At 41.3% G+C, this 144179-nt stretch overlaps 1 protein-coding gene across 1 annotated transcript; it reads right to left on the bottom strand.

Annotated features, from left to right (window-relative positions):
- Positions 1 to 33166: 33166 nt before the first annotated feature.
- Positions 33167 to 125752, bottom strand: LOC126198745 (myrosinase 1-like). Its single transcript, XM_049935295.1, has 11 exons — positions 125478 to 125752; positions 118046 to 118179; positions 114745 to 114879; positions 114385 to 114507; positions 99875 to 100058; positions 93326 to 93420; positions 73511 to 73655; positions 65016 to 65164; positions 41296 to 41430; positions 35835 to 35941; positions 33167 to 33383 (listed from the first exon to the last, which is right to left on the bottom strand). The coding sequence occupies exons 1-11, from the start codon at positions 125638 to 125640 to the stop codon at positions 33257 to 33259; spliced, it is 1497 nt and encodes a 498-aa protein (XP_049791252.1). The 5' UTR covers positions 125641 to 125752; the 3' UTR covers positions 33167 to 33256.
- Positions 125753 to 144179: the final 18427 nt, after the last annotated feature.

Raw genomic sequence — 144179 nt, 5'->3', positions numbered from 1 at the left:
TTTAGTAATAATTATATATCAGTGTATCTTGATATGTGCATTCAATAATTATGGAAAATTGTAAGCTGATGTCTTAAAAACTTTCCAAGATAATGGGTCACAAAATTCGATCGATAATTTAGCATTGGCGGCATAGGACATACAATGTCCCCTTAAGTTAAAATGATGAGAGGTTCCCAGCGGTGGGATCTACTTTTTGAATCAGTCTCCACAGTGAAGATTAAGGTCCAAGGCATCACGCCCTGCTGCCTTACACCGTAATGAGCCTTCATTTGGGAGTAGTCAACGAGAAAAGTTTCGAAATTTGGCGTGATACTCTACAGCATCAAAAATGGAAACAATAAACACATAGTAGCGCGTAGCGTTACAGTTGAGGTATTTTCCAGTTAAGAAGTAATTTAATTCAAATAAATGAAAAAACCAAAGAAGCAATTTACTTTAAATACATGACACAGAAAGAAGAAGTTGGCGCAACCGAAACAGTTCCGTTAGTTTCCTCCATTTTCGTGAAGAATTGTTATGTTTTAATGAACGAAAGAAAAGGCACAGAAGGCAGTTGAAAAGAAAAAAAAGTAGATATGGTTTAGAATCTCGGCAGGTGTTTTTGAATATTTTATTTTTGCATCTTTATCGAAACAACATTCAATTAACTGGTTTGAATTTCATTTTTTAGATTTCTTTTCCTTTATTACGACATTGTAATCAGCATATTAACTCTATCAGTTGCCGTGTACAGGTCTTGAGGATCATAACTGAAGTCGCACATACTTCACAGAGTATTGTCCTCCATTGCTTGAGAATGAGAGCACTTCGTGAATTCCAACAAACATTACACATAATTTCAAAGCTTTCCATAACTTTCCCTCGATGACATCCCCCACAAAATAAAAAAAAGACGTAACGAACATCGTTTACTACATTTTCACTGTTCATGGAGTACAACTTCTCGAGCACGAATGATGTCTTAATTTATTAGTCTATACTGCTAATCCTTTTAACAATATATGCTTTGCTGACAAAGTACGATCATATCACCTAATGTACCTGCAAAATTATGTCATTTTAGAAGTTGTAACATCGTAGGCACTGACATTTGGTCTCCTGACTTTTCAGTAGTCTTCGGGACATAATCTGAAACTAACAAAGCCAACATAATTTCAGGCTTAACGTCAAATATTTCAAATATTTAACACAGTAATTCATTTGTAACCTGCTGTTTGAAGTTTCTTTATACGTGGGAGTTCGATACTTCAAAGAATTGGAAATTCGCACCCCTAATATGGCGGTGTGAATTTTCCGACAAGAAGTAGACGACTCTGAAGACATAAAAAGCTCTCTGGCGTAGTCAATTCTGGAAGAACCTTTACTGTATATCACAGACGTTCAGTGCACGTTCTCAGACTACAAATTGTAATGTAATATTACAGTTATGCCAACCTCTCCAGGATGAGAACATAACATACATAATGAATGTGCCAACCTCTCCAGGATGAGAACATAACATACATAATGAATGTACGAGTGGAGGTTGTAGACAAATGGTTGATAACATATGGAAGTCTGGGTCTGGCCGTCAGTGGTGCTCAGACAGCCTAAAGGTAAGGCAACCGCTCGCGATGAGCTGGAATCGGGGTTCGAGTTCATTGTCGTCATTTCCTTGTACAGCTGACGGTTGTCCATAATCGCAACTGCGAATACATTTCATGTATATACATAACAGATATGGTCGGCGCAGTGCCAGTTGCTTCGGAGGTGCATGTGTGTCCGAAGGAACATTGCCTCATACTTCTGAACAACACAGGCATTGCAATATCTTATCAACGTCTCAGATTTCTCGCCACGATGTATTACGCACTTATCGGTAATGTGTATCCTGTAAATGTAACCACTCCGAGGGCAGGCATGCATGTTAGAGGGACCTTGTAATGTTTTTAGTTTCCTTCCAACAATTTCCTAATTTTTTTCCGCTGTTAGAATATGAAATACTGTTTCAACACCTGGAGAAGCAGCTTTTCTATTAAGCCGGAGGAATTCTGCCTCCAGCTGTATCAATGAATAATAGGTGTTGGTGGAAGGGCAATACTTAAAACACCAACTCTGCACTTACGTCTGATTGATACTCATGCTGATCGTTTATTTTAAGTATGGTTTGTTTCAGTTACTACATTTTTAAATTACTTTAGACCGTCGTTGCGCAAATTAGAAGTAACATTGTAGCGCTACGCTTTTGAGAATTTCGTTTTATTCTCTGCATACAATCGTTTTTTTTCTTTTATTTTTATTTTTCGGTTTTATTACAACACACTTGTTGCTAGGTCAGATTTAACTCATAAATCCTTCGTTGCAATCTGATGGACTCTAAAAGTTATGATCCATATCGAACACCTCATGTCTACAACAAAACTTAGTTACCGAGGTTCCTGATATGAAAGCAATCACACACCTTTCATCCAAGAGCTTCTCAGGACAATAGAAGTACGCAGTATTCACTTGTAAAACCTGAGAAAGAGCTGTAGTGGGAAGGTCCATGTTGAGCCCATTCTGCTTTTTTGTAACATCTCTGACGATGTCATCAATGACATCACAACTCAATATTGCAAGAGTCCTACAGGCCAATTACCCTATGTATAAAATGGTGAGAAATTCAAAATAGCTCAATTGTCCACAGTATAAAATCCTAGATAGCAGGTATAAAATCAAAGATGACTATCCAAGATGGTGGACCTGGCGATAAAAGCACAGCCCTATGCCATCAGAATCCTGATGGTTGACTTAGGTGTATATGCTTGTCAGGTCACTTTGGGTAGGAAATGATACCAAAATGGTGGCTTGGTTTCCCTCCGACATCACATACCACTTGCCCTATGTTTAAACTCGTGGTAGCCCAGTTGTCCCAAGTTCAAACAATTTTATCCACTTCTCTGATGTCAAAGTTCATTGACACAGCTTGTGTGTTTAAACATTTTTTCACACCCAGTTTTCAGTTCATTGTGCTATTCCAACAACAGCCATATTTAGTTTACAACACAAGACACTTTCTAAATTTAGATTTCGTCGGCTATTCTACGAAATCTATGTGTCCTAATTCCAAAATGATTGAATATTCATAACATTAAAATGTGCGAAGTTTGAAATGGAGGGAAGCCCACTGTTGCAACCTGTATAGTTGACAAACAACAGCCACTGCCATGTGTGTGTAGTAGAATAGGAAATGAGTGTGGGGAGGTATGCAGTAGCATTTTATTTGTTCAAAGATTTGCCACTCACAATGGTCCAGTCGCAGAACTCGCAAGGACCTCGCCCAATCCTTGCAGCAGTAAACATCCACTCCGCGTCATGCTGGACTGGGCTGGCAGAGACTGGCACGCCACTTGTGTCGAGCTAGGGGTCACCAACGACTGACTGTATGATCCACGGTCGTCCAGAGTAATATGACAGAGTACGGTCAATGGGGTATTGCCTTGCTGACTATACCGTACTACAACCCCAGGCTTCTCAATCCAGTATACACAGCCACTTTCACCAATGCGATGCTTGTCAGTCCTCACAGGACAATTGTGTCATTATGCTGCGTCATGCAGAATGGAATGTGGCTAGATGCCTGTCACTCCTTGCTTCCTATTAATAGTTTCGGCCTAAGAGCTTTCACGAGCCCTCAAGTCTAACGAACTATGGGAAGCCGGCCCACTTTCACCTTGCTGACTACTTCTGCCACAACACATCGCGCAGCTATACAGTCGCAGCCAATAGACATTTGATTCAACTTACCGTATGATTACATGATGGTGCGGTAATACATGGCATACCGTTAAGTTCATCGCACATTCATTTCATTAACATTGTTTTCAAGTTATTTCTCATCTCCCATTATAAAAAACTCACGAAAATTATCGAACATAAAAGATTCTTTTAGATTTCTGGTGGAGGTAGCCACAGCTTTAAGAGAATATCAATTTTTTGTCTTTTATTCCACACGCGGATTTATTGCTAAGACATTAAACATCTCTGTAGCTGTATGATGCAATATTCTAGCGCCACTTGCGACCTTTGTTGGAATTTTTGTTAAGAAATTGAAAAGGTAAAGTGACAGCCACATTCCAGTTCAATTAAAATTTACTCGTACATCACCTATGATATTTCCTAGTACTATACTTTAATTGTCACTTTCCGTTTTTTTCGTAAACGTTTCCTGTCATATACCAAAATAAACATTGTGCGGGCTTGTGTCACGCCGAATTACCACTGTATAGCATGTAAATGGCACACAGACATTATATCAAGCAGATTTTCGCTAGCGCTCTTGGTCCTCCAATCTTATTCTTCCCTCTTCACACTTGAAAATATTGTATATCACCGACTTTTTCCTATAACTTACGCCTATTTTCTGCAGAATTTCGAAAATGTTGCATCACTTGACACTGTCGAACGCTTTATCCAGGTAGACGAATCCTAAGAACGTGTCTTGAATTTTCTTTAGTCTTGCTTCCATTACCAACAGCAATGTCGGAACTGCGTCTCTGGTGAATTTACCTTTTCTAAAGTCGAACTAATCGTCGTCTAAGACATCCTCAATATTCTTTTCCATTGTCCGGCGTAATATTCTAGTCAGCAAATTGGATGCGTGAGCTTTTAAATTCATTGTGCAATAATTCTGGCATTTGTCTGCTCTTGCAATCCTCGGAACTGTGTGGATGATTTTTTTTTTGTAAAGTCAGATGATATTTGCCAGAACCATACATTGTACAAACAAAGCGAGTAGTCTGTTCAAAAAGATTTAGAGCTTGCAGCCGGTCGTCGTAAACTTCATTGCACGATATTTCGGCTGGACAACTGCCAGCCATCTTCAGGTGAGCCGAACGAGGACTGACGAAGACGCTCTCCGCTCCAGCTTATATAGTGCGCTGATAGTACTGTTGTCGCCTGTATTCTTGCCAAAGAAGACTGTTATTGCCAACTTTTGAGAGTGATTTTTGAACTATCTGAGAACTTTTTTTGTATGGATGTGTGTGAGTGTGTTTTTGTGTGAAACAATATTTATTTTGGTGTGCTTTCTTTGTGGCTGCTTATGTGAGAGGGACGATTTCTATCTTGTCATTTCTGTTATTAAGTGTAGTAGGGAGTCTGTACTGATGTGTATTTGCTCATTTATCACACGATTGTTTCAGAACGGCTTTCTGAATGTGGAAGTTTTCTTGCATTTGTATAAGGTCTTTGTCCTGGTTGTTTAATCTAATTATTTTCATTTCTTGTTCCCTGTTTGTAGGTTGGCGATTATGGTGTTTTAAATGTTCTGCACATGTGGAATGGTTTGTTTCGTACTTCCAACACCTGATATGCTTCCAGAAGGAGAAATTCACTCTGCAGCGGAGTGTGCGCTGATATTAAACTTTCTGGCAGATTAAAACGGTGTGCTGGCCCGAGACTCGAACTCGGGATCTTTGCCTTTAGTGGAGAAGTGCTCTACCAATTGGTCTGCCCAAGCACGACTGTCGACCTGTCCTCTCAGCTTCAGTTCTGCCAGTGTCTTGTCTCATACCTTCCAAACTTCACAGAAGCTCTTCTGCGAACTTTTGCCTCTGTGAAGTTTGGAAGGTAGGAGACGAAGTACTGGCAGAATTGAAGCTTTGAGGAGAGGTCGTGAATCGTGCTTGGGTAACTTAGTTGGTGGAGCACTTGTCCGTGAAAGGCAAAGGGGCTGAGCTCGAGTCTCTGTCCGGCACATAGTTTAATCTGTCAGGAAGTTTCACTGGATATGTTCTTTGCACTGTGTTTTAAACTTCCTGTATGTCATATCTATGTATACGGCATCACAACTTTGACATTCAAGTCTGTATAGTCCTGATCCCTGGAATTTATCCCTCTTGGTATTGGTTGCCTTAAGTGTGACTGGATGTTTTGCCCAGTCTTGTATCAAATGTGGAAGCCCTGTCTCTTTAGTATGTTGGCAACTCTGTGTGTTAATTTATTTGTATTAGTCATAGTGTACCATCTGGTTCTTTTCTGTGTGATGTTGTCATTGTATGTGTTCGTTGAGCGTGTCTGTGAGTTTGCAGCTTGTGAGTTGTCTTGTATTTTGGATGTGTTGTGTTGGTTTTGTATTTGTGTTTTCGGTTTTTGATTGCTCCTGTTTACTACATGTGTCATACCCATTGTTCCTAGCTATTTGTATGATCTTACTCATTCATTTTTCATAGTTTCTTTTGTTGAGTGGGATCCTGTTTAAGCTATGTAATACACGTTTTAAAAAAAGCACACCAAAATAAACATTATTTTTCACAAAAACACACTCACACACATACCCACAATTCCATACACAAACAGTTAACACATACATTGAAAATTCCCCTCGAAAGTTGGCAATAACATTCGATCTTCGGCAAGAACACCCTGCAGTCAGCAACACAAACCAAAACAATACATAAAAATAAATATTCAGTTCCTGGTGCTGTGAAATGTTGAAAAAACTCCAAGAGTCAGTTATAAGAAGAGAAACGGCACCAAAACTGGAACAGAAACATAATATGTAGAAAATCGTCCACGCATCCTGTTAGTATGACTTAAAATATTACTACCAGCCACCAGAACTGTTTTTAACCTATAGGTACATGACCCCAAAATGTAAAAAAGTAAAAATGTGGACGTATTCCAGTCTGCTGACGATGCGCTGTGGAGAAGAAAGGCGAAACGCGTGTGGCACGAAAACTGTTTCATTCAGTTGTAGTCAGACGGTTCAAAAAGTAAAAATTGTCAGTATACCGTAAAATTACTGAAAGCTGTTTTGACTTTTCTGTCTGCTGAATCAGTCCTTCCCACACTCATTTTTTTCCGATTCCCTCAAGTTTTTCATGCAGCCATTACCCCTTAGCTTCCGTGCAATTCCTATTTATTTCATTCCTAAGTGACTTGTATCTCCGAATCCCAGAATATCCCTGAACATTGTACTTTTTCCTTTAATCGATCAGCTGAAGTATTTTTTTCTGTTACAGACGGTTTCTTCGCAACTATAATCTTTGTGTCTATGTTTGGTCTTTTTACGGATGTCCATTCCTCTTCAACTGAACTGCCTGCTAATACATTCCTTGCAACAGTATCTATACCCTCAGGGAGCTCCCAGCGCATCTCTTCATTCCCTTGTACTTCTGTATCTCGCTTCTTTGCAAATTAATTTTTCCTGGTTAGTCTCTTCAGCACAGTGTTAATCCTACTACATTGTGATCTGAGTCTTTATATGCTTCTGGATACACCTTACAATCCAGTATCTCATTTGGGAATCTCTGCCTGACCGTGATGTAATCTAACTGAAATCTTCTCGTACTTCCCGACCTTTTCGAATTATACCTCCTCTTCTTGTGATTCTTGAACATGGTATTCGCTTTACTAACTAAAATTTAGCGCATAACTCAATTAACCTTTCTCCTCTTTCAATCCTAGTACCAAGCCAATACCCTCCCATAATCCTCTCTTCTACTTCTTCCCCTACAGCCGTATTCCAAACCCTCACGACTATTAGAATGTCGTCTCAACGTACTGAACTACACGTTCCGTATCCTGATATATTTTCACTATCTCTATCTTCGGCTTGCAGTGTCGGTATGTATACTTAAACTATCGTTGGTGGTTTTGGTTTGCGATTGATTCTGATGAGAACAAACCCATCACTGAAACTGAGCCTTATCATTTCCCTTTTCAGATTATCTAGCTTCCCTACCACGCTCAAGCTTCTGATATTCCAGCCCTGACTCGTAGAACGTTATTCTTGTTTATTCAGTCTTTTTCTCAGGGTCACCTTTTCCAAAATAATCCTACGTATGACAGCAAAATTAGTGTCGGCTGAGGAATAATACCGACATATGTCATTGTTGATGTATCTTTTAACCAAATTTGAATATAGCTCTAGCTTTAACTGTAAAATTTCTGATCCAGACCCAACAAAGATAGCAATATCCACTGAAATACGCCATAATGCAGCCAAGAGGATACTGGAAGCATAAGTAATATTATTACACAGGGTATAAAAGATAAAAATTAAAATCCTCCATATGTTCTTACAACGTCCACCAGCAATCTAAAATGAATCCCTTATGTTCAAACATTTTGGTGGCTTTTTTGGAACAGGACACCGAAAAGTTGTCAAAACTATCATAAAGAAATAAATGTTAGATCCGTTAAACAACTATGTCATGTAGTATCGAGTCATCAAATAACTATACTTTATTGGAATCGTTTCAGATATATTATCTGAAAAATTTAATAGCAGCCTGCAGATAACTAAGTAGGCTGTGAGGCTATGTAATGTCGTATCTCTTACACTTGAGCTGTCCAGCACAGTAGGACGCTCTCCCGTTCTAAAGTTAGAGCACAGTTGTGTGTATAGCTTTAAAAATGCGATTGCTTTCCTTCATGATACATTGTGATAGTAGCCACTAGCAGAATGGCAGCGAGCAAGCTCTTCTGAGTTATATGCACTTGCGACTTTAATGAAAGTTCTTAAGCAAGTGTGTGGCCACATGGCAAACCGCATGACGTGGAGTGGGAATGCAAACATCCTGCGAGCTCCGACACAGATTTCTGTGGTGATTGTGGCCGCGTACAGTAAGCCATGCAGCTGTGGCGTCTTGTAAGATGTCGTCGGCAGGAATGCACTCCACTACCCATACTGAATTAAGAATACGACGCGCCAACGGTAGAGCATCAGAGTATGGCCTATAATCTGTCTCTGGCTGACAGCAATGCCAACTACCATGCGTGCAGATAGCTAGTCGGGAGTGTCTCGAGGCTACTAATCTGTTGCGCCATGTAAGCCTGGTCAAGAGACTGTTGACTGCTGCGGTGTGGTGTTGGCACAGTCCTTGCTAGTTCTGTGAGCAGACCGCTGCGAGTCTAAATAAATCAAATTTAAGAACATACCTCCCAACATTTCTATTCTATCCACTACATACACACACACAGGCCCAAGAGGCAGCTGTTGCCACAGTGGGATTTTAAACTTATGGTAAGAGGATGTTTGAATGCCTCACAATTTTAAACACAGAGAATGTGAATTTTACAATTTATCGTAATTTTTACTAAGGACAGGTGAATTTTTTTCAGATCCTTCCATTTTTAAACTTAAGGGAAATGGGCTCTTGGTTTGTAATCGTAAGATGGCAATTATTTAAACAGTGCAAGTAAGCTGGCTGCCTGGTGGAGGAAATTGAGCAAACATGCAAACTGTGTCACTGAAGTTGGACATCAGATGGTAGGGGATACTGTTTGATCGTAGGACAACTGGGCTACCATCAGTTTAAACTTAGGACAACTGACTTTTGACGTCACAGGATGGCCTAGCAACTATCTAGATTGCAGGAGTATCCACAAGTCAGCCATTTTGGCTTCTGAAATCATAGGGAACTGTTTCGCTCAGCCGTCTTCGATTTTATACTTAGAATAAACTAATAAACTGGTTATTTTGAATTTCCGGTAATTTTTTGAAGTTACTCCCATTTTAAACATACGGAACTGAGCCTATGACGTCAGAATGAAAGTGTGAGAAATTTGCCAATGTTTCATTTAGATGTCATTGATGACATCATCAGAAAATTGTCATCAAAGTAGAGTGAGCTACAACCAGCCCAGTCCCACTACTAACAGCTCAACAGCGATCTACTGTATCATCACTTATCAAGTTAAATGACGAATAATTTTTTACTTAGCCCTCTTTATTTAGTCTTCTTCGTTCCACAACTATTCTTGCTTTTATTCCCAATGTCAGACATATGATAACGTTTCATGCATATAAACATGGCAAAATGTTCACATCATGTGCTTTAAAAATTGTTGTGATTTATAAATTTAAATGTTCTTGATGCTTTGACAGTTAAATCAGTAACCCAAGACCTACGGAAGGATATACTTTGAAAACGCCGCCATTATTATACATATAGCACCTTAATGAAACTGAACACAGGACAATAACTTACAAAAGCCAAGAAGAGTTGTGCAACGAAGAAGAAGTTAAAATAAGTGCTGCCCAAGTGAAAGACCCCCGACTCATTTAATATCTGATGGCTTTGGTATTCACAGTGAAGAAGATGTATTTACCATGTTACTGTTCAGCTGTTGTGTCTCTAAGTGGATGCTTACTTATCATACTAAGTTCAGCTGCATGTAGGGTTTACGTGTAATTTAGTGGACCTCTTGTGTTGCTAACAGGCTCGTTCTGGTGAATGTCGAAATCCATATTCCTTTCAAGCTTTATCAGTCGACGTGATGAACAGAAGTATTTATATTTTTATCGAATCAGTACTCGACTGCATCCTGTGTCCTTATCAGAGCTTGTACCGGAGAAAACACTTCAAATTACTGCAATCACCTGTACTGTAACCATTCAGGAAGTCAAAAGGTTAGATTTAAGATATGATCGTTTTGAAGCATGGGCACTTACCACGTTCAGTAACAGTGCAGTCTGGAAGAAAAGCCTCACAACTTTATTGACTTGCATTTTAAACAAAATCCGGAATTAGTCTTTCAGCAACAAAGATACTCTTGATTCCGTCACACGTGCAACTATATCTTTCACCCCAACTCTATTCTACATCTGTTCTAACTCATGTAACACCTGATGTAATGAACTTGCCGACGAAGCAAATTTTCTCTTACGTCCTTGAGTTTTCGTGTGGAAAAGTTGACCGTTGGAACACATTCACAGAGATTGTTGCTTTAGAGCAAATGGATATTCTTTAATATTGGAAATAAAGGAACATCTTGTAATGATAAAAATTAAATTTTCCACTAACGTATGTTTCAAAAACTTGGTACAATGAATTTAATCACAAAGATTTTCGCAAAGGACAATTTACAGTTGGTACCATTCTTAACTTAATGCACTGAGAGGCCATAAATGATAAGTTAATGGAAGCACAAGGTAAATAATTTGGGCAAAGGAAGTCACAATTTTAAGTTTAATTTCATTTTAATGTAAAAATTATGCTCCGTCCCACGTGCAACTATATCTTTCACCCCAACTCTATTCTACATCTGTTCTAACTCATGTAACACCTGATGTAATCAACTTGCCGACGAAGCAAATTTTCTCTTACGTCCTTGAGCTTTCGTGTGGAAAAGTTGACCGTTGGAACACATTCACAGAGATATAAACGTATTTTTTGTTGGAGAAGGGGTGCATTCTCAAAATCATTTATGTTGTGTGCTAGCCTGCAAACCGACGTCACAAATTCTTATTGGGGTTACATTTGGCTGGAAGTAAGTGTTTGAAATTCTGCGTTGTTATAACTGTGCAAGAAATTATTTGTGATTTTTATCTGTTTTCCTTCGTTCCTTTAATTGCTCTAATTGCGTCTATGCAACTAAATGAAGGCAGTTTGTTTGTTGCCATACACGTTCCGCTTAATTTATTTGGGAAGCATTATCAGTGGCCTGAAATACATGTTTCTTTTTATACATACAATAAACGTATTATGTGATAAATATAATATGCTGATATATATTACATTTTGTCGTGTTTTCCTCTTGCTTTTTAGGTTACAAGCAACAACTTTTGTAGCAGAAGTTCCGTATTGTGCATGTATCGTTTAGTGTTACCTACGATTACCATCGCTGTTAACACATGTATGTGTTCCTGGAGATGTATTTGTTGGTCTTCATATTCCAGCTGGCCGATTTCTGGCGTTGTTTAGACACATTCGTCACATCGCATGTTTTACTTTCACTTCCATTTGGTGATCAACATATGTGTGTTTTCGGTGTGTAGTGCGCGCGCGCGTTTTTATGTATTCTGCTATATGTTTGTGTGTGTGTCTGTGTGCATATGTATTATTATTATTATCTTTAATAGATAGTTTATGTGTGTGTGTGTGTGTGTGTGTGTGATTGTGTGCGTGTGTGTGTTTGGGTGGGTGGGTGGGTGGACGGGTGGGTCGGTGGGTGTACATTGCTGTTTGGAAATGGTTTTTTTGGAATGTGATATGACAGTTATCAGAGTCAATAATCACAACAGCAAGTTCCTGATATTGCAAGAAATATTCACATACAGAGAGCCATTGCAATGGAAAAGAAGGTACTCAAAATCCATATAAGCAATAAGTCTGCGATTATCATAGTCACCAAAGCAATAACAAACCTTAATGGAACCAGGATAAATAATTAATGAAGCTCCTTTCCCTCTTCTCTCTCTCTCTCTCTTTTCGCCCTCCCATACCTCCCCCCCCCCCCCACACACACACACACACACATACAGACATATGAACTCATATTTATTAATCAAAAAACATTTGGACACAGCAAAATACACTCACACACAAACATAAACGCATATTTCTTGGCATATATATATATATATATATATATATATATATATATATATATATATATATATATATATATATATATTCTGGAAGAACAGACACGATTTTGATGCAGCAGAAATTATGAATTAAGACACAAAGGAATTGCACATATTGGCTGCGAACGGGCATTGATTGAAATCAATGCGCAAAATTATAAATATGTGGCAGACTGGGATTGAAAGACGGTTCTTGTATTAACTGGGCACATCCTCTGACCACTAAGCTACTCGGACACAGTGGCCTTTCGAACTGCGCAGACTGTCCTACCACTCGTGCGCATCCGCACTGAAGCGAACACTGGCCGTGGTGGGAAGGCGAATGATTTCTTCAGCGCGGATGCTCAACAGGCTCGAACTCTTATAGGAATCGGTGAAACGACGCGAGTAATGAGGATAATGGGCAAGGGGCACTACATTAGTAGTGTGCGGAAAAGTTGAAAATAAGTGTCTGACAGGAGGCGTGCTACGATAGTCTGTGCAATTCCACTGACAACTGGTTCTGGATGGCTTAGTAGTCAGAATAGCTTCCCAGTAAGCAGGACACTCGGGTTCGAATCCCAGTATGGCACAAATTTTCAGCTTTCCACATTGATTTTAATCAATGTGAGCTCTCAAATGGCTCTGAGCACTATGGGACTTAACATCTATGGTCATCAGTCCCCTAGAACTTGGAATTACTTAAACCTAACTAACCTAAGTACAGCACACAACACCCAGTCACCACGAGGCAGAGAAAATCCATGACCCCGCCGGGAATCGAACCCGGAAACCCGGGCACGGGAAGCGAGAACGCTACCGCACGACCACGATGTGAGCTCTCAGCCAATGGTTGTATGATTTCTCTTAATATCCCACGATTTACGCTTGCAGGTTATATTCGGAATGAAATTACTTTTCCTATTAAAGAAAACGAAATTTGACAGTAAGTTAGGAAAGTATCAGAACTTTAATTGGGATTTTATCTCTGCTGGAATTATAGGAGCCAGACTAAGTAAAACGCGACGTTCATATTTGCGTTACTAAATTTCCACATGACATTTGATAAAGTGGAATGGAATAAAATGTTTTCCATTTTAGCCCACTTGGTATCAACGTCAAGGATAGAAAGAAAATTCATTTTTTTATGGAAAGGAGGGCCAAAATTAGGAAAGATTGTCCAGTCTGACCACTGATATTTATATATGTGAAAGATGCAACGAGGGAAGTTATTCACAAAGTATCCTATATAAGAGGGCTATCCACAAAGTACATTACGTTTTGGAATTAAAAATAAATAAAGTATTGGAATTTTTTTATTATATACAGATGAACCCCACACTTAAGTACTACTTTTCTACATAGTTGCCATTTAAATTAAGGCACTTATCGTAGCGATGGATGAGCTTGGAAATTCCTTCGTCGTAAAATTCGGCCGCCTGCGCCTTCAACCACGTGGTTACCTCTTCTTGAAGCTGTGCGTCGTCATCAAAACGCTGCATAGCCAACCACTTCTTCATTGCTGGGAATAAGTGGAAGTCGCTCGGTGCCAGGGCGGGACTGTACGGCGGATGAGGAAACAACTCCCACTTAAAAGATTCGAGAACTTGACGAGTGGCATATGCCGTGTGGGCCCGGTCGTTGTCGTGAATCAGCAAGATCTTTGAGCCCAACCTTCCCCTGCGCTTGTTTTGTATTGCTCTTCTGAGGTTGTGCAGAGTTTGGCAATACCTTTGAGAGCTTATTGTCGTGCCTCTTTCCAGGAAATCCACAAAAATCACACCTTTTCTGTCCGAAAAGACAGTCATTACGTGGTTGAAGGCGCAGGCGGCCGAATTTTACGAGGAAGGAATTTCCAAGCTCGTCCATCGATACGATAAGTGCCTTAATTTAAATGGCAACTATGTAGAAAAGTAGTATTTAAGTGTGGCTTTCATCTGTATATAATAAAAGAAATTTCAAATACTTTATTTATTTTTAGTTCCAAAACGTTATGTACTTTGTGGATAGCCCTCGTATGTGCCACACTCTATACCAACGACACTTTCAAAATGGTTGTCATAATGTGGGAGTGAAGTATTTTATGGAAGTGCACGAATAGACTACCAGAAACTATTTGAACTGGTCTATTTACGCCCTTGGGGTATAAATAGCATACTTGTAATTGATTAAACCTTTAATGCATATGGTGCATGTCCGCAGCTTGTGGTCTCCTGGCTAGCGTTGCTGCCTCTGGATCACGGGGTCATGGGTTCGATTCCCGACCGTGTTGGGGATTTTCTCTGCCCAGGGACTGGGTGTCTGTGTTGTCCTCATCATTTCGTCATCGTCATCATTTATGACAGTGACTACATTGGATTGGGAAAAATGGACAAAATTGGGACTTTGTACGGGCGATGATGACCGCGCAGTTGAGCGCCACACAAACAAAACAACATCATCACACGATGCATACGATGTGGTAACACTGACGTGTGGGTGGCGTTCATACTGGTTTACTGCGTTCGTCCGACAAAAATTCTTCCCTGATATTACTGTTGCCGTATCCTCACGTACAGCAGTTAAGCATAATCAACGGTGGCATAGTAACTATGCATGAACATGAAACTGCTGATTTCGAAATGTATCTGTTGCGCTACTGATTACGTATAAATAGTGATGTGAGACCCTATTAGATACGAAGCCAAATTGGGTTAAGGGCAATTGAAATTAGTGAGTGTTCAGCATTACAGTGATGTGAACTGTGTGTGAGTTGTTCCGAACCATAAACATCTTGCAGTAATATCTTTCAACGGGGAACAGTAATTTGGCGAGACGTATCTGTAAAATAATCCATCTGACGCTGAAAATTGAAGACACGTATTACAGCAAATGAGACGATATTGAACGAATGGTGGGTCAACCGTGAAATGATCCTGGTTAGCAAATACGTGGACATGCAAGTGGCATGGGCTAACTAGCCAGAAAATAAATATTTTGTTATATTCTAACTCATTTATTTCCCATTCTCGTTTTGTTTCTTCTTTTCCTTTGTTGGTTTTCAAAAAAGAAAATTTGGTACAATGGTAGCCCTTATGTGAAATCAACTCTCCATAACAACAATTAAATCACCAGCCCAATGTACTGAGCTCAGTTATTACCGACTTTATCTTCATTTGAATTAAAACGTTTTAGCTACAACACAAGACAGATTTAAGAAAATGTAGAGTATTTAAACGCAAAGGGACCTCGTTGAATCTTTCATATTCGATATGAGCTTACGAAAAGCTTAATTGATCGGATAAATCTTAGGATTCTGAAAGATTTCCTTCCAACCTATTTTCATGAAAAAAAATTACAGAAGCCTCTGATACACTTAACAGGACATAGATCTCTTTTCCAGTGAGTAAATTTATTAATAACCAAAGTGATGAAGGAACTGGCTTCCTTAAGAAGGAGCGAAATGGCACCGTGTTGCTTGCACCTTACTCGCTCGTCGAACCCTTAATGGGATTCAGCTTAATGCCGACAAAGCATCACACAACACTCCGCTTACTACAACGTACAAAAACATCAAGTTACTAGCACGGCAACCAAAGCTCACTGTAGATAGTGCAGAAACAAACTAGACAAAAATAATTTTGGCATTCTGTACAACTGACATTAAATGATAGCTGAATCAGAACACGAATTCATGAAGTGACTACGGAGGTATTGTCACTAAACAGCCAGATAAAAATAACAACTAATTACTTGTCAGCCTTCAAATTTATGTACTATTTCGCTACGGAAGCAGACTGGTATTGAGAAGTTAAATGTTACAGCACGGCTAGGGGAATCATAAAAACATGTAATCTGAAAACAGACACAAGGTTTACCCAAAGACATGCTCACCAGTTTCAATTACGGTGGCACAAATCCAAGGTATAAGAACCCAAAGCACCTCCTTGGAGGCGAATGTGGATGAGCAGTCACGTAACGTACAGCGCACTCAGAAGCGACTTACACCGAGAACTTCCGTTTAATCGTCCATGCACAGTAGTTTGTCCAAGATGAAGGAAGTGGCGCTGATAATTGCTCGCTGCTGTCCAGCCGTGATTCCATCCCCCAACTGACACATCGGTGTCCTAAATGGGAAGCGGCCGACTTTCTCACGGCGCAGGCGCGGCCGGCGCTAAGTTCTCGCTTATTGCCACGGCCGAGGTGTCCACCAGGTGACCAGCAAATCCATGGAGATAAAAAAAACAAGGTAGGTGACACTATATCACAAACTTGAAGCCGATGTCCGCCATCTCAGCATTAGGCTCATCGCATTCATCCCCCCCCCCCCCCCCCAAAGTACACCGCGTTGAGACTGCCGCGTGAAGTCAATCTGAGTGTGTCGTATTACTAGAGGGAATACGCATTCAAGAACAGAAAGACTTTCGACATTGCCTCCCTGACACTACGTTATTCAGGTAAGCTCTATAGTTGTTGCGCGGGCAATACAGAAATAATGAACAAGAGGCACTCGTAAACAGTAGCCTGCTAATGTTGTGAGCTGCTTAAAATGGCGGCAGGCCCCGCCCACTCTGGCTTCAAAACAATGTGCAGTGTAAGTCTGTAGCGTCACTTCCTTTCTTTTCTTACCTACAAGGGAAAAACTCACCTGCAGCAATGACGTCAAGTATCTCTGATCGGCGCCAGAATCAAAACGAGCCGCAACGCGGTACAAACCGTATATGAATACTTGACGACGTACACATATCAGTGAGAAGAGTATGTTACGTCTTGCATGAAAAATTAATCACCATAAAGTGTTCTGCAGTATGGATGCTGAGTTTCTTGAATGCAAATCTGAAACTGAATTTATCGAGCGTTGCTTGGATCAATTTCAAATTAATTCCATTGATTTTCCTGCCTCTTTGCTGCTGTGAATGATGTGTGGGTTCATAATTCGAGGAGCGGGCGATAACTACGGAATCGAATGAAACCTGTTATCAGAAAAACAAAAAAAATAACCTGACGACATATTTATAGCGATGATTTCCTCAGATTGAAAGTTACTTTATGCTATTACGAAACGAAACTAAAACTTTGCTTTTATAACTTTGCTGCGGTTGGAAAGCCGGCCGCTGTGATCGAGCGGTTCTAGGCGCTTTAGTCCGAAAGCACGTGGCTGCTACGGTCGCAGGTTCGAATCCTGTCTCGGGCATGGATGTGTATGACGTCCTTAAGTTTGTTAGGTTAAAGTGATTGTAAGTGTAGGAGACTGGTGGCCTCAGATGTTAACTCCCATAGTCCCTAGAGCCATTTGAATTTTTTTGCGGTTGGAAAATCTTGTACTACTTACATCTTTCGGATCAACGGTAAAAAAATACATAATCGGCAAACGAAAAAAGTCTTCGTTCTTCAGAAAAAACAGATACCCTCACCACTGTTCTTTTTTAATGAAAACACTGAGAGAAAATAACTGCGAACTCCTCGAATATCCAGCCATTTACCGGATGTCACACCCTTTACCATCCTCCTAGCCCCACACCAAAGAAGTGGGTTCTATAAGTCCTCTTGTTGGGAATCTTGCAGACTTTGCAGTGTCTCACTTTGTGACGCCTATACTTCCAATTAGGATTTAAAAATTAAATGTTTACTTATGCCGTCAATATTACTCCGGCAGTGACACGCGATACATGGATGAGTATTTAATGTATATGGCTTGCTTGTACCCAACCGGTTTCAGTGGAGCATCTCATTCTGTTCCTGAAAATTCTGTTCTTCGAAAACACCTATAAATAAACCTAAATAAGAATGATGTAGACCTGATTCCAGTTTAATGTAGTCGACAAACGTGACAATTAAATGTCAGTTACCCGTCTTGAGCCATATGTGCAGAGTGTAGTAAATCGTAGGACCTGTTGTGTTTAACTCACACACTACAGTTACATTCACCACGTCTCATTTTGCCCCGTCAACCTCTAGAGGACGGAGTCTACTATTGCTCTCAACACTCCTTTCAAAAGCTAAAATATCGTGAGTTGCTGTTCATGTGGCAAACATAAAATCCCTCTGAAGGTTCAAGTCCTAAACGTAGTGCTCCTCACGACCAATACTTCGCCAATGCGCCTGAACTGCCGTTGAAACCGACACTGGTGCTTCGGACTTATGTGTCTTGAACAGTCATCTCGTATTTACGTCCCGAAATTTATACGCCTTACCTCCGTTATGAGTCTCCACTGTTACTGTTCTGATTCACCATACATATACTTTGAACACTTTGAACACTTCTACCATGACGTACACGATTAATTTGTGAACAAATTGTCGCTAGAAAGTATGTTTCTAATTTAAATATCCCATGAGTTACTGAAACTGGTAGCATGTGCGTAAAGCGTGCATCTTTGGGCTATTAAAACGTATCTTAATTTTATGCTCACACCTGAAGTAGGGCACAGTCTCTGTGAGATAAATCCCCCCCTCTCTCGAATATTATGGACTCAGAATTGACTTAGCGCTTCTGGGCCTCACACAATTGACGGTGTTAATAATACACGTTTAGTGTAGTCTAATTTTGATGTTAATTTAGATAAAAGAATTAATATTTATTTTATTTCTGATCGCTAGGCCTTAATGCTAGTTCATACCACTTTATTTAACATTCTGCTAATTATGTAGCATCTCAAGTATTTAATTAATATGGTAATTACTAATGGCCTGATACAAACAAAAATAACACGCGAATGATCTCAGTGATTGTATCTGTATATAACTTTCACTGACGTTCCTCTACATCTGTCGACAACTTGCTGATAATCGTATCAGTTTTATTAACTGAGTCAATTAATTTCGAAGAGTGGAACTGAAACGTATTTTCTGATTATCTGTAGTTCTGTGACAACTGGGGATATTATGGTTCAAATGGCTCTGAACACTATGGGACTTAACTTCTGAAGTCGTCCCCTAGAACTTAGAACTATACCAGCTGGATTGCAACTCGTAAAAAAACTACCTGGTAGCCGCTAGCTGTCTTTCTACTTTCATACTGCTAGTGTATATCGATGCCTCGTCTCGAAAGGATTTCAGTACTTTCACGGATAGAACTTATTCCCCGGAAAAATTGTGGACGGAGTTCGAAAACCAATGAAATTTGAAATATACTGACATTTTTCACCAGGGGGACACTGTATTACCGCCAGCCTGGAAAAATTGTCCCTTGATCTAATATAAAAGGGAAAAAATCATTCGCTCCTCAAGTGAGAACGTTTTTGTAAAAAGCAACTACTTCGAATGTGACACTTAACTCTATAACATTAGAAGATATAAGCATGTAGTCGAACAACCGAGTGAAGTATTCTCTTTCATGCGGCTGGCACTCCGAGTAGCCAGTGGCTTACACTGAAGCATGTGTTGCTATAACGCAGACAGCGTAACTAAAAGAAGTAAACTGCTTTCCAATACTTAATTCCTATTGTGAAGTCAGACATTGCAGATTACCTGCGGAACACTGGAAGATCTTTTGCAGTGCAAATGAATAAGTGTACAATATCAGCCTTAAGTCACAAAATGAATTTTTTAAATTATACAGTATTTTATTCCGGAGTTTGTGGATCCGTCTTCAGCATCTTCAGGGTTCTTTCACATGGTGTTAACGGAAATTGTATTGCACGAGTTGTTACAAAACAAACAATGCTAAAAATGTTAGTTAAGATAGACAATTTTTCACAGAACGTGGTGTAAGACATAGGAAAAGATATTGTTTTCAGTGTTTGTGAAGTCATTTTAATTTTATACTTTCGTAAAATTTGTCTATACACATAAAGATAATCAGATCGTAAAATTTTTTGTATGCTACCTATTGCGCAAAATATCTTTTTCGTCAACACCTGATGGAATAAAGAACATAAAAAATACATCTAGAGAATTTATGACCCAAAGCAGATGATAATGTATCCACTGTTTCTGATAAGCCAAAATACTTAAATAAAGTTATCTTGTGTGATAAGACGCAATTTATATATAATTTCACGTGAGTAACCAGTCACACATTTTCAAACTAGTAAATAACATTAATTTTCCTCATACTTATTGTCATGTTATCGCGTGCCACTTCAGAAGAAAGAACTTTCAATATGAGTTTTACTTTTTGCAAGAAACTACACAATCGGTTAAGAAGTTTGATAGGGGTAGCGCTTACTTTGTGCATTTATATGGAGACATTTCGTCATACAGGAAGGTATTGCTCTAAGCAGAAGGGCCTGAAAAAGAGAAATAAGCCATAATCATCGGTATATGTGTGACAGCTTTCGCTACCCAGTACGTTACATAACGTATGGAAACGGGATTCATCCGGGGCTCATACCTCGATTTCTGTTGGTGGTAGAAAGGTACGGTCAAGTATTCCGTATAGCTATTGGCCTAGGGAAAATTTGTGTACCACACAGAAGAATCGTCTATGTTACAATACGTGATCAAAGTATGAATATTACACCCTTCCTCCTGCTTCGGCAAATGGTGGATATCGACTGGTTCTTTATGCATTTGATGCTGTCAGCGGTGGATCTTAAGGGGATTATAGAAGAACCATTAGTTTATGGGCGGTTCTCTAGAAAACCCCACAAAATTTGTTTACAATGCTTTTCGTACCAGAAACGGGTTTGCGGATTTAAAGACGGCTATTAACATTAAATGGATGAAATTTTTGCAATGTTTTCCTGAGATTCCGTTCTAGAACAAACCGCAAAATTTTCTTGATATCTGTGCTCGTTTCCCAGATGCAAAAGTTTATAGTTACCTACTTCTACATGTGGCATTCGATCTCGAAATCCGGTATGAGACGAAATCTTAAGTGCGTAATAAATGACTGCAGAAAACTGATCGAATTTTAACGGCATTATCCAGGCATTTATGTAGAAGTGCCATATTTTCGACTTCAAAAGTATTTATCCGTACTGAAGAAGAACCCCAAAATCATGGTTTTCGGGAACCAAAATTGTGAAGCCGATTCCAATAAGACTACGCAAAACAAATGGGCGTAGTTCTGGCGATACTTTTCAAAAATCCAGTCTAGAAAACCTTGAAAATTTTATGAATGTATTTATCCGTTCCGAGACACAGAGCTTCTAAATTACCGCTACTGTAAAAGTAAAATACGCAGGTAAAACCCGGTGTGAGGCGAAAACGTAATTTATAAAGGGATGTAGCACGGAGAAATATGGTGTTAAGTGTCTCCGTTATTATCAGAAGAGTTCTGGGAGACCCATGTTGTAGTTGTGAAGCACATGCAAAAATTTTGCGCTCATAAAATCCGGCCTTTGGCGTGTAATTAGTATTGCTTTGTTTCAGTTTCACGCAAGTGAACTATCTTACGTTTTTTCAGTTTGACATACGTAAACTATTGCAATTTTACTGGCCCATAAAGCTAATTTCTTAGGAGTGACAACTCTCGCTGTAGCAGGAAAAGAAGGGAACCAGAGCAAACCTGCTCCTATCAGAGCACAAAAAATTCGAACATGCTCCTATATAAAAGACTCTGATAGAAAAGTGGGGTATCAGCTGCTTCATTCTACCTTCCTCAGCAACCTTGAAATTTTCCTCAAAAATTTTTACATGCGTGCATATTCCCGCTTTCTTTACCTGAGAAATAAGGAGACAGTGGCAGTGGGAAAGAGACGGAAAAGTAATAAATACTGGAAGATAGTAGACAGTCGTGTAAAGAAGACACTGCCAGTGCGACAGGAATAAAGAGACGGAGAAAGTGGAGGTGGGTGAGAGCCAGGGATAATGAGACACAGTCTATGACAATGACAACGAGGAAGAGAGAGATTTCGACAGAGAGAAGAGACAGCAGCAGTGGGAAGGAATGTGTGAGACAGCAGCAGTAAAAGAGAGTAAGAGAAGACAGGGACAGTGAGAGGAATCAGGAACAAAGGAGACTGTGCTGTGAGAAAGTAGATAGTACCGGAAAGACACAAAGAGACAATGAGATGGGTTGAAATAGTGAGTGAGAATGGGAAAGTGGTGGGGGATGTATATGGGCGACGTACAGCGATAGATTAGTGGGTTTGAGTGGGCCATAGGGGCGGTTATGAGAGTGAGAGGTGAGCTGCATGTTGAAAAGTCCGCAGTATGTGACCATGCCAAAATTTGTGGGAAAATCCTGGGGAAGGTAGGATGAAGCAGACAGTACCTCGCTTTTCAGTCTTCTAAATAGGAGCCTATTCGCCTTTTTTGCGCCGGGATAACATTTTTCCGGTGGTAAATAACAACGCAACGGCAAGACTTCAAATACCTTATCTCACAATCCACGCTCTGACGACGAGACTACGATAAAGTATCGAAATGGTGCACCTGCATATATGTACACGCGAGCAGAGGGAACGATAGCGTTCACTCCAAATCGTTGTAATACTTTGTATTGTATTGTGTAGTTTTCTTTTCTGTGATAAGAGGGTCCCCAGCATGAAGTAAGCAGACGCTGTTAACAGGCGTTTCCTTTCAACATCTTCCCCAGAAGGTTATATTAATGCATTTTGTGTACAATTTCGTAAGTGTGATCTTTTTAAATGAACGAACTTTGTTTTATGCTAATCCAAGAGGGTGTCACAAAACATATCCTTGCAGATAAGAAACCTGTATGTGATTTCGAGGCGACATTTCCTACCATTATATCTACATAATTAGAACTGTTTCCGCTAATTACTTAACATTGTGAACTAAAGAGTATGCTGTTAAAAGTTGGCTCTGGCAGTTATTCTAAACGCGTGACAGTCTTCGTTGCCTAGGGTCATTCTGGAAGACGTGCTGGCTTTAAGGAAAGCAACATGGAAATACCATCTTGGATCTGCGTAATATAACTGCTGTCAGACTACCGGGTTGTCAGATGCGAGAGACATCTCGGTAATTTAATATTTTCTGGAGCCGTTAACCATTTGTGTCGCTTGCCACACATTCTGCTATTCAGAATATTCATACACGAGGTATCTCTCTCCTTGTAGCAGACTGGGACAGCAGCATTCTTACCACGTAGTGAGACGACATTCAGCGCTGGACTATCTGTCTTAGTATTTGTTAATATTGAAGTCAGCAGACGAATAGCTCATCGTTATTACTCATAAATCCCATCTTCTGTATACGTTACAAGAACGGATGTATGTATGTACCTCCAAAATTGCTCGCTCTATGCTACCAAACCTTTGCACACACATCACTCGGTATCCGGAAAAATACGCGGTGGAAATAAAAACGCCTGCCTCTCAGAGGAATGTGGCCGGGGTGAAAAAGAAGTGCAATGCAGCGCGCTAAAATACCCAGAAAATATTCATGAAATATTTGAGAGTGAGAGCACTTTGCAACTTGGAACAAACATTGCACAGTACGCATCAAACCCTTACGTAACATTTTCTTCTGACTTCCATCACAAAATGATGAAGGGAAAAGAGTTTATCGCTTACTACATTCCCCCTGTTCCTGTTGTACCTACAAAAACCACCCAATGGATCTCCAAAATTATATCATTGTACCACACTTAGTTTATGAGATACGCGTATAAACACTGAGATATCTGGAAAGCTATGTCCTTAAAAGTAGGGTAGCTCACACAGACTATACTCATTGTATTTTTGATAATGAGAGAGCACTTACCGACATCAAACCAATCTTATTCTTAATTTCAAACCGTTTCAAAACCTTCATGGTCAGCATTACTTATTTTACACATTAACTCATTTCAAATTCAATCATAACTTGGAAGCTGTTTTATACAGGGGAATCTGAGTCTTTAAACAGGAGGAGTTTTAGTGATTACTTACAACCTGGAATTAATCACTGGGACTTAAGAACCACACACCTGCTTTAAGGGCGGAAATGAAAAGGGGGTCACACTGGAGAATAACTCTGGAACACCTGGAGCTATTTGAACCAGTCGCGGTAGATACATAGTTATGTGTATGAAAATACTGGGGGAGTAAGATTTCCCATTATCACTAGGGGTGAAAATGTGAATGAAAAGGGGTGACGTAAAAAATTGAGAAAACGGTCTCTTGGAATTTATTTCTTGTATTTAGTTGTCACTGAACACCTTTAAAGGACTAAAATGCTATCTGCCTCTTTGTTTGCGTTGATCGGCGTGTCGCTGGTTGCGAGATTGAGCATTACGGCGATCCTATGATTTTCTTAATGTGTTTCAAGGCTAAGACCAGACCACACGGATGATTATCAGTGATAAATTTAAAATCCTCCCTGCAGTCGTAGGGCTTAAAACAGCATCAGACATACAAGTGAACGATTTACGTCACATACGCATATAATCATCAACACTACTTAAGCTTCTGAATAGACTTCAACCAAAATTGATAAATAATTACCATCAGGCAAAAAAATACTGTGGTGGTTAAATCCACCAAGCTCCCACTGGAATAGGTTTGGCGGTGATAATGGAATAGTGGACCGAGAAGGGACAGAGTAGTAGGTGGAAAGATATAGCAGGTTGAGAGAATGGACAGACAGAGAGGGTGAAGTAGGTGGACAGACAAAGCGGCAGAAGCAGATGGGCAGATGGTGAGTTGGAGATGGACAGAGAGAGGGTGTGAAGGAGATGGACCCCCAGAGAGTCGGGAGGAGGATGTGGACGATGAGGGGGAGGTGAGGAGACGAGCAGAGAGAGTTCAGGGGAAGAGGTAGATAGAGAGAGGGGAGGGGAGGAGATGGACACAGAGAGGAGCAGATCAGATCGACAGAGAGGAGGAGGAAGAGGACAGATAGATTGAGGGGGAATGTGGAGGAGGTGGTGTTCAAGGCACGTGGATGATGAAGAGCTGTTATGCCAGATGGTACAGGAGATAGGTGTGAGGAGACAGTTGGACGTACATCATTTGCAAGATACCTTTACTACTCCTAGAAATGGAGACGAGGAGGAAGAGACCCTTAAAAATGTTGTAAAACAACCTGTTGGTGTTTCATTCCTTTGTTTAGTTGACATGGAACGCTTTAAAAGTATCAAATGCAATTTATCACTCATATGTGCTACTCAGGTCGTCAACCACGTCCCGAGAGTGTGTCAATACACACTGCAGATAAAAAGAAACTGGTACATCTGCCTAATGTCGTGTAGCCGACCCCCCCCCCCCCACCCCTCCCTCAAACACGCAGAAGTGCCGCAGCAGGACATGGTATGGACTCGACTAATGTCTGAAGTAGACCTGGAGGGAATTGACAACATCAGTCATGCAGGACTGTCCATTAATCCCTAAGAGTACGAGAAGGTGGAAATCTCTCCTGAACAGCACGTTCAAGGCATCCCAGATAAGCTCACTAATGTTCGTGTCTGGCGAGTTTAGGTGGCCAGCGGAAGTGTTTAAGCTCATAAGAGTGTTCCTGGAGAACCTCTGTAGCAATTTTGGTCGTGTGGGGTGTCACATTGTCCTGCTAGAACTGCCCAAATCCGTTGGAACGCACAGGGGACATTATTGCAGGTGATCAGACAGGATGCTTACGTACGTGTCACCTGTCAGAGTCGTACCAAGATGTATCACGGGTCCCATATCACTCCAACTGCACATGCCCCACACCATTACATAGCCTCCACCAACTTGAACAGTCCTCTGCTGACATGCAGGGTCCATGGATTCATGAGGTTGGCTCCATACCTGTACACGTCCATCCACTCGATACTATTTGAAACGAGACTCGTCCGACCAGGCAACATGTTTCCAGTCATCAACAGTCCAATGTCGGTGATGAAAGTCCCAGGCGCGGCGTAAAGCTTTGTGTCGTGTTGTCATCAAGGGTACACGAGTGGGCCTTCGGCTTCGAAAGCCCATATCGATGACGTTTGTCCATATCGATGATGTTTCGTTGAATGGCTCGCACGCTGACACTTGTTGATGGCCCAGCATTGTAATGTGCAGCAATTTGCCGAAGGGCTGCACTTCTGTCACGTTGAACGATTCTCTTCAGTCGTCGTTGGTCCCGTTCTTGCAGGATCTTTTTATGGCCGCCGCAATGTCGGAGATCTGATGTTCCACCGGATTCCTTATGTTCACGGTACATTCGTGATACAGTGGTACGGGAAAATCACAACTTCATCGCTACCTCGGAGATTCTGTGTCCCATTGCTCACTCGCTGACTACAACACCACGTTCAGACTCACTTAAATCTTGATAACCTGCTATTTTAGAAGCAGTAACCTATCCAACAACTGCGCCAGACACTTGTTGCCTTATATAGGCGTTGCCGAACGGGGCGCCGTATTCTGCCTGCTTACATATCTCTATATTTGGATACGCATGCCTACACCAGTTTCTTTAGCGCTTCAGTATATTTATATCTCTGTTTAGGGACCGAAAATCATGTCAGTTTCTCTGAATAGTACAGAGAAATTTGAATCGTCTCGGATGTCGCGTGTTGTTAAACAGCAGTAAATAGACTTATATGTGCAATCTATGAGATTCTTATGTACGCTGGCGTAGACACGAGTAGAAACCTAGTATTTCATAAAAATGTTATCTACTCTTAAATCGCTCCTTCGCATACATGCAATACGAATCGAGTGAAACGTATAAGAAGTATGGATGTATAATGCGTCAGCTATAACTTGGTGACCTCGAATATGATAAGCTAAATGTGTGTAATGTTGTTTCCTGTGGCAGTTTCTTTACTAGTAATAATCGGCAAGATATTAAATTTTTACTGCACATCAACAAAGTTACTAAAACAGATCTTTATTTCTTCCCTAGATGAAACTCTCTGTCTGCTGCGAAATAAGTACTGTGACGAAACTTGAGGACGGATCCAAACCGTGTGCTAGTTCCAAACATGAAACTAGACTTTTGTCTTTCAGGCAGGCACACGATGACTGCAGCGCAACTGAATCCGTGAATCATACGGTGCAGCGTGTTTTCGTGCACGCATTTAATTTGCAGTCATTCTTCGAAAAACGCTTTGAAAAAAAGTTTCAACTGAAAAACACATAATATGCGACCAATTACACTGAAGTTGCGACAGCAGGTGAAATATGGGGGCAAATTTGCACTTCGAAACGTAGCATATTTACATCTGAACACGACAGAACACTCGTGTTACATAAAAAGAGTGTCATCTGACGTTTTCGACCCTGTACTAAGACTGATTGTGAAGCCAAATTTAAAAGTCGTGATTGTAGTATTAGCATCATTTTTAGCTTACCACCGGAATTTCACTAGTGAGGGACATTGTAAAAATTGGAGAATATAAGGGACTGTTAAAGAAGAAACGGTGTGCGACCCACGTCGTTCAGTGCGCAAATGGGCTCATAGCTGCTCAGTTTCAGTAGTTTCGATTTCGTCGTACCTGCACTCGATTCTGTAACAGACTTATTTAACAATTAATGAAGAAGGTTAATTCTAAGTAAACTTCCTAAGGAGCTTTACTGTATTGGAACTGAACCTATAACATAGAACTAGACTGACAGATACGGTAAGCGAAAGAGAGAGGAGGGGATCTCTAATTCGACAATGAAGTATTGTCAAAGCTGAAAGCTGACACCCATCGCCAGACACCTTATGGGGCTAGAGGACGGCTCCTTGTGCCCTCCCCCCCCCCCCCTCGAAACCCTAACCGAGCTACAGTCACAAAAATGGTCCTCGGCAAGAGCGACTGCTGCTAAGGCGCCGTAGGAGGTGAAAATTTTAATTTTACCTTTATAGTCTTTTCTTGAAATGTAGAAGGAGGAACCGACACATTAGTTAACTGTGGTAGGAATATACGCTTTCGGATGTTAACTACACCGTAATGAACAATGTTTTTCTTGTAGCGTCTGCCCTGGGAGTTGGCTGAGCATATCTGGGACGCTTTCGCGCACACTAATTGAATCTATGAGGGGCGTTGAATTAGTAATGCTACACATTTGTTTTTCTCGGAAAATTTCGGTTGAAAACCTGAGGAATCTGTGGAATATTCCCGCGTCAGCCCCTGTTGTTTCACGATGTTCAGATGGGTGGCGGTGCTATACGTTGCGTTAAAAGTGGCGTCTGTAAAGAGGTGGGCTCCAAGCAGACAGCTGTCATTCGGTTTCTTTTGGCAGAAAACCAGAGCATCACAGATATTCATAGACGCTTGTAGAATGTCTATGGAGACCTGGCAGTGAACAAAAGCACAGTGTGTCGTTGGGCGGGCATCAGCCATCACCGCAGCAAGGCCGCACAAGCCTGTCCGATCTCCCGCGCGCTGGCCGGCCGGTCACACACAGCTGTGAAACTTACAGAGTTCGAACTCGGAGGGTGCTATCATTCGACGCGATAGACGAATCAAAATCAAAAACCTCGCTGCACAATTGGTCGTCTCTGTTGGTAGTGCTGACACATTCGCCTACCAGTTGGGGTACTCGAAGTTGTGCGCAAGCTGTGTATCGCCGCCTAACAGTAGACCATAAAGTGTAACGAAGGACCATCTGTGCAGAATTGCCTGGGCGTTACGAGGTGGACGGTGTGCGGACCGTCTCCGCTCAAGAGTTAGATGTACTACTTGATCGTATCGCTTGAGGGTGTGGAGTCTCCTATTTGGAGCCTTTGTTTTTGATGCATTTCTGGATACTTGTATTGCATGACGTAGTATATACTAAGGGACGCATAGCTAGAATATTGATAATTTATTGTAACACACTATGCGATCAAAAGTATCCGGACACCTGGCTTAAAATGACTTACAAGTTCGTGGCGCCACCCATCGGTAATGCTAGCATTCAATATGCTGTTGGTCCAACCTTAGTCTTGATGACAGCTTCCACTCTCGCAGGAACACGTTCAGTCAGATGCTGGAAGGTTTCATGGGGAATGGAAGCCCATTATTCAGGGAGTGCTACACTGAGGAGAGGTATCGATGTCGGTCGGTGAGGTCTGGCACGAGGTCAGCGTTCCAAAACATCGCAAACCCGTTCTATAGGATTCAGGTCAGGACTCTGAGCAGGCCAGTCCATTACAGGGATGTAATTGTCGAGTAACCACTCCGCCACAGGCGGTGCATTATCAGTAGGTGCTTTATCATGTTGAAAGATGCAATAGCCATCTCCGAATTGTTCTTCGACAATGGAAAACAAGAACGTGCTTAAAACATCGATGTAGGCCTGTGCTGTGATAGTTACACACAAAACAAGAAGGGGTGCTTGCCCCCTCTATGAAAAACACGACCTCACCATAACACCACCGCCTCCGAATTTTACTGTTGGCACTACACACGGTGGTAGACGACATTCACCGGGCATTCGCCATACTCACACTCTGCCATCAGATCGCCACATTGTGTACCATGGTTCGTCACTCCACACAACGTTTTTCCACTGTTCAAACGTCCAATGTTGACACTCCTTACACCAAGTGAGGCATCGGTTGACATTTACCGGATTGATGTGTGCCTTATGAGCAGCCGCTCGACCGTGAAATCTAAGTTTTCTCACCTCCCGCCTAACAGTCATAGTACTTGCAGTGGATCCTGAAGCATTGTGGAATTCCTATGTGATGGTCTGGATAGACGTCTGCGCATTGCACATTACGATCCTCTTCAACTGTCGGCGGTCTCTGTCAGTCAATAGACGCCGTCGCCTGTACGCTTTTGTGCCCTTCACGTTTCCACTTCACTATCACATCGGGAACAGTGTACCTATGGATGTTCAGGGGTGTGAATATTTCGCGAACAGACGTATGACACAAGTGACACCCAATCACCTGACAACGTTCAAAGTCCACGGAGCGCCCTATTCTGCTCTCTCACGATGTCTAATGACTACTGAGGTCGCTGATAAGGAGTACGTGGCAGTGGGTAGCAGCAGAATGTACCTAATATGAAAAACCTATGTTTTTTGGGTGTCCGGATTCTTTTGTTCACATAGTGTATATTTTTAGTACATATGACGTCTTTTAATAAAAGCAAGAGCTTATGGCGTCATATTGTAGATGAGGACCCTAGCTATGCCTCCAGTGATCTTTCTAAATTCCGAGAGATGTATAGGCATGAGTAGGTATACCTTTGTTGTAGACTGTCATTGGAATAATGTGACCTTGGCTGTAATATCTTACTATGTCTCCAGCGCTCGCGCTGTTGCGTTGTGCCACGTCCACGTTGCTGACATGTGGAAGGTACGGGTGGGTCGGTGGTTGGATATTTTAATACACTCCTGGAAACTGAAATAAGAACACCGTGAATTCATTGTCCCAGGAAGGGGAAACTTTATTGACACATTCCTGGGGTCAGATACATCACATGATCACACTGACAGAACCACAGGCACATAGACACAGGCAACAGAGCATGCACAATGTCGGCACTAGTACAGTGTATATCCACCTTTCGCAGCAATGCAGGCTGCTATTCTCCCATGGAGACGATCGTAGAGATGCTGGATGTAGTCCTGTGGAACGGCTTGCCATGCCATTTCCACCTGGCGCCTCAGTTGGACCAGCGTTCGTGCTGGACGTGCAGACCGCGTGAGACGACGCTTCATCCAGTCCCAAACATGCTCAATGGGGGACAGATCCGGAGATCTTGCTGGCCAGGGTAGTTGACTTACACCTTCTAGAGCACCTTGGGTGGCACGGGATACATGCGGACGTGCATTGTCCTGTTGGAACAGCAAGTTCCCTTGCCGGTCTAGGAATGGTAGAACAATGGGTTCGATGACGGTTTGGATGTACCGTGCACTATTCAGTATCCCCTCGACGGTCACCAGTGGTGTACGGCCAGTGTAGGAGATCGCTCCCCACACCATGATGCCGGGTGTTGGCCCTGTGTGCCTCGGTCGTATGCAGTCCTGATTGTGGCGCTCACCTGCACGTCGCCAAACACGCATACGACCATCATTGGCACCAAGGCAGAAGCGACTCTCATCGCTGAAGACGACACGTCTCCATTCGTCCCTCCATTCACGCCTGTCGCGACACCACTGGAGGCGGGCTGCACGATGTTGGGGCGTGAGCGGAAGACGGCCTAACGGTGTGCGGGACCGTAGCCCAGCTTCATGGAGACGGTTGCGAATGGTCCTCGCCGATACCCCAGGAGCAACAGTGTCCCTAATTTGCTGGGAAGTGGCGGTGCGGTCCCTTACGGCACTGCGTAGGATCCTATGGTCTTGGCGTGCATCCGTGCGTCGCTGCGGTCCGGTCCCAGGTCGACGGGCACGTGCTCCTTCCGCCGACCACTGGCGACAACATCGATGTACTGTGGAGACCTCACGCCCCACGTGTTGAGCAATTCGGCGGTACGTCCACCCGGCCTCCCGCATGCCCACTATACGCCCTCGCTCAAAGTCCGTCAACTGCACATACGGTTCACGTCCACGCTGTCGCGGCATGCTACCAGTGTTAAAGACTGCGATGGAGCTCCGTATGCCACGGCAAACTGGCTGACACTGACGGCGGCGGTGCACAAATGCTGCGCAGCTAGCGCCATTCGACGGCCAACACCGCGGTTCCTGGCGTGTCCGCTGTGCCGTGCGTGTGATCATTGCTTGTACAGCCCTCTCGCAGTGTCCGGAGCAAGTATGGTGGGTCTGACACACCGGTGTCAATGTGTTCTTTTTTCCATTTCCAGGAGTGTATATTTTCTGTAAATATGACGTCATCTTAAGGTAAGTAAGAGTCTTTAACGTCAAAATCTGCATGAGGAGTCAGGCTATGTCTCCATTAGGTACAAATAATGTGACGCAAGACGTGTATCTGTTTCATGTTGAAATACCTCGTATGTCTTCGAGAAGCAACTTAAGACAGAAGTGATCCTGGGCGCATTAATATCAGCACACAACTCTAACGTGTATGAAATCGTTTTTCCAGTATGGTCGCAGAGGAAAATTATTTTGGTGAGAAACTTATGTTAAACATTATACTCTGGGATCTCACCAGAGACTGGCACTAAAGTTTTACCATTCCTGTGTGCCATGGTGGGCATTTAGTGTTTGTGTCCATCAGTGTCCTTTGTTCTGAGTATCAGTACCTACTGATATTCCCCTAAGTCTCATGATAACGGTTGAATACTGTATTTCCTTTCTTATAACTATTACCTCAGCTGTGGAATCCTTTTAACATAATTATTTCATGTTGTTCTTAAGCTATGCTGATTTTCCCCGTAGTGCCAAAGAAGAATATAGTTAACAGCACTCACCTAGAACTATGTTTCTCTGGGGTCTGCTGTACTTTTAAATGGCAAAGATTTAATTTAGTATGTTTGGGCATCTCCGTGCTTTTAATGGCCGGTTTGACTGTACTTGTTACCAAATCCATGGATATTTATGGTTCTTTATTTTTTTACGATGAAATGCGGAAATGAAGTTTTTATTTAGTAGAACAATAATTTAATAAAAACGTTCTGCTAACATCCCTCTTAAAATAATTAACACCTCACACTTCCAAAACTCTTCGCCCTCGACCTCTCACCAATCAACAAGAAGCGCCTTGGGTTGCAGTATCAGGTAAATTGGAGACCTGTACAATTGCTCACCGCGCCATCTGGACGCTATGTTCACAACTAAAGTTGCCCGACGCCATACTGACACGTACGTTTCGTGGCCGTTTAGCGCAATAAATGTTGTTCCTTCAACGTTGAAAGTAGTCACTTCGCAAGTGGCACCATCTACTTACCTGCCAAATGACCGCAATCGGCGTTGCCCTTCTGCGTGCAACTCTTTTTATGACGATCAGTGTATGATTTAGGATCAGTGTATGACTTACCACTAACAGCATTGTGCCATGATACTGAAACCCAGCAGAATGTGTTTCTAAATGTGAAACAGTAATTACCTTGTACTTGGTTTCCATTGTAGAACAAGGAGTAAGTGTAATTTTAAGAATAAAGGAAATAGGGAGATAATGAAGAATGGGAATGTATAGCGAAGTAATTCAAAATGAGGAATAAAATAATGGTCCTGCGAGATGTGTTCAAATATAGTTCTTTTCTAAACGCAGTTGCTGACTTACAAGTTAATGATATTGTTTGTTTATGAGTAAGAATAAGATTCGCTAATTCTACTGAAAGTACTCATCAGGCACTGTCTTATTTCTGAAGATGTCACCCATGAAGCTTGCAGATGCTTTCGGAATCCTTGCAAGATCAGTGCTGTTGAAGTCTACCCTGTAAATTCCGAAGCGTAACCTGAAAGAAAAAGAAAGGGAACAGTTTTACTTCACTGCTTACAGCAAGCTGTAGTCAAAGAAAAATTAAAAAAAAAAAAAAACGGGCTGTGTCAAACAGCAGACTAGGAAAATACTAGTCGCACATCAACTGTAAGTGTGAAATATATATCCCGACGGTTGTTGAAACATTCTGATTTATTGCAGCTGCTTGATTCGAAAAATTTCTTTTCACTCTCTTTCGTCTTGAAGTTCGCTGTAAGTACACTCAAAGAAAGAAGAAAGTCGCACCACGAAGAAATTATCAGAATGGGAATGAAATCAGTAGATGTGATGGACATGTACAGACAAATTATTACAATTTCAGAGCAATTGGTTGATGTTTCATCCAAGTGAAAGAGCTTGAGATCTGAGAAAGTCAATAACGGGTTGGTCCACCTCTGGCCATTATGCATGCAGTTATTCGTCATGATATTTATTGACAGAGTCACTGGATGTCCTTCTGAGGATAGTGCCAAAATCTGTCCAACTGGCGAGTTAGAACCTCAAAATCGAGGTCTCGTTTTAGGGCCCTGTCCATAAGGCACCAAACGTTCTGAATTGGAAAGAGATCCGGCGACCTTCCTGGCCAAGGTAGGGTTTAGTATGCCGTAGCCGTAGAAACTCTTCTTCGTTGATCCATTATGGATCGTGGGACGACGGCTGGCATGAAATTCTTGATGCAATAATTCACCAGCAGCCGTATGTATTGTAGAAATTTATTTTATTTTATGAACTTCTATGTGCTACCAGTTTCGGCATTACATTGATGCCATCTTCAGGCCCCACTCGTCAGTAAAACCGCTACACGCGGAAAGTGCCAAAGAACTGGTTTGTCACCTGGCCACAGGAGATTGATTCACGGATCCAGTTATTTGGCTCCTTCCGTGCATAGCGGTTTTACGACTATGACGAGTGGGGCCTTAAGATGGCATCAATGTAGTGCCGAAACTTGTAGCACATAGAAGTTCATAAAATAAAATAAATTTCTACAATACATACGGCTGTTGGTAAATTAGTGCATCAAGAAGCCGATGAAACTGTCGCCTTTGGCGGGCGGTTATTATCTTTTAAATTCCAATTTCAAGATGGCTTGCCGTGAAGGGCAACAAAACGGAGAGAGCAGAATATCGTTGGCGTAAGGGTGCCGTGTATCAAAACCAAAGAAATGGCACCGGAGAACATCACTCACGGCTGTCGAACCATTTGGCGGATGGCAGTAGGGTTCGCACCCCGCTGTCCGTAGCGTCTCGAGGCACGTCTTCGCTGGTTGTCGGGGCTCATTTCGATGCGGGGCTCATAACTGACCACAGTTCTGTTCCAGTCAATGAGATACCAGGCCGAAGACTTAAAACTGGAGTCGATATTCGGGATTCAGTGTTAGATTCAAAATATAACAGAGTTTTGGAGCACTTAAGATCAAATAAGGTAGAAGAGATAGACAACATTCCGTCGGAATTTATGAAATCATTGTGGGAAGTGATAACACTGTTATGTACTGGCAATATATCAACAGATTTTCGGAGAAGCGCCAGCCACACAATTCCGAAACTAGCAAAAGCCGACAAATGGGAGAAATATCACACAATCAGCTTCACAAGTCATGCATCGAAACTGCCGACACGAATTATTAATATAGAAAAAGAGAAAGATAAGTGAGGATCTATTGCATGAACTACAGTTTGGCTTGAGAATTGATAAAACCATCAGAGAGGCTGTTCTGGCTCGTCCTGGAAAAAGCGATCTACAATGTAAAATAGAGCAAGATTTAGTGAAGTTCTGAGGAAAATTCGGATAAACTGTAGGGAGAGACGGCTAATAGTCCGCAGCTCGTGGTCGTGCGGTAGCGTTCTCGCTTCCCACACCCGGGTTCCCGGGTTCGATTCCCGGCGGGGTCAGGGATTTTCTCTGCCTCGTGATGACTGGGTGTTGTGTGATGTCCTTAGGTTAGTTAGGTTTAAGTAGTTCTAAGTTCTAGGGGACTGATGACCATAGATGTTAAGTCCCATAGTGCTCAGAGCCATTTGAACCATTAGACGGCTAATATACAATATGGAAATATTATTATAAGGAATAATGAGACAGGAAGAGCAAGAATGATGTCCTGGCATTAAAATGGTGTAAGACGTGATGTAGCCTTTCACCCCTACTGTTCATACTTCGAGAAAGCAATGACGGCAATAAAAGAAAAGTTTAAGAGTGGGATTAAAATTCAAGGTGAAAGGATATCAGTGATGAATTTGACTGATAACATTCCTATCCTTAGTGAAAATGTAGAATAGCTGCAGTATCTGTTCAAGGGAATGCAGGGTCTAATTAAGTAAGTAATGTCGCTCCTTGTCGTGTCTCAGAAAAGAGTTCAGTTTAGAAGTAAAGAACGTAACGGTTATTAGAAAAAAAAAAGTATGAGAAAAACAACAAATATTCAACTTACTCGTATCCAGAAGCCCATTCCAGATTGTCCATAATGCTCCACGCCATGTAACCAAGTACGTTGACACCGTCTTCATTAATAGCTTTCAACAGTTCGGCCAAATAACTCTGTAACGGAGAAAGGGTAGTGTAGAGTTGCACGTAGATATCACAAATGAAGCATCTTCTTATCTCTAGCATGTTATCGGATGAGCATAACAATGCTCATTATTTTTGCCCTTGTAAGCAAACAGTATGTTTTTTGTAACAGTCTATCAGTTTATAATAAACCTTGAACTAATTTATTAATTTTAAGAAACTTTCGTTCTATTAATCCACAAAGAACTGTAACGCTACAGAGATAAAAGCATATTTTGCTAATAATCAGCAGCATGACCACAAAATTGAGACACACAAATGACATGTTTGTAAGGAAAACTTCAGTTCTTTAATTTAACGATGAATGCATCAAACAAAAAGAAAGAGCCATATTATTTAAATTGATATTGTTCGCGAGCCAATTACTTTTCGAAGATTCTCTCTAGAATTACCTTTAATTTAGCACTAATATTTAACATTCGATATTTTCATGTCCTAAGAAACTGAAGTACGACGTTCGTTGATATACAGAATGTAGCTGAAACTTCTAAAAGCACGGACTGAGTAAAACAGGACTTTATTAAATTAGCAGCGAGAGACCACCTCTTACTCGCCACATATAAATACATCGAAAAGTATAGTCACACAAACGATGACCACGGTATAGAACAAAAAACTGCAAACGCAAGACGGAAGTTGTGTTGCCACAGAGAACTATTTGATTTAAATGAAATTTTTTGTAATGTTGGTCCAGATTATCCAAATATAAAAATTAAGTAACATGTTCAGCTAATCTGTGGAGTACTTTTGTTTATACATTTTTCAGTAATACTGCAGTATGTTTGACGATAAAACATGTGAACTTCAGCACAAAATCGTAATTTGTTTGCTGCTAACCATCAACGGAGTGTCATCAAGAATTTGGTCCCACATCAATTTCAACAGGTGTAGCTCAATTCACAGGAGGCTGCACATCTCATGAACGTAATTCACAGGCCAAGGTTCTGTTACATCTCCATACAGTCGGTCAAACTGTCCTTTGTAGCACTAACTTCGAATCTGAAAATGATCTGTTCATCAGGAAGAAGACAGTATTTAAAAAAAGAGATAAAGTGAGTGATCCAGTTGGTGTTTTCTTTCATGTTTCCAACAATGGTCACATTGGTCCTAAAGTCTTTTACATTAATTTATGTTACAGAAATTATTAGAAATTACTTTGCATGTTATTGCAAATAGTGAGACGAACAGTTTGTAAAGCGGCGTTAAAGCTAGCGACAAGTAACAAAACGAATGAACGTTATTTGGAATACCAGAGAATAAATTTTGAAAGATTTAAAATAGATCGGTGGAAACGATGTGAATGTAGTGCAGATAAACGTGAGCTGCGTCAAAATTCTCTGTTCAGTACTAGATAATATGAGCCTTCCGTGCAAATTTTGCTTTTGTAAAATAACCATACTGTAAGTATTTAGATGTGTGTGATGAAGATATAAATGGAAGTGTTATGTTATTCTGACTGAGACAATGAAAGCGTATTTGGTGTGTAACGCAATGGAAATAGGAAGAGTTTATTACAAATCTGTTACAGTTGCAGCAAAAATATTTTGGCCACTAGTTCAACTGGTTCAGTCTCTCACCTGACATACTGATCCTCCACTGAAAGTGCTTGATTTAATGATAGCATCTAAATTAAACAATACAAGCGTCACACAAGAAAGTAGATAAAGGTCAATATATACGTATGCTCACTGTAGAAGTCAGACTCGAACAACAAAATGAACTGACTGGAACAGTGAAGACAGAGACGTCGTGTTACCTCAAAAGAAGATAAATTTAACGTATTATTTTAGTGTATTGCTAAGATCAACAGCACAGAGTTTGGTTAGAAGAGAAAGAGATGAAATTTGGGAAGATGTGACGAATTTAAAGTTGAATATATTTCCAATTCCCTTAGGAAAACGTCTAGCGGACTGCGCTATTCATTTCGTCAGAACACTGGTATTTATCAGTATTAAATTTCAATTAAGTAATAACGATAATTTGTTTCTATCTTTTGTGTTTGAGTGTCGTTATAAAATACTAAGAAACTTTAGATGTCCGCAGCTCGTAGTCGTGCGGTAGCGTTCTCGCTTCCCACGCTCGAGTTCCCGGGTTCGATTCCCGGCGGGGTCAGGGATTTTCTCTGCCTCGTTATGACTGGGTGTTGTGTGCTGTCCTTAGGTTAGTTAGGTTTAAGTAGTTCTAAGGTATAGGGGACTGATGACCATAGATGTTAAGTCCCATAGTGCTCAGAGCCATTTGAAACTTTAGATATTTGGAGTGGTAAATAGAGTAAACTAAGTGATCTAAACTTAAATCAGTCGTCACAATCTATCAGAAAACTGAATAATTTTACTGCGATCAATGTAAATGAACATCTGATAGAAACTGAAACCTATCAAGATTGCAGTTACTATGAAGCATATAGCACAAAGACACGAATAACAATCACAACGCTTGTTAATAAACTACCGAACCATAAGAGGTACTGATCTTACAGTAACTCCACATATAAATCTTTCAGTTCTGTTCCTAAGCATAAGTGACGTTTTAATTTATCAGCACTTATATTAAGGTAAATGTGCTATGGAACGTATATATAGAGTCCTCTGTTGATTCGTCTTTAAGCACTGAAGGTCGTCTGCTGTTAGACATCTTTCATGATATGTGTTCGTCTGCACATAAAAAACACCTTTTCCGTCTTTTGGTCACTTATCCACCAGCTATCTTTGGATAACAATGGCAAAGCATGTGATAAGCAAGCCGCCCAAGCTCCATGGTGAGTCGCCCACAAAGAAATTTTTGGCGGGAAGATTCGCTTAGTGACATCCCCATCATCACTGAACAAAGCGGGTAACTCTGTTCTCCCTCTGAGGACGTGCCAACCTGTTCAATATACGTGGCTTATCTTACATTACAGAAAAGTGCTCGTTGAAGCGACGTCCTTCTGATCTATGGTGATACGGCTACTTGCTTGCCCTGGATTTGCGTAGTTGCGCTTTTTGGAACATTTAACTTACACTGTCCAGTCACATTAATGTGACCACCTGTCAAAAGCTTGAATACAGGGTGGACCGCTGCGAGACATGCGGTGAAGTTCTGGGATGTACCGACAGATATGTGGAGCCATCTCGACTCCAGTGCTGTGGCCATCAGAGTTAGGATTCTCGCGCGAGGATCAATGACCGGAACAGCTCGATCGAGGTGGTCCCATAGATTGTCGATTGGGTTTACCTGATAAATGCTGGGAAAAAGGAAGGAAGGAAAATTGGGTTTAATGTCCCGTCGACTATGGTCTGTGAGTTTGGTGACCAAGTTAGTACGGCAAACTCCTCCTGCTGCTCTGCAAAATATGCACGTGTACTTCCGAGCTGTGTGGCACATTGCTTTGCCCTGCTGGTAGATGCCACCGTTCCAAGGAAAAGCAAACAGAATATAGGGGTGGACATGGTTCCCCAAGGGTAGATGCACACTCGTGTGATCCATTGTGCCACCCAGTATGACGAGATCACCAAGGGAATGCAACGAAAGTATTCCCCAGACCATAACGTTCCCTCCTGCAGCCTGGATCCTTCCGACGATTGTGGCAGGGTGTTCGCTTTCTTACGTTTCATGCCATACACGCCAACGGCCGCCCGACCGATGTAGTATGAAACGTGGCTCATAGGAAAAGGCATTGTCGCCACTTCCGTCATTGGACGCCCATTTGCGGTATTGGTGTTCAAATTCCATCCACGTTGCTGATGAACAGCAGGTGTATGAACCAGGGGCGTGCTTGGTATGCCCATGCGCGGCAACTTCCGCTGAACGGTAATTGCGGAGATACTGTTGGTAGCCCCGTAGTTCAGCTGGGCGGTCAGTTGCTGAAGATTTGTCTGTTCGCCCATACATATTACCGCAGACGTCGTTCACCCCTGTCTCTACGAGCCATGGCGCACACCAGTTGCCTCGGCGACGGACTAGAGTAGCGCCTTTTTTGCCATGCACGGTGTGCTTTAACCACGGCGACATGCGAGTGGCTTACACACTCGGCCGTTTCGTAAATTCTTCCGCCTCTGGCCCGAAAGCCAAGGATTATGTCTTTTTGGACGTCGGATAAGTCGCACCAGACTCGCTTTAAGTACTCTCCACTGCTACTACATCCATCTGACGTATGCAGTTGGCTATTGCACACTGACATCGACTATGATCACATTAACGTGACTGGACCGTGTATTTACCGCAGAAGCTCTACATTTACATTCAGTGTGGGCTGTATTAGATCATTTTCTAGTTCGCAGTTTCGTTGGCACAATGGGAATCAATATCCAGTTTGTACTTGGTCATCTTGGTAAGCTATCTGATTATCTCACTGCGTTTCCACTAATCAAATAATAACACGGGCGTTAATACGATTACAGGGTGATTCTTTTTTATCTTTTTAACACCTTTGATTATGTTGTCAAGTGATTCACTGAGAGATAAGTATGAGGTTCTGTATTCATTTTCTGAATAAAATTAATATTCAGTATTCATATTTTCTAGGGCTCTTGTGAACTTGTTTTTCGCTCCTCCGATCTTTATTCAGATCTTTACATATTTTCACTTAAGATCTACGTTGTCGAACGAGCTGCTGCTTCCTTCAGTAGTGATGGCACAATCTCATTTTGAAATAAAATTTTCAGCTAGCGAACTAAGCTCGTCTTGCAGTGAAACGTCAATGTACGTGTCTGCAGCAACGGAGATTTTGGTATTTTGCTATCACACCTCATATAGATTCAGTTAATCAGATTTTGTAGGATATAGAGTACAGACACATTTGCATTGCACGAATTACATCTATAATGTGTAATTCGTAGGCACAGATAGCGAGTAGCTACATGAAATCTGTTGTAAGGATTATGGTTTGGTCTTGGTTTAGTATATATCAACCCCCAACAGTAATTATATAGTTGCACTATAAGAAAATTCCTTGTCACTAGGAAATCTAAAACGAAGTTAATCAGATTGTGTATGTCTATTTATGGGTCACATATAATATAAAGAAGAAGGTTTCGGGGCATGAAAACTCGATGTCATTGTCCCTTATGAATTAACCGGATGAAGTATAAAACAGTGAGAGGTTTTAGTACCAGAGGGCATATGCAGTAATAGGCCACCGCAATCTTCACAAACGGATATACCTTCTGATCGAAGCCAGCGAACATGTTGCCAATGCTCTCACTGTCCCCGCTAGAAAATGGTATGGAGTAATAAAAGAAATTTTACATTTCCTCCAAGCAAAATAAATTTCCATTTTCTTCCTTCGTATGGTGTAAAACAGTTGCGCAGTGCAGTTGTCGACACAGAAGGAATAGTGTACTCACCCCATAATAGTCGATTCGGCGCTGATCATCCAGTTCTCCCCAGTCTCCATACCCGTTCTCAGTGACGACTATGGGGTAACCTGCGTACTCGTTTGACATCCAGTTCAGTAACTTGCGAAAACCCCATGGGACCACCTGTTGACATGAAAAAGCATTTACAACTATAGAACGTAATAGAACACAAGGTCTACGGAAGAAGAGACAAAAGGTGTACTGAAGAGCTATTCCTTCATGAAACACATTAAAAATCGCATATTTTCTTCATTGAAAATTTCATTGCAAGTTAACAACTTAGTTATTCGAAACAGAACATGCATATACAACACGGTCAAAAATGATTTCTTTCTGTGCTGAAGTTGTTTAAAGATGTAGCTCCTCTATTGACAAACAGTAATAGAAATTAGAAATAACTATTTAGGTTCAAGGTTTCTGTTAGATGCAGGTTATTTTCATATCTTTCCTTTGCGATGAAGCTGTTATTTGATGGAAACGGACTTCGATGTAGAAATTCAAAATCCGAAAACCTTCCATCGGCACTGGCCTAGTGCATAGACACTCAAACTTTAACGAGATTGAAAAATCCGACGGAACACATGAAGCAATGTCGTGTAGATGCGACCTGTTGTAGTTGTATCCTGTTTCTGTAGCCTTGGGACCACCACTCACTTCTCAAGAGTGAAACAGTGCACTGTCATCAAGCTGATACAGTCAATTCCCACAATTATACACGAATACGTTTTACATTTCGGCTGTTGCACCAAACGAGACAACCGATCTGACATTCAAGCTTTCAGTGTCGTCAATAGCGCCAGACTGCAAGCTGCTAAGCGTACGTGAATACTTCAATTGTAACTATAGAATCCCTGAAACTAGAGAATCAAAACCAGGAAGTACAGTTCGCTTTATCTTTAATCACCCGGTATTTTGAATGGAATACAGGAATTTTTATCTTCTGAGGTACACATGCTGTGCTGTGGAGCGATCGGTATGGTTTAAAATGAACACAGTTCGTACGCCGCGATCCCAGTGAAGGCATTTTTATGATTCCAAGATGACTGATTTCAGTAGTCTTATTTTGCCGTCATCTGATCTAAGTGGAAAACATAAAGACAATAAGAGGGTCTAAAGGAGACTACAATTCATATCACGGATTACAGATAATATACAAAACTCCACGTATCTTATGGAAGTTGTTATACAATTGCCTTGTTACATTATGTCAACTCGTAACATAAAAGGCACTCCCCATGTAAACATGTCTTGATGAAAACTCAGTTGATAAAATTCACATAGTTGATAAAATGCACACGGAAGATGAAATACACATGGAAGATAAAGTACACACAGGTGATAAAATCCTTGTATCGTCTTTGCATGCCGGAGGTGAACATGATTTTGACAAACTGGCCGCGCAGCATTGCGCTGCAGACGGAGTAGCAACATGGACGTGTCAGACCCGCTACCAAGTTACTTATCTCGCCGCTGGATGGCGTGTGTAGTACATGCTAAACGATTACATGCTGTGGTTACAAGTAATGAATAGCAGCGCACCAGAAGGAAGGGTGGATTTTTCAAAGTGATCGATATAACAATTACGAATACCACCTGGACACACATATCAAATGACCATGGCCTTATGATCCATATAAAATCTGTAGTAATTACATTTGTGAGCTTATTGAAAGTCAATAAACAACAGCAATAATCAACACATTTTAGAAACCTATATCTTTAATTAACAAACCAACGCGACATAAAGATACGCACTGGTGCAAGCGCGAAGAGTAAACCAATCAGACATGGAGGGGTCCCATGAAATATGACCCATGTAACAAATGTATGTGGGAGGGGAGGGGAGTCAGGTGCATAAAAACCACGCGACGCTGGCCTATCTTAAAAAGACATCTTATCCAGATACAAGCTTTATTGAGTGCAATGTGTCCACCACAGAATGAAAGGAAATGATATGCAGCGTATAAAATAATGTAGATGACTACAATAAAATTAAAGGTATGGATCGGCCGTAACAGTGCACATGAAAATAGGTCATACAGAGCTTAGAGGATGTCTGTAATCCAGGCTACGTGTCAAGAACTACTGTAGATCAGGGCCTTTAAACAAATAGCACTAACGAAAATCAAATAGCTGGGCAGAGTACGGAGTCCATAATTAATATTCAGGCTAAGGAAAGAGACAGAATCTGTTATACCTGCAACCTATAAGGGTATCTGATAACGAGGCTCCAAATTAACGCATGATTTGAATAAACAATACCGCTGAGACAGATAGAATTCTTTATTGGAGATAATGCCCTGTTTCGCAAATTATATTTGCATCTTCAGGTGCTTCAGTGTATACAAAGGAATAAAAGAACTCACCAGAAATTTAGCCATGCCAAGAAACGTACAAATAACAGCGATATGGTCTGTGTCTACTTGCATTAAAATGACTGAAGGCTCTATTTAAACGGATAAAGCCATTTCCAACATTTACATCCAGGCATTTAACACTTCCGACTCATGAATGTGCGAGCGTCTATGATAAAATCTATCAGGGGCAAGGGCATCCCCAGCCTAAAAATGAACCCAGTCAAAGTGAGAACGCAGTAGCTAATAAAATAATTTAAAATAAAAGACAGTTTAAATCCTTAGAAAAACCGCCGCGATTGTAACATTGAAAGGAAAACAGTTGCCTATAGTGTCACGCTTTGCTTCCTTTGTAAACGGCCTGGAGAGAAGCGTTGCTGCTGCTGGCACCAACTAACCGCTGTCTGTAGCGAGGCCACACGGAAAGCAACGCATGCGCAGTGTGGCAAACATTAAGTAACCAGATAGCTTGATTGAAATGCTGGGAGCTGGCTACACATTTTTAATTACCAAAATGCAATAATCAGAAACAAAACACTCTGTTTAAGAGTCGCATAAGTCAGAACTGCTGTTACAAGGAATTTCAAAAGGCTTCCTGATACTATCTATGTTCCTATATGCAGCACCATCAATTAATAAAATAGTTTTCACACGTTGAAAGTCTTTCACATAAATAAAAAAAAAACAGCGGTAGGGCTGGGAAACGTCACTCACTTAATCAAAATTGGCTAGGACGTTTCTTTGACGTAAATCTGTCTGGGAGCTGAGGGCATTTTCAGAGTCATTTTCAATGCTCGAAAAATCTCCAGTTCTTCTAAAATATTTGGAACATTACCCCTTTTCTCGCGTTGAAGTATTTGAAGAATGGTGACAACATCAGTGACTGTGTGTCCCGTCTACTGCGAGTGAGAGCTCAAAGCGCACTTTATTCTGGTCTTAGCGGTATGCCCTCTAAATCTTCCACGAAAACTTCTCCCCATTTGGCCTATGTATTTTATAGGGCAGCTGTCACAAGAAATACTATAAATAGCCTGAACTTTATGCATATCTCCCTTTTTGAATCCTATGTCAAAAGTTTTGGCAGCTTTTTGAGGATAAAATGGGCTGGTGTTACACCTTTTGCAGCCAGCTGCTTACCTATTTTCTTGGATTTGTTTTCATAACAAACACACATATAGTAATACATATCTTTAACAGCACTATCACTTAGAGGGATCAGGGTAGTATAACCGCCATGTAATCTCCTGTTTATTTCTTATGACACTACAACTAATTTTACTAACAACTTCTGCTTCATAGACATTGGAGTTAGCTATCTAATTAATTATGCGTAACTCACGCTCAAAAGCTACGCTGCACAGTGGGACACAACGTAGCCTACGCAGCTTGGAGCGAAATGCTGCCACCTTATATTGCCATGAGTGGTTCTTATAACTACGAATTACTATATCTGAAGTTGTGGGTCTCCTATAAATATCATAACTGAAATATCCCCTTTGTAACTATACTGACAAATATAGAAACGGCAATCTTCTGTTCACAATCTGTTCCATGGTGAACTGCATATTCACATTTTGGTTACTGAGATCCTGAAGAAAATCTTTTAAATTTTGGAGCGAGCCACACGACTGTTACACTGCGGTAGCTAAATTATAAAGTTTCTGGTTAAGGGAATGCTACCTACAGGGTGTTCAACTATAAGTACCTTCATGTCAATATAAACATACTTTATATATAAACCAACATACTTAGTAACCTGCAATCTATTCGTCCGGTTTACCTAGACTTATAATTCACAGTCAGATTTGATATAAAAATTATGTTCAGCGGACACTAATGGGTCGTTCAAAACGTGATCTGGCTTTCTCTTTTTATTTCATAAATGTTTTCCAGTATATTAAACTTTTAGCTTTTGGATCTTAATGAGAAAGTTTAGTACTATTTCATATGAGTACTACTCTACGCTTAGACGTGCGATGATTGTCCCCTAAGGCAGTTCTGTTATGTACACTTGCATGTTCTCTGAATCAGGTGAAACTAGATCTGCCTGGCCAACATCAAAGCCTTCACACTCTCCGCAGTGCAATTTGTGCATTCCAGGATTTCGATACCCACGTTGCTGGTTTTCTATAGTATACCTCATTTTAGAAGGTACATCATTAGTTGTAATAACGGCAAGGGCTGCATTAGAACCACGTAGCTGTTGTTCAGTTTTGTCCGAGAACGGACCTCTGTAGATGAGAGTAGTACAAGAAAACGGTGGTATTAAATATTTAGACTTTCCCATAACAATGGTAGCTGGCCATCACAAGTTTAGTGTTTTCAGGACCTGCCTCTACAGATCTGATTACTGATGCCAATCCATGTCACCCCAACAAATATGAAAAAAAAAAAAATACTTTCAAGCTGTGACACTTGGGCTGTTAAAAATTTCATTGGAAGGAGACAATGTCAAGCAAGAAACGACAACGTTGAAATATATCGCTTATATAAATGGTTATGATCCAGTTATGGTCTGTCCGTGTTGTACTTCGGCAGCCAATACAATGATAATAACATGTTGGTCCTGTTACAATGCATTTGATAATGACGTCGCCATGGTCCATGTTTTCGCATCCACCACACGCATGTCAGAAAGACATTAATGCTAGATTAATCGCTTTCTTATATGTCAATGTTTATGTATCGGCATCGGAGCCACGTTACTTTTTTTATACGCTGCAGAAAAATCCTCATATGGGAACTTCTTGATCTCCCTGTACAACTGCTAAATAATCCACGTGTGTGCTAGATGCTAGATGCTAGATTAATCGCTTTGTTATATGTCGGTGTTTATGTATCCGCATCGAAGCCACGTTACTTTTTGGATACGCTGCAGCAAAGTCCTCAAATGGAAACTTCTTGATCTCCCTGTACAACAACTAAATAACCCACGTGTGTGCTGCCGGTTGTTGCTGAACCTGAAACCTATCTGGTTCCTAGGCTAACACTATGTCGACGAAACCGCACTGAAGAGATGAGCTGAGCCGCATCCTTATGCACCTTAACTCCGTTCACCGAAGCATCTACATACCTACAGATTTTATTTAGCGTATGGCTAATACAGACATATCATGAAATTACATATACATATGTACATATTGACACACAAGCCACTTAAGTTTGTCTTTACAACTGAATATCCAGTCCTTCAATCCAGCGCACTGCATCTGGAGTTGCTAGCAGGAAGTCCTCTTTGGCGCCGTGATAGGCTCGAATCCTGCATTCACTGACAATGTGGTGAACAGTCTGGTATGGAGCCCCGCAGTCACAAGCTGCATCAGGCAGCTTCTTCCACTTAAAGAGAGCATCCCTGCATCGCCCATGGCTGGTACGGATTCTGTTGAGAGTAGACCACGTCTTGCGTGGTAAGTCGAATCCACTTGGAAGTTTAGCACCTGAGGAGATGTTATGCAGGTGCACATCTGTCACTGCTTCCCACCGACCTTTCCATTCTTCAAGAGGTTTGAAATTCTTAGCAACCATGTCAGCAGCATCGCACAGAGTTGGATGACGTGATTTCAGTCTCTTGCGATTTAAAAGTGGCAGGTCGCTATGCACGGGTAGGTTAGAATTTCTGGAGATCTTGTGGAATTCTCTCATAAGGGCAGTACATCTGCGTAGATCAGGAGGCATTATACCGGTTAACAGTGGAAGCCAATAAACTGGAGTAGATCTGATTGTGCCAGATATTATGCGCATTGTCGTATTCAGCTGGGTATCAACAAGCCTTGTATGATGACTATTCATCCAAACAGGTGCACAATACTCAGCACTTGAGTATACCAAGCCCAGAGCTGAAGTTCGCAGGGTGGTTGCTGAAGATCCCCAGGTAGTTCCGCATAGCTTATGGAGGATGTTGTTTCGAGTCCTCAGCTTTTGAGCTAAGTTAAGAAGGTGTTGTTTGAAGCATAGTGTACGATCCAGGATGACACCAAGATATTTTGGGTTCCAGTTGTGACGAAGAATTCTGCCTCTGAAACTTACCTCCAGTTTTACGTTCGCCAACTGGTTATTTAGATGGAAGCAACACACTTATGTTTTACTCACACTGAGTTGGAGTCTCCAGATTTTGAAGTAATTGTCTAATGCAGACAGGTCATTGGCTAAAATCTCTTCTGTTGTCTTCATTTCCTGGTGTTTGACGGCTAGAGCCAGGTCATCGGCATAGCAGTATTTTATGGACGAAGTGTCAGGTAGATGAGATAGATATAGGTTGAACAGTAAGGGTGAGAGAACTGATCCTTGAGGCAATCCGTTGTTCAGCTTCCTCTCCTTACTTATGTTGCTTCCAGTGATTACCTGAAACTTCCGATCACTTAGCATGCTGTTAATCAGTCGAGCCATTGTTCTGCAGGGTATGATGCGGAGAAATTTGTAGATAAGGCCTTCCCTCCACACAGTGTCGAAGGCGGCAGTTAGATCAACAAATGCCACAGATGTTTTCTGCTTCATTTGGTATCCTGACTCTATGAAGGATGTGAGAGACAATACTTGGCCGCAGCAGCTACGCCCTGGTCTGAAGCCTGCCTGATCAACTACAGAAATCGAAGTGGACTGTAAGCTAAACTGTGCGGCTGGTCCCGGCGGAGGTTCGGGTCCTCCCTCGGGCATGGGTGTGTGTATGTGTTTGTCCTTAGGATAATTTAGGTTAAGTAGTGTGTAAGCTTAGGGACTGATGACCTTAGCAGTTTAGTCCCATAAGATTTCACACACATTTCAACATTTTTTGTAAGCTAAATTTGATGGACATCCTGATGAATAGAAATTGAGTCTGAAAACTGTTCACAACGTATACCGCAAGAAGACTCTCATAGTACGAGTATTGCATGTACACGCTCAAAGTTGTATCATCCAGGGCAGAGAAGTGGTGTATTAAAGTATGCTGCCAGATTCGGAAAATCTCAAACGTAGACACCTGAAGGCGGAGTTGAACTGAGAGGCGAATCCAACGGTCACTATGAAGCAAAATCTCAGTGCTATACATCGAGACTATGGAGAAAAAGGAACTATGTGTTGTCACTACATTTGAACCATACATTGGAGCATTGTCGGTCAAAATAGGACAAATCCTGCGAAGCTGCAATATACAGGGTCCTCAAACAAATGTGTCGAATACTTTCAGAGGTGGTAGTACTCATAAAAACAGGAATAATAAGTCCAATATACATGAGTTCGGAAATGCATACTTTCTGCTATATACATGTGCTTACAGGAGGCGTTCAACGTGGCGTACATTCATGAAAATGCACCCTTCTCTCCTCCGGCGTAAGGAATAACGCAGTCTCTGAGGTATACCCGGTTGTTGCCGTACCTGCTGGCACGCATTGAAGACGCGACCCTGTAGTGTACGCACATCGTTGATTGGCGTGTTGTAGACACCAGAGTCTACAGGATTGAGGTCTGGGGCACGAGCAGGCCAAGGTGTTCGGCCTTCGACCAATCCGGTGATCCTGAAATGTCTGTATCAGGTGTGGGGAAAGTGCACTGGCGCGTCATCATGCATGAACCACATTTGTATTCGTTGCTGCAATGGCACAGACTCCGGCAAAGTAGGCCATACATCAAAGAGAAAGTCCAGGTTATGCGCCTCAGTTAACCTTTGTGGTAGCACGTATAGCCATATTAATCTACCACCAAGTGCGCCTGCTCGTACGTTGATTGAGAATTGGTGTTGATGCCCTCTTTCCTGAATTACTTGGGGATTTACTTCTATCGCTAAATAAAATATGGATGTGGAGAGTGGATCTGCGGTACACTTCTGCAACAACCATTGACAGAACCGCCGTCTGCCGTAATGATCATCTGTAGATGAAATACGTCCCCGCCTCCTCCTCCCCCCCCCCCCCCCCCCAGATAAGAGAGTGAGACCCACCTTCTGCTGCTGCTAATCGTCGCACATTGGACCTAGGGATTTGTTCCACCGAATGTAGCACCCGTTCCTCCACGTCAGTCGAGCGGACTGTGCAGGGGGTCCTTCCACTGTCGGTCTTCCGAGTTTCAAGGGTACCAGCGTCCCTCAGACGCTGGACAAATCTGCCGAACAGCTTCGCAGAGGGCACTCTGAGCTATGGATATTTTTTCAGCACGGTAGACATGGGCTCACAAGTTACGTCCATTTACTAAACTATAGCAAAATACAATCCGCCATTTCACTTGTCTAGTAGTAGGCTTCCACTGCTAACAAGTGGTGGAACAGAGAAAATGTAAATGTGCTACACCATTTGTACGTAAAAACAGCACAGTACCAGTAAACACGTAAGTGAATTCGCGTTTGGGAGATGGTAAAACACCACGATACGTACCTTATTCTACAGTACTGTAGAATAAGGCACACAAATACGAGGAAGACTAAAGTAGCATGCAATATGTCTTGAACCACACAACTGACTGTAGCCCACCTAGTGGCAGGTAGAGTACTGTGAGTAAGACTTCATAATACCCTTGCGACACGTTTCATGGGCGGCCAATGCAACAACTGTGCTAATATCTGTGACCAAGAGTCACCCAGCCCTTAATTTAAACATGTACTTATTTCGGAAGGTATATGTTTCCGAACCCATGTTTACTGAACTTATTATTCTTGTTTCGATGAATTATACCACCTCTCTTAGTCACTTATTTAAACACCCTGGATGCCCCACAAAGACGAGAGAATTGGTGGAAGTGGCAGAGAAGATCTTGTACCTGGATAGGACGAAATCTATCACATCCACCGTCAATGTGGCAAAACGTACATCGAAGACGCCATACTCCCTGTTGTAGACTGCTGCCGGGAATATCAGCGTCATGGTCGTCTAATGCACACACCACGAAGTCAGCGATGGGAGATCATTGCCTCTCACAAGGGAACCTCCCTATCGCACCCCCCTCAGATTTAGTTATAAGTTGGCACAGTGGATAGGCCTTGAAAAACTGAACACATATCAATCGAGAAAACAGGAAGAAGTTGTGTGGAACTATGAAAAAAATAAGCAAAATATACGCAAGATATACAACATCAAGGACAGTATAAGCTCAGGAGCGCCGTGGTCCCGTGGTTAGCGTGAACTGCTGTGGAACGAGAGGTGCTTGGTTCAAGTCTTCCCTCGAGTGAAAAGTTTAACTTTTTATTTTCGCAAAGTCATGATCTGTCCGTTCGTTCATTGACATCTCTGTTCACTGTAATATGTTTAGTGTCTGTGTTTTGCGACCACACCGCAAAACCGTGCGATTAGTAGATGAAAGGACGTGCCTCTCCAGCGGGAACCGAAAACATTTCATCCCAAGGTCATAGGTCAACCGATCCCTTCACAGGAAAACACGTCTCATATATTCTACACGGCATGTGCGTCACATAACAGGAATATGTTGTCCACCCATCTAACTTGTACACTTGGCGAATGGGTAAAGAGATTCTTCTACCTTGCCCGATTTAGGTTTTCTTGTGGATGTGATAATCACTCCCAGAAAACTGATGAGAACAGAAGAGTTTGTCACATAAACTGCAACAAATGAATTGTCTGAAAATAAAAAATTGAACTCTTCACTCGAGGGAAGACTTGAACCAAGGACCTCTCGTTCCACAACTGCTCACACTAAACACGGGACCACGGCGCTCCTAAGCTTATACTGTCCTTGATGTCATATATCTTTCGCATGGACTACTCAGTTTCTATATTTTGCTATTTTTGCTTAGTTCCACACAACTTCTTCCTGTTTTCTCGATTGATCTGTGTTCAGTCTTTCAAGGCCTATCCACTGTGCCAATTTATAACTAAATCTGAGGGGGGTGCGGTGGGGAGGTTCCCTTGTCAGAAGGGAATAGCTTTAAGTACGACCGTAGTAGTAGTGGCTCCTACATGACATGACTGGTACTGCATTTCAAAGGATTTAGCTGAGATATGAAACAAGAATCAGGTATTGAACCGCGATGCTCGGCACAACTCAGCATTTCGTCCAGTCGTAACAAAGAACGAGGCTTTCAGCGAACATAGGAAATTGATTACTAGGACTGATGGAGCAGCTGCTGCGACGATGCCGGCGTACGCCGAAGGGAGCAAACCGCGGACGGAATTCCGAACGCTGCAGCAACTGACACACTGGTAGTGCTCCACGTACATACTATAGATTCTGCATACCACAAAACAGGGCAGCTTCGTGACTTAACAATTACTTTATGCTGACGACACGCTCCTGCTTTTTGTTCGTTAATCCTGTCACTCTTTTTCCACGGTATTTCCGTTTGTAATAGAACCGGCCGCAGTGGCCGAGCGGTTCTAGGCGCTACAGTCTGCAACCGCGTGACCGCTACAGTCGCAGGTTCGAATCCTGCCTCGGGCATTGAAGCGTGTGATGTCCTTAGGTTAGTTAGGTTTAAGTAATTCTAAGTTCTAGGCGACTGATGACCTCAGTAGTTAAGTCCCATAGTGCTCAGAGCCATTTGAACCATTTTTTGTAATAGAAGCTGCAAGTACGTACATTACACTGGAGTTGGTCACAAAGCCAAGTCCAAAAGAACAGGCACCACACACATTTCAACGCACACTGAGGTGAAGAAAGTCATGGGACAGCGATATGACCTATAAAAATAGCCATATTGTAGCGTACACAATGTATGGCAGTTGCAACTAGGCGCATGGGACAGTCCCATTCGGAAATCGTTAGGGAATTCAATATTTCGAGACGCACAATTTCAAGATAGCAAGTGTCAGGCATTACCTATCACCACAGATAAAACAGTGGCCGACGGGCTTCACTTAACGATCGAGAGCAGCAGCGTTTGCCGAGTGCTGTCAGTGGTAACAGACAAGCAACGCTGCGTGAAATAAACGCAGAAATCAATGTGCGACGTACGGCGAACGTAACCTTTAGGACAGTGCGACCAAATATGGACGCCTTGGAAACAGAATACAATAGCAGTTTGTCAGCAGTAGTGAAAGAGGGAGTTTTATTTAACGAAGACATTCAGACATAAGTAAATGATCCTTTACCTTCTACAGATCTATGTGTTTCATGTGATAGCACATGGATGAAAAGGGTTATAAGTGGTGGCACAAGAAAAGTTTTAGATCTGCAGGTGATGTCCACATATTGCTCTATTTGAGCACAGAGGAAGACTTAGAAAATAATGAAGAAGAAAGAGTGTCAAATAAAACACACAATAATTTTCAGCAAGAATTATGATGGTTCTAGTGGTGGCACGGAGCCAGCAGGAATGAAATTAATAATTCATCGGAGCGAAATGAGGCGTGGAGTTAGACATGTGAAATATCTTGCTGATGGAGATTCTAGTGCTTTCAAATCTGTTGCAGAAAGCAAGCCATATGGAAATGGGTGCAACACTGAAAAGCTAGAATCTGTGTGGCATTTTCAGAAGAGGATGGACGGGAGACTTCTGTAAATGAAAGGAGAACAAAAAGGTGTAAAGCTCAAAATGGAAAGCCACTGGGTGGGCCACAACGCCTCACTGACAGAGAGATCCACAAGCTGCAAATATACTATGGCAAAACAATATGGCAAAATACTGGAGATTTGAAGGCAATGCAGAAGGCTGTGTGGGCAATATTTTTCACAAGTTGTCATCTAATGAGAAGGCAGTACATGAATTGTGTGATATATTCTGGTGCAAATATAAGTGGGCGAAAGCAGAAAACAAAACCTATTCATATAAACACAATATTTCTGACGCAGTCTTAAACACCAAAAGCCAACATTCCAGTTTCTAGCTCATCCTCATTCGTTAAAGAAATGTACCCGTGACGGAACAAAAAATCTGAAAGAGAGCTTCAGCTATCACATTTGGAAGAGATGCCCAAAGACAACATTAAGCTCATCTACTGTTGTTAAAATTGCCACATATGATGTATGTCTGATGTTTAATGATGGTAATATTGGAAGAATAAGGTCCTTTACTGGACTAGGATTTGTTGCAGGTTGCTTCACCGAGAAGCTATCGAAGAAGATAGATACTTCGGGTGTTGCACGTTCTGAACTGTCTGTGAAGGATATAGCCAAAAGGGCACGCCAGAAACATCAGATTAAAAGGAAATAAGTACAAGAGGAGCAAAAAGACCAAATGTATGGCTGTGGTCAACATTAACGTACTATTTTTTGCTATAAATCCTTATAAAATCTTTTGTGTGCATTTCACTGAACTTTCATTTTGCAGTGTATAAAGAACAGAAGAATGCTGAAGGTTAGATGGGTGGATCACATAACTAAGGAGGTGGTACTGAATAGAATTGGGGAGGAGTTTGTGGCAAAACTTGACTAGAAGAAGGGATCGGTTGGTAGGACATGTTCTAAGGCATCAAGGGATCACCAATTTAGTATTGGAGGGCAGCGTGGAGGGTAAAAATCGTAGAGGGAGACCAAGAGATGAATACACTACGCAGTTTCAGAAGGATGTAGGTTGCAGTAGGTACTGGGAGATGAAGAAGCTTGCACACGACAGAGTAACATGGAGAGCTGCATCAAACCAGTCTCAGGACAACAACGAGGAACATTTTCCCCTGAACCACTGGAGGTAGAAAAGTGATATTTTCTGAAGCTTTTTTCACAGTATAACACCACTTCCTGTGGTAAAAATTTTTTGTGGGTGTATTTCTGTCAAAATTCTTTACTTTTCTGTGAAATTGAAATTGCTTTGTTTCATATGGATCATTTTTTAAAACAAATTGTAAGAGCTCTGAGACCGATATTAAAAAACTGTTCCACACATTTTCTTATCTGATTACTAAGAGTTACCTACCACAATATGAAGTTTGTAAGTAAAGTAATTTTGTGAAAATGTTCCATGTGTGATAGCATGTGTTGCGAAAATTTCCAACAATGCCATGATCAAATCTTCGGAGAAAAAAATTGAAAAAATTCCAGATTGTAGCCCATAACATAATTACTTACGGGGTAAATTTGGTTCTATTGTCTTTTAAATACCAAAAACTGTGTTGCATTATGTAAACACGTCCATTTTCTCCTACGTTCCCCCTTAATGGAGTAGGCAGCAGACGACTAACGCGACTGCCTTTGCTAACAGCACGGCGTCGCCTGCAGTGCCTCTCTTGGGCTCGTGACCCTGCAGATGGCCATATGGTCAATAATCCCTTGCACGCGCGGAATTCCTGAACGTCTGGTGCTGTGCTTGCTGTTGTGTCAAAGTGGTTCGGTGGGTTTCTGTTGATCAGGCTGAGTATTTGTTTACAATACCGCCGGGCTATAAATGTGGAGCACCCAGACATGATCGAATGTCCGTGTAACAGCGTACACGTGCACACCACTGGCAGGAGTATAAATGATAGTGTTGCAGTTCTCTGTGACAGTAGAACGACCACCAGAACATTTCTGTGTTGTTAGTGTTTAGTAAGACTTTTATCCATTGTGGATGTGGAGCACTGCGACTGTGGTGTGAACAGGTTTTCAGAAATTACTGCAACCAGTCGCCTTTTATGTAGATGTATTTTATTTAACCATGACCGGTTTCGAGCTGCCTAGCAACTCATCATCAGATGGTGTATACATTTAGTGCTTTTTTTGTACCCATTGTGTGGGTGGTTGAGTATCTGTGGAAATAAATCTTTTTGCAGGTATATATATCTCTTTTAGGACGTATTTTTGAAATCCTGTATTCGTATCTGTGGCTAAGTGTGTTCAGCGATGTTTACGAAAAACGAGATATATGTTTCCAACAGTGCCTCATAAAAGTAATATACATCTAGTGAAAGTTTTAACTTGTGAAATTGTGAAAAACAAGACACAATGGTTTCAAAAATACGTCCTAAAAGAGATATATATACCTGCAAAAAGATTTATTTCCACAGATACTCAACCACCCTCACAATGGGTACAAAAAAGCACTAAATGTATACACCATCTGATGATGAGTTGCTAGGCAGCTCGAAACCGGTCATGGTTAAATAAAATACATCTACATAAAAGGCGACTGGTTGCAGTAATTTCTGAAAACCTGTTAGTGTTTAGTGTTGTTAACAGCCGTATGATATACAAGGGACGTTAACGGCATCGTGTGCAGAGACTGTTTTGAAGGTAATGGGGATACGGAATAGCAGTATGAGACGGCAGCAGAAAGAGTTTTATACCGGTCTCATTTTCAGAATCCATTTGGTGAAATCGTACAATAACTCAATTTTTGGGGCTGTCTGACGTGACAGTGGTCCAGTCATTTTCTGCAGGGAAACATGAGGGCAGGCTTACTTGTCAAGATTCCGGTCGACCACTTATGAACTTTAGAAAGGAGGATCGAAATCCTGTGTACCAAACACATCGTAACCCCTTCACATTTGCACCTTCGACCCAAGAACAAGTAATGGACTCTATGCAACATTCTGTGTCATCCCACGCCATTGGTCGCAGACTAGCAGCAGCCACATTAAGGCACTATCGCGCCGTGCATGGACTGCAGTTAACACCACAACACAAACGGCTGCGTTTGGGGTGATGCTGTGACTGGGAAACATGGTTCCTCGTGGATGGCATCACATTGTGTTCGGTGAAAAATCACGGTTCTGCACTACCCTGATCTTCGATTTCGGCGCATATGGCTGCAACGTGGTAAGAGGTTCCATTCATCGAATGTTTTGGAGATGCACAACGGTCTCCAGGCGTCTTGGTGTGGTGAACCATCGGGTATGGTTTCAGGTAATTGCTAATAATGCTTCATGGAACGTCATTCTGCAACGTTACGTCACGAACATTGTGCCTTCTCATTTGATACCTCTCACGTGACATTGCCTTGGTCTAATTTTTCGAAACGAGAATGCTCGTCAACACGTGTTATGTTTCTCAATGTATTGTCTGCTTCTGCTGACGTACTGCTGTGGCCAGTGAGATCCCCGATAGAACACGTTTGGCGTCAGCTCACACGTCAAATCCGTCCCGGTGCCAGTATTCGGAATAACAAGAATCAGTTACACCACCTGTGGACCAGCTTGGCTAAGGAGAGGACACAACAGCGTTACGACAACCTTCCCAAATGAATCAGTGAGCGTATCAATCAATGCCAGAGGATATGCAACGTCATACTGACAAGGGGATCATACTCCAAACATCTCAGTAAATTTGACTCGATATTGCAGTCATTAAAATAACTTCACATACCGTCTCAGTGCTTAGAGCCGTTTCGTTTCTTCGTCTTCTTCACTTTGCACTCTTCACTCTTTTGTCAGGTAGAACATTTGCCAAACCGCTGCGACGGTCCGACACATGGTCCTGTGCTCCAGAGGGCCTAGTTCACAGAACGTGTCACACACTTCACTCTGGATCAAGCGTATGCCAGCCAGTTTTTATTGGTCGGTAACGTTGTGTAAACAGCCTTGTACCCAGTGCTTCCGTCTTCGGTTCTACCAGTGGTGTTTCAGAAACTTCGACTCAGAAGTGTTCCTGAGTATGTCGCTCCTGAGAGCCCCGTATAGGTTCGTTTCAGATTTGCGTCTTGGATTGAGGGCGCTTTCTGTTTTGTAGCTCTTCTACACGTAGTCTCTACGCCTGTAACCGAATGTAGATGGAATATTTGTGCGGCTTACTGGATCTGTAGCGTAGTATCGTCTGTATCTGTCTACGAAAGCTGCTATTTATTTTTATTTTGAAAATTCTGTGTTTCAGCAGAGCAGCGCACTTTCACATAATGTCGATCATGCGGAGGCGTTATCCTTCTGGTTTTAGAGTACATGCGGTGTGTACAACATAAAATACGTATCTACGCCATAGTAGTCAGAAGATCGCTTGTGTTACAACTCGTCCCAATTCTTTTGGAAGATTTATAAATTGTTCAAATGGTTCTGAGCACTGTGGGACTTAACAACTATGGTCATCAGTCCCCCTAGAACTTAGAACTACTTAAACCTAACTAACCTAAGGACATCACAGAAGACCCAGTCATCACGAGGCAGAGAAAATCCCTGATCCCGCCGGGAATCGAACCCGGGAACCCGGGCGTGGGAAGCGAGAACGCTACCGCACGACCACGAGCTGCGGACTTAAAAATTGTCCAAGTAGCAAAATTTTGACAGCAAAAATACATTTATTAGTTTTACCATTTGTATCAATGTCGGATTTCTTGTTACGATTGCGTTAGTTGGTGCTCTGTTCCAATATAATTTTATCCATGAGTTCGATATAGGCTTGTACGTGAGTACGAAGATTTAATGCCTCTCTCTTTTTTTACGTATCTAAACATCGGGCGAGAGGGATGTGGAGTGAGAACATAAGCGACTCCAGGGTTTCGACATGTCATGTTAACCAGCGCACCTGATGATTGCTTCAGTATCCAACACCAAAATATTGCACCAAGTTGACACTAGCAACTTGCAGTACACGCCACAATTGTTGTTACTTCGACTGAAACACGGTACTGATTTGATAGTGCTACCTTATTTACGTACTCATACTTCATTCAAGATCTGTTTTCATTTTGTACGTAAAACATACAATACTAATTTTGTGAAAGGCAACATTATCCATAGTACACTGTACACTCACGTACATTATTCGTTGTGCGATTGGGCAACTTAAAACACTAAGACGTTTACAAGTACCTATGAAAAAATACACAAAGATGGACGAGTACTACATTAATTACATACACCGAGGAAAACCATTAAACATAACTACATTTATGTTTAAATTCTGCAGAAACAGTCTTTCTTACTTATACATAAGAATTATATAATGTTTATTACTTATTGGGAATACAATCTAAAATTCATTCCATTTGTGAACCCATACGTGAAATAATCTATCTATATCACAATCTAAGAGCGAAAACATCGGCCTAGAAGCAAACACCCACGTCTTTTTATGTATGAACCTTGCGAGACTTCTCTACAATCAGCTGTTCTAATTTAGATGACCGTCGACAATGTACGTCTTTACATATTACATGCTTTGTTGGTATGCCAGCAAGTCAAATTGACCTTATGTAGGAAAGCAGATTTTATGGAATATATGTTACAACCACAAAATAAATTAATTAAACATTTGTTACAACGTCAAAATGGTATACTTGAAGATATGCCTTATAGGTATCAGACTACGTTGAATGCTGTCACATTGTATGTCTAAAACGCAATATATCCAACCTCAGTTTAGGAGCAGATAAGCTCCTTAATATCACTACCCGCATTTCGTTTATAAATAAGTCTGTCATTTCTCAGTTACATGTCTCACACCCATCCCTATAAATAATGAATGTGCATTACCTTAGTTTCAATTACAGACTCTTTCTACAATCCTATTGCAGTGAGGAATAGCAGAAATGTGTAAGTGCTGAGCAGGCGTTACATACATTTTCTGCATTTCATTGAACCGATGAATTTCTGTACTAGGGATATAAGAATTGCATTGTAGAAAAACAGGGTGAAAGAATGCACCCCTTTCTGGTAGCTATTTTATTATAAATATTTCGTCCTTGCCACGCTATGTCGTTCTTATAACCATTTCGTACTGGCTGTCACTTAAATTACGTACTTGGATTTGTGTCTGCAATATGTTTAAATATTATTTTATAACCCATGTCTTTCACGTATACCATTGTGATTGTGTAACACACGCTTCATTAATCGATTTGATGTTACATATGCTTCCTGAGAACTGGTTTTGTACATAAGGTCAATTTTCTCTTATTGCCACGCCACAAATAATATAGTACACAAAGATGTACGTCATTGATTATCATCCAAATTAGAACAGCATCAGTCTGTGTGTGGGAGTCTTGTGGTTGACATATGACGTGGTTGTATTTTTGTAGTAAGATGTTTTCGTTCTTAGTCATTAACGTAGATTAATTGCTCCACATATGGATTCGCACATGGTATGACTTTTCGACTGTATTCCACAACAAATTTGACACATCACATAATATTTATATATAAGTGAGAATTACTGGTTCTATAAAATTTAAGCACAATTGTTGTCATGTTTAATTGTTTTCCATGATGTATATATTTAATGTAATACTCGCCAATGTTCATGAATTCTTTACTAGGTTCTTGAAAACGACTTACTGTCGACATTGGCCAATCGCACAATGAATAAAGTATATGATTGTGCAGTCTACTAGATATAGTGCTTTCTTATACAAAATTGCTGGAGGCCGTGGACCTTCTTACGAAAAAATATCATTAGAATATTTATGCCGTGAATAATTAATTTAGTGATTTTTTTTCTACTTGTTCATGCGAACAGATCTGGAGACGAATATGTAAATATGTTCGTACTTTTAATTTCTTCTTTTGTTATGTTTGTTAAAATTACAAGGTTAAGAAGTTAAGGACATGTATGTGGTGAATTACAGGGGGTCGGCTTCGTAGATTAATGCAGTCGCAGCTAGTGTGATGCAAAGAAGCGAGTATAGCCAATAGGGGTTAGACTTGTTACGTGTAGGTGCCAGACGTGGCTGCTGGTAAATCCCAGAAAGTTAGAGCACTAATAAATACGGTAAACGAACGACGTATGTCGCAGTTAACACGTAGGGAAACTTCTTTACGGCCCTGGAGTGACAATGCTAGGAGACAGTGCAAGATAGAATTTTTTTCTTTGTAGTGAGTGAGTAACATTTCGGCCACGTACGGATTGCACAGGAAGAGAAACAGTCATTATTAGGGGCCTCTAAAAATACTGAACTAAATTACACGCATGGCTGTCTGAAACTACGCCAATAACTGATGCTAGTTTACAAATAGGAATAGCCGACGGTTTTCGAAGGGAGAGAAGGCGTCAAATCTGATCCGTAGGCAGATTTATAAACAGCAGAGCTGAACAGAAATTGTGCAAGTACATAAAGAAAGTAGCCTCGGAACAGCGTCAAATGTTTTTTTTCTGAATGCTGACAAAACTGGAAGACTTAGTTCCGAATAAGGAATATGGAAGCTTCCCTCATACTGACTCGTGAGTACAGTCGACAATGTGGGGTACGTCTCAGTAATGGGCTAGTTTATTGTCAAGTATAATACAATGAAAGATTCACTGATGCGAAAACCACCGTGTTAATTCCGGCAGCCTTGTACCATTTACCTAATAAGCTGCAGCGGTATTCAGTTTTATCAGCGTGTTAAATTTTAAGTTTCACTTAACTGCGGGTTTCGCAGGCCCTTATTTGGACCGTACTTGATTGTCTACTGTGAAGTTTACCTTTTCATGGCGTTCCCATGGAAGCCGTGTATTATGAGTTTCCGTGGATTTTAATGCGAAATACAGTTTTCCTAAGTCGATATTTAAAAGACAGTACACAAAGTTAACTGGAGGATACAGGGCCCTGCCAGTATACAGAGAGCATAAAAAAAATCGATTTTGCAACGCCACATTTTCCACATGAATAAAGATAGATGCTTGGGTAAATTAAAGCTTACCATTGTGCTACGAAGGTTTTGTTTACAATAGATACAACAGACCTTGGGCTAATGCCCATATACCTAAAATCACAAGGAATGTAAATAATGGCCGTAGAAATCGGCGTGTTTTTTTTGTTTTTTTGTTTTTTTTTTTCAGCTCCGTTAGGATAAAATCCTCATTACATTTTCCCGAGTGTTTAATTTACCCTCCACCAGATACACAACAAACATTCACACGTTAGTGAAACTAGTCAGATATATTTCTGAGCGTGTCTAGATTTATTGTATTTACTGATTTTGCTAATCAGTGGTTTAGGACACCCAGAGTTGTAGTATGGGGAAGCAAATGGAAGGGAAACCTGCTGACTGAAATTTCGCGAAAAGATTTCGAAGCATCTAAAAACGCCTTTGATTTAATGATTGTCATCCCAGCCCCCTTATCATATCCGCGTCTTTCTGTTCCCTATTTCGCGGTGATACCACATGAGCTACCCTTGATGCCCTCCATTAATCCTATCTCTTAAGGATCCCATACAGCACAGTGCTACCTTAGCAGAGTATGAACAAGTGTAGTGGAGGCAGTATCTTTAGCATACCTGTTGCATCTTCTAAGCGTTGTACCAACAACGATGTTATCTATGTTATCGTTCCAGTTTAAGATTTTCCAAAGTGTTTAGTCGAATTGAGACCTTTTAAATTTGTGTGATTTATTGTGTAACCGCAATTTAACGGGTTTCGAACTCCTGTGGATGACCTTATACGTTTCCCTATCGAGAGACAATTTCCACTTTTCGCGCCATTCAGATATCGTGTCTAAGCCATTTTGAAAAAAAGTTTTGTTTATCTGATGTCTTTACTAGACGGTAAATGACAGCATCACATGAAACAATCTAAGAGAACTGCTGAGATTGTCTGCTAAATCGTTTATGTAGATGAGGGACAGTAGAGGACCTATACACTTGCTTGGGGAACATCGGATATCAATTCTGTTTAACTCAATGATTTTCCACCAATTACTACGCACTGTGACATTTCAGACAGGGACTCAAGAATCCACTCCCACAACTGTAGCTTACAACACAGGCACGCAATTCGGTTTAGGGTCTCTTGTTAGGAAAGGTGTCAAAGTATTGGATCAGCATACTGTGAAAGGAATCTTACTGGTATGCTATCGAGACTGGAAGACTTGCTTTAAGCTGTTACAGTACACTGTGGATAACTGTTTGTTAAGTTACTCATTCTGTCAGTTGTTGTCTATCCGAATTCTGAAATATTTCTTTTTTCTTCTCACCAGAAAAATGCCCAACTATCGGTTCACACAGGGGTTAGTACTCTGTAGGCACAAAACTCGTCTGAAAGCGCTCTGCCTCTAGACCGAGCAGTCGGGTTGATCTTTGGGTTTTCCCTTTGATACACAAAAAGTGCCTCGAAACTACTCGTTCCAACGCCAAATGGTTTAGAGTGTAGAAGCTGCAGTGCAGTGCACAGATAACGTCATGCAGTTGTAAATGAATTACACCTATTGAAACGCAGAAGCAAAACGCTTTTCCTTGCAGTGTTTTTAGCCCAGTCACATAAAGCAAATTAGGGGAAAAAATCTGTGTAGCCGTAAACTTTTGTACAGTGATTGATGGTGTGTAATGAATAACATACTAAAAGTCTTGGGGATGTCAGGCGGTAAAGGTCAGTTTCTTGTGTTCTTCTTGATCGTCTCGGAAACCATGGCTTTTCCCTGAAATGCTTCCTAGTACGAAATTAAACTACACTCAGTTTTCGACAAAAAATGTGTTATTTATTTTGTTTCAAGGACTTTTAGTTTCTGCGTTTCAGGGCCTATAAAAAGAGCAGATAATTAAAATGTGTTTTAATGGTATAAAATGAATGTATATTGTTAAATGACGTGATTTAAAAACGAATATCATATGTTCGTAACATGTCGAAGTTCCGTAGATCCATATTAAGGGACGCATAGTGTTACAAGCGTCTAACACGATGAAAAAACGGGGGGGGGGGGTTTGGAGGCTATGAGCGTCACAGAAAATAGGTTGACGGATAGACGTCACGCACTTCTCTCCTTCAAATGTCTGCAAAAAGATGAGTGAGTAGGAAATTTCCCATTCTCTCTGCCGCACTACGTCCCAAAAGACAACTATAGGATATTTATATTTCACAAAGCTATACCGAACCTTACGCAGCTCGCATTATAAATCAGTGGAATGCAATGGAAGACGCGCCTGTATAGTTCATTTTTCACAAAGTACTTTAACTCTACATGGAATATGCTCTTGTTTATATAGTGATTCTTATTTTATTAAGTATTTATTTTCAGTTATTAAATGAGTTATTATGTAAAAGAGCTGAACAGCCGGAGCTGTCTACCGTTTATTACACTGAACAACCTGCCCCAATGGGACATGCTGTCAATACGTATACGTCAATGCCGATTTCATTGTCTCCACTATCAGCGGCTGGAATGCTTTTCACAGCTTCAGGGTATCAAATGTATCGCCCCGGCCTCCGCTCTCTCAACATCTGAAGAGGCTCACAGCCTTACGTTGGTTCCATCTGTAACGGAAGTAGGTCACCTACTAGACACTATAGAACTTGAGATAATTCAAGACAAATCAAGTAATGTATTAAGCAGATTAGTGTTCTAGATTTAAACATGATCAGTTTCCATCATATATTTTGGCTTCGCCTTGCAAGGTGCCTTGTGCGTGAGTGGTAAGTGGCTGTATCCTGTGCAGCCCACTCTATAAGTGACAGCATTTCCTGAATGGAAGAGATTTACGGAGTCTACTAGTATCACAATAAATGATGAGAGAAGCGAAACAACTTTCTGGTCATTCATTAATTCACCACCAAATGACTACAACAAGGTTGCAAGGCTTCACAGTATGCTGTCAACGGCAGACAGCTGCAAGATACCACCTTTACTAATTCAATACCTTTCAACCGACACTAAATCACTGACGTCACACTTACGAACTAAGCCCTTCTCAGCCGTTGTTCACAGGAACATACGTTACATAAAAGTTCACTCAACTACACCAAATAAGTAATCAATAAACTGAAAATAGCTCCACTACATAAACATGTTCTCTGTGAAGTCATTTTATCTACTTACATGCGGGAACTGGACGGGAAATTCTGGGAAGATGTAGTTTGTCTGTAAACTGACAAGCGAGCCATGCTCGTGGTGGAGGCAGTCGCTTTTCTTGGAAGAGCCAAATAACTGTCGTACTGGACGACTAAGAATCAATTTCCAGTCTAGCAGTGCAGAACAATGTACAGAGATTTACGTAGACTATCTCCAGGCGCGTTTTTTCATTTACTGTCATAACTCAGGACACAGAGTGATGTGTGTGTCCATACACAACACATGTCTGTATTCTATGTTGTCTTAATGCAATTTGTGGAAAAGACTCTTCACGCAGTATTATCAAGTACGCTTGCATGTGAACTTTTGTGTGTGGTTCAAGTTCCTCACCAGCAGACGCTGCACCATACTCCAGGGTTCCATAAGTAATCTCTCTATAGTGTCTATACGTGGGTTGTCAGAAGATACTGTTAATAGTGTCAAGTCTGGTTGATGGTAACATTAAGCTCGGTTTCCCTATTCGGAAAGAATAAGGTGTGTACCGGCAGCGCGTTTCTCTCTCTGTGTCTCTCTCTCTCTCCCCGTCCGTCGCTCTCTCCCCGTCCTCCGTATCTCCCTGTCCCTTTTCATCTCTCTCTCTCTCTCAGTTATCGAGAACACAAACTCGACACAGCTGACCGTGCACTGTTATAAATCACACCTACACAAACAGTTAAAGGCAACCACCCACATCTCACACACTGTGAAGAGATTTCATATTTAGTGGTTTGTGCCATCAGTATACATGCCAGTCAACAATATCATGACGTCTGCAGTATCATCTGAGGATTGGTTCCTGACACTGTTCTCATTAGTACCAGCTAAGTTTACAAAACAACGCCCTCCACGTACCTTCAGCCACGACGCGGAGCTGCCCGGCCAAGATTCGTTCTGGTACCTGATGACGCCGGTGTCCAGCTCAAAGGACGGCACACCACCAGAGTCTCCAGGCTCGACGATGGTGGTTGTATAAGTGTTAATCCCGATGAAGTCAGCTGAACCTAAAATTTTAAAAAAGAAAGAAAAGCCTGCTTGGGCACGGATCGGATGAAATGAGAACACTTTACGGTAAGCATCAGCTGAAAGGTAAAGAGGGGTTTACAGAACCTGTGAGTTCAGTAGGCAGAATGCATAAGTGTTGTAACTTAATTTTATGTGCTTAGTAGCAAGCAAACTGTGGTACAAAAGGATACTGAAACTGGACTGAAATGTTAAGACATACAGATGTTCGGGATGAAAGGAATATGTGCAAAACACTTACTAGAAAAAAGTACTGGATGATAACGACATTATTGAAGACTTCAGAGAGTAACATTCGTGGCACTAGTCTACTCCGTGGAAAGAAAAAACTGTACAGAAAGACAAAGATTTGAATACGTAAAACAAATGAATGGAGACGATGGTTATCAGCATCACTCCAAGTTGAAGAAATTGAAGAGGAGAGAAATTTTGCAACGCCTATCGAGTATACAAAGAACGAAATGGAACAACAAAAAATCAAGATATGCTGGCTCTCTCTTCGTAGACATCAATGAATTCCTACCAAAATATGGTATCCGATGTACTGTATTTCATTTCCCTTTACGAAGATGAAATGCGTGGGTGGTCTACTTAAACATGTGATTGCAAGTTTAATCTGAACGGCCGCCTGCCATGTGCGCTTGATTTTCTAGTGGTGTGTGTTTATGCGATTCAGCAGTCTATTGCTATTACTGACAGAAATTAGGACGCAAAATGTAGCACTATGATGTTAAATTCTTTCTTTCTGTAATATTTATACAGAAATACTTACCGTCTTTAAAAACTGTACTTTATTAGGAGACAAAAAAATACATACGTTATTACATTAGTACAACTTCAAAGTGCTGCATCTTCCGAAACAATGATTCATATGTAAAGGTGCATAACATTTTATACAATTGTACCTAGAATCACTCCGTCTGTCATGTTTTGCGCGTACAATACATTTCCTCTTTGCGGTCTTCTTCTTCGAAGTTCCTGGGATTAGCGAGATAAATTGGCTCTCAGTTTGGGGTAAGGGATTAGCATGACCAGCCGATCTCCTTCCACGACATCCCTCTGTTTGCGGTCCGTGGTGAATCTCTAAAATCTCCTTGATAGTTTTCTACTGAAATTGAGATACTGAAATATCTCGTCTAGTTATATAACACATGCGCTTTCAGCAAGAGACAGCTCCACAAAATGAAGAAATATTTTATACTAATTTTCAGTTTCTCGTAAACAGGCTACTGAATTTAGCTTCATGCCGCTTCTGCCGACGGCTGTGATTTCGCTTTTATGATGATTTGTGTTGTGGTGGCAGAAGAGCCAACACCGTGTTGCTAGAGGAGGCCGAAATGCACGCGTTTAAGGTCACGCAAACTGGCGTGAGGTCTGGAACAGGACAATGTAATTAATATAGCGAATAAGGTACGTTGCTGCTGGAATACTTAACTTTAATCCATAATTGGTGTACATCTCTCTTGACGGTACATGTTTTACAATCTCAATATAAACTGGTAATGGCGCCTTGCTAGGTCGTAGCAAATGACGTAGCTGAAGGCTGTGCTAACTATCGTCTCGGCAAATGAGAGCGTATTTATCAGTGTAGCATCGCTAGCAAAGTCGTCTGTACAACTGGGGCGAGTGCTAGGACGTCTCTCTAGACCTGCCGTGTGGCGGCGCTCGGTCTGCAATCACTGACAGTGGCGACACGCGGGTCCGACGTATACTAACGGACCGCGGCCGATTTAAAGGCTACCACCTAGCAAGTGTGGTGTCTGGCGGTGACACTACAATTAGAAAGCAACCTGATTTACCGATTGTCCTGTCACTCGAGAGGAAGAAGTTTGTCTGACAACATAAACTCGATCTCAGATGTCATTTTCTTTTTTCTTTTGGATACAGCAGTCATGCATGTACCGTTTTCCATTACTGCTCCACAAGCATTAGTCACTGTGTCATGTAGATATGCAAGTAACACCAGGCTAGTGCACCAATTGTCAACTTACAGTGTCTGAGCTTTACCAAGGTATCGCTCTAACAAAGTTAGGACACTGCCTCTTCCAGGTACTCCAACGTTTACACCAAGATAATTTTATTCTTTTATGTACGTTGCTGCACCCACGCAAATAATAAAGTCAAGGATATTTCCAGTGTAACTACAAAGAATACATAACACTTTATGCTAATCTATAACCTTTGAATAGAAGGTAATGTTTGGAAACGACACGATCTTTGTACAGAACCAAACTTTCGTCAATGCACAAATTTATGAGGAGATGGAAAGAATCCGGAAATGATCCAGAATTCCCCTTATTTTACAAATTTTGCCACTATTATCAACGAAGTTTAACAGTCGTAGTACAGAAGGCACTAATCTCTTGGCATGATTTGTGCATAAATTGGAGTAGAGAGTCACGGATCGTTGGTCCGATAACAATTTACTTTATTTCTTCTCACTAGAGCCATCATAAAATTTACAACAAGGAAACAGTAACCTTCATCATTTTTTGTCTTTTTCCAAAGTATCAGTCCTGATTTTTCACTGACGACATTGCAGAGGTACTCGTAACATAAATTACATTGCTCAAGTATGCAGTTTACAGTTCCTTGGCTAAATAGAAACTTGGAAGCAGTCGTATACGGCTGATGAATTTTTACAACCGAAATAACTGTTATCGAAACTGTACACTCTGGGGTCCTAATCGGCATCTTTCCTTCTAAAATCATCAGTTTTGTGTCTTTTATCAGATTCTCCAGGCGTATTCTTAGTCTCTTATTCGGAATTGGAAGAAGAAGCTATGGTAACATCAATATCTTGATATGCATTTTGTAGTTCAGAGTTTGACGGTTCACCAACATTTTGAATACAAGCTCATCTCCGCCACTATCTATTCAACCACAATCAGCTGGTTTGGGCATGAAGAAATCGTCGTCGTTACTTTGATTTAGAAGACTCAGCAGATCGTTTTCCATAAACAGATGGTAACATTGCTTCATATTATTCGCTAAAACGGAACGTATAGCCCACAAACTAGGTAATATTACGGTGCCAAAGACCTCTAAAAAGAAGTCAGCATTCAATGAGCAGTCCGGGTAATTCTCAATATTCGAACTATTAGACAGCATACTTGTACGAATATCATCTTCGTTATCCACAATGGATGTACTGATATCATCTCAGACTCTCTGGCCTCTTAGTAGACGTTACACGTATCTGTACGATTGTAACAGAGAAACGCAGGAAATATTTTTATACACTGCCTAGGTTACTAAGAGGAACTGAGATACAACGGGAGCAGTACCACAGTATAAGCTCCACAAAATATATCAAAATTACTAGAAACACAAATGGACATCTAAGTTCTTCCAAGGCTTTTGGTTCACCACTCATTGTGTTGAATTTCGGCAGATATCTCATGTGTCGGAGCTATGGGGTTACCTTTGGTTGAAACTAAGATGTGACCCTAACCTTACTAAAGATTTTTCGGAGCCGTCTTCCTTGACAAATACCTAGTTTCTACAGCGTGTGTTACATAGCTTCTCCTTCACAGTTTTTAATCAACTCGCTCGCACATACCTCGTAAGAAAACATTGTTCTTACCTGTCGAAACCTTAATTTTTGTCATGCAGAAGGAAATTTCTTTACAGTGCTCAGAAAAAAATACAATCAATAATGTCGATTCCAGCTACAAATGTTCTTAATTGGAATTAGGGAACTGTACGGTTCTAGTGATTTCGTGCAAAATTCGCTAAATCGGCAAAGAGCTTAGTATAATTATGTAAATGGGTACGGCCAGCGGAAATAAGGGAGGTAGTGTCAAGAAATTTTATGATTACACCAGTCAAACACGGTCAGTTCCACCTTTGACAATTTATTGTATGCAGTTTATTGCTTCCAACACTTAATTAATGAGTCTTGGGGTGATAAATGGAACTTGATAGACTTTCATATTCTATGTCAATAAACGATTCTGATGAAATCTGTTGGCTGTGTAGAGGGAGCAGAATAATGTAATAAGTATTTTATTGTTTCTGCCCAATTTTACTTTTAAGGGGTAAAACACACCCCGAAAGGTAATTGGATTTGGAAAGAATACCAACGAAACGGTGGTAAGTGAAAAATGTTTCTCATATAAAGGTTGAAACGTAATTAAGGTTCTTGACATTTAGAGAGTTGATTATGTACAAGTGACTGCAGTTTGATTACATTGTTTCTCGAGTGGAGACTGACATCATACTAATTCAACAGAACTAAATCTGAAAAATTTTCTCACAAAGTTCCTCCAACATCCCAACGGACTTGACGGTGCAGGGACAGTCGTGAGATGTGTACAGCTTTCGATGTGGGAAGAACTTTGTGAGTAGATTTTCAGATATAGTTCCATCGAATGATTGTAATGTCGGTCTCCACTTGAGAAATAATATTATCAAGCTGCAGTCATTAACAGATAATCATTTGTCTGCGTCAAGGCTTACCAGTGTACTGAAAGATAACTAATACAAATCAGGATATTTAAAGATTCACGCGCAAAAACTTGAAATTCTCATGAACTTTGTTTTACGTGTATTTCGTTCTCTGTCATGTATGTTACGTGAAGAAATTTCCTTCATTTCACGCGCATAGTGTAAGCAAACGTTATGTTTTAAGCATTTCTTTATAGGTTAGCACCACTGTAATAATTCCGATAATAATGTGAGTTATTTATTATTTTCAATTAAAAAATACACATATGTTAAAAGGTAAACTAAAAAACAAAATAGGAAACAAAAATGAATAAAAACGTAAAATAACAATTTAAAACAAAAGAAATACAAGTAAAATAAATAACCAGACAAATAACGGATGTTTTATGTATATTTTAATCAGTTATGAATATTTTATATTATGGTGTTTTATATTATGAGTATTTTAATTAGATATGTTGAAAATACTCTGAAGGCACATTGTGTATTGCTTATTTTCCAAAAGTGGTGTCTCAGAACCCAGCTTTATTACACATGGACGTATGTAGCTTCAAAGCTCCTTTAATTTATGTTTTGACAAAAGTTTTCATTTTTAAAATTCATTAATACTGGTGGAGTATTTTAAAAAATTAGAGCATACATTTTTAAGAACGTTAATTAAGCATCAACTTTTGTGTGAGGCACATTTGTACATATCACCATTTCGAAAACATTCCCTCCAAACCTAATACCCCAAATTACCTATCGGGGTGTGTTTTATCCCTTAAAACTGAAAGTGGGCGGAAACAACAAAATACGTATTGCATTATTTGGCCTCTTGTAGACACCCGTCAAGTTTTATCGAGATCATTTATTGATACTAGGAAACGTTCCAGGTAAGTATTCAGTGAGTGCTGAAACCCATAAGGTATAGGGAAATCAACATAATCGACGAGTTATTTTATTCTATCACTCGCCAGTCGTCTTACTCGACGTAATTTAACGAAGTTAACACTAACAGCTGATTACCTCCGAGCATCGAAGCCTACCAGCACACCGCTGAGGTAATGACCAAAAAGGTTCTAATACCCCTGAGGTATCATCTGTCGCCCCCCCCCCCCCAACCGCCCTCCCCAATCCCCTTTCTTATTTTCTCGCCACATAATGTAATTTTTAATGAATACCGTGAGTTTACTGTTATTCAGTCCAACCGTTCATTGCACTGCATTTTTCCGTACCCTTTAAGACCATCATACAGGTGCGTTATTTCTGGAGTTTACTCTTCTGACTCGTATTCGTGTAGTACCCTTCCTGAAAAACATCTTTACATATCCCACTATGCAAGCCAAATGTGATAGTGTGGAAAATGTAGCCATGAATTCTGCCTGCTAGTAGAAAAAGAAATCAAGTAATTTGTTGTTCTCCAGTCCTGACAGAAAGTTTGTAAGCTGTTCTTAGTTTTCGTTAGACACGAATTCAGCATACGGGGCACTTTAGACGCTATCGCTGACGGACATAGGGTGCGCTTTTACGTACTCTTCTGAACACGTCTTTTTGTAAGCAACTTGGTCCTCCAACATCAGTCCACTTGTAGTGAAATCTTTATTGAGTTAAGCATTTTATGAATAAACCACCATCACAGCCGTGAAAGGGCTCAATGTGTGCCGCTCCATTGAGTTGTTGAGTTGACCTCGGTCTTTCCATACTTCTTAGTAAGTTTCTCTGTACACCTGTGCTTTTCATTCGAGGTGGGGATAGAGGAGGAGGGTATGGGGGAGGGGGGATGGACAGCAGCATGTTTCATTTGAGAGACACAGTGGCATTTCAGTACTCAGAGATTATTATCTCTCAACTTATAATTTACGCTGTACACATGTACATGTATTTTATGGGTATATATGTTCCCATAAACCCGTTTATCAAGTGTCCATTCTATCTTTACGTGTCTCATGCTATATTTCTGTGCTCCTTTTCATTCTCCTTATCTGATCTGCTAGAGAGAGAGTGTGTGTGGGTGTCTGTGTGTGACGCTTTATGTACTTTGGTTCACGAGCACGTGTTCTTTGAATGGTAGTGGCAGATTAGCCAAATTTTGTGTAGAGCTCAAGTAATGTTAGGGGCCACTGGTCAGCAGCTATCATGTAGCCGGGACGTATTTTCCTTGGCCATTTCCATTACTACCTGTGGACCTCAGTCCGGTAGTGTGGAACAATACTGTCTGTGGATGAACGTGACTGTTACGATCATCTCTAGTAATGCGACGAAGTTTGAAAGTGTAAGAACTTGGTTTAGTGGAGATGTTAACACTTTCTTTCAGATCTAGCCACGATTAACCATCTGTAAAATTATTTTCAGTTATGGAGAGCCCTAATGCTTATTGATATTTCATTTCTTTAGTTCGATTACTTGTCCTACAGCAACTTAGGAATGGGAAATGCCGTTACCAGTCTGTATCTCATTTCAGTTAGTGTGAATATGTCGTATATTTTCTCTAAGCTCGTACTAGAATTATTTTTCTGTAATTAGATTTGATTACGTTTCGCGAGTTTCGTGTTCTTTGTAGTGTGTGAAATGGTGTTTGTAACCACTAGCTTCTCATGTTGCGTTGATCCATCGGCTTCGATGATTTATTCTTCTCTTGTTGTTACTTCTTTTAACCACTTCCTGTAAGTGTGTAATTTTATTTTAATTGAATAGCTTTCGTGAAATTATGTGTGTGTTTTTTTTTTTTTTAAATCTGGATTATAACACGTGTAGTCCCGCCGTGTGGTGAGCCATCAGCTCAATATTATTATTTGTTCAGTTTCGTTGTTCAACCTGTATTTCAAACCGTGTACCAATTTCCATTATTTCGAAATATTGCCGTTTATTACTTTCTAAATATTTCCGTACTTTTCTTACTTTCTAAACGGAAAACATCTACGAGAGTTACTGACCACACAGCTGATAGGCAAAACTAAATGCTATCCGGTCCATCATGTATTGGTTTGGTGTACCATATTATTCTTATGACTCCTTGTTTCTCTGCACAGTTTATGGGGACGAATGTTCTCGAATCTTTCCTTTTCCACTTATCCTGTATTGTTCACATGTGTTGTGATACAGGTTATGAAGTAGGTACTATAATGAATATCAAGCATTAATTTGTGGTTTGGTTTTAGTTGGCGCAGCGTTTGTAATTTAAATCAGTGTCTTCTCAGTTATGATACTAACGTTATTTAGTGAAATCGATCCAACCTATCACCCTACCTGCTTCAAAATCATCTGATTATCAATGACGATTTGATTTTTAATATGTTATATTGATGTGTTAATTTGAGAGTATCTAATTTCAATGTAACCAGATCAGGGAGATAAATTTCCAGTGATTCAGTGTAATTTAGTTGATTTAATTGCTCATACACTCATAAACGTAACTGACTGAGACTTACTCCGTACAAAGGAGCACTACGCTCACTTTCAATTTGATCATCGATTAGGAAATGTAGTGGAAAACGGGTAGGAAACGTTAAGTCTTACAAATCACTTAATGCGGAGTATCTTATAACATGATTTAATGCAGTGTTAAGATTCAGATGACGGGACACGACACTATGTTTAACTCCTTTACTTGATTTTCTGACAATGGTGTATGCCCGAAACGAAAAATGAATAAAGTTTTTACAAAAAGTGGACCTATTATTGTTATCGGCCAATAAACGGTGTTTAAGACTTGATCATTTTTCCTATAATGGTCGCAGGACACTTGAGTTACTTTATTGTTAATCGTTATGGTAGATTTCGTGTGAAATAAAAGCAATATCATTTCTTCGCGGCTATGGATTACCTGAACGCAGCAGACCTTTCTGAAATGCTTTGCTACATTTCTCGTGCCTGCGGTAAACATGCGTGAGTGGTACCTTTGATGTACTGCTTCTCCTCTTCGGTGAAGCTGGGAAGGCGGGACCTCGGCCTCCCCTCTGTCACGCTGTTGTTGTCCACCCTCTGGCGGACCACGGCCGGGTAGTCGCCGTCCAGGAGTATCGGGTGCGCGTACAGCCCCAGCTGAAACCACGCCCACCTTACAAGAGTGCATTCCAGACGACGAGAACATGCTACTCTAAGGTGTAGTCTACGCTAAGCACCGGTGATACAAGCAATAACGCAGCGCTTGTGGGTATTACGAAATTCAGATTCATGGAACAAAACATATAACATTTTCAGGTCGCAGTAAGTGCTGCGGTCCATCGTGTCAAAATGATCCAAAAATCCGCGAAAAAATCTGATTTTTCAGGAGGACACATCTCGGTTGCTACTGATCACAGAGTTTAAAAAATGTTCAAATGTGTGTGAAATCTTAGGAGACTTAAATGCGAAGGTCATGAGTTCCTAAGCTTACACACTACTTAATCTAATTTATCCTAAGGACAAACACACACACCCACGCCCGAGGGAGGACTCGAACCTCCGCCGGGACCAGCGCCCCTGAGACCGCTCGGCTAATCCCGCGCGGCTCACAGAGATAAGGGGTCAAATGTTTTGCATACTCTTTGACCTAACGACGAGTTTAATTGCTCTTGGAAGAATGCGCATACTCTCGCTCTCCCACAGTTCAGGGTCAAAATTACACACATCTTCCAGCCCACGAAAATTGAGAAAACCGGTTGGTTCATTTGCATTACGTGTGGTCTAGCGTTGACCTTAGGCGGCCTATAAAAAGCACCCTTTGTTCATTGAGAGTTCCTGAGAAAATCCAGAAAAACCATGATTTCTAGGTGCAACGAGTACCTATAGCGGGGACGGTCCCTTCTATAATTTCTGTTCATGGCAGACTGTCGAAATTTTGGCATGTGTTCTTAAGATGATGTTCTCCAGGAACGCCGCCCCCCTTTTTTTTCGGCACCACTATCCGTTATTGAGATCCTTGGGTTTAAAGTTATGCTCCTTACGCATAAAACCGCGAAAGCTGTTTTTTAACCGCTTTTGCACCGTGGTCTGCTATTACCTAAATAAATAACCATAGAAATAGCTGAAATTTTAACTATACATTCCTTAGACATTCATCTAGAGCGTCATTTTCCCGTTTTCATAAATCTAAATTCGTTATCAAGAGTCACCCGGGAAACCAAGATTTTTTGCTAACCAAAAATGCTAAGTGTGGGATGCCCTCTTCTGTAATTTCTCTTCATGGCAAATCGTCGGAATTTTGCAGTATGTTCTGAAGACAGTATTATGGGTGTACCCGTTTGCCCGTAATATATTGGGTTTTAAAGAAAACTATCAAATATGTCAGGAGACGGTAGTATGCATCAAAACGAGATAAAAGTGTCTTATGACCGTGGGTCCTACAAAGCATTCTTTCCGACATACGAGTCATAGAGACCGGACTACATGCATTTGCATGTTGCACATGCATTTGCATATTAGGCTCCTTTTCACCCGTTATTGCATATTGTAACTAAAAACTAGTGACGATGCATGTTTTAAATATTTTGACGGATTGTATCTAGCTCGATCTAGTTTTGATGTCTCACAGATTGATCCTGACCTGGAACTGCGTGCAATCGCTTACCTAGAGGCCACTGCCTATCGAAGTCATCACAGAAGAGAAACAGGAACAGGCAGACAGAGTCAATGCTCATACGCCCGTGCCCCCGGTTAATCTCCTCCACTGTCATACCGTACGCGTCGGCAACAATGAAATTAATCTACCCAAGCTTTTACTCACACGCCCATTATTCAGTTTAGCTTTCTGTTTGCTTGTACACAGCTGAACGTGTTTACGACGTGTAGTGTGTAATGTCTTGTGTGCTATGTCGCCCGAAAGAAGAAACGTCGTTTTGTGAATAGCTGACCATCGTGGAACATTTATCTACACTCCTGGAAATTGAAATAAGAACACCGAGAATTCATTGACCCAGGAAGGGGAAACTTTATTGACACATTCCTGGGGTCATATACATCACATGATCACACCGACAGAACCACAGGCACATAGACACAGGCAACAGAGCATGCACAATGTCGGCACTAGTACAGTGTATATCCACCTTTCGCAGCAATGCAGGCTGCTATTCTCCCATGGAGACGATCGTAGAGATGCTGGATGGAGTCCTGTGGAATGGCTTGCCATGCCATTTCCACCTGGCGCCTCAGTTGGACCAGCGTTCGTACTGGACGTGCAGACCGCGTGAGACGACGCTTCATCCAGTCCCAAACATGCTCATTGGGGGACAGATCCGGAGATCTTGCTGGCCAGGGTAGTTGACTGGACCAGCGTTCGTGCTGGACGTGCAGACCGCGTGAGACGACGCTTCATCCAGTCCCAAACATGCTCAATGGGGGACAGATCCGGAGATCTTGCTGGCCAGGGTAGTTGACTTACACCTTCTAGAGCACGTTGGGTGGCACGGGATACATGCGGACGTGCATTGTCCTGTTGGAACAGCAAGTTCCCTTGCCGGTCTAGGAATGGTAGAACGATGGGTTCGATGACGGTTTGGATGTACCGTGCACTGTTCAGTGTCCCCTCGACGATCACCAGTGGTGTACGGCCAGTGTAGAAGATCGCTCCCCACACCATGATGCCGGGTGTTGGCCCTGTGTGCCTCGGTCGTATGCAGTCCTGATTGTGGCGCTCACCTGCACGGCGCCAAACACGCATACGACCATCATTGGCACCAAGGCAGAAGCGACTCTCATCGCTGAAGACGACACGTCTCCATTCGTCCCTCCATTCACGCCTGTCGCGACACCACTGGAGGCGGGCTGCACGATGTTGGGGTGTGAGCGGAAGACGGCCTAACGGTGTGCGGGACCGTAGCCCAGCTTCATGGAGACGGTTGCGAATGGTCCTCGCCGATACCCCAGGAACAACCGTGTCCCTAATTTGCTGGGAAGTGGCGGTGCGGTCCCCTACGGCACTGCGTAGGATCCTACTGTCTTGGCGTGCATCCGTGCGTCGCTGCGGTCCGGTCCCAGGTCGACGGGCACGTGCACCTTCCGCCGACCACTGGCGACAACATCGATGTACTGTGGAGACCTCACGCCCCACGTGTTGAGCAATTCGGCGGTACGTCCACCCGGCCTCCCGCATGCCCACTATACGCCCTCGCTCAAAGTCCGTCAACTGCACATACGGTTCACGTCCATGCTGTCGCGGCATGCTACCAGTGTTAAAGACTGCGATGGAGCTCCGTATGCCACGGCAAACTGGCTGACACTGACGGCGGCGGTGCACAAATGCTGCGCAGCTAGCGCCATTCGACGGCCAACACCGCGGTTCCTGGTGTGTCCGCTGTGCCGTGCGTGTGATCATTGCTTGTACAGCCCTCTCGCAGTGTCCGGAGCAAGTATGGTGGGTCTGACACACCGGTGTCAATGTGTTCTTTTTTCCATTTCCAGGAGTGTATGATGGAATTGTTTTATGTTCTCGAGTTTGCGAGAAAAAGATTCTTGCATAAAAGAAAAAAAAATCAGATAGACCAACATGTTAAGAAAAGTCTTCATATCTCGGAATGCAGAATAAAGGACAACAACTTCTGACAACAGCAAGTAGCAGTTCCAGGGATTTGTCACTATCCTACAAACCCTATCCTCAAAGGCTTTCTGCGCAAATATTGCTTAAATCGAAATATACCAGATGAATCAACATTGCGAAAAATTACATACCAACAACTTACGTAAATTTTCTGGAAGAAATACGCAGTGAATGAAGGACAGCATTATCTGGATTTCGGTTGACAAAACTACAGACACTGTGATCCTTACATTTCAGATTTAAATGTTGGTGCTTTAAAAGAAGATCCTTCTTCTTCCTATTTAGCAGCCTGTAATGAACTTGATAAAGAAAATCATTCTACAATCGCCAGATTTGTGAATGGGGGTATTAGAAAAATGTTTGCAGAATCTTAGGCAGATGAAAGCGTGTTTGTGTTTATTTGAGATGCTGCTCCCTATATGACCAAAGCAGGAAAAGGGCTCCGAGCATTTTATCCCAATTTGATTCATGTGACGTGCTTTGCTCATGGAGTACATCGCCTTCCTGAAGAAGTACGTTCCACGTTTGTGAATGTAAATAAACTGATTTTATCCACAAAGAAAATTTTTCTAAAGGTTCCTGCTCACACCAAGATCCACAAAAATTACGTGTACCAAATGTGCCTTTACCTTCCAAACCAGTGGTAATTATTTGGTGTACTTGGATCGAAGCTGTGTTGTTGTACAATGAACATTTCGAGGCCATTGTGGGATAGTAAACGACTTCTATAGTGCAGAGGCTTTAGCAGTTTGCAGGTGCAAGGAAGCTTTTAAAGATCCCGATGTTAAAAAAAGGCATTGCTGTGATTAGAACTCATTTTTCCCATATACCTGCAAGTATTAAGAAGCACGAAACCAAAGGTTTGGTGCTGAATGAATCAATTCAGTTAAAGAATGAAATTATTCTTGTGAACTCCACATTTCCGAGGTATTCCCAAGAAAAGTTTGAAAACATTTTAAACAATAACCCAGGCTTTGAACCCTTATGTCAAATTTATAATTTTTATCAATGGGAAGGGTGAACGTTTACCAGACGGTGCACCAGCACATTATCTCTCATGGTGCGTCGGCACCTGACGTTGACATTTAAAAACCGGAGGATTGCCCGTAGAGGTCCCATACCTTAGCCTCCTCGTTCCCCAGAACTAAATCCACTGGCCTTCTGGTTTTGGGGACACATGAAGCAACTGGTCTATACCACTGTAATAAATGACGTGTAGACACTACACAATCGGGTCTTCCGTGCAGCTCAGCACATTCGGAGCCAACCAGGGTGATTTCAAAGATTGCGTGAGTGCTTACAGTGAAGGGTAGAGGCATGCACTGAGTTTAACGATCATGTTGAGACCCCTCTGAACAAGTGGTCATATATGAGAATGTATGTTTTGTCACACCCATGAGTGACAGATATTTTTTCCTGTTTTGATGCGTACAGTCATCCCCTGAAATATAGGATAGTTTTTTAACACCCTGCATGCATGAATTACCTGCTATGTGTCATAAATGTACCAGGGTTACTTGGAAAGTAAGACCCAATCGGTCGCGAAATGGAAGGCACAGTAAAAATAATAAATTTTTTAATCGCAACAGTTACCTACATCTTACAGCTACTACTCTACATACCCGCTGCTCCGACTTTATTGTAGCATTGTACCAGCTTTCCAATATCCTCGTCATAGACGATACATTTCAGTGCTTTGCGCCAATTCTCTCCCTGGTGTGCAGCTCGTTGTCTGTGCCAAAACGTTGTTTTAATAGCCAGCGGTTCATATGAGCAGATATCAATACAAGAGGGAGTGAAGTACGGCCTCTGTTGTGGGTGATCAGGCACTTCCAATTGATCACGCTGAGAGAGCCTCAGTTCCTCTGCGATGTGCGGCCGAGGATTGTTATGAATAATGAAATGCATGACACGTACGTCACGTGAGGTTAAGTGAAATCCGGCTAAATCTCTCAGCAGGCACCCATACTTGGTGGGAGGCACTAATCTCTAGGGATGTTTACGCGCTCAGTGTGCTCTCAGAACAGAAATGAGAGGCGTGATGCTATCGACGGGCATACTAGAGACGGTGTCTACCACATCAGTTCAGAGATTCGTCATAATTTCACTGCGCTTCCCGTTTAGCGCCCGATGTTGACTGCGACATCCTAGTTGTCTACATCTACATGACTACTCTGCAATTCACATTGAAGTGCTTGGCAGGGGTTCATCGAACCATGATCATACTATCTCTCTACCATTCCACTCCCGAACAGCGCGCGGGAAAAACGAACACCTAAACCTTTCTGTTCGAGCTCTGATTTCTCTTATTTTATTTTGATGATCATTCCTACCTACGTAGGGTGGGCTCAACAAAATATTTTCGTATTCGGAAGAGAGAGATGGTGACTGAAATTTCGTAAATAGATCTCGCTGCGACGAAAAACGTCTTTGCTTTAATGACTTCCATCCCAACTCGCGTATCATATCTGCCAAACTCTCTCCCCTGTTACGTGATAATACAAAACGAGCTGCCCTATTTTGCACCCTTTCGATGTCCTCCGTCAATCCCACCTGGTAACTTCTTCTTCTTCTTGTTATTCTTCTGCTGACTAGGGTTGCCCCTGTTTGCGTCATTCCGTGGATAAACTGGAAAAACAGCTGTCACAATTCTTGGACGGTCGTCCGGTTAGTCGCTACCCTTGCAGTGGTCCATGTTTACAAATTTTAGTTAGTCTTGAAGGATCAACCGTTACCACATGGCCTTCCAATTTATTTATCTTGTCTTCACCCATTTATTTATATATTTTATTCCACACTGTACCCTTATGGACTCATTTGTTCTCTTGTCCCAAATGGTTAATCCTTCGATCTTTCTTAATAACTTCAGTTTCACTGCCGTTAGTGTTTGTTTTATCTTTTTCGTTTCTGCTCTAGTTTCTGCAGCTTATGTCAAAACGGAGCGTAACATTGTGTATATATTTTTATTTTCCCTCAGTTGTCATAAAGTGTTTCCCCCCTCAGTATTTCGCAGGCACATGGCTACCCTTACTTCATTTGACACTTGATTTTTCACTTCTACGCCTAAGCATTTTATAGCTGGTGGTAACAGTCCCTAGATAAAGTACGTAGCTTGTTCAGTTGACACTCCATCTACTTCTGATTTACATGATACAGATGCTTTTTATATTATTATACTCTTAGTATTTTTGGATACGATTTTGCCAAACTTAACAGCCTAAATTTCTCGTCGTGTAGTACAATGGTTTCACTCACGCCTGGCGTCTCAGCAGCAATGAGTTATGTCCGTCACCAGAAAGTCACAATGAAGACAGGTAGCATCAGACGTCGCCCAGGTTTCATTATTAGGTCCTATACTCTTTTCAGTGTAATTCAATAAAGTGTCGCCAATTTTGTCCTACTGCAAATACCATATATACACTGCTGAAATCCAGTCATATCTAAGTGCAAACCACTAAACCTAAATACAGATGTCTGGCATCTCAGTACCGACCGGTGTGCACTATCAAAATGGGCGCACGTTATAGGTTTTAAGCTCAACACATTTAAAACGCAAGTAGCACTGGTTGGTTATTTTAGGTTCATAAGCCCGAATTGTCCGCAGTCACTGCCATATTGAACCGTAAGTGGGACAAATATGAACTTCTCTCCTTCAGGAAAGACTCTAGGGGTAGCGATCGATGAAAATCTAAACTGGTGAGCACGTAACAGCAATGTGCAAGGAGGAATCTGCATCCCTCCATGCCCTACAAAAATATAAAAAGCTCTTCCCTCTTGACGTGAAAAAGAAACTTATACATACATTTATACTTACAATTATTGATTACACCGATGTTATCCCGCAATGCATTTCTCAGGAAACCTCATGGCGCCTGAGCTGGTTATGAGTACCTGAGTTCCTTATATCTGTGATGTTCGTCTCTTCGATCTACAGCTATCCTGGTTGTGTGCAGACAAGCGCAGAGATTTTCGTAACCTCTGTCTTCTCCACTGTCTTACCAACGTACACTGTCCGCCATATCTCAGCCTGACCTTAACGCTTTTGCTTGAACAACATTATAGAAACATCTGTCCCCATTAGAACAAAATCCGTTCTGTCGCGCTCCATTTTTCAGCGACTTTCTTGATGTCCATTTCAGCAGCAGGAACCCGGTTCAGGAGTAATCTCCAGCATCATATTGTGGAACTGAATAACATCTCAAGTGTTAGAAGCTTGTTTATGAAATTTCTGTTAGAGCAACAGTAGCGATTACCACTGTTCTTATATGCACTCGCTACCCTTGACATCCTGCTTTCCAACCAAATCTTCTTCATTTCCTAGTATTCTTAGCTGCTACAGCTCCTTACTGTAGTTCCTTTCACCAGAACTCGTTACATCAGACATGTTTTACACGGTACACCTAAAGTTTTTTTTATATACCAGTATCATTATTGTCATTATTATTGTTGCCGTTATTATTATTGTTGCTACAATTATTGTATCACTGTTAGTGGCAGCGGTAGTTGTACAAGTACTGCCAGTATTAACTTTATTATTTTGTACTCACGATTACTCACATTGTAAGTATAGACACTCAAATCACTTTAATACTATTTTTCATATTAAAATAGTTATTTCTTAGGTAACTACGATATTGAAGCACTGCATGTGTGAAGTCTTGGTCCGATAGAAGAGAGGGCCAGATGGCTCTAATCAAATTAGTTTAAATAAGCATATAAACAAGTGAAAAGGTGCTAATGAGCGTGAAAAGAAAATGACTGCAAAAAGCTGGAAATGTAAAACTGAAAAGACTGCAAAGTCAATGAAATACTTGTAATAACATTTGTACTTTTTTAAGATAGAAATGATACTTCGAGCGTTTTCCACGAATTTAAACCGATGAACAACGTATCCAGAATAAATGCACAGCAAACTATTCTGTGTTAACCTTATTTTATGGGCGCATATTTGTTGTTTATGCGTGTCGAAGTGTGTAAATGTGTCGAAGTATATAAGTAAATAAAATGTCAAAACTTTGCTGACCTACAGAATTCTTTCTGTACGATAAGCAACACGCCCTGCTGTAGCAGAGAAAAGAAGGGAACCAGTGGAAAAATTCTCCTGTTGAAGCGCAAAAGAGGCGAATACGTTCCTCTTTAAAATACCCTTGCAGAAATATAGGAAACCAGTGTCCCAGTCCTCAGTCTACCTTCCTCACCAAAATGTTTGACAAGCAAACATATTTTTTGTGCTGAAGGAGTGTAGCAGACAGACAATGAAGATGGAAGATAGATGAGACAGTGGAAATGGGAGAGTAAGACAGGTGACACAATGACAATGGGACAGAGAAAGTGGCCGTGAAGGAGAGAGCGAGATGGAGGAAGACAATGGCAGTGGCAGCCAAAGAGCGAGGTGATAAGGACGACCAGTGAGGCAATGGTAGTAAAAGAGGAAGAGAGATGGAAGAGTGTCTGTAAAAGAGAGGGGAGATGTTGTAAATGGTAAATACGGATGAGTGCACGCCATACGCATGCCTGGGCGGTCTGGATCATCCCAGACCGGCGATCTTTAGAGCGTAGGTATTAGAAAGGACACGTTTTGGTCCGAAATTTTAAACACGGGAAAACAACTTGGACCCCAAGAGTTTTTGAGCTGCCGAAAAATAGTGAAGACATTGACAGTGGGAAAGGAAGACATAAGCAGACATTGCAAGTGAGAGAGGAGGCAGTGGCAGTGGGACATACTGTAAATCAATGGGAGAGAAAGAAGAGAGTGGGAAAGAGACATACATAAATAGAGATGCTGAGTGTGAAGTAATAACTACGAACACAGAGTGGGTAAAAGTGTTTAGAATCATGTTTCTTAAAAGAGCGCGATGTTCGCATGCTAAAATGTTTGGTGAGGAAGGCAGAATAGGGACTGAGGCAGCTGGTTCCCGAGTTTTCTGTCAGTGCCTTTTAAACTAAACAAATTCGCCTTTTTTGTGCTCCAACAGGAACATTTTGTCGCTAGTTTAACAGTTGATTCAAAAATGGTTCAAATGGCTTAAAGTACTTTAGGAATTAACATCTGAGGTCATCAATCCGCTAGACTTGGAACTACTTAAACCGAACTAACCTAACGACATCACACCCGTCCATGCCCGAGGCAGGATTCGAACCTGCGACCGTAACAGTCGCGAGGTTTCGGACTGAAGCACCTAGAACCGCTCGGCCACAACGGCCGGCTCCCATTGAGAAGCGTCTGCTGTGTTCACAAAAGAGCAATAGCGAGTTCATGATCCCAGAAAAAGAATGGAACTTATCTGACGATCTGATAAACGTTTCATCGTTTAGTCGTACTTCTGCAAGCGCGCAGGGTAAATATAACGTTACCACTGCCGAAAGTTTTCGTTCGTGATGTTCTTTCGCCCTTACAAATCCGTGTTCGTCTTTTAAAAATATCACCACGGGCCAGATATCTGTCTCTGAAGCTAAATGAAAGAAGGAAAATGGTTTAGTAGCCAACAAATTCCTTCCAGAGCCCAGTACAATCGATTAGTCGATAGCGAAAAACTAATAACGTTGGAGATAACACAGCTGCTGGTAACCACTGCAACAGTTGCTACATATTTAAAAGTGTCACCACCTTTTGGTAGGTGTTTAATAAAGTGTTTTATAATGCCAGGTTTTATGTGCAGTGGAATAAGTAGAAGTTTTTGGGTCGACTTTTTTTATCGAACAGCACATTTCTCCCTCCAATTCTTTGCGTTCTAGTTGCTTAGAATTTTTGAGACCTGTGCTTGTATTTTTGGCTAATGTGCCTTTTTTTGTAGGAAGCGGAAGCCTTGCTGCCAAACTTGAGAATTCTCGTTGTGGGGTCCATAACTTTTCCTGATCCCCAACATTTACGCCAACTATAAGTTTCGCACAAATCAAGAGAATTAATACAACGTTTTGAAGTCATGAAATTCCCAAAAGTATGCACCAGTCGATTTATCACAGTTACTGTAGTTGGTGTGAAGGAACGTTATGTGAAACAAACACATAGCCGCTTACATTGTGGTGTATAGGTAGGATGTAAATGGTACTCAGAGACGCAGAGTTCGGCACAGGAGAGGAATCTATGAAGGGCCCATCAAACCAGTCACATGACTGACGACTAAAAGAAATGTAACTTTATTATAGACTATAAAATTAAACATATTTTTGTAGTACGTGACATTGTAAAAGCTCTCAAATCAATACTAGCACTTTTACAACGCCTAAGCAATTTCATTCTGTAAACTTCACTGAAATGTAGAACTTCAGAATTTCATAACTGCATATGACTAAAATTTCTCAGTGCTTTGCCTGAAATCAGGAACCAAAAATAAATTAAAAAAAACTTTATCTTCGTGAAAAGAAGTCTCAGTCAACCGGTGTTATTTGTTGGCTGTGTTCCAGTCTTGCTTCTCTACAGTTTTTACCCTATACAGGTCCGTCTAGTGGCAAGGAAGCTCTTCTCTGGTCTTAACAAGTCCTATCTTCGTGGCTGTCTTATCAGTGTTTCTGTATGTTCCTTCCTTTGTCGAAAGAGCGGATAACATCTTCATTCATAGCTTATCAGTTCACGTAACTGTCAACATCCTTCTATAGCAACATATGTCAAACGTTTCGATTCTCTTCTGGTTTTCCTACAGTCCATGGTTCCCTACTATACACTGCTGCGCTGCAGATATACATACTCGGAAATTTTTTCTTCAGATTTACGATAATGTTTGATGCCAGCAGATTTCTATGGTGAGTGTTCTCTTTGCCTGCGACAGCCTGCTTTTTAGGTCCTCTTTGATTCGTCAGACATACGTTATCTTGCTGCCAGAGTCGCTCAAATCTTTAAACTCACCTACTTCGTGGTTACCAATTTTGATTTTAAGTTACTCACAATTCTAATCTTTGAAACTCTGGACTACTTTCGTCAATTCACTCTCAATCCGTATTCTGTACTTTTTAAACTGTTAATTTCATTAAACAGTTCCTGTAATTCTTCTTCATATTCACTCAGGACGCCAATGTCTCAGAGGAACTTATCACTGTCATTTTTCGTCCTGAATTTTAATCCAACTATTTAAATTTTATTTTATTTCCATCACTGCTACTTCGATTCCTAGATTGAACAGTAGGGCGGAATACTGGATTTCTGTCTCATGTGCTTTGTAACCAAAGAACTTCGTTCTTCGGCTTCCATTCTAATCGTTACCCTTGGTTTTTATACGTTCTGTTCTTTTTTCCCTATACATTACTCCTCTTTTTTCAGAGTTTCGAGCACCTTCCACAATTTTTCTACATCGACAAAACCTATCAACTTGTCATGATTTTTCTTCGGTCTTGTTTCCATTATCAAGCGCAACATCTAAGCTGCTTCTCTGATGCCTTTACCTTTCTTAAAGTCAAACTGATCATCATCTATTATAACTGAAACTCAGTTTTCTTTCTTATTCCATTTATGTAAGTATTACTCTTGTCAGCAGGTAGGACGCATGAGCTGTTAAAGTGGTAGTGCGATATATTTCGAATTTTTACGCTCTTGCACTTTTCGGAATTGTGTTGATGACTATTTTCTGATTGTTTGTATGTCTCCAGTTTCATAGTTTCTACGTACGTCTTAAATAGTCATCTCGTTGTAGCTTTCCCCAATGATTTTAGAAATTCGGAAAAAATATTATCTGTCCCTTCCGTCTTGTTTGATTATAAGCCTTCCAAAGCTGTATCAACTCTTATACTGATTCCCCTATTTCTTCCACATCAACTCTCATTTCTTAGTCTACAATGTCATCACACAAGTCCCCCAGCTCTCAGAGTCTTCAATTTTGTTTCTATTCCTATCCACTCTCTTCTCCGCATTTATCTGTGGAATTCCCATTGCACATTTAATTGCGATGCCCTTCCTTTAAACGTGACAGAAGGTTATTTTCACTTTCCTGTATGGTGCCCAAAACATAAAAAGTCCTTAAAATATTTCATGCACATTAAGACAAGCAACTCTAATTACATCATCCGAATTGTGGGCAGATTACATACGCTGGGTTGCCAGTTAAGAAGTGTATGAAATGTTTTGTGGGCAAGCTTTACTCTTGCTGCTCTATGTAAGCTATCCGTTTTGCCTATGTTCATTTCATTTTACTCCTGATTTTTTTTCTGTATTTATGTAAGCGTTAGAGATGTAAATTTTGGTTGAATGTGTACATGATTAGAGGGATTAATATATGTGTAAAATAAGAGGAACGGGCAGCTGCATTAGGGTGAAAAGACAACTGAGCAGAAAGAGTACTGTTGCGAATTTTTCTGGAAGCCAAACGTATGAACAATGAGGAACTGAACAACTCGAGGTTTGACAGTTCTGAAAAAAGATTTATAATTCTGGAGTAAAGAACGTTCATTAGACGTGATTAGAGTAGTTGAGACTTCACAAGCGATTTATGAGCATAGAACAGGTCTTGTTGAGTTATAAATGATGGCAGAATGCAGACTTTTACCGTATTACTGTTGACTGTTATTGAATAACACTTTTTTGACTGCATAAGACATACAAGTGCTATGTTTGTATTTGCTGTATAATAAAGGTTCACGTCTCTGCAATTATGTGTCGGAAGTAGGGACCAAATATGACTGCGAACCGGCGATTGTGAATAAACAGGAAATATTAGTCCTAACTGAAAACTTTTGTACTTTTCAAGAAAGTGGCTCAAGCCATTTGAAGCCAGCCATCGAAATCAGAGACTGAATTATCGCGGGACAGAAAAGACGTATTTGCATATATCTCTAGGCACCGAAAAAAGTTGACAGGAAAAGTCAACAAAACAACAGAGTCGCATGTACATAGCACAAACCAAAATAGTGTTTCAAAATTTGGTTAAGGGCTACGCCTCTTGTGTAATAAATAAGCAAACCGACAAACGAAATTTTCTAGTCAGTTGATGTAACTATGTCGTTTTGCTGGAGCAGAGATGTACCAATCACAATTAATAATTGCCACGACACCTAGTAGCTAGCGATTCGTCGAAAGATGAAATATTTTGGAACCAATAATAAGCTAACGGTACGGAATATTACAGTTTCAGTTAGCAGGTTAGTTAAGTTTACAATGTTTCAAAGCTGTGTGTATGGCTGAATCGTGTAGTAGCCGTGCAAAAGCAATTTTGCTACTGAAATAAAGTTAGGTAGTTTGGGAAAGTAAGGAAAATAAAGTAAGAAGATGATCAGAAAGTGTTGTAGAGCAACATACTTTAGGTACATATAGACAGCACATCCATTCGTCATGATTTAACTTCCAATACCGTTGATGTCTCAAAGATTAAAACTGTAAACTGTCGTAGAACCAGAGGATGGAATCCACTCCAGTATTTTTCCGTGGAGCTCAGTACCACGTCCTTGCAAACCTTTGAATGTCGTTCTTGGAATGCTGGAAATAACGAGTGCCAAAAAACGTTAAACCATTCTAATTTCTGCGATTACAGAAAGATATTTTCTATAGTAATACTAAATCTGTGAAACTGTCGTTTCTGTCTTTTTGTCTTTGAATTTGATAGTCTGCAAGACTACTACACAGAATTTTATGGCGTTTTCACGAATAGCTTCAGCCAAGTAAGACTGTACTTCTCCAAATCGGTTCTCAAGAAAAAGGACATTCCTATGCATTATAAAAGTGTATGCATGTATGTACGTTCCACACCTCCTCCGAAACCACTGAACCGGTTTGAACCAAAGTTGGTACGCATACCACTTAACGGCTGGAAAGAATCGCTGTGTGGGTAAGAACCATCTACTTATTAAAGGGGTAGGGTGGCGGTGAAAAAAAGTGTAGATCACGACGAAAGAATACCCTCATTTTATTCACCCATTATTTAAGAACGAGAGCACTTGGTGACTTGCAACAAGCTTTACAGGTAAATTCAAACCTTTAATGAAATTTTTCTCTCAGATACACCCCACATAATGATACAAGGAAAAAGAACACACAGATTTCTGCAGTATACGGCGATAGCCGGCACAGTAGCTCACGTTGAGAGGCTTAGCTGCCCTCTGCAATAAACAAAACATTGTGAACGGGTCAACGATGATCTTGAAGGGGTGTCATGGGACTTCCGCACCAAACAAATGCAACAAATAATAACGAACAAAATGAGATTAACATAAAAAAGGAGTGGCGTCTTTGATTAATAATCAAAACCTATTCGTTCCGAGTTCGAATCCCCCCATTCTTTAAATTCTGATTAAAAATCAGCATTGGCGCCTGAAGACTTCTGGTGTAAGAAGTCACCCTCATTCTGCCAACAGTCTCGTCAAAGAGTGCGAAGGAGTGGGCAGAGGTTCAGGACACTCTTGTCCTTGGGGAAGGAAACTGTCCCTGAAGGCAGGAGAATCACAAAGGATAAACGGCCTGAGGACGCAAAAGACAATGGAAGACACTGGATTAAAGACACATATCGTGTATCCACAGGACATGAGGCTTGTAATTGAAAAAGTGTCATGATGATCTCGCCACTGGCAGAAGATTCTGGAATAGTCCTCATTCGGATCTCCGAGAGGAGACTGCCAAGGAGGAGGTGACCATGAGAAAAAGACTGAATAACCAATGAAAGGATAACGTTCTACCTGTCGCCGTGTGGAATGTCAGAAGCTTGAACGTGATAGGGAAGCTAGGAAACCTGAAAAAGAAAATGAAAAGGTTCGATCTAGATGTCGTGGGGGTCAATGAACTGAAATGGAAAGAAGACAAGGATTTACGTGAGAATCGACAGCAAACCGACACCGACAACAATAGTTCAGGTATACACGCCTACGCCGCACGCCGAAGATTAAGAGATAGAGAAAGTATGTGAAGATATTGAAACGGTAATTAGGTAGGTAAATGGAGATGAAAATCTCATAACTTTGGGGGTCTGGAATGCAGCTACAGGGCAACGAGTAGAAGAAAAGGTTAAAGGTGAGTATGGATTTGCGACAATAAATGAGAGAGGAGAAAGAATAATTGAGTTCTGTAATCAATTTCAGTTTGTAATAGCGAATACTCTATTCAGGGATTACAAGTGGATGGAGTATACTTGGAAAAGGCCGGGTGATCGGTAAGATTTCAGTTAGATTACATCATGGTCAGACAGAGATTCCGAAATCAAATACTGTATTGTAAGTCGTACCCAGGAGCAGATGTAGACTAAGAACACAATGCAATAGTGATGAAGACTAGACTGAAGTTCAAGAGATTTGTCAGGAAGAATCAGTACGCAAAGAAGTGGGATACGGAAGTACTAAGGAATGACGAGGTACGCTTGAATTTCTCTAAGACTATAGATACAGCAATAAGTAACAGCTCAGATGCTAGTACATCTGAACACGATTGGACATCTCTAAACAGGGCAGTCACAGAAGGTGAAACGAAAAACATAGGTACAAAAGGGTAACTTTGGAGAAACGGTGGGTAATAATGGAAATACTTCAATTGATCGATGGAAGAAGGAAGTACAAAAATGTTCCGGGGAATTCGGCAATACAGAAATACAAGCCGCCGAGAAATTAAACAGATAAGAAGTGCAAGGAAGTTAAGACGAAATGGCTGCTTAAAACATGTGAAGAAATCGAAAATAAGTGATTATTGAACAGACTGACTTAGCATATAAGGAAAGTCAAAACAACTTTCGATGATATTAAAATCAGAGTACTACGGGAATTCCAATGTTAAATACAGAGGAGAGAGGTAATAGGTGAAAATAGTACACTGATGGCCTCTTTGAGGAATGACATTTGTTTGGATTTGACACAAGAAGTAACAGGAGCCGATTTACAAGAGATAGAGGATCCAATATTAGAATGTATGAGTCTGGCGACATGGCATGTGACTTCCAGTAGGAGACTGCAAGAGCTGCTAACTACGAGAGTCATCGTACAATCAGCTTAAAAGCTCATGCATCCAAGTTGCTGACAGGAATAATATACAGAAGACTGGAAAAGAAAAAAGGAGGATGTGGCAGATGACGATGAGTTTGGCTTTAGGAAAGCTAAAGGCATCAGAGAGGAATTCTGAGGTTGCGGCTGATAATGGAAGTATGACTAAAGAAAAATCAGAACACATTCATAGGATCTGTCGACCTGGAAGATGAGTTCGACAATGTGGTGCAAGATGTTCGAAATGAGAAAAATAGTGGTAAGTTATAAGAGGAGACGAGTAAAATACAATATGTGCAAGACCCAAGAGGGAATAATAAAAGTGGATGGCCAAGAACGAAATCCTCGGATTAAAAATGGTGTAAGACAGGGATATTGTCTTTCCCCCTATTGTTCTATATGTACAGCGAAGCAACAATGATGGAAACAAAAGAAAGGTTCAGTAGTAGAATTGAAACGAAGGTGGAAGGACACAATTGACACGATTCGCTGATGGCATTGCTATCCAGAATAAAAGTGAAGAAGAATTACATGATCTGCTGTAGGGAATGAACAGTCTAATGAGTACAGAATATGTACATAGATTATATCTAAGAAAGACGAAGGTAATGAGAAGTAGCAGAAACGAGAACAGTAATGAGAACAGCAAGAAACTTAACATCAGGACTGATGGACACGAAATGGATGAAGTTTAGGAATTCTGCTACCTAGGCCGCAAAATAATCGTTGTATGGTCGTGAAACAATCAAACAATTTGAGATGTGATGCTAAACAGTAATGCTGAAAATTGCGTGGACTTATCAGATAAGGAATGAGGAAGTTTTGTGCGGAATCAGAGAGGAAAGGAATATGTGGAAAATACTGGCAAGGAGAAGGGACTTAACATATCTGTTAAGATATTAGGGAGTGACTTCCATCGGACTGGAGCGAGTTGTAAGGGCAAAAACTGTAGTGGAAGACAGATTCGAATACCTCCAGCAAATAATTGAGCACGTAGGTTTCATGTGCTACTCTGAGACGATGAAGTTGGCACAGGAGAGAAATTCGTGGCGGGCGGCATTATACCAGTCACAAGACTGATGACTACAAAAAAAAAAAAAAAAAAAAAAAAAAAAAAAAAAAAACCTTACCCGCATATGCCGCTGAACGTAGGTAACATCATTATTCGTTGCATAGAGGAGGGAGGAAGAGACGGGCAGAGAAAGATAACAGGAGGATGTGGACAAGGGGGGTGGGGAAGAGGAGATGTACAGACCGAGAGAGGGGAGGAGGACTTGGACAGAGATAGTGTAGAGTAGCAGATGTGCATAGGCAAAGGCAAAGGGAGATTGAAAGACAAGTGTGGAGGGGTGGAGGAGGAGGACAGAGAGAAGAGGGTGAAGGAGATGGTCAGAGATTGGAGAGGGGTCAGAGGAGATGGACAGTGATCTGGGGGAAGAAGGAGTTTGATTGGTAGAACTGATATAATTACATATCCAGACAACGCCAAGTACTTAGCTAGTATCCAAATAAATCGATGCCCATAGCTTTTGCGATCAACTTACTGCTTGGTTGGAAATATCTTTCCTGATTTGCCGACTGGACGTAAAGAATCGGTACACGTGCTGCTCCCAGAAATAATTTTTTAAATGTCAGAGGCATATCGTTTCACATATATGATTCAATGTTGTGACGTTTAAAGCTACGGTGTTTTGTGGTGCTCCTAAAACATGCTTCACATATACCTTAAGGGAACACTATTTTCTCATTCGTCGGATTACAACTATCTACACTCCTGGAAATGGAAAAAAGAACACATTGACACCGGTGTGTCAGACCCACCATACTTGCTCCGGACACTGCGAGAGGGCTGTACAAGCAATGATCACACGCACGGCACAGCGGACACACCAGGAACCGCGGTGTTGGCCGTCGAATGGCGCTAGCTGCGCAGCATTTGTGTACCGCCGCCGTCAGTGTCAGCCAGTTTGCCGTGGCATACGGAGCTCCATCGCAGTCTTTAACACTGGTAGCATGCCGCGACAGCGTGGACGTGAACCGTATGTGCAGTTGACGGACTTTGAGCGAGGGCGTATAGTGGGCATGCGGGAGGCCGGGTGGACGTACCGCCGAATTGCTCAACATGTGGGGCGTGAGGTCTACACAGTACATCGATGTTGTCGCCAGTGGTCGGCGGAAGGTGCACGTGCCCGTCGACCTGGGACCGGACCGCAGCGACGCACGGATGCACGCCAAGACCGTATGATCCTACGCAGTGCCGTAGGGGACCGCACCGCCACTTCCCACCAAATTAGGGACACTGTTGCTCCTGGGGTATCGGCGAGGACTATTCGCAACCGTCTCCATGAAGCTGGGCTACGGTCCCGCACACCGTTAGGCCGTCTTCCGCTCACGCCCCAACTTCGTGCAGCCCGCCTCCAGTGGTGTCGCGACAGGCGTGAATGGAGGGACGAATGGAGACGTGTCGTCTTCAGCGATGAGAGTCGCTTCTGCCTTGGTGCCAATGATGGTCGTATGCGTGTTTGGCGCCGTGCAGGTGAGCGCCACAATCAGGACTGCATACGACCGAGGCACACAGGGCCAACACCCGGCATCATGGTGTGGGGAGCGATCTCCTACACTGGCCGTACACCACTGGTGATCGTCGAGGGGACACTGAATAGTGCACGGTACATCCAAACCGTCATCGAACCCATCGTTCTACCATTCCTAGACCGGCAAGGGAACTTGCTGTTCCAACAGGACAATGCACGTCCGCATGTATCCCGTGCCACCCAACGTGCTCTAGAAGGTGTAAGTCAACTACCCTGGCCAGCAAGATCTCCGGATCTGTCCCCCATTGAGCATGTTTGGGACTGGATGAAGCGTCGTCTCACGCGGTCTGCACGTCCAGCACGAACGCTGGTCCAACTGAGGCGCCAGGTGGAAATGGCATGGCAAGCCGTTCCACAGGACTACATCCAGCATCTCTACGATCGTCTCCATGGGAGAATAGCAGCCTGCATTGCTGCGAAAGGTGGATATACACTGTACTAGTGCCGACATTGTGCATGCTCTGTTGCCTGTGTCTATGTGCCTGTGGTTCTGTCAGTGTGATCATGTGATGTATCTGACCCCAGGAATGTGTCAATAAAGTTTCCCCTTCCTGGGACAATGAATTCACGGTGTTCTTATTTCAATTTCCAGGAGTGTAGCATGTAGTGCTAATAATGATGATGACAATTGACAGAATATTTGATTGTTACTTAGTTGTATAATCACTATTCTGTGCTTCTCTGAACCTCTAATTGTAGTAACCAGATATGCCACTGCTTACCTGGAACTGAAACATGCGCTCCTGTGCTTCCAAGTAGGAATCGATGTCTTCTGCTGGCTCGTACCAGTCCGAGTTGAGTGCAATGCCCACTTTTCCTGTAATACGCATATAATTTATGTTACATCTCTACGAAATTGACTGTTTAAAATAGTGAGGGGATTTCATTTTGATTTATAGCTTTGGAGATAATGTTATAATGACGAGAAGCGAAAGCTAACTTAATTGTAAAAAAAAATAAAAAATATAAAAAAATTATTATAATGGTTTTGTGGTTTTGACGTGCAATGTTTTCGGACATGAAGACTTGTAGACAGTTAACTTGATGTACAAGCAAACCTAACAGTCCGAACCTTTGACCAGTACTGAACGACACATAAACTTCAGATGCTTTCGTCTTTTTGTAACAGCTAACTTCAGTCTGATTAGAACATAACTGAGGCAATGGTAAAAAGCTAAGGTTTAGAGACCATGCGACATCAGTATTATAGTCTGGTAACAACTCGGTGCTGCTATTAAAGCACAAATGTTGGAAACACGAATGCAAAATCACATTCAACTAAGTTTCTCTCCAGAATGCCTGGCTATCCTTTAGTACTTTGTAGCGTTGTAAAGAAATACGTATTTTAAAAACAGATGGACTATTCACACGTAATTACTATGGGCAACAGTCAGTAGAGGCAACACTGGAAAATACAGAACAATAATTACTTTAGAACCATCAGAAATATTTTAATGACGTCATATTTCCTTTCAGTTGTTGCTGTGTTTATTTTACTATTGCAATTTCGGCATTTCTGTTATTTCCAAGAACAAGAGTTTTGATACGGAGATCAGCGGGAAGAGAAACTGTGGACTCATCTAACAAGAAAAAAAAAATGAGCCATGTTAATCACCAATCTATATTCAAATCAAAATTTTCATATGTGTGTGATATCTTATGGGACTTAACTGCCAAGGCCGTCAATCCCTAAGCTTACACACTACTTAACCTAAATTATCCTAAGGACAAACACATACAACCATGCCCGAGGGAGGACTCGAACCTCCGCCGGAACCAGCCGCACAGTCTATAACTGCAGCGCCCGCGACCACTCGGCTAATCCCGCGCGGCCCAATCTGTATTCCGGCATAAGAAGCCAGCATCGTTTTGCTAACAGCCTCGTCAAAGAAAGCGGCGGATCGGATGGAGAATCAGATGGAGCTTTCGCACTTGGCGTGCGAAATGTCCCCTAAATCGTGGAAGAAGCAGGAACGATTACAGGCTTCGAATGCGAAGGCAATGGAAACCACTGTTTTAAAGACACATAAGGTGTATGCACGGAAAATGTAGCGGACGTTAGGGAGGTAACGACGAAGAAACTTTGGGGAACAGAGGAAATTCTGAAACTATCGACGAAAAAGAAAGCACAAGAATGTTTTGAGAAACTGAAGAATACAGCAAGTAAAAAAAGATATGATCATCGGAAGGACTGGCTCACTATCGAGAAAAGTCAGCCTTCAGTGAAATTAAAGGCAATGGCGGCAGCTTGAAAAGTGTAATGAAATTTCATTGTTAAATGCAGAGAAAGAGCGGATATGTGGAAAGAGTACTGAAGGCCTTCATGTGGGAGAAGTAATGGTCCGGTAGCATGACAGAAGGAGAAACTGATGTGAAAGTGATGAGGGATCCAGTAATAGAGTCCTAATTTAAAAGAGCACTGGAATATTTGAGATCAAATAAGAGATAGATGAAATAACACGGTATTTCGAAAATCATTGGGGGAAGTGGCAACAAAATGGCCATTCAAGTTGTTATATAGGATACATAAGACGGCCGGCATCCTGTCAGACTTTCGGGAAAACACACAGCTCTGAAGATAGCAAGAGTCGATGAGTGCAAGAACTACCGCACAGTCAACACAAAAGCTCATGCTTCCAGGTTGCTAATGAGAATAATACGCAGAAGGATGGAAAATGGAATCGAGACTCTTTAAATGACGATCATTTTGGCACTAAGAAAGGTACAGGCACCAGAGAGGCAGTGATGACATAGCGCTTGATAACAGAAGGAAGACTGAAGAAGTATTAAGATAAAATAGGATTTATGGATAAAAAAATGCGTTCGGCAATGAAATATGGTGCAAGATATACAAAATTCTGATAAAAATAGGAATAACCTATATGGAAAGACGTGTAACGTATAATATTGACCAGAATCAAGAAGATTGGAAGACCAAGAACGAAACTTTCGGATTAAGAACGGTTTAAAACAGTCTTGCGCCCCTACTGTTCAATCAATACGTCGAACAAGCAATGTCAGAAATAAACGAAAAGTTCAAGAGTGTAATTCCAAGTCAGGATGAACAGAAATCAATGATAACTTTCGCTGATGACATTTCTAGCTTCAGTGGAACTAATGAAGAGTTACAGAACCTGTAGAGTGGAATTAACAGTCTAATGATTGCAGAATGCTGAGTGAGAGTAAACCGAAGAAAGACCAAACTAATGAGAAATAGCAGAAATGGTAATGTCGCCCATCTTAACCGCAACATCGGTAGTTACAAAGCAGACAAAGGTATGGCATTCTCCTACCTTGGAAGCAACATAACCCATGACGGACGAGGCAAAATGGACATAGAAAGCTGACTATCACAGGAAAAAAGAGCATTCGTAGAGAAGAGGACTCTACTAGTGACAAACATAGACCTTAAATTGAGGCAGAAATTTCTGAATATGTACGTTTGGAGCACAGCATTGTTTGGTGGTATGGCACGGGCTGTGAGAAACTTGGAACCGAAGAGAATGGAAGCATTTGAGATGGAAGGATGTTGAAAATTAGGTGGACTGATAAGCCAAGGAATGAGTAGGTTCTCCTCTGAATTGGGGAGGAAAGTAACAGTTGGAAAAAACTGACTGGAAGAAGGTGCAGGATAACAGGACATGTGTTAAGGTGTCAGGGAATGCTCTCCATGGTACTAGAGGTAGGAAAGAAAGAATCCACAATCAAGCCACTAATTCTGGGCACACAATCACATCCGAGCTGCCTGTAGACTACCTATCAGTTTCCTGGGTCAACAAAAATTTTATTTTCAACATTCCACATAAATAATGACCGAATTTAAAAATTTAAAATGCTAGCATAATCTACTCATTTAAAGGTATATTCTAACGTGAAAAATTCAACGCAGTAAGACAAGTGTTTCGATTATCATCTGTCTAATTGCCTCGGTGCTGCTTAGCTCACCACGTCAAACAACAAGTCTCTATTAATTCAGTTTTTGACAATGAGAGCACTTTGTGACTTGCAACAAACTTTGCACACATTTTCCGTCCTCTATGCAACTGTTTGTCCCTGGACATGAGGCTTTAATTTATTACTTCTTCACACATAACTGTATTCGCAACGCATTTTCCATATAGCATCTAAAATACAATTGTATGTACCTGCAAAGTTTTACCGCTCTACGATACATGGTTCAGGCGATATCACGTTATAAACATTGAGATGCATTAAATACTACGTTTTACTTAAAACGCCCTCCAGGTGCACATAACCATGCTTCGTTTGTTCTCGAAACGCGGGATAACAGTTAGAGGCGTGAAATGCCTATTGGTCGTGATACGAGAATAGCGCGTTGTTCAAATAATAACAATTTACTTGAGGATTTTGGTATGCAACCTAAGTGCCGTTCAAGTAATAACAGAAGCAGGAGCATCACCTGCATGCGGCCCAGTAGGCTAAACCTTGTTCAGTTTTGTGAGTATTGTTAAGTGCTGAAACTGTTCCTTGTGTAATCTTATAAGTTTCTGTTGAGTTTTGAATACTTCTTATGAATACTATTTTTACGAAATGGTAGACTAATAGGGTTATTATTGTGGAATGGTTTGTGTGTAACTAGAATTGGGTTCACACATTCTTGGAGAATTTATATTTGTATTTCTGAAATGAAGATGACCTTAACAAGTGTACACGTCTCTAAACCTATCACGACAGCTCCCGAATGACCATTTACCCGGGACTGATGACCGTTGCAGTCTGGTCCCTTTAATCCCACAAACCAACCAACCATTTACCCATAAAATCATTAGTGTCCGCATCTACCAGTATGGGACTATTCCAGCACATCCATGATAATTCCAGTGTTAGTAGCAATTCGAGCCATGCGAATGACATCTTGAGCTGTACGTAGCGTTTTCAGAAACCGACTGCGCAAAAGCTACAAGATCTACAAAAAGTTGACACACATCGGTGGACAGAGCTTCTCTCCTAATTTTTAACCGCCGTCTTGCAAAAATGAAGTCTCCATTGCCTTGCTGTAATTGCTGTAATTAGCCGTCTTGAGAGGGAATATGGTGCACATACGTTAACTTAAGGAGAGTCACAAATGCGTCTCGTGTGTAAGGTCTTACTCTACAGAGGAATCATGCCTTCCTCACCGTAAACCAATTTCTGTGAAAAATTGTCTTTCTCCAGTGGTTGCGACAACCCTTTGAAAAAATCAAGCCGAAGTTCCTTGTCCCGAATAGTCAAAACATGTAACAACAGTGGCCTCCATGCTTTTGTTCGCAGGCTTTTGCCACAGGATTCGCCAGATTTTGACTACTTTATCTGTAGTCCTCTACTCGCACGGTTTATACATTTCTTTCGAGCTCCTGGCGGATGTTTCCTGCAGGCGCTACACCTTCTCTGCTGACGGTCAAGGCCGATCTGTTTACTTCCAACAGGTAAGTACCGGCCTCTCAGAATGTATTGTACCACCAATGGATTGTTCTGTCATTTGGAGCTTTTACGAGGTATATGGTACTAAGTAGTTGCTAACCCGACAAAATTCGAACACCTTTTGTGAATCCAAAGACGCAAAACGCACACATCGCTCCAATATACACTACTGGCCATTAAAATTGCTACACAAAGCAGAAATGCAGATGATAAACGGGTATTCATTGGACAAATATATTATACCAGAACTGACATGTGATTACATTTTCATGCAATTTTGGTGCATAGATCCTTAGAAATCAGTACCCAGAACAACCACCTCTGGCCGTAATAACGGCCTTGATACGCCTGGGCATTGAGTCAAACAGAGCTTGGATGGCGTGTACGGGTACAGCTGCCCATGCAGCTTCAACACGATACCACAGTTCATCAAGAGTAGTGACTGGCGTATTGTGACGAACCAGTTGGTCGGCCACCATTGACCAGACGTTTTCAATTGGTGAGAGATCTGGAGAATGTGCTGGCCAGGGCAGCAGTCGAACATTATCTGTATCCAGAAAGGCACGGACAGTACCTGCAACATGCGGTCGTGCTTTGTCCTGCTGAAATGTAGGGTTTCGCAGGGATTGAATGAAGGGTAGAGCCACGGGTCTTAACGCATCTGAAATGTAACGTCCACTGTTCAAAGTGCCGTCAACGGGAACAAGAGGTGACCGAGACGTGTAACCAATGGCACCCCATACCATCACCCCGGGTGATACGCCAGTATGCCGATGACGAATACACGCTTCCAATGTGCGTTCACCGCAGTATCACCAAACACGGATGCGACCATCATGATGCTGTAAACAGAACCTTGAGTCATCAGAAAAGATGACGTATTGCCATTCGTGCACCCAGGTTCATCGTTGAGTACACCATCGCAGGCGCTCCTGTCTGTGATGCAGCGTGCAGGGTAACCGAAGCCACGGTCTCCGAGCTAATAGTCCATGCTGCTGCAAACGTCGTCGAACTGTACGTGCAGACGGTTGTTGTCTTGGAAACGTCCCCATCTGTTGACTCTGGGATCGAGACGTGGCTGCACGATCCGTTACAGCCATGCGGATAAGATGCCTGTCATCTCGACTTCTAGTGATACTAGGCCGTTGGGATCGAGCACGGCGTTCCGTATTACCCTCCTGAACCCACCGATTCCATATTCTGCTAACAGTCATTGGATCTCGACGAACGCGAGCAGCAATGTCGCGATACGATAAACCGCAATCGCGATAAGCTACAATACGACCTTTATCAAAGTCGTTAACGTGATGGTACGCATTTCTCCTCCTTGCACGAGGCATCACAACAACGTTTCACCTGGCAACGCCGGTCAACTGCTGTTTGTGTATGAGAAATCGGTTGGAAACTATCCTCATGTCAGCACGTAGGTGTCGCCACCGGCGCTAACCCTGTGTGAATGCTCGGAAAAGCTAATTATTTGCATATCACAGCATCTTCATCCTGTTGGTTAAATTTAGCGGCTGTAGGACGTCATCTTCGTGGTGTAGCAATTTTAAAGGCCAGTAGTGTACATTCGACGTATCTGACCTCGTCGTGCGCTTTGAAACTACACCACCTTGCGTATGAGGAACGTCAAATTTGAGAGGTGCTATGTTCACTGATACGTGTCATTTTTCTGTATGTCTTGTATCTTTCTTACAATCATCTTCCGAAATCCCGGTTGTGCTTATGAATAATCCTGTATGTGGATGTAGTATGTAGATGCAATGTCTTTTATAACAAGTTGCAAACAAAAAACTACTCCGTCTTAGAACACTAATCTGTGAGAAGACAGCACCTGGTATGCTCACCGTTCTGCGTGGCCCGGTACTCATGCTCGTACAGGCGGTAGACCCTGGCGTGAGCTCGGATCATGGTGTGCGCCGCCAGGTAGTTGCCGATGCCCGGAGCGTTCTGTGACGGGGCCTGCCAGCCGGAACTGGAGTAGCCGCACGCCACTATGTACGGCTCGTTGATCGTGGTCCACCACTTCACCTGCAGCAGCGGAAAGCCCAAGACATTAGTAGTCACTGACAAGTCTAACCGAAGCATTCGAACCTGCTTCCTTTCTAGAGTAATGTCTTCAATTTTCCTGTGTTGTAATCTATTTTTATTTATAATAAGCTAATGAAACATAGCAACAATAAAAGACTATTGATCAAAATGAGTGTGAAATCTCATGGGACTTAACTGCGAAGGTCATCACTCCCTAAGCTTACACACTACTTAACCTAAATTATCCTAAGGACAAACACACACACCCATGCCCGAGGGAGGACGCGAACCTCCGCCGGGACCAGCCGCACAGTCCATGACAGTAGCGCCTTAGACTGCTCGGCTAAAAAAGACTATTGAAAGAAAAAAGAATGGTGAATGTACATGTTGTAGTTTAGGGAAGTATAAGTGTATAAATGACGATAAACTTCGTTCAATAGCTACACTGTCATTAAACTTTCCAGTTCATTCACGAATTTCTTGCTGCTACTTAACAACAACCATGACTACATGACTCTGTAGTCTGTTGCCTGTTGCGCTTCAGTCTGGAACCGCGTGACCGCTACGGTCGCAGGTTCGAATCCTGCCTCGGGCATGGATGTGTGTGATGTCCTTAGGTTAGTTACGTTTAAGTAGTTCTAAGTTCTAGGAGACTGCTGACCATAGATGTTAAGTCCCATAGTGCTCAGAGCCATTTGAACCATTTCTGTTGCCTGTTGTCTCTGTTCTGCGGAAAACAGACGGCGTTAGCACTGAATTGCATACAGAAATCCTCGGCTACAGTGTTTGTCACTGTCCACTTCTTACCCTGTACAAAGAAAGCAGACTGAGACGACGGGCAAAAATACAGTCATTTCACGCACTAAACAACCGATGTGAATGTGTTGATGTTCAAACACGTGGCACCTGACGTGACATAGTTCCAAACCTTGGAACTGGGTAGAGAGATGTGTCTATTTCTGAATACAAAAGGGACAGTATAGTTAACAATTAACATGCGCTTGGGTACATTCTTACCGACAATAGTGGAACTACTGTCCATAAAAAAATACGATTCATTAAACAGTCAATTTTTCAGAAATTGGAATGTAGCTACTACCTCCACAGAGAAAAATTATTTCAAAATTACGAGGCCAAGAAAACACAGAGAGAAATCAGAAAATTATCGTGCCTAAGTGTAGTGGATTAGCAAAATTTTTTTATATAGCACGTGTGAAAATTACCGAGATCTGAACTTCATATATGCTGTCGATGGAAATACCTGTGAGCAAGTTGAGAAATTTGAGATTTTAAGGAAGTAGTTGTTGACAATGCTGGACATCCTCTGTATGTAAAGCTCAACAAAATTCTGGCCCACTGAGAATATAATAAAAAGTTTTTTCGCCTATCTGAGGAAAAGAAGTTTGCACTGAAACAGCAAATCGACAACTAATAAAGGTTGCGAACAGCTTACTCCAAACAAGGCACACTGAGTATTAGGGTTTAAATCAAACTAAAAGCTTAGATGATTTGTGGGGGACTTCCGGCAAAAGAGCGATCCTTGGGTTAGCAACGGCCTTGTTAAGGAGTTGCGAATATGCTGTTGGCCTTGGGGTGCGAAATTGCTCCTAAAAGGCGGACGGATAAGCAATGATCAACGGCATAAACATGGAGCAGGGCATGGAAACCAATCCATAAATGACACATCAAGCTTACGCACAGGACTTATGGTTACTAACTGAAGAAGTGTCATGATGATCTCTCCATTGGCAAAAGATTCCGAACTGGTTCCCTTCTCATATCTCTGGAAGACTACTGCCCAAGCGAAAAGAACTTGAATAATCAACGAAAGTGTAAGTGTTCTATATGTCGGGGCGTGGATGTCAGAAATTTGAGTCCGGTAGGGGTTTATAAAATCTGGAATGGTAAATGTAAGTGCTCCGTCTAGACGTAATTGGAAAGGGGCGGTGTAAGGGGAGGGGGGGGGGCAGGACAGAAATGGAAGGAAGACAATGATATTTTGTCAGACGAATGTATGGTAATATCAATAACTGTAGAAAGTGGAAAGTGGTATAACATGAACAGGATATGTCTTTATTCCGGAGGTCGGACAGAGTGTTAGTTACAATTCTGGTAGGTTGTTCCTAGCAGAATTGAATGTAAACCAATGCCTATAACAGGAGTTTGGTATATGTATGTCACAAAAAGAAGATGAAGCTGTAGAGAAAATTTATGAGGGCACTGACCGGGTAAGTCAGTGTGTAAAGGGAGACGATAAACTGACAATCAACAGAAATTCTGTGGTAGTGGCAAGTATAAACAGTTACGGGAGAATATGATCTTGCTAATAGGAATGAGAGACTAGGAAGCCTAGCAGACTTCTAGAATAAACATCACCTAGTGATAGCGAATACACTGTAAAAAAAAAAAATAGCAAGAAGAGGCGGTGCTCTTGGCAAAGACCCAGAGACACGGGTAGACCCCAGCTTGGTTGCATCATAGTCGGGTAGAGTCTTTGTAATCAATACGTAACGAACAGCAAACTAAAGGTAAGACAATCGTTCGGTACAATCAATGTGAAAGGAAGTGAGGTATTGACAAACTGAGGTAGGATGAGATCCGTTTGATATTCTCCAAAGCTATAGATACTGCGTGAATAAATACTATAGGAAGCTGCTCAGTTGAAGAGGAATGGACAGCTCTGAAACGGGCAATCTTGGGAGTTGGACAGATGTAAGTACAGCAAAGAAAACCATTCTGCGCCGAGACTCCGGGGTGTTAACATACGTGTAGTCGCGGAGCATTGTTTACTTCGATTGCGTATCTGTTGCCTCTCAGTCACTTGTGTTAGTGGTGTGTGTGTGAGAAAGACCTTAATTCTCTTTGTTATGACACACTTATAGGGTGCAATAATTAGCATAGGAGCCACGTGAAGTTATTCAAAACGTGGACAGCTGGCCCTATGGGGAATGCGGCTAACGGGCCCCGTTGCCATTCGATGCCAGACCAACAGCCACTACACTTAGCGGTCGCGGAGGTCATTGAAGTTCTAAGTGATTATCCCAGCAATGACACCATCACCTCATCCGACACCGGGGCCTCGGGTGATGTACAGAAGCGAACATTGGTGCATGAGGAACAACAGAAGAGCGACGAACGAACAGCAGTACAACAACCAAATAATGGAAGTAACCAACTTATGGCAGCAGGGCGCAGATAAGGCTTTGCCATTAAAGAGTCCCGCAGCTATAGACCTATTCCTGATTCTGCACTTGCCAAGCTCTTCTAGTGTTCTAGTGATACAAACAATGCTGTTCCCGCTAGCCGGTCAGCTTACAAATGGTTCAAATGGCTCTGAGCACTATGGAACATATGTGGTCATCAGTCCCCTAGAACTTAGAACTACTTAAACCTAACTAACCTAAGGACATCACACACATCCATGCCCGAGGCACGATTCGAACCTGCGACCGTAGCAGTCGCGCGGTTCCGGACTGAGCGCCTAGAACCGCTAGACCACCGCGGCCGGCTCAGCTTACATAATGAATAAAAATAACCATTACCGAGACAGTGAAATTGTCCCTTTCTGTATATATGTTACAGTCAAAACCCGTTTTTAGTTAGAAGGCGTTCTTACTAGTTAAAACTTGTTTTTACTGAGTCACTTCGTCAAAACGCGTTTTGCTAAGTTAAAACTAGTTTTAACTGACTTTCGCTTTTGACCAGCAGTAAATTCTAGTTGTAACTATGGCTATCAGTATCAGCTAGCAAGAATGCGTTCTACTAAAGCTGATCTGCACGTACTTAACCCCTCGACCGTGTTGTTTGGATGACAACGGGAAAAACATAAGAAGAGAAATGTGTGTGTATTGTGAAGAGTGCGATATTGGATTGTGTGAAATACCATGCTTTGAGCTATCCGATACAAAGAGTCATTTCTAATAAATATTCTTCAAGAAACTGTGTTTCCTTTAGATCATTATATAAAACTTAATAATAAAAAAGTTTTTATTCTGCAACAGCGTTACTACTGTGAAAACCTTCGAATTGTTAGGTATTCAGTTGTTAGATAATCACTTGCCCCACACTAACTAAACTAGACAGAACTAGTTTCCTTTAAATTTATTTAGAGGAAATATTAAAATTAAGAGCAACTACATGTTGATTGAAATAAAAAAAACAGCATTTTTGTATTGTGCAATGCAATAATTATTGGAATATTGTTCATACATCCAAACACATTCCACATAGTGAAAACAAGAAGACGCCGACACGGAAATGGTGGGTGTTGCAGCAACCTGGATGACAACGGGAAAACATAAGAAGAGAAACGCGTGTGTATTGTGAAGAGTGCGATATTGGATTGTGTGCAATACCATACTTTGAGATATACCATACAAAGAGTCATTTCTAATAAATATTCTTCAAGAAACTGTGTTTCTTTTAGATCTGCCACTAAAACACTTCCTCACTATATAAAAATTAATAATGATTAATTTTTATTCTGCAACAGCGTTACTACTGTGAAAACCTTCGAACTGTTAGGTATTCAGTTGTTAGATAATCACTTGCCCCCACAACAATCGCACATTGCGTGTCAAATACGCGCCGCTACAATACGCGCTAGAGGCGCGGAAAGAATTACACGCGCGGCAACAGTTCTAGGGGCCAAGACTCCCCGCCTGGGCAGCGCCGAAGCGGCCGACAATAGCCGCTACTGGGCGCTTTTCGCCTCAACGAACAACACGGTCGAGGGGTTAAGCACGTGCAGATAAGCTTGTGCGTATTTATCATGGCAGATCTAAATCAAGAAAGGCGATGGAAAGAAGAATTTGCGAGAAGGATGTTACAGATTGAAGAACACAACAAAAGAGAAAACCACTACAATGTTATGACAGAAGAATCTTACGATAAATTAGTGGACGAAATTGAAGAAGCACAGTCAGCTGAGAAAAAGACACAGAAGCAGTACAGAAGATTAAATGGATTCAAGGTTATTAATATTTGTGGGACCAGGAAGTTAAGAAAAGAGCCTGTGAAGTACTACTTATGTGTCGAAGTCATTTTCGACGTTATTGAAGCAGCTCATCAGGCTGTTGGTCATGGAGGTCGAGACAGATTAAAGGATGAAACTTCAAGAAAACATGCAAACATAATAGTGGAGATGATAAACATTTATCTGTCTATGTGTGAAACTTGTCGGCGCAAAAGAAGCCTTAAGAAAAGGGGGCATGTTTCGAAACCTATTCTTCATTCAGAAATGAACAGTCGTTGCCAAGTTGATCTGATCGACATGCAAACTCAAGAAGATCGTGGATTTAAGTATATAATGGTGTATTAGGACCACTTGACAAAATCTGTTTTGTTAAGTGCACTGCAGGGCAAGAGGGCAGAGGAAGTGGCACATCATTTAGCAGATATATTTTTGACATTTGGTGCTCCTTGTATTTTACGCTCTGACAACGGCAGAGAATTTGTTAATTCTGTCATAAACGAGCTGGCAGCATTTTGGTCTGAGTATAAACTGGTTCACGGAAAACCGATGCACATCCAAAGCCACGGTTTTGTTGAACGAGCTGAAAGATTAATGCCAAAGCCCCCATAAGTTTTTTTTTTTAAAAAAAGGAACAAAACGGAGAAACCTTGGGTAGCAGCGAAATACTTCAAATGATACGTGAAAGGAGGAAGTGTAGGAACGTTAGTGGAAAGACAGAATTACACCAATATAAATCACTTGGGAACAAAAATGTAGTAAGTCCAAGGATGACAAGGCGAAATGGCTGAAGGAAAATGTGAAGGACTCGAAATAGAAATAGTCGGCCGCTGGACTGATTCACCGCACAGAAAAGTCAAATGGTTCACATGCCTCTGAGCACAATGGGACTTAACGTCTGAGGTCATCAGTCCCCTAGAACTTAGAACTACTTAAACCTAACTAACCTAAGGATATCACACACATCCATGCCCGAGGCAGGATTCGAACCTGCTACCGTAGCAATCGCGCAGTTCCAGTCTGAAGCGCCTAGACCCGCTCGGTCTCACCGGCCGGCCCAGAAAAGTCAAAACAGCCTTCGGAGAAGAGGACGGCTACGTGGTAAGAGAACATTTAATGTCTGTAAAAGGGAGTGTGGGGGGCTGGTGATGTGATTTTTTTTCTTATTCGTTAGTCTTCTAAGTGGTTTGGTGTGATCCTTCACGATTTCTCTTCTGCTGACCTCTTCAGCGCGAGTTTTGGTGTTCTCGTAAAGATAAGTCATTTTAGATTATAAAACATATAGATTAGTACTGAATACGTGGTAAATAAGTGTATTAGTGTGCCGTTTAAGTCTACCATTAAAGGTGTCATTTTTCTTTACGTAATATAGCAGAAAACACGAAAAGACCGTACAGTCGTATTTTCTGTTTACGTTCTGTTGAAGCAAATCTATAGAATTTCGTTTAGTTGTTCCTTGCTCTCTCCAGCAATTTAACTTAGCGTACCTCTTCATTATTTAACTAGCATTCCCGGAAAGTAGCGTAAAGTTTAAGTTGTTGTTTCAGAAACTTTGCACTTTTGTTTTTGTTTACACACAGTTGTGTAAACAGTTGCGTATAGGCCAAATTTGTGTAACCATATTTTCGTGTTTAACTGTAATTTAACTGACTTGTTCTTAATAAACTATTACGTTTATCATGAGTGAAAAGTGCTTGACTTGCCGTAGAATTGTTAGTTCGGGGCTTTGGTGTGATGGGTGCTGTAGTTTTTTCCATGTGGGTGACTGTAGTGGCGTGGGAATAGGGGAAGTAAATGAGACTCATCAGTGGTTTTGTAAGATTTGTAGTAGAGATAGGAAGATACTAGACCAGGAGGGGAAAATTGCCGCCCTTCAGGCTGAGTTAGACAAGGCCAGGGGAGATCTTGACAGGTTAAGGAGGGAGAAGGGTAAAGAGAGGTGGGAAGTGGCAACAGGCAACAGGAGGAACAGGCCTAGAACTTTGTCTGACAGCTTTATGGTGAATGTGGAAAATAGATTTGACCTGTTGCTTCAGTTAGAAGCTGGTGAGCCTCAAGCAGTTGCAGGTGTAGACAGGGCACAACAAACTTTCAGCAGCAAATTGAACAGTAAGAATGTAGGGAAATCAGTAAAGAGAAAGAAAGTGTTGTTGTTAGGTGGTTCCCATGGAAGAGGTGTTGGCCACCTTTTGCAGGATGAACTAGGATCAGAATACCAGGTCACCAATTTTTTTAAACCTAGTGCTGGTCTGGAGCAGGTGACAGAGGATTTAGGATCACTTTGCAAAGATTTCACTAAGGAAGACACCGTGGTTATAGTGGGTGGGGCAGGTAACAGTATTGACAGAGATCCTGGGTACAGTATAGAGTGTGACCTGGCGAAGATTGCATCAGCATCGAGGCATACTAGTGTTGAGTTTGTATCTGTTCTTGGGCGCCATGACCGACCTCATTTGAACTCTTCTGTCAAGAGAGTTAATTTGGAGCTGGAACGGCTGCTCATGCCGGGTGCGGGGTCACACATTGGTGTGGTTCCTGTTGATTCTCTCAGTAGGTGGGATTATACTAGGCATGGCCTTCACCTCAACAGGAAGGGGAAGGGTAAATTGGCTGGGGAAATAGCAGGAAAGTTAAAGGGGGGAGGCACTGTCATGAGTGGTAAAATACCAGTGGTTATAGGATTCAGAAAAGACCCTTTTTTAGGGTAGGGAGGACAGAAAGAAAGCAAATTTTAAGAGAGGTTAGAACTGAGACAAATTTTCAGTTTGAGAAAGAAATCAAAAAACATCATTCCAGCTTATTACATCAGCATAAACAGCCATTGGTTAAGAATTATCAACTGTCAGCAGATATTTTAACTCCACCCAATTTTAACTCAGTCAATGAGAAATGTCAGCTATCTTTATTGCACCAAAATATTCGAGGACTGAGAAATAAAATTAATGAATTAACTATCTGCATAGATGAATTAGAGTCTTCAAACCCAGCTGACATAATCTGCCTCTCTGAACATCATGTGACCACTGGTATATAACTTTTAAGTGTTACAGGGTTTAGGTTAGCATCTCACTTTTGTAGATCAGAAATGGAGAAAGGAGGAGTTGCCACATTCATCAGGAACTGTCATAAATTTAAGAACATAGACATTCATAAATTTTGCCTAGAACAGCATATGGAAGCATGTGCAACAGAATTAGAATTTCACAAAAAATCCTTCATAATACTAAGTGTATATCGAGCACCTGCAGGTAACTTTAATCTGTTTGTCAACCACCTTGAAGCTGTACTGGCCCATTTAACAACCAAAAACAAAGAAATAGTGGTTGCTGGTGATTTCAATGTAGATTTCCTTAAAGACTCTCCCAATAAGAACTTGTTTGAGTTAGTAACACTATCATTCAAATTAATTCCCACAGTAAAGTTCCCCACTAGGATAGCCACTTGCTCACAAACAGCCATTGATAATATCTTTATAGAAAAGTCCAATGAACAAAATTATATTACAAAACCAATAGTCAATGGCCTCTCAGACCATGACATGCAGTTCCTTCTGTTAAATGTTAATACTGAACAGGATATAAAATCTGTTAAATCTGAGCTCAAAAGGGTAATCAGTAAGCCAAAAATTGATTATTTTAGGACACTCCTCAGAGACATTCACTGGACTGATGTTTACAGCGTTCATGGCATGAATGAAAAATATAACATTTTTGCTAATAAAGTGCTTACCTTATTCGAACACTGCTTTCCCCCAAAACTTACCAAGGTTAGAGCAAAGTCTACAAAGAAGCCATGGATTACTCGAGGAATAGGGGTTTCTTGTAAAACAAAAAGAAAACTGTATCTGTCACTCCGAAACATTTCCAATGTTGATGCTATAGCACATTATAAGAAATACTGCAAAATATTAAAGACTGTAATACGGATGTCAAAGCAAATATATTACAAGGAAAAGATAGTCATATCAGATAACAAAATAAAGACAATATGGGATATAGTGAAGGAGGAGACCGGTAGAACCAGACATGAAGAGGAACAAATAGCATTAAGAGTAAATGATACATTGGTGACAGATGTGTATAGTGTTGCAGAACTTTTTAACAAACATTTCATAACTGTTACTGAAAAGATGGGGTTGTCAGGTTCGGTAGATGCTGCTATGGATTACCTTAGACCAGACATTTCAAGTAACTTCCTTAATATGAATTTGACCCTCACTACCCCAACAGAAATAATGTCCATCATAAAATCTTTAAAATCAAAAACATCTAGTGGGTATGATGAAATATCAACAAAGTTAATTAAAGAATGTGATTCTGAGCTAAGTAACATATTAAGCTATCTGTGTAACCAGTCGTTTATTAGTGGAATATTTCCTGAATGGCTGAAATATGCTGAAGTTAAGCCACTGTTTAAGAAGGGAGATAAAGAAATAGCATCAAATTTCCATCCAATTTCACTGTTGCCAGCATTCTCAAAAATTTTCGAAAAAGTAATGTACAGTCGTCTTTATAACCATCTTATCTCAAATAACATACTGTCAAAGTCACAGTTTGGATTTCTAAAAGGTTCTGATATTGAGATGGCTATCTACACTTACAGTGAAAATGTGCTTAATTCATTAGACAAAAAATTGCAGGCAACTGGTATATTTTGTGATCTGTCAAAGGCATTTGACTGTGTAAATCACAATATCCTTTTAAGTAAACTAGAATATTATAGTGTAATAGGAAATGCTGCAAAATGGTTCAAATCTTATATCTCTGGCAGGAAACAAAGGGTGTTATTAGGAAAGAGACATGTATCAAGCTATCAGGCCTCATCCAACTGGGAACTAATTACATGTGGGGTTCCACAAGGTTCCATTTTGGGCCCCTTACTTTTTCTTGTGTATATCAATGACCTTTCATCAGTAACATTACCAGATGCCAAGTTTGTTTTGTTTGCCGATGATACAAACATTGCAATAAATAGCAAGTCAAATGTAGTCTTAGAAAGATCAGCCAATAAAATATTTGTGGACATTAATCACTGGTTCCTAGCCAATTCTTTGTCACTAAACTTTGAAAAAACACACTACATGCAGTTCAGAACTTTTAAGGGGTGTCCCAAGAGTATATGTCTAACATACGATGACAAGAAGATAGAAGAAGTGGACAGTGTTAAATTCTTGGGATTACAGCTTGATAATAAATTCAACTGGGAGGAGCACACCACAGAACTGCTGAAGCGTCTTAACAAATCTCTGTTTGCAATGCGAATTTTGTCAGACATAGGGGATATAAAAATGAAAAAGCTGGCATACTATGCTTACTTTCATTCCATAATGTCATATGGGATTATTTTTTGGGGTAATTCATCAAGCCAAGCTAAAGTTTTCCGGGCACAAAAACGTGCAGTGAGAGTTATATGTGGTGTGAACTCAAGAACATCCTGCAGAAGCCTGTTTAGGGAACTAGGGATACTAACTACTGCTTCCCAATATATTTATTCCTTAATGAAATTTGTCATTAAAAATATATCACTTTTTCAAACCAACAGCTCAATTCATGGAATCAATACTAGAAATAAGAATAATCTTCACAAGGATTTAAAGTCACTTAGTCTTGTACGAAAAGGTGTGCATTATTCAGGAACACACATTTTCAATAACTTACCAGCAGCCATAAAAAGCTTAACAACCAATGAAATTCAGTTTAAGAGAAGCCTAAAGGATTTATTGGTGGCCAACTCCTTCTACTCCATTGATGAATTTCTTAGTAAAACCAACTGATTTGTATATAAGTACAACATAACTTCTGCACAATTTCAGTGCAGTAATGTGTTCATTGAAAATTTGTGTGTGTGTGTGTGTGTATGTGTGTGTGTTTTAGTATAATCTAACTTCTGCACCATTTCAGTGCAGTAATGTGTTCACTGTAAATAAGTATTACAGTAGTTGTATTACCTTATAAATAAATAAAAAACTTTTTTATTTTAAATTCAGTGCATTAGTATTTGTAAAATGACTCTTAGTGTTCATTAAAAAATGACGATCATTCCACTTAGGACCTGTGGAATGGTACATTAGCTTATTTGTTTTAGTTGTAAATATTTGTCATGTATTGTTGTTTTTCTGACATGTTCCACATCCTGGAGGACCTCCTCACTACGGATCAATTGGAATGAAAGTAAATCTAATCTAATCTAATCACCTGACGAAGTAGTTGCACCCTACGTCATCAGTTGTTCGTTGGATGAATTTGTTGGATGAATTCTAATGTCTGGAGTTCGCTTCACTTTTTCCGTTTTCAACTTTCTTTAGTACCACATCTTAGCACATGCGATATTACGCTACCCCTTCTTCTAGTTCCTTATGTTCCTTTCTCCAGAGTCTCCAGAGATCCTCCCCATTCCTTATCTTGTCAATCCACGTGATTTTCAAAATACTTCTATAACACCACATCTCAGACACTACGCTTCCTTCTGTTTCGGTTGTCTCACATTGCATGTTTCTCTTCCATACATGTATGGGCTTCAAATATGTCTTCTCTGAATTTTATTCGTCACATTAAGACATATGTTTCATAGTAATAGACTACTTTTGGCCAGGAACGTCCTCTTCGCTTGTACTGATTTCCGTTCTATGTCCTCCTTGCTTCCTTTGACATACATTATTTTGCTTCCGAGGTAGCGGAAGTCCCTCACATCTTTTTCTGCGTGGTCCTCAACTTAGACGGTAAGTTTCTCACTAATCTCATATCTGCTACCCGTCGTTAAGTTCGTCTTTCTTCGGTTTACACTCAGTGCCTATTCTGCGCTCATCATCCATCCAACAGGCTCTGCAGGTGTTATTCACTTTCGCAGCAGCTGCCAACGTCCTCAGAGAATTTTATTGTTCATATCAATTCCCCTTGAATTATAATCTCACTCTTAAACTTATCTTTTATTTCCGTCATTGCCTTTCCGATGTAAGAGTTTCTTGTACCTCGGGTTCTGTTGATCACAGAGGTAAGGGGCTAAGTGTTTTGGATAGCCCGTGACCTAGCGACCATTTGCGTATCTATTGGAAGAACGGACGACACTGAAATACTGAGTAAGGATGACATACGTTTGAAGGCTATAATACACTAACAATAAACACCGCAGGAGGCAGTTCAGTTGAAGAGGAATGGACATCTCTAAAGAGTGCAATCTCTGAAGTTGGGCAAACGTAAGTACAAGATAGTAAACTGCGCGAAATCTTGGGTAACACATGAAGTACTTCAAATGACACACTAAAGATGGAAGTGCAGCTATCCTACAATACAGGGTCAAAATTTAAACGTTGCACACTTCCTCCAACTCAGGTAAATTCAGCAAAAATGTTGGTTCTTTTACATTAGGTGTGGTCTAATGTGGACTTAGGCAGCTTTTAAAAGTAGATTTGTTCTTGGGCGTTTTCTGAGAAAACTGCGAAAATCATGATTCTTGGATACGAAAAGTACCTACTGTGGGGATAATTTATATTTACTGCAGATCGTAGAAAATTTTACCATCTGTTCTTAAAATGACATTATCGGGGAACGTCGCAACTTTTTTCGACATGACTACCCATTATCGAGATACAGAGCTTCGAAGTTACGGTACTTCCTCAGAAAACGGGAAACAGCGGTTTTTAGTCTTTTTTACACCGTGGGCCGCTATTATCTAATTAACTAACCGTAGCAAATGGTTTCAAATTTTAACTGTACGTTCTTTAGACATGTAGGAATGCAATTTTCCCATTTTCAAAATCTGAATCCGTTATCAAGATTTATTCAAAAACCATGATTTTTGGTTGCCAAAAGTACTAATTGTGGGGATTGCCACTTTAATAACATTTGTTCTCGGCAAATCGTCGAATTTTTGCAATATTATCTTGAGATAGTGTTATTGGGAACCGTTATCGTTAGCGAGAACCAGAGGTTCAAAATTAACGTTGTTACGCAAGTAAAATATGCACGTACTATTTAGTCGGAGGCGTAAATAGATTTTTAACTGACATATTGAACACTTGGCTAGGAGTCTAAGGTCGTCGCAAGGGTTCTCAGGTCACCAAACAGTTTTTGGTCCGCATTTTTTCACCAAGAAAACTTTATGGTGTACGGTCCCTGTAACAGAGGACACTTCAGACCTGTACAAATGTCCCCTAAGTGGTGCTCCAGTGATAAAAATGGGCTAAAATAGCCTTCACATGCCTGGAAGGAACTTAAAATGACTGTCACAAATTATGTGAAACTGGGAAGACTGTAATGCAGAAAAATTCAGAAAAATATTTCTAATAATACTTGTACTCTTGTGAGACACAAATCATAAGTAGGGTGTCTTGGACGAATTGTGATAGAGGAGGAAAGTATTCCGAAGAAAATGTAAACATAAGATTTTATGTTAAACGTATATTATGTGTATTTATTTGCTGTTTATATGAGTCAAGGTATATAAATGTATCAAACTATACAAAAAGCTGTCGAAACTTTACTAATCTATAGAATTCGTTTTGTATAAGCAGCACACCCTGCTGTAGCAGGAAGGATTAAGAAGCCATCGGAAGAATGGTCCTGTTGGAGTACAGAAAAGGTAAATATGTCCCCCTTTAAAATAATGTGACAAAAATGTGGGGCACTAGCTGTCTCAGTCCTGATTCTGCCTTCCTCGCCAAAATTTTGACAGTCAACGTATAGATCGAATTCGCGAATTAATTTTAGTATTCCTAGACAAATTACCACATAATATACTGATTCGTCATTAATTTGATGAAAATATTAACTCATTTTTACAATCCTTATTTATGATTGTGATACACTATCTGCTAGTAAGAATGTATTTAACGTAAGTGTGTTTCCTGTTTAAAGAAGTTTATCGATTTTCTCTTTATGTTAAAGCCTGCGTATGTTCGCATGGCAAAGTTTTGGCGAGGAATGAGGAATGAGGGTTGAGGCAGATGGTTCCCAACTTTCTTCTGAAAGCCTTTTAAAGAGGAACATATTCGCCTCTTTTGTGCGCCGGTAGGAGCATTCTTCTTCCGTTTGTACGTTACCGGTCTTTTCCTGCAGCTTACTCCTATTTTTCTAATTTTGGACGTCGTTGTCTATTCTGCATTTTTGAACGCTTCTTCTAGATCGATAAATCCTATTGGTGTCTTTGTTATTCTTATCTTCCTGCCATTATCAAGCGGAATGACCTAGTTGCGTCTCTGCATCATTACCTCTTTTAACGCCAAACTCATCAATGGATCCTCAGTTCTCTTTTCAATTCGTCTGCGTATTATTTAAACAAGCGCAACTTGACTTATTGTGGTAAGAACGACTTCAGTGCTTACCCAATAAGTAGAAACATCTTCTGCACTGTACTCACCCTATCGCCAAAAGTATCAAAGAGCAGACGAGCATATTCAACAAAGTACTCCACCATCAGTGGGTTAGGCCAACCCCCAATGTACTGCAGGGGTTGCGGCAGGTCCCAGTGGTACATCGTCACCTACAGAAAACAAGACTTGTCAGGTTACAACAGCATTAAACAAATGTCTATTAGGAGGAGGTTAATAGTAATGGTTAAAAATTCCCTGCGCTGCAGTCTATACTGTATATGCGTCTCAAAAGTAACGTGAGTAACTTGTTGCCATTATTTATGAGCCCATGTTTGATTGTACTACTGGATAGAGAAATAGATAGACATTGTATCTCTGCTGTGAGACAAATAAATGAGTCGACTTACCGTTGGCTCTATACCGTTCTCCAGTAGTAGGTTGATGAGGTTATTGTAGTAGTCGATGCCCGCTTGGTTGATCACGTCCAGGTCCCCAGTCGGCAGAACGCGCGACCACGAGACGGAAAAACGGTAAGCTGTGGCCTATAACACAGGCAGAATTAGGCAGCTATGCAACATTCTTAAACACAAATAACATCTCCTATACACATTTGTAAACATTCCAGTCTTAGTAATACAGTTTTCAGCACTTTTCGGTGGTATACAACAAAATGTCTTTCAATAAAGCTGAAATTTGGAAATTTGTAATAAAGTCTTATGGGACCAAACTGCGGAGATCATCGGTCCCTAAGCTTACGGACTACTTAATCTAACTTAAACTAACTTACACTAAGGACAACATCCACCCCCACGCCCGAGGGAAGATTCAAACCTCCGACGGGGGGAGCCGTGCAGACCGTGACAACAGGCGATAAAGCTGAGAAGCATAATATAGAGAAGAGACAACAAAAGCTGCGTTCAGCAAACAGCTCGTGGTATATAAACTCTAGGTGAAAGGATATCAATGATATGTCTAGTTGATGGCGTTGCTAGTCTTAGGAAAAGTGAATAAGAGTTGTTGGATGGGCCGGAAAGTAAACAACAACCAGAAGAGTGGTGCGTTGATGCCCTGACCTTTCTTAGCACATCTGTCTGACGTCATAGGGGAGAAGATTAGATGGCAGGCGGTTGGCATCGGCATCTTTTGCTCACTGAACGATAGTGCGGTTCTGTGTCGAGTGTCTCCCTGAATTCAAGGAATTCTGCGTCAACCGTGAACGCATGGATGTCGTGGACGAGCAGACAGAGGTAATTTACGTAAGATTCTGTGAGTTGAATCGAACAGATTTTTATAGAGGAGACTTACATTCGTGAATTTATGCTTTCCCAGCGTATACAGCTGGCGAAGAGTTCTCGGGCTTCCAGCCGGGTGGCGGTGTCTTCAAACTGCGACGTTTCGACGAGTGACATACTCATCATCTTCTGGCGAAGTCAGAAGATGATGAGTATGTCACTCGTCGAAACGTCGCAGTTTGAAGACACCACCACCCGGCTGGAAGCCCGAGAACTCTTCGCGAGACTTACATTCTCTCAAAAGACGTAATACATGAGCATATAATTTTAAGAGACAGATGTTGTTGTGGTGGTCTTCAGTCCTGAGACTGGTTTGATGCAGCTCTCCATGCTACTCTATCCTGTACAAGCTTCTTCATCTCCCAGTACCTACTGCAACCTACATCCTTCTGAATCTGCTTAGTGTATTCATCTCTTGGTCTCCCCCTACGATTTTTACCCTCCACGCTGCCCTCCAATACTAAATTGGTGATCCCTTGATGCCTCAGAACATGTCCTACCAACCGATCCCTTCTTCTGGTCAAGTTGTGCCACAAACTCCTCCCCAATCCTATTCAGTACCTCCTCATTAGTTATGCGATCTACCCATCTAAACTTCAGCATTCTTCTGTAGCACCACATTTCGAAAGCTTCTATTCTCTTCTTGTCCAAACTATTTACCGTCCATGTTTCACTTCCATACATGGCTACACTCCATACAAATACTTTCAGAAATGACTTCCTGACACTTAAATCTATACTCGATGTTAACAAATTTCTCTTCTTCAGAAACGCTTTCCTTGCCATTGCCAGTCTACATTTTATATCCTCTCTACTTCGAACATCATCAGTTATTTTACTCCCCAAATAGCAAAACTCCTTTACTACTTTAAGTGTCTCATTTCCTAATCTAATACCCTCAACATCAGCCGACTTAATTCGACTACATTCCATTATCCTCGTTTTGCTTTTGTTGATGTTCATCTTATATCCTCCCTTCAAGACACCATCCATTCCGTTCAACTGCTCTTCCAAGTCCTTTGCTGTCTCTGACAGAATTACAACGTCATCGGCGAACCTCAAAGTTTTATTTCTTCTCCATGGATTTTAATACCTACTCCGAATTTTTCTTTTGTTTCCTTTACTGCTTGCTCAATATACAGATTGAATAACATCGGGGAGAGACTACAACCCTGTCTCACTGTCTCACTCCCTTCCCAACCACTGCTCCCCTTTCATGTCCCTCGACAGAGACAGATAATCCCTCTCAATTGTTTAGGAATTCTCTAGAGAATTTAATTATTGGCCTTAATTTCACTGAACATTTATCAAGTATTTCAAATGTATCTAGCATCATGCTGCAAAGTTCCACAAACCGAAACCTGTTCTCAGGTTCACTCCAGAAAAATAAAATTATTTACGTAAAAATAAAATATTTAGTATAACACATTCCTAAATCACGCTAAGGAGTATAAAATAGTTTCCTTTAGCCTTATACAGAATCCAAAGTAAGTTACAGATAATCCTGAAAATCTGTACTTGAAATTTTGTAATAGCTGTAACAAACTTGTACGATTTACAACAAAGAAATGTTTGGTGCATGTCATACATCTTTGATGCATGAATACTCACCTCATAACTGTACAATACTGCGTGTGTCCCACGTTTTTCCTTATTAATCTCGTATGCATTGTTATTGCTATTAAAAATTCACAGCAATAAATTTTCAAGATTAACTATTTGGGGTTAGGAATATGTATGGAGCTAGGAGAATATATTTTACACATATTACTCCAGTTCAAAAAGAGTTACAGTAAAAATTTGTTTTTATTTAAATAATTATTTTCTTCTTTTCAGTCTTGTCTCTGGAAACATTTTGATCATATATATATATATATATATATATATATATATATATATATATATATATATATATATATTAGCTCTTCACCCGCAGCTTCACGCGCGCATGTACACGGCACATACATTGCACACATCTCTTCCTCCTACAGTCTCTCTCCATATCCGCAGCCGCGGCTGTCCACCCACATAACGCCTGGAACGCATTAAAATACTATTCTCAAAACACACTGGTCCTGCAGGGCAACGTTCACACCCACTCCCAACCCCACCCGTACCGAGAAATGCGGCAGGAGAGCGAATTAATATTGCAGAATCATCCAGTTCTCAGCTACGTTAAAAATTTCAAGTCTCTAACTCAGCAGAAAGCGAGGCTCAAATCAGTTATAATATTTGAACCGGATAGACGGACAGGAAAACAACCTAATAAAAAAGTATTAAAATGAGAAGATTGGTTAGGAAGATGCCAGATGAAGAAAATAAGATGTGTTGCTTTCAAAATCATTACCAGGAGCTGCCGAACTCGTGTCAATGATATCATCTATTTTGTACCATTTGGCAGAGTATTCAAACTTACCCCGATACCCTTGAGAGCCTCGACATCTTCAGCGTACTTGTGGTACGAGTCGCAGGCTACGTCACCATTCTCGCCGTTGTGAGCGTACTCTGGATGCTCGTGGAACATGTGATCCCAGATGTTTTCGCCTTTACCTTCACAGAGAGATATTTCCGTTAATAAAGTGGGACCAACAGTGCTGGAATAAATGTCTTTTACCATAGAATATAGGCTGACTGCGACAGCTAGCACAGAAACACGAAGTCTCAAGCCACAGTTACAGACATCAAACAGTTCTTGACATTAGTTAAATTTAATGTCGAGAAATGAATTTTAATGAAATATAGAGAGATCAATGGTAATAGTAACAACAGTGATCTTAAATTGTCTGACAGCTGGTTGCTATTAATTACTTCCATAAAGTATGTCGGAGGAGGCGTTAGGTGGTAAACAAGAACTTTCTGATGAGCGAAAACATTATGAGGTCAGCCCACCAATGGGGTGACCGAAGTTGGGGTCTGACGACCCGGTAAGTGAAGTATACTAGTATGCTACAGGCGCAAAAGGGGAAATGCACTGACATGACAAATGGTGGATTATTATGGACCGTTACCTGGGAACAACGACATCGGAAACGGTGAAGCCGCTCGGTTGTTCGGGGGGTACTGCCACGAGTATTTATGGAAAGTGCATGGAGGACTGTGAAACCAGGAGTAAGTGTTCAGGTATTGCACGTCCGATGTAGAGGACGGAGACTTCTCAGCTCAACTAGGATAGGCGGCGATCCGTGACGATGTCACGACCGAGTACAGTACTGAAGCTAACCAAAACATTTTGGAGCACGTTGCTCAGCACATATAATTACATTTTGGGCCTCTGCAGCAGGGGTCGCCCACTGACATTAACGTTTGGTCTCATCAGTATAATTAAGTGGGGGCAAGCGAACCTCAGAGTCAGGTAGAAAATTCCATATCTCAGATTAGTGAAACTAGTTATCACAATTATATATTTCAAGTTTCTGCTACCAGTCACTTTTATTTTATTTTATGCTTCATCTAACTTAATGCAACGCTTTTCGAACATGTTCTGTTCATTTTCAAGCGTTAATACATACATACATACATACGTAGAGAAATGTTACTTAAAAATAAAGTCTCAAACTAGAACACTTTGTCCATTGTTTTTTAATTTTTTAATGTAGCTGCAGGTGTGGGATTTGGGGGGAAGGAAGGGGGCAGAGTATATCTAGAAATCGAAATCAGTGATGTCTTCTGCTGGTTTTCTTCTTTGTTGTTGATTATGTATATTACAGCAATTTCATCCTCTTGCTGCTTCACTTGCATCACTGGTGTTGTGTGTATAAGATCGAAGCAATTTGTGCAGTGGCAATCAGTGACAAAATATAATGTGCAATAGTGTAATGTCAATCAACAGCTCCGCCATTTCACCTGTGAGGCAAGTGAAGCAGCAAGAGGATGAAATTGCTGTAATATACATAATCAACAACAAAGAAGAAAACCAGCAGAAGACATCACTGATTTCAATTTCTAGATATACACTGGCCCCCTCCTTGCCCCCAAATGCCACACCAGCATCTACATTAAAAAAATTAAAAACAGTGGACAAAGTGTTCTAGTTTAAGACTGTTTATTTTTAAGTAACATTTATGTATGTATTAACGCTTGAAAATCAACAGAACATGTTCGAAACGCGTTGCATTATGTTAGATTAAGCATAAAATAAAATAAAAGTGACTGGTAGCAGAAACTTGAAATAAATAACTATCCCACACAGTCACGGTCCACAAACATAGCCATTATGGCTGAAAATAGTTATCACAATTTGTTTTAAAATAATTATCCATGACATATTTAAATAGATTATATTATAAGTAAGTTAGCATGCTATATCATTTGTATTTCCCATAAGTATATTAATAGAACTCTTCCAGTCCTTCGTCTTTTCCTTTTGGATTCATCCTATATCTACACGGGTTAGGGACGGTTGTTATCCAGTGGCGCATTATTATGGTTAGAAAATGGCTGGATGCCCTTCCCATCGCCATCTCTTTACCCACAGAGAAGTAATCTGCGCATCCCAACTGTCTGCAAGTTATCCCTCTGAATGAGTGAGAACGTTTTCGAAATGTTTTAAATTCGTGTAATTGAGGTGGGACTTGGGTACCAGCCCTGTATTCACCTAATCGAATGTGGGAAATCGCCTGAAAACCACATCGACGCTTGCCCACACACAGGACTTTGTTATTAATCTGCCAAGCGAAGTTGAAGTGGAGCTGGCACGACCACAGGAAAATCAGAAGCGGCACGCTGACACAGAGATTGGGTTATTAGAATAATTAAACTATTGTTTGGTTATGTGACCAGATGAGATCGACAGTTCCGATTTAAGTCGACACAGGATTGTCGAGATGCGACTGTCGAACATGTCGCCTGGCCGTTTCAGGACACATCGTTGTGGAGGCGAACCGCTGCTCGAAACATGCACTTCGCCACGAAAGCAGGCGATTTTAAGCTATGGGGAACATTAATCTGGCCTTCCATAGGAGATTTAATAGTAATCAAAGGCACCAGCACAGCTGTCGACAACGTTTAAAGTCTTGTGGACTGTGCATCCCTTCATAACTGATTACGTGACGAAGACGAAGATAATATTTTCCAGCGGGATAAGTGTCCATTGCAGAAGACCTGAATCATCCTACAGTGATTTTGAGGAATCTGATACTGAACGTATTCTAATGTCTCAGTCACCTAATTCACCTGATCTGCATCCGATGGAATACCTCTGTAATACTCTCTGGCACCACCTACATGAACGATCCGTAATGTACAGTAACTACGTGAACTGTGAGTAGATATCTGGAGCCAAATCTCTAGAAAATTACGAAGGACTTGTCTAATTGACCACGTGCACAACTGGTACAAATTATCTCCCTTGCCATTAGACATTTCATCCTCAATTTTTATTCGTCTCACTACTATTTCTTTTTCATGCAAACGTGTAAAAATTTTACAAGCACTTTCGAACATCTATGTTCGTTTCTGTAATGTTTACGTTCCTTTCCATTGATCAGTGTCCTCTCCTATTCAAAGATTTTTGAAAATTGTAGTTCTCTGACCTATTTAGATTTGCGTTCAGTGACGATAGAATTGGATAGCACTTAGCGGCACCAGCTATTGCTGAAGGAAGGAAGGAAGGAAGGTAGGAAGGAAGGAAGGAAGATTGGGTTAACATCCCGTCTACATCGAGATCATTGGAGTCGGAGCACAAGCTCGGATTGTGTCAGGGATGGGAAAGGAATTCTGTCGTGCTCTTTTAACAGGAACCATTCAAGCATTTGCCTGGAACGATTTACGGAAATCACTGAAATTATAAATTTGAATGGCCGAACGCGGATTTCATTAGTCATCTTCCCGAATGCGAGTCCTGTGTCTCAATCAATGCGCCACCTCGCCCGGCAGTATCGCTGAGGGATTTACAGGGGTGAAATGTACGAAACCGTTTTATGATGAGTAAATTCTATTACGCTACCTTTTTCTTGGAAACAGCCCTATAACTTATATAAACTCATAATGTAAAGACCCATACAATCGTAATGATTAACTGACGCAGAGAAATGTGAAACGTTATAGTACTAGCGGTTGTCCGTAGATGACTCATATCATCTATTCTTCATTTACGCTTTTATTCGAATTTGCGTGGTGTGTGTGAAAAAGAGGACGTTGAATGCTCAGTGGGATAAGGTGACGGAGCCATGGTGATATGTAGTTACCCTTGGAGAGCTTCTCAAAAGAGAGAGCTGGGAGGTCTGCAGGTCAATGGCCCAATGGTTTCCGGACAGTCGTTTGTAATGCCGCTTATGGGCACCCAAAGCACTAGAGGCAAACGCTGATAAGATGTTCTATGGCGTAAAGTTCCCAGGCGTGATTTCTTCCACAACCCAGAAGTGGAATGGGAAGGAACGTTGTTGGAAGGAATGCTGCATTTAGTGAAATCCAAGACGGCACTGTAGTGTACGAAACGCAGAAAGCTGTGTTTTTTCCGGAAATTGCCGGATACCATATATGCTATCTTCAAAATTGAGCAGGAACACACAGTTTTGTAATCCTTTAAAAGTTTGCGACGCCACTGGACGCTGACGTCGCAGAAACCAAACGTTTACGCAACATCAAAACTGCCAGGAATGGCTAATATGATTATACTAGAGATAGAAAAACTCGACTGTCCGCTGACAACCCAGCTTACCGGACACGAACAGGGTCGGAAAGACAGTGAGACGTCTTTCTTCAGTGTTAAATGGTACGATGCACATTACTCGCTAACCGCCTAAGAAATAGAGCAGGAAAAGGGAACAGGTCTTTGCTAAGAAACCTTTGTACTGATCAGGTCTTGGAAGATCCATAGCCGAGCCCAAAGTAAAGAGGAAACACGCGAAAATACGAGTTCTTCTTTTAGTGAACACTCGATACAAAGTTATTTCTTCTTACGTGTTCTTTGGAGAGCTTAGTACCTCTTAGTAGAGAGATGTCATCGCTTCACCTCTGACAATACTGACTGTCAGGGTTCACTGCCGGAGCAAATGACTTGAGGGACTTCCGGCTGATTCGTTGGCGAGAGGCGTTGATGTGCTGCCACTGACTGACTTTCCAGTCACTTCAGCCTCCATCTACAATTTATCTTGATGCACTCGACCGTATGTGCAGGGATGTTAAAAGACATTTTACATGATTTCGTAACTTTAGGCTACACTTTGATGACTCGCATTCAGACTCAGTGACCAGCTTACTTCCACCTCCAACCAAGGGTTCAATGTGTTCCCTTGTTTAGTATTATCAGTCTTCTCTACATCGCGCCAATCACGATACAGTTTCGCGATGGCAATTGTTTCTTTCAAGATATTATTAGAATCTTATCCAAACCCTTTTATCAAATAGGCCAAGATTTTATTGGAATAATATGATCATTGCTCGTCAATTGTTTCCTTTAACGGAATAAACCGAATTAATTATGATTCTTGTTTCCTGTAATAGTCATTTTATTCATAATTTATTACTTCCGAGGGTGATTAGTTAACTCGTCCACAACTTTATTTGGATATGTGCAGTCCATTTGAAGCTATTTATTGATGGGTTAGACCTACCAAAGTGAGGGAAAATGTATTGCTACGTTCCATCTACTGTTCTAAACAGACCAGACCTTTCTGTTCAAAATGGTTCAAATGGTTCTGGGCACCATGGGACTTAAAATCTGAGGTCATCAGTCCCCTACAACTTAGAACTACTTAAACCTAACAAACCTAAGGACATCACACACATCCGTGCCCGAGGCTGGATTCGTACCTGCTACCGTAGCGGTCGCGCGATTCCAGTCTGAAGCGCCTGGAACCTCTCGGCCACAGCGGCCTGCAGACTTTTCTGTGCCATTGAGGTCGGGTGACTTACCGTGAAAATGAAATAGGGTGCCTGAGTGTACAGGTCTCTTGTTGTCTTGGTCGACTCTTAAAGAAAATGTGCACAGTGGACTTTATATTCCATTTATCTGCTCCTATAAATCTTCCTTAGTTTCACATAGGGTAGCCATCTCTTGAGCGAGGCCTGTCAATGCTTTCCACTAACCACGAATTTTAAAACACTGATGAACTTTTTGTTTCACCTCCCTCACTTCTTTCTCAATATATGAGGTTAACAGTCGAGGAGAGACTGCAACAGCCGTTTTAATCTAAGTACTTCGTTTCTGATTTCCCATTCTCTTTATTCCCAGTGTTTCTTATACAAATTGTAAATTTACCTCCTTTCCCTGTCGGGGTACCCCTATGTTTGTAAAAATTTACCTCCGGCTCATATCGTGCAATTCTTCTTCTAGGCATCTCCTTAGGTTTTCTCAAGTCTTGTGTCATTATCAGCTGGAACACCTGAAACGCCGCTGGTATCTAAGTTCCGTAAGACCGAACTGATGTTCATCTGCCGGACTTTCAAATTTCTTCTCCATTCTACCAGAGGTTGAAAATACCGCTTCAGTTGTAAATTTCTTTTATTATCACGACCGTTTTCGGGCTCACATAAGGCCATCCTCAGGTTTCGCAACTGCGCTGTGCCCCCGAGCCCCACGATGGACGTCCATTCTTCTGTATACTATTCTACAGCTTCGATTAGAGATGGAAAAGGTTCGTTATTTTTAAAGATCCATTCCTTTTGAGATTTTTTAAATAGACTACTTCGATAAACTAGTTCAAATGAATCACGTACCTCCTTTTCATTCTCGAAGGACCAATAAATAAGATGAGTTAGAAAAACCCTTATACCAATTCATCAGAAACAAAAATTCGTTCCTCACAAAAACTTATTGACTTTAAGAGACAACCCCAGGGCTCATATTTCCATGAACTTCTTCGGTAACCGACAGCTTCTCCGCAGTTATCTTGCTATTACCTATATTTATCTGACAGACTTCACCATTTTAGAGATGTATGTTGCTTCTCAATTTAACTACCCACTGTGATAATCATTACTGCTTTACCTACAGAAAGAAAGAACTTCAGTGTCCCACTTCCTGACATGCTGATTCTTCGTGACAATTCTTATCTTCATGATTACTTCTAGGCACGCCTTCCAATCCAATACCTGATCTCGGAATCTCTCTCTCATTACGATATAACCCACCTAGCATTTTTCAGAGTTTCTACGTATTTTCCAAGGACACATCTTCCTTTTGTGATTTTTGATTTTTGTTTTTCACAGTTTTTTAAATTTATTCCTGTTGTTTGTCGCACAATTCAAGGAGCATTACTCTATCTCACTGCTATCATTGAGACGATGATCTCCTTCAATTCTGCCTGTATTGTTCCGCTGCTATTATGTTCCACACCAGCATGAATTTTAGGTTCTCTATCTCGTCATCATCTTCTTCTAATATTGTGATATATACCAGAACTATTTTTGTATTAATTCTGATGAGAACAACGCTATATCTGAACTGTTAATAGTAATTCATCCTTTTCCCGACCTCCTTACTCTAATCCTACTCCCAAATCACATTTTCTGCTCTTGTTGATACTATCCTATACCCGTCTGGCCTTATACTTTTTTGTGAGCCTTCCGTTTCATTTCACTGACTCCAGCTACATCTTGTTTCGTTATAGGCATTACAGTTTTCAGTTTCTCTACCTTCCCTTCCACCGTAAAATCTGCCATTCGTTGCTCCTCGACGTAGAATGTTATGCTTAAATTGGTCTTTAATCCTTTTTCCATGATGATCTACATGTTCAGTTCCATCCAGGAGACCCGAACGGGGGATTAATACTGAATGTTTTGTCACTGCTATATCTTTTCACTTTGAAGCCAGATTTTATGCAACATAGAATATACAAGCTGCACCCCTGAGCGTCTTAGTGAAATGCTTGCATAGCTGACCCGCTTCCCTACTTCTCTTGACTCACCATCCTCGTTCCAGGCTCCCTCTATCTGGTAGGCGGCGCTGGCAGCTCCCAGCAGGAAGCCATCCGGGAACTGGTTGACAGCTCCGCTGTTGGCAGCAGCAGCCGCCTTCGCCGCAGCCGATGCCGCCAGCGCCCACAAGACGGTCGCAGCGTACCGCACCATGGCTGCCTACTTGGCGACTCTACTGAAACCTCTCTGAAAGCCTCAAAACGTTCTCTTCATTATCTGTTAAAAGCCAAAAAGGCATTATGTTCAACAAGTGTACCACTTATCTTTCTAAATGTATCTGGTGAAGATAATCTACACATCAGCACTCGCCACTACGGACTTGATAGAGCAACACCGATACAGCTCGCCGATACAGCCGGTGTGGTAACGGCACAAAGACTTCGTGAAAAAAAAATTGCCGATATGGTTTTGTTATGTTACATTCACCTTTCTTTTAAGAGTAATATCGATGACACCGATTATCATGGCAATTTGATCAATAGCTCAAATCCCAAGAGTAATAAGCTAACAGCTTCTCTCCGAAAACACATACAAGAGACGAAAGATTTTGCATCATAATAATTATTTCATGTGGCACAATGGCCTGGGGCAAGACTGAGAGTTGGGGCCCATTTCGGCTAATTGCTTGTCCCGAATCTGGAGGCATGTGCAATACATATTACCGTGGAATGTGAACCAAGTGTCGTTCCTCGAGAGTATTCAATCAAATTTATGGAGAATTTCATGGCCAGTTGTTGACGTGTTGCTGGTTGGCTTTTGTCTCAGGCTCATCAGACGGCGTTTGTTTAACGATTTTTCTGACGTTGAATAGCACGAGTGACTAGCGTTGTCAAAGGTTCAATCTCTTCTACTGATGACGGACTGAAGTCGATCCTGCGGCCAGAGATAATAGATACCTGACGCCTCTACTCCTGAGGGCTTTTGCTTGGCCATTACAGTTGTAGGTCTTCCCTTTTTACCTGCAACTGTCGATCACCACAGCGCGAGAATACCAAAACCAGTTAACTTGAGGCATTCTTTTTTAGATGAAGCTACACACATTTTTTTGCGAATTCGTGTGTCTATCTTGAGCGAGCGGGCATGGTAGCTCTTCTCCACAGCGATAACCAGCATGTCAGGGAAGAGCTCAGAGCTATCACGCCCGTCAATTCAGGGAAGCAATAGAAATTCAGATGACAACAGTTTTATGAAAGGAGAAAGACTTACTGCAACTGATTCCTGGATTACCGTGCTGCAGCGAACTACCGTCCCAGGTTACAAGGGGAAAACCACAATGGTAGTGACAAGGGAATTTTGTTAACGCACAGGTACATACTCGTACAATCCCTGCTGCGCGTTCCCCTCTTGCGTCGCATCAGCAACGAAGCGTAAAGCTTTGTCAATGCCAGCCACTCACACACGAAACGTCAGGAAAATCGTTAAACGTCGATAAAGTACCTCGATACAGAAGCCACTAGACAGTATCTCAATATTCATATCACAAAGTGTTCTTCTTTTTCGGCAGCCAATTATATATCCATTTTTCTGTTATGGTTTCCGATCGGTCAGCAAGGAGGTACAGTTTTTATGGAATGTTTGTCCCCACTTTAGTCGATCTGACACGAAACTTTTGTTCAATGAGAACATTGGGGTGAAAATGACGATTAAGTGATTTTAGTTTTTAAATTATATGGTAGAACTTTAAGTTTTCCTAAGCCGGTCATGTATACAATAAAATATATTTTATTCAGCAACTGTTGTGCGGTTTTAAACAATCTTTACACCATTTAGAGGTGGACGCTAGGTTAAAATCAGATCCCAAATTTCAACTGTCTGAATGAGCGTTCATTCGGCTACCTTTCAGTTTCTAGGCATTCGTTTTACCATTGTTCCGCCATGTCCGACAAATAAACTATTAAAACTCAAAAATAATTGTCTAATCCCATTTGCGTCGTTGTGCCTACAACTTCGTCAGAGTGATTTGTGCTTGTACTCCTGGCAACGAGTATAATATTGTGGTATCATTTTATTTAATTTATCCGTAATTCAGTTATAAAACCGCATGCGACTGTGTTTCGGTTGTAAGCAACAGACCATCGTCTAATATTCGTATATTTAAAACAATATGAAATCTTGATATCGTTAATAAAAATATTTACTACATTTATTAAACGTTAAAAATTGCGTAAATTTCAGTGCAATAAAAAACACATACAAACAATTGGGTAAAACAACTACAGGATCTTACTATATTTATTACCTAATGAACATCGTTGTGGGTAATAACATTCAGAAATCAGTAAACGGAATCAACAAGCAATAAGAAAATCGTTATGAACACTGGAAGTCACTTTGTTTGTACTAGGAAGGTAACCATTTTTCAATACCTTTCCGGCAACAAAATAAAGTTGAACTGCTAATAAACTACAGTAAATGATATTGTGGAGGGGGAGGGAGGAGGTAACTATAACTAGTAATGAATGTTAGGGTGATTAAAGAGTGATTTAGTCGATATTTAGCCAATACTACGTATTTTCTTCTCTTTTATTGCTACAACGTGCGAATATTTCACAGCTCCGATCTTTAGAGATCGAAACAGAGGAAGCTTATCATCTACAGTCCTTTCAATGACAAGGTCAATGCTGACCAAACGTAATCATGAAGTTGATAACAATGCGACAGGAAACACGTAAACGCCTCTTCTAAGGAATTACCTAGTTTAAGATCCATACAGAAAACCTAGATCGCAATGGCTGGCCACTTCTCCCGAATGCGATTCCAGTAGCTGAGTCGCTGAGCAGTTTCCTCTCTTCCCTTGAGAGACTAAGGTATCCGCCCTCAGACCATCAACTGTCCATTCATACAGTTGTCTGAATTATAACTATGTTCCATAATATCAGGCTCATTGCGGAAATAGCACTGTCACACAACAAATTACAGGGGTTAGAAAGGTATCGGCGCACTGTTTCCTTGACTTCTTGCCACCCTAGAACCGAGTCTGTGGGAATTAAAAGCCTTTAGCATACCAGTGTAAGTAATAGGGCAAAAGTATGTTCAATGATAATGTAGTGCAATTAGCCTTGCTCAGGGGCAGTTGGGACAAGGGGGTCCTTATGTAAATAAACCCACTACCACTTGTCCTAGAGTCCTTATGTAAACAAAGTGTTTATGGAAGTCTAATTTATGTTCCCAATGTAAACGATGTGTGCATCAGAGCTCTTATCGGTTATTTATTTAAGTCCTGGATGTTTACCCGTCATTTACTTTGAATTTTCTTCCTTCCAAACCCCTCTTAAAGTCCTCTAGTTCAATTAGGTGATGCATAACGGCGGAACGTTACCCTATGATTAATGGCTCAAAAATTATGTCGCATACTTTGCCGTTACAGTGGCGTGATAAAAACTGTTGAGGCATTATGCTAGTGGCTGAATTACTGTAATGGTTATAGTTTATGACCGAGAAAAAGATATGTATGACAGTTCGAAATTCAGTGCATACGTTAAAAATGTTAAGGCATTATTCTATTGGCTGAATTAGTGTAATTTAATGCAAGCCTGACTGTCCCATAACATTTTCTGCAATCATTCCAACGTATGACCACCTTCCTTTCATAGTTCTGAGGAAATTTTTTAAAATTTTGGACCTATTTTTACAGTTTTTGCCGATTTTCTTCTTGCATTCCACACGCGCATTTTTCAGTACTTTCATCCAAAGAAAAACTCAGATTAATTCAAATATGACACTTTAAATATTCAACAATATCTTATTTTCTGAATTATTATGAGTTAAACGAGACGGCAGACACTTTGTCATTACAGTGTATCTGTAATAAATGGTGGAGTGTTGCCCCAGTATTCCCAATGTGTCTGTAATAAATGGTGGGGTGTTATCCTAGTATTCCCACTATTTTTCAGCATCTTCATCCAATGCCATAAGTAAATATGAAACTTTTGATGTTTACCAGTTACCACATGGTGGGATTAAGTGGGATAGGACCTTTTATGTCATTACACAAAAACCACAGTCAGAGGGTTACGACGCCCATGTGTTGGATGGGTCCCATAGGCATCGAGAATTTCCAGCGCCGTCTGCTCTATTACTGGTATTATGCCTCATGTTGCAGTCGATCTTGGCAATCTAACAGTGTGATTGGGAGGAATCGCAGAGTTGCACTAGTAATTATCACCTTGACAAAAATCAAGTCACTTCCATGAAACTTAGTGATGACGTTAGTTTTACTCCAAATACTCATGTTTCAATGTGACACTTTTTCACCAACCAAGTACGGTGTGGGGGGTGTCTCGATGATATCTGCGTTTCGTCTTTTCAGGAAAAATTCCACTTCAAAAATCACCTCGTCACCGTCATACATAACGATTTCTTCAGCCGAAGAAAGCGAAAATGCTTCTTAGTGCTATAGTATGAAGTGAGGGAAGTGATACCACCAAGATACAGCATATGGGACTGTGGTCTCTGCAGAATGAGTTTGGGCGTTGCAGCGGAGCAAACACGTCCCCTTGACAAACTCCCTTAACTATTGCGACGGTTCGGATCTTAGGAGCACGATCTCTTAGCACCACATGACTATAACCACAAAAAGCACAACATCAAGTTGGTCGATTACGGTTAGTTCTTCAACTTCTTCGACGGTGGTGAATCTACTTTTTCCTCAGTTTGCTTAATTCCTTCATCTCAAGGTAGCACCTGTCCACGGTCATCAGGTGGTTGAAGAAATCTGGAAGGGTCTGAAACAGCTGCAGTGTTTCCACTGCTGCCCCGGTTCAGTTGTTTTCAGAATGGCTGTGTACAGCAACGAAACCTATCAGGCGGCAAATGACGTGAGATGTTGGAAAGTGATCAGTCACTTTTTTACACTCCTTCCACTGTCACCTCGATTATGATCCGTCTGCCTTGGACCACCAAGCCTCCACTTCTCTTACGATTCCCACTTCTTTCGAGCGGGATGCTGTGCCACTCCGTTAGTCGTCATTCGGACATGTTTGACATACCGGAATCACGTGCCATACCAGATCACCGTGATATACGATAGTGAATTAGCTATAACTCCCACTAACTTAACATCGGTTTTGGCAGGAAACTACCACACTCTACTTCATAAATATGCTGCACCGTTTTGTTTTGTCCCTTCTACCAGCGTGCTATGGTACTGTGAAATGTTGATTTCAAAGTATACCCAACTGAAGAAATGTATATGCAAACAAACAAAAAATTAATAACATTAATTTATCGATGTAATAGCTAAAACCCTGTGACTAGGCCTTAAGTCTCATTCTTCTTGGGTTAGATAGAGCAGCAATCAGTCGTAGAATTAAGTTACTTTAATATGACATTTATAGTCACAACGCAGATCAGATTTCGACCTGTGTTAGGTCATTATCAATGCTAAAACAAATACAAGAGTATATATTAGAATCTTATTTACAAAAGTTATAAGTCCATGACATCGTCGTTCTTTAATGTTAACATTACATACCAGTGCGGAATTATAGCAGTTGTTCGTGCTCAAGTGAATGCTTACACAGTTCAACCATTACTGTCGTAAAATTATATGTTGGTTTCACAGTACACATAGGTTTTGCGTATGGCGCCCTCTATGAGCTGCGCCTAAAGTTTACAGTTTTGACGACATTTTTTGTAATATTTATGTTGTATAGTAACTAAGTAGTAACATGAAATTATTATGATTAAAACTATGTAAAATTACAATTCTTACTTTCTCTCATGTCTGTAATGTGCTGGATGTTTAAAATTACTATAGCACGTAACAGTGACAGTTTACGCCTCATGGGCTAAAATTAATTATAAAACTGGTATGGCTACGTAAAGTACGTTTTAGGAAGTATTGCATATTTTGTGGTGTTGGGACCTGTCTTAACTTACATTCTTCTGTCTTCCACCTCCACAGCCAAGTGGTCAGGACGCCAGAATACCATGTGAGGCGTTTGAGTTCGATTCACATCCAGGTCGGAGATATTCTCCACATCAAGGACTGGGCGTTGTGTTGTCTTCATCACCAATGCATCTTCATCGACACACACATCTCCTGAGTGGCATCGAATAAAAAGTTTTGCACCGGATAACTGGTCTACCTGACAGGAGGCTCTAGGCACACACACACATTTTATTTCATTTTCTATCTATCTGTATCCGAATCCCGCTCCAGCTACTGCCGGGTCTGGGTGTTGACGAGTCCTCTCCATTTGGCTCGGTCCTCCCACCACTTTTCTTCCTCCACTTGCTGCCAGGTCACACCTCTCCTTTCTACAGATAATCTCACTTCTATTTTCCACCGTGTTCTTGGGCGCCGTCTAGGTCTTTTCCCATCCATCTTTAGTTCTTCCATAATTTTGGGGAGTCTCTGCCCATGCATCCCCTTAACATGCCCATACCATCTTAATCTCTTTCTTTCAATTTCTTCTCTCATACTTTCTTGTTTAAGGTCCTTTCTAATGTCTACATTCCTTACTCTGTCCATTCTTGTTTTTCCCTTAACTGCTCTGAGAAATTTCATTTCCCCTGCTTGCAGTCTGCTCCAATCCCTTTCTGTCATTGTCCATGTTCCTCCACCATAGGTGATAATAGGGATGTAATAATTCTTATACATAAGGAGTTTTGCTCTTTCTGAAACTTCATTATTCCGAATCAGGTGTTTTATTGTTTGGCAGAAATTGCCTCGCTTCTGTAACCTCCTATTAATTTCGTTAGTTATTCTTCCATCCCTAGATATTTCACTCCCTAAATAAGTGAAACTTTCTACCACTTTTAGGGGTTCTCCATTCAAGGTAATATTTCGTTGATCCCTTTCTCCCTTCCAAATACCATTACTTCACTCTTATCTTTATTTATTTTTAATCCACACCTTTTCATTATTTCCTTCCACGCATCAAGCTGTAACTGTACATCTACCTCTTTATCACCGCATATTACCATATCATCTGCAAAAATTATCTTTTTGTCTTTTTCTTTTGCTATATCTTTAACTGCCCTATTCATTCCCTCCATCACAACATTAAAAAGTGCAGGAGATAGAATACTTCCTTGCTTAACTCCTTGTCTTATTTGGAAGTATTCAGAGTTCCCCAATGGTGTTCTAATTCTACAATTGTGTCCTCTGTACATTGTCTTTATAACATTAATGTATCCAACGTCTATATCTATCTTCTTCATTTCTTCCCAGAGTCTTTCCCGGTCAACTGAGTCATATGCCTTTTCTATGTCTATAAAAACCATTATCAACCTTTTGTTATACTCCCAACTTTTTTCCATCAGTTGACGGATAGAAAATATCAGGTGGATCGTGCTTCTTCCTTTCCTAAACCCATGCTGTTCTTCACTCAGCTCCTTTTCTATCTTTTCACTTATTCGATTTCGTAAAATTCTTTCAAAAATCTTGGCTGCATGACTCATAAGGGTTATTCCTCGGTAGTTTTTACAAAGTCTCCTATTGCCTTTCTTGAAGATGGGAACAATGTCTCCTGTTCTCCAGTCGTCAGGTATTGTACTATTTCTCCACACGCTTGATAGTACTCTATACAGCCACTGCATTCCCACTGGACCTGCTGCTCTTATCATGTCCACTGATACTTCATTAGGTCCTATGGGCTTTCCCCCCATTGATCTTCTTCACAGCTTTTTCAACTTCTTCTTGTGTAATTTGTCCTAATTCTGCTTCCCAACTTCTCTCAATTTCTCCATTATTTGTTGTTTCCTCATGTACCTGCTCCTCAGCGTTTAACAGCTTCTTAAAATGTTCTTTCCAGAGGTCTTTTATATTCCCTGGATCTTCAATAATGGTACTGTCCTCTGTTTCCATCTTTACTGGTACTTCAGAAGCCTTCCTTTTATTTTTCATCATTTTATAGAACATTTATTTATTGCCCTTCAGATCTTCAAGTTTTTTTGTAAACTCTTCCCATGCCTTTTTCTTTGCTGTTTCCACTATTTCTTTGCTCTTCTTCTTTTCCTCTCTATATATTTTATGATCTTCGTCATTTTTAGTTTTCCACCACTTTCTCCATGCTCCATTTTTTCTTCTAACTGCTTGGATTGTGGTATCATCCCACCAACTTGTCTGCCTTATTTTTTCCTTTCCAGATGTTCTGCCACATACTTTTTGTGTTGCTTCGACTAAAGTGTCTTTGAATAAACTCCATTCTTTTTCTACATCACAGAAAACTTCTTTTGAAAATTTTTGTGTGATTAATTATCTGTACTTCTCAGCACATTCACTCTCCTTCAGTTTCCAATCTCGCATCCTCATCACTTTCTTCTGTTTTCTATTTTTCACACACTGATTCATTTTCCATTGTCCCACCAGTAATCTATGGTCTCCATCTGCACTCACACTCGGAATTACCAGCACATTTGTTACACTCTTGGTTCTTCCATCCCAACTATATCTGGTGATAACATGACTTTCTCTCTTCATAAACCAGCTATTTGCTATTTTCATTCCATTCTTCTGGCACAAATCCAGGAGTCTTGCCCCTTCTTCATTTCTGCCTCCATATCCAAAACATCCTAATACTTGCTCAAATCCCTTTCTGTCTTTGCCTAGCTGTGCATTAAAATCTCCCATCACTATATTAGCACTCTCTGTATGGTTTTCTAACACATTTTCAAAGTCCATCTTCTCTTCTTCGTTACATCCCACTTGAGATGCATAAATCTGGATTACTTTTAGTGCTGTTCCATTAAGTTTCGGGTGTGCTGCCGCAAGAAATCTCCTTCTTCTTCTAATATTTCGGCTGTGTAACGTTCAGCCATGTTCAGAGTGAGCCGCAAGACTGCCGCTCCAGTGCTCGCTTCGTCCCTTTATACTGTTTTACCGCGCGACTGCGCATGCGGCCACAGATGCAAATGCGCCAGAGACGTTGGCCGGCAGAGACGTGCATAATGCGCGAGTTGTATCTATAACTCCGCAGTTGATCTGTGTTGGTATATCGATATATCATTGTGAGCTGCACTGTGACGACGTCTTTGTGAGTTTATTACAGCAAGTGCCGGATTCCAGGATTTATCAAGATTGAAACCACTATCTCTATTAATTAAATTCGTCGTCAAGCGAATTTCAATTGCCTCCTTCACTATCGAGTCCCAAAAGGATGAAGTAGTTGCCAAAATTTCGACGTTGTCATACAACATACTGTGACCATTATCAATACAGTGCTCTGCCACTGCCGACTTGTTAGGTTGTAAAAGTCGTGTGTGCCTCCGGTGTTCTGTACATCTTTCTTGGACAGTACGAGTTGTTTGTCCGATGTAAGAAAGGCCACATTCACATGGTATTTGGTAAACTACAGATTTTCGGAGCAGCAAATCAACTTTGACGGAGCCCACGAGTGCAGCTGTCTTGGGTGGAGGACGAAAAATCACTTTTACTTTGTGTCTGCCGAGAATGCGTCCTATTTTTGATGAGAGGCTACCCATATTTGGCAGGAAGGCCATCGATTTAAAGGTTTCTTCATCTTCTTCTTCTTTCTTTGTGGTCTCTTTCGGTTTCATTTTCAGTGCCCTCTGTATTTGTTGTGGAGAGTACCCATTGTCTTCAAACACTCTTTGTAAGCGGGAAAGTTCATCTTGCAGACTGCACTTTTAGTGTTTCTTTTTGGAATCTCAGGTTTAAGATTATGATCCTGTCTGATATATATCTCACATTTTCAATACAGCTTTGTAGATTCTTATTCACCATCACTGCCACACCATTTCTTCCAGACCTGTTATTCCCACTCTAGTACAGTTTTCCTCCTCCTCTCATATTCTTCTCATCTTTTCCCTTCCACTTTGTTTCGCTTAATCCCAATATATCTAACTTCCTCTCTGTTAGTACATCTGTCATTTCTTCCATTTTTCCATTGAGGGTTAATATATCAAGGGTGCCAATATTTAGGTTATTTTTTAGTCAAATGGTTCAAATGGCTCTGAGCACTATGGGACTCAACTGCTGTGGTCATAAGTCCCCTAGAACTTAGAACTACTTAAACCTAACTAACCTAAGGACAGCACACAACACCCAGCCATCACGAGGCAGAGAAAATCCCTGACCCCGCCGGGAATCGAACCCGGGAACCCGGGCGTGGGAAGCAAGAACGCTACCGCACGACCACGAGATGCGGGCTATTTTTTAGTCCAGTTGGTTTCATCTTCTTGTACTGATGAATATCATCAGGTCTCCCACTGTTTGCACCAGTACTTGAAGAAGCAGTGGGGTCAAATCCTGAGTGGTTCGTTCCGAGGCTCGTCTGTCTTTTGAAAGCAGTATATGAAGACTTTCCTACTGGCTTGCTAGGCCTAACGCAAGAAAGGATTTTCTGTTAGGGTTGTCTCCCTTAGCCTTTGGAATTTCTCCTCCACCACAAGGCAGTGGTTCCCTTCTCATTTAATCCCCAGAAAGGAGGGTTGCCTCATCTGCCAGCTAAGCCGTTCCGAAGTCTTCCTTCTCCGCCGTCGCTGCCATTAAGGTCTTCACCCGTAACCCTGGGCATGGGTTCCGTGTTATACCCCATATGATTGGGTCCCTGCCTGAACTCAGCCATCCTAGCACTCCAGCCTACTGAAGTGTAAGATGTCCACCCCCGCGACGTGGACGCACCAGACGGGAATTAGCCCAGTGGAGGAATAGGGAAGGGCACCCTACCTCCCTGGAGCCGGGTTAATGATTGTGTATGGTGCCACAATCAAAGGCTCATTTTACTGTGCAATATTAGTGTAACTTGTGCTGAAACAAGAGAGTAGGAAGTTTCCGTCCCTTCATTTCCCCGTTTAATACCTAATCCGTATATAGTCATACCATCCACTATGTTGCACTCCAGAATAGTCTGATATGAACTGGCCAACATTAATTCAGCAGAACAACGTCATAGGGAAGATGCGTCCGGCACCTCGATGGCCAGACTCTACGGAACACGAGAGCGCATTCAGGACTCACGTATATACATTCACTATCCTGACAATGCAGAATACAAGAGTTCACATCCCTGAAAGCCGAAGTTGGGTTACCTTGCAGCACGGATGAGGCATCTGGGGAAGCTGACCAGACAGGAAAACTGGAGTATATGAACTATTTTTTGTCTAATGGTTACGAACAAGTAATCTAGCTTGTTATAATTTCTGTGCTTAAATAATGCCTTTGCATAAACACTAGCCTGACTGGCTCACATATACAGGATGTAACAAAGATGTAAGGCGAAACTTCCGGGAAAAATTTCTCACACATAGAGGAAGAAAATGTTTTGTGGACATAGTTCTTTAAACATTTTTTTTCCATGTTAAGTATAAGTTTCTACAACTCTTTAACAAATTAATAACGTGAAACAGACAGAATCAAAATGTGTCACCACAGTATGGAAAGACTTACCTAAATGAAATGTTCAAAATGACCTACTTTAACATGAACACATGCATCAACTCACTGTCACAGTGAATCCATGATGCACTGATGTGTCACTTGACAGATACGGATTGTTTCACAGCTTTCCATGATAGATGTAGGAAGACTCTAAACATGTTTTACTGGATTTGCTCACACAAGGGCTTTCAAATGCCACAACAAATTAAAGTCTAGTGGGTTTGGGTGCAGAGACTGAGGATACCAAGGAATTGGTCCATCCCTATCTGTCCATCTGTCACAAAATCCCTTAAAAACCTACGAGCATTAACACTGTAATCAGGAGGAGATGTAGACGCATTCGTAAAGGCGTTTCTTGTCGCAGAACAAGTAGAGTAGCCTGTAACAAAGCATGGTAAATTTCTCTTAAACACCTTGATGGGAGAACGTATGGCCATAACAGTCACCAAGGTTGACACGCAGTTGAATAAACCGTTCACAGATGTTTACCTGTGCAACAATATCAGCTACTGATCGAGTGCTCAGGCGCTGTACGTGACAGGGATACTCATGTGGCCAACATTACTTATTGCATTCCTTTCTCGCCGAGTCTGCAGGCAAACACCTCATACCTTACCTTATCAGTTCAACTAATTTTCAGCATTCTTCTGTAGCATCACATCTCAAATGCTTCAATTCTCTTCTGTTCCGGTTTCCCACAGTCCATGTTCCACTATCTTGCAATGCCGTGTTCCAAACTTTTTTTATGTTCTTAGACAGTTCTTCCTCAAATTAAGGCCTATGTTTGATAATAGTTGACTTTTCTTGGCCAGGAATGTCCTTTTTCCAGTTAGATGCTGCTTTTTATGTTCCCCTTGCTACGTCCGCCACGTGTTATTTTCCTGCCTAGATAGCAGAATTCCTCAACTTCACCTATTTCTTGATACCCAATTTTGATCTTAAGTTTCTCACTATCCTGATTTCTACTACTTGTCATTAATTTCATCTTTATTCGATTTGCTCTCAATACGTACTCTGTACCCATAAGACTGTTCACCCCATTCAACAGATACTTATGTTCTTTACTATCACTGAGGATACCAATGTCATCAGTCAATCTTATTGACGGTATCCTTTCATCCTGATTTTTAATCCTGCACTTCTTTCTTTTATATCCGTCATCGACTCTTTCATGTACAGACTGTACAGTAGGGACGGAAGACCGATCCCTGTCTTACACCCTTTTTAATCCGTCATTTTGTCCTTAGTCTCCCACTTACTGTTCCCTCTTGTTTCTTGTACCGATTATATATTTCCAACTTACAGCTTTTCTATAGCTTACCCATACTTCTCTCAGAATTTCAAACACCTTGAACCATTTTACATTGCCAAACGCTTTTTCCAGGTCTACAAATCCCATGTACGTGTCTTGATTTCTCTTCAGTCTTGCTTCCATTACCAAGCGCGAAGCCAGAACTGCCTCTCTGGTGCCTCTACATTTCTTTAAGCAAAACTGATCGTCAGCTAATAGATCTTAAATTTCCTCTTCCATTTTTCTGCGTGTTATTCTTGTCGGCAACTTAAGTGCATGTGCTGCTAAACTGCTCGGTTCTTCCTATCTTCGAAAATATGTAGATGAGTTTTTTTTTTCTGAAAGTCTGATCGTATATCGCCAGTATCACACATTCTACACACCAATGTGCATCGTAGTTTTTTTGCCACATTCACAACTGCTTTTAGAAATACTAGTGGAATGTTATCTATCCCTTTTGCCTTATTTGATCTTAGGTCATCCAAAGCTGTTTTAAATTATGGCTTTAATACGGCATCCGCTATCTTTTCTACATCGACTCCCGTTTGTTATTCTGTCACGTGATCAGACACGGCCCGTTCCTCCCCCCCACCCCCCACCCCCCACACCCCTTCTAGAGGCCATCAATGTGCTCTTTCCGCCTATCTGCTCTCTCCTCTGCATTTAACAGTGGAATTCCAGTTGCACTCTTAATATTACCGCCGTTGCTTTTAATTTCACTGAAGTTTGTTTTGACTTTCCTATAAGCTGACTCAATACTTCCGACAGTCGATTCTTTTTCGATTTCTTCGCATTTTTCATTTAGCCGTTTCGCCTTAGCTTCCCTGAACTTCCTATTTACTTCATTCCTAAGTAACTTATTTTTTTGCATTCCTGAATTTCCCTGAACATTTTTGTACTCACCTGTTTCGTCAGTCAGCAGAAGTTCCTCGTAGCTACCTTTCTTGCACTTATATTTTTTCATTCCAATTTCTGTGACTGCCCTTTTTAGAAATGTACACTCCTTTTCATCCGAACTACCTACTGAACTATTAATTATCTCAGTAGCTGTACACTCAGACAAGTTCAAACGTAGCTCCTTATTAGTATTTCCGTATCCTACTTCTTTGCACAGTGTTTCCCCCCCACTAACCTATTAAACTTCAGCCGAGACTTCATCATTGCGAGTTTGTGATCTGAGTTTATAACTGTTCCTGGGTATGCCTTACAACCCAAAATCTGACTTAGGACTCACTGCCGGACCACGAAGTATTCTAATTGAAATTTTCACGTAGCTCCCGTTCTTTTCCGAGTATGCCTCTTCCTCTTGTGATTCTTGAATAGAGTATTTGCTTTTAGTAGCTGAAATTTATTTTAAAACTCAATTAGTCTTTCTTCTCTCTCATTCCTACTCCCATTCCCAAATTCTCCCCCTTCAACCACTTTCCAGTCACCCACGACTATTAGATTTTCATCTCCGTCTACGTACTGAATTATCCGTTAGCATTTTCATTCACTTTCTCTCTGTTCATCTTCTGCTTGCGACGGCGGCCTGTATACCTGAACAATTGTTGTCGGTGTTCGTTTACTGCCCATTCTGATGAGAATATCCCTATCACTGAACTGATCACACTCACACACTCTCTGCCCTATCTTCCTATTCATAACGAATCCTACTCCCTTTATACCATTTTCTGTTGCAGTTGCTATTACCCAACTCATCTGACGAGAAATCCTTATTTTCTTTCCATTTCACTTCACTGAGTCCTACTACATTACTGGCCATTAAAATTGCTACACCACGAAGATGACGTGCTACAGACGCGAAATTTAACCAACAGGAGGAAGATGCTGAGATACGCAAATGATTAGCTTTTCAGAGCATTCACACAATGTTGGCGCCGGTGGCGACACCTACAACGTGCTGACATGAGGAAAGTTTCCAACCGATTTCTCATACACAAACAGCAGTTGACCGGCGTTGCCTGGTGAAACGTGGTTGTGATGCCTCATGTAAGGAGGAGAAATGCGTACCATCACGTTTCCGACTTTGATAAAGGTCGAATTGTAGCCTATCGCAATTGCGGTTTATCGTATGGCGACACTGCTGCTCGCGTTTGTCGAGATCCTATGACTGTTAGCAGAATATGCAATCGGTGGGTTCAGGAGGGAAATACGGAGCGCCGTGCTGGGTTCCAACGGCCTCGTATCACTAGCAGTCGAGATGACAGGCATCTTATTCGCATGGCTGTAAGGGATCGTGCTGCCACGTCTCGGTCCCTGAGTCAACAGATGGGGACGTTTGCAAGACAACAACCTTCTGCACGAACCGTTCGACGACGTTTGCAGTAGCATGGACTATCAGTCCGGAGACCATGGCTGCGGTTACCCTTGACGCTGCATCACAGACAGGAGCGCCTGCAATGGTGTACTCAAAGACAAACCTGGGTGCACGAATGGCAAAACGTCATTTTTTTCGGATGAATCCAGGTTCAGTTTACAGCATCATGATGGTCGCAGTCGTGTTTGAAGACATCGCGGTGAACGCACATTGGAAGCGTGTATTCGTCATCGGTATACTGGCGTATCACCCGGCGTGATGGTATGGGGTGCCATTGGTTACACGTCTCGGTCACCTCGTTTTCTCATTAACGGCACTTCGAACAGTGGGCGTTACATTTCAGATGTGTTACAACCCGTGGCTCTACCATTCATTCGATCCCTGCGAAACCCTACATTTCAGCAGGATAATGCACGACCGCATATTTCAGGTCCTGTACGGGCCTTTCTGGATACAGAAAAAGTCTGGTCAATGGTTGCCGAGAAACTGGCTCGTCACAATACGCCAGTCACTACTCTTGATGAACTGTGGTATCGTGTTGAAGCTGCATGGGCCGGTGTACCTGAGCACGCCATATAAGCTCTGTTTGACTCAATGCCCAGGCGTATCAAGGCCGTTATTACGGCCAGAGGTGGTTGTTCTGGGTACTGACTTCTCAGGATCTATGCACCCAGATTGTGTGAAAATGTAATCACATGTCAGTTCTAGTACAATATATTTGTCCAATGAATACCCGTTTATCATCTGCATTTCTTGTTGTTGTAGCAATTTTATTGGCCAGTAGTGTATATCTAGATTGACCTATTGTATTTCCAGTTTCAGATTTCCTAGCTTTGCTGCCATATTGAAACTTGTGACATTCCACGCCCCGACTCGCAGAACGTTGTCCTTTCGTTGATAAATGGTCACCTCCCCTTTCGCAGCCCCCTCACAGAGATCCGAATGGTGAACTAGGTCTGGCATCTTTTGCCAATGCAGAGACGATCATGACACTTTTGATTATTGGCGACATGTCCTATGGATACGCATTACGTGTCTTTAATGCAGTGGTTTCCATTGCCTTCTGCATCCTCATGCTGTTGATCATAGCTGATTTTTCCGCCTTTTATGGTCTGTTTCCGACCCCAAGGGCAAGAGAGTGCCCTGAAGCTCTGTCCACTCTTCCGCCCCTCTTTGACAAGGCCTTTGTCAGAATGAGGGTAACTTCTTATGCCGGAAGTTTTCTGCCGACTCTGCTGATGATTTTTATTCGGTAGTTAAGCAGGTGCGGTTTTCGAACCGAGAACGTTTTGATTATCACTTTAACATGCTGCCCCCTAGACCAAGGGCAGCGTATCTGTAATGAAAACCGCCTCCCGCCAGACAGCGATACCTTACGGAACAGTACTATTAAGCAAATTTCTATGTGTGTGCTACTGTGTGATGGTCATTATTCATATAAATCATAATTTGAAGTTATTTGCATGGAAACCAATGTAAAGCTACTTATTTTAACTAATAGTAAGAAAGAAAAGTACGCGAAATACAGCTATACTATGTCAACTGTCTTTTCAAATAATAATTATGCGCGTTAAGAACGATGAGGCACGTTTTTAGATTGTTTTTCATTATCTAATCGTTCCTTTCCGGACACTGAATGCTGCTGATCTAAGTTCACCGCGCTGTAAGTTTTTTATGAATAATAACACTGTGTTTAATTCAGATCTGTGTTATTTCAGAATTCTGATTAACGTTAAATAAATCATGAAAATAATATTTTGGCCGTTTCATTTGATGATGCAACGATCGAGTGACATCAGCGCTCTATCGTTAGCTGTTTTGTTACTGAAAGCCGAGCCTGCAATTTTAATAAGAGGTGCGATGATATTTTTTAAAAAATATTTTCCTTTGCATGAATATTAATTTACTTGCGCAGTCACACGTCGCCAAACATACCGACTACCAACATTTACTTTTGGCATGTAACTTAGCCTTTTAAACGAAAGCATATAAACAAATAATTTACATGTAAATTTAATAAAAGTAATCAAAATTTCAGCTGTAATAAAATGTTGTGCAGAACAGTCTTGATTTGCATAAAAACACTTTTATACGTAAGTGATGACCGGTTTCTAGCCGATATGGACCATCCTCTGATCATTCTCTTCAATTCACAGTGCATTAGAACAGAGAGAAACACGCAATGTAATAAACGCTACGTTAAAAATAAATTACGCGCTGTTATATACAGTGATGACGTGTGGAGATGACGGCATGGAGTAGGTGCTTGTGCTGACTGCTGACTACGCAGTGCTGTCATAGAGTTAAACAGCAGATTCCCTGCCCCTAACCGGCCACCATATGTCATTTTTGCCAATAGAATACAATGCGTGAAACATTTTATTTCAGACAGCACAAATGTAAATCTTAATACTACGCTATGTATCATCGACAGTTACCTAAATAGCGGATTACGCCGGCGGGAAAAAAATCACAACGCTTAAATATAACTGACGTAAAGTAACGAAACTACATGTGTCTAAGTAACGTACTTAAGTGATTAAAATTTCAAGATCACAGGTTAATGCACGCACGAGATAAGGCATTCCAATTGTGAATTGGTGGTACATTAATAACCGGTGTGACCGCCAGAATCTTGAATGCAAGCTCGCAAACTTGAATGTATTGTGTTGTACACGTGCCGGATGTCAGTTTGTGGGATGGAGTTCCATGGCTGTTGCACTTGGCCGGTCAATACAGGCATTGTCAATGCTGTTTTTGGATGACACTGGAGTCCCATATGTGCTCAACTGGAGACAGATCTAATCACAGAGCACGCCAACGCAAATTGTCGACACTCTGTGAAGCATGATGAGCTACAACAGCGGTGAGTGGGCGAGCGACATCCTGTTAAGAAACACCCCTCTTCCGGAATGCTGTTCATGAATGGCAAAACAACAGGTTGAATCACCGGACTGACGTACAAATTTTAAATCAGGGCACATGGGATACCTACGAGAATGCTCCTGCTGACACACGAAATCGCATTCCAGACCGTAACTCCAGATCTGGGTCCAGTGTGTCTCACACACAGCAGATTGGTTGCAAACTCCCAAATGGTCTCCTTCAACCCAACACACGGTCACGCGGCAGAACCAGCTTTCATAGGAAAACACGATAGTCCTCCATCCCGCCCTCCAACGAGCTCTAGCTTGGCACCACTGAAGTCGCAAAAGTCGGTTGTTAAGGTTCAGTGTAGTACTCGCTACAGGACGTTTTATCAGTGCTGTCCTTGAAGTAAGCGATTTGTAACAGTTTCTTATATCACTGTGTTGCCAACTGCTGCTGAAATTGCTGCTGGAGACGCAGTACGATGCGCCAGAGCCATACGCTGAACACAATGGTCTTTGCTCTCGGTAATACCAAGGGGCCGTCCGAAGCCCGGTCTTCTTGCAACTGTACATCCTCTTCACCACAGCTACTATCAGACAGGTACAGTAGCTACATTCCTGCCAATCCTTTCTGCAATATCACATAACTAACATCCAGATCCTAGATCCAGTCTCGTTAAAACTCAGTGATGTTTTGATAACGGTGTCTTTGTGGCCTTAAAGCCATTCTTGGCTAATGTCAACGCACCACATCCAATTTCCAGGGAAACTAACGCTCACGACCATTACAGCGTGTATTTTAAAGCAAATCTGATTTGTATCCTCATAGTTGTGCTATTAGCGCTGCTCTTATGTGACTAGCAT

This window comes from Schistocerca nitens, chromosome 8 (assembly GCF_023898315.1).
Source record: "Schistocerca nitens isolate TAMUIC-IGC-003100 chromosome 8, iqSchNite1.1, whole genome shotgun sequence".
Lineage (NCBI taxonomy): Eukaryota > Metazoa > Arthropoda > Insecta > Orthoptera > Acrididae > Schistocerca > Schistocerca nitens.
This window is presented reverse-complemented; position numbering and strand designations above follow the sequence as displayed.

Coding starts and splice junctions, on each gene's coding strand:
- LOC126198745 (XM_049935295.1), bottom strand. CDS start 125,640: ATGGTGCGGTACGCTGCGACCGTCTTGTGGGCGCTGGCGGCATCGGCT. Junction 114,880..118,045: donor AGGCTCTCAAGGGTATCGGG/GTAAGTTTGAAT, acceptor CCTGTGTTATAG/GCCACAGCTTACCGTTTTTC. Junction 41,431..65,015: donor GCTCCGCGTCGTGGCTGAAG/GTACGTGGAGGG, acceptor TCATGTCAACAG/GTGGTCCCATGGGGTTTTCG.